This window comes from Rhinolophus hipposideros (assembly GCF_964194185.1).
Source record: "Rhinolophus hipposideros genome assembly, chromosome: 12".
Lineage (NCBI taxonomy): Eukaryota > Metazoa > Chordata > Mammalia > Chiroptera > Rhinolophidae > Rhinolophus > Rhinolophus hipposideros.
In genome coordinates, this window is record NC_138058.1 from 51,356,970 (window position 1) to 51,501,148 (window position 144,179).

At 39.2% G+C, this 144,179-nt stretch overlaps 2 protein-coding genes and 1 long non-coding RNA gene across 5 annotated transcripts; 2 read left to right on the top strand and 1 right to left on the bottom strand.

The window, feature by feature from the left end:
* Positions 1–654: 654 nt before the first annotated feature.
* On the bottom strand, positions 655–49,299 carry GALM (galactose mutarotase). The gene is made up of 7 exons (XM_081069083.1): positions 48,860–49,299; positions 41,358–41,512; positions 37,063–37,269; positions 32,253–32,334; positions 6,317–6,458; positions 4,598–4,772; positions 655–3,975 (listed from the first exon to the last, which is right to left on the bottom strand). Exons 1-7 carry the CDS (start codon positions 49,047–49,049, stop codon positions 3,898–3,900), a joined length of 1,029 nt encoding a protein of 342 aa, XP_080925209.1. The 5' UTR covers positions 49,050–49,299; the 3' UTR covers positions 655–3,897.
* LOC308506127 lies at positions 49,235–55,094 on the top strand. The gene is made up of 3 exons (XR_013994661.1): positions 49,235–49,733; positions 51,928–52,067; positions 54,906–55,094. It is a non-coding gene; the product is annotated as an uncharacterized lncRNA (long non-coding RNA).
* Positions 55,095–86,560: 31,466 nt separating this feature from the next.
* Positions 86,561–121,653, top strand: HNRNPLL (heterogeneous nuclear ribonucleoprotein L like). 3 transcript variants are annotated; one of them, XM_081069082.1, is made up of 14 exons: positions 86,561–86,642; positions 87,020–87,185; positions 97,219–97,337; positions 100,525–100,762; positions 102,262–102,342; positions 103,529–103,630; positions 103,716–103,788; positions 107,979–108,050; positions 112,416–112,633; positions 115,256–115,377; positions 115,776–115,977; positions 116,635–116,692; positions 116,781–116,879; positions 119,466–121,653. In XM_081069082.1, the coding sequence occupies exons 4-14, from the start codon at positions 100,532–100,534 to the stop codon at positions 119,519–119,521; spliced, it is 1,314 nt and encodes a 437-aa protein (XP_080925208.1). In that variant the 5' UTR covers positions 86,561–86,642; positions 87,020–87,185; positions 97,219–97,337; positions 100,525–100,531; the 3' UTR covers positions 119,522–121,653. The 3 variants fall into 3 exon arrangements, with proteins under 3 accessions (XP_080925208.1, XP_080925207.1, XP_080925206.1); XM_081069080.1 differs by lacking the exon at positions 86,561–86,642 and having other exon boundaries at positions 86,696–87,185; XM_081069081.1 differs by lacking the exons at positions 86,561–86,642; positions 107,979–108,050 and having other exon boundaries at positions 86,677–87,185; positions 119,466–121,489.
* The last annotated feature ends 22,526 nt before the right edge of the window (positions 121,654–144,179 follow it).

The following is a 144,179-nucleotide window of genomic DNA, read 5'->3' on the forward strand; positions in this document are numbered from 1 at the left end:
GATGAGTAATTTTTCTCTTGCTTTCAATTTTTTTTTTTTTTTATTCAGCAGTTTAAATATGATATATTTAGGTGAGGAACTCTTTGTATTTATCCTTCTTGGAATTTGTTGAGCTTCTTGGATGTACACATTAATAGTTTTCATCAAATTTGGAGAGTTTCTTTGCCCAAATTATTATTATTTTTTTAACTTTTAGGATGATTGAACAGGCCAATTGTATTTATTTATTTTGTGTTTTAAAAATTTTGGGGGGGAATATTGGGGAACAGTGTGCTTTTCCAGGATCCATCAGCTTCAAGTCAAGTCATTGCCCTTCAAGCTAGTTGTAGAAGGTGCAGCTCAGCTCCCAAGTCCAGTCGCCATTTTCAGTCTTAGTTGCAGGGGGCTCAGCCTGCTATCCCATGTGGGAATTGAACTGACAACCTTGTTGTTAACAACTTGTGCTCTAACCATCTGAGTCAACTGCTGCCCCACTGGCAGCCCAGCGGCAGCTCATTGTTTTCAATCTAGTTGTGGAGGGCTCAGCTCACTGGCCCATGTGGAACTCGAACTGGCAACCCTGTTGTTAAGAGCTCACACTCTAACCAGCTGAGCCATCTGGTGCCCAAATTATTTTTTGAAATATTTTTTTTTGGTCCCTTTCCTTTTCTTTTTGGACTGCTGTACACATATGTTGATGTGCTTTGTGTTGTCCCACAGGTCTCTGAGGTTCTCTCCCATTTTTTTCAATCTCTTTTTTTCAGATTGAATAATTTCTATCAATCTATATTCAGGGTCATTTATTCTTTCTTCTGCCATCTTGAATCTACTTCTGAGCCTATCTAGTGAACTTCTCATTTGTTGTATATTTCAACCTCAAAATTTTGCATTGTTTTTTATAATCTCTATTCAGTTTTTTGATTATTTTTAAAAACATTCTTGTATTTATTTTTAAGCTCAGCTCTCTAGAGGATTGCTCTGTGTCTGCATAGCTTAGTGGTCAGCCCATAACTGGACAGAAGTTGTTCGAAACACCTCAACCAGTCAGATTTCTTCTCTCTGCTGATGGATGTTTGTAGGTAGGGAGTGAATTCAGTGTTTAGGTTGTTTTCAAGTCTGTCTTGGATTTTACTTTTTGCTTAATCCGTCTTAATTTTCTTTGCACAAGCATGCAGCCTCACAGTTGGCCAGGAGTGTGTGAATAGCTTGGATCCTTTCTGGTCTCTTCTATGCATGTGTGCAGCCCCTGATTAGCCAGAAATCTACTTGCTTCAACCATGATTGCAACCTCAGGCTAGTAGAGCTATTAGCCTTGTGCTCACATAGCACCAAGATTGTTACTTTTGATAAAGATTTGGGGGCATGGTTACCACCCAACACTCCAAATTGAGTGAACTCCCTTCAACCATAGCAACCTGCCGTTCCTCATATTCTGTTTCGCTCTGGCAGAACCTCCACAATGACTGAGCCGGGGGGAATGGGAAAGGGAGCAGGCCCAGGCAAGAATATCAGTTTCCCACTCTTCTGACCCAAAGTTCAGCAGTTTTTCAAACATAAAGACATCTCAGATTATTTTGCTTTAGATCAGTTTCCAGAGCACCAGAATTGTTTTGTCAATTTTTTTCAGCATTATAGTTGCTTTTTTGAGGAGAGGATTTGCTGACCATCTTATTTAGCTACAACTGAAGTGCAACCCAAAGCATCTAAGACTTTAATTATGATTTAAGTAATTGAATTGAAGTTGGAACTTAGAGGGAGAAGATAAATGCCTCGATTGGAAAAGGATTGCACTCCTGTCAAACTGTCCAAATAGCCCACTACAAACTGGTGATTCAATTGTTTAAAATGGTTGCAATTGATAATGGGAAGTGGCTAGGGAACAGGGTATATTCTGTGCTTCCTTTCGGTCTTCTGGTAATTCTGTATTCTTTCATGTCCTACTTTTTGCAAACTATCCATTTATTCACTGGCACTAACTTCCTTTAGTCTTCTAAGGTTGGACTGTCACTGGTCACCTAACAACCACAATTCAACGTCCACAGCATGCCATCTTAGTTTAGTCTTTACAGCAACATGTGTGCAGTTATTTAATATTACATCTTACCTTGTTAGGCAAAGTGAGTGGAAACTGGAAAAATGAAAATCCCACAGCTAAAGATAAGAACTAAATGTCCTATGAATTTGAAACAAACAGGAAATCCACAGATCATTGAATTGAATCAATGACATGCTTACCTGCGAAGGATTAGAACTCAGAATAATACAGCACTAGTCTGGTATGGGTAGGGGGTTGTGTGGTAAAGAAAGCATGGACTCCTGGGGGCCTGGAGACTTATTCTTGGAGGGGAGGTGGTGTTGTATTTTAGTGGATATTTGCACTTTCAGCAAGGCTTTAATAACTCTGTAGTTATACGATGTTTTTCATATTGAATATCATGTTTGTTTTCACAACCTCAATATGAACAAAGCATCCAGGTGTTAGACAGTAAAATTTGTTCCTTGCTGACATATTCAGTGATTCCATCATAAAATACCACTATGAGGGTCTTTTTTCCAGCATATCAAAGTTCTCTAGTATGTGTGTGTTTCATGAAAAAGGATACACTCATTGCTGCCACAAAAGACCAATTTCTCTAAAATTTTATTTATCAGATTTATAGCTTGACAATCAAACTTAGCCTCTTTATTGTCTTTCATTAACACAATTACTTAAAATACCAGTAACTTCTTTCAACTGCCCTAAAGGTGAATATCCTTACTTGGGTATGATACTTTAGATGTGGCTTATAAAAACAATTCTTTTTTAGAATAGAGGAACACAAAGTACTAGTATAGAAAACTGAGGCCAAATGAAATTAGATTGTTTGCCCATGTAGTAAATGCCAGAAGCCAAGTTCGTGTTCAGGGCTCCCAAGCTCTGTCATGGTGTAATTCTGCATCATCTAATTGCTGCTATCAGTTTTGTCTCTCCCAGAGAGACTGTGATATCCCTGAGGGAACATAGTTGATCTTAGACAGTACCTCCTGAATCCTTTAAAAGACTCAACAGAGAACTATGTACAAAGTAGGTACTAGGGAAATTCATGCTGAAATGAATTTTATAATATGGTTTGTTGTTGTTGCCAAGAAAGAGGAAATACGGGAAGCTCAGTAGGTTGCCAGTTCAGTAGCTTTCCTCTAGGAAGATGCTGGGCTCGTACTGGAGAGCATAGAAGAATCCAGAACATACCATTTACTTAGTCCATTTCCCAAAGGTCCATGCCTGACAGATTTAAAGATGAGTGAAGGAACTGGGAGTCTTCTAAAGGTGCAGGTGTTTTTTGTTTGTTTTTATTTCAACTGATTGCTAGTATATAATAGTATAAACTAAAACTCCAGAGTGCTGCACAAGGGCAAGATGATTTGAGGTAAAGGAGCGGGGAAAAGAAAAGGAATGAGAGAGTAGGCTCAAAGGAAGGAGGGGTGAAAAGTAGAAAAGAAAGAGGCAATGTGGAGAGGTAGAGCCAACACAGTACAAGGAGCCTATGTACCATTTTTGGGTTAGGGTTAGGGCTTAGGGCTTAATTACACAGAGAATAGAGCTGGTCATTAGACTTGGCCTGGAACCAGTCATTGGAGAAGGAAATCAATATTCAGACTGATCATCATGACATCTACCATTGGTATGATTTTAATTCACAGGATCACTTTTTTGTTTGTTTCAGGTGCACAAGACAAAGCAATACTTAGACGTTTATCATTTATATCCCTCACACTGTGTGAGCCCCCGTGCCCCCATCAACTATCCCTCTGACATCGCACAGAGCCATTACATTTCCACTTTTAAAGTGTAAATTTTCATCTCCTTTCTAAACAGTAGGCAGGCTGCTGCAGAGGCTCCCAGCCTGGCTCTGGAGCAGGTCATGTCTTTACACTTCCTTAAGCCACAGAAAACTTGAACCAGGTGGTGTGCTCATACTCCTCACCAGGCCTCAGCAGCACAGGAGGGAAGTGGGGCTGTGAAGGCGAAAACAGCACAGGTTACACTTTGCCAGCCCAGGTTGCGCCCTTAGCCAGGATGGTCTCTAGACCAGCTGGTCTCTAGACCAGCTGTGTGAACCAGATGTTAGTGTAAGAACTGTTTGTTGTTGGTTTGCAGTGAGATAAAAATTTTGAGCCAGAATGAAAGTCAACTACATCACTAAGCACACGATCGTAGCAAGACTTTCTGGGGTAAGGAAGCAGTGTGTTGATTTACATTCTGGTGCAACCTGTAAACGTCCTATCGGCTGGCGCTTTGTAGAGCATTACTCTAGGCAATAGCTAGAAAAAGCTATGAGGAAGCAGAAGGAAAAGAAGATATGCAGGGTCATCTTAAAAGTGTAGTCGCAGAAAATGAGTAGGTATTGATAAGGAGAAATATTAAACTGAATGAAGATTTGAAGGTACAAGATAAGAGATTTTAAAAAACCACGTCAATGCCATGTTAGTAACTCGGCTGAGTGTTTTCTCTGTGTATCATGACTTGGAGAAGAGAACGCACATGGAGTTTTGAATCATACAGACCTGACTTGAGTGTCGTGACCTTTGTCATATAGTGTGACCTTGAACACAACACCACTCTGAGAGACGGCTTTACCTGATTGACTGCATCAGGCCAGTTCTGGGTCTCGAGGCAGAAACCGGAGTGCTTGCGATAGACTGCTCCACTCTTGCCCGTCAGTGTGCCATCCAGGAAGTTGCCTGTGTAAAACTGGACTCCAGGCTGGGTGGTGTACACTTCCAGTACCCTCCCGCTTCCAGCATGATGGACCCTGGAGATAAACCAAGCCACATATACATAGGTCCAGGGCAGAAAAGCAGGCAGGGACAGATAAACACTGGAAGCAGCTTTGCTATAGGAATCAGACCCAGCCACAGAGCTGGGACAAAATATGTGGAGGAGACAAAGTTAGGAAGAGCATCACGGGAAATTCTTGTAGCCTCATACGTGAGGCATGAACAGGTGGTTTTAAGGGTCTTCAGTAGCAACTTGTCACTCTGATCTTAGCTTCTCTGGGTAAGGACAAAAGACTCTGTGTGTATGTGTGTGTGTGTGTGTGTGTGTGTGTGTGTGTGTGTGTGTGTGTCAACTTGTCACTCTGATCTTGGCTTCACTGGGTAAGGATGAAACAGACTCAGGGGTGTATGTATATATGTTGGTGGTAGCCAGGTTGGAGAGAGGCAGTTTTAGGGTCCTGGAAGGGGCGGGGATTCTTTCTCCAAGAGTTGGAGCTCTCTGCTTGGCCTGGTGAAACAAGCAGTTCTGTCTTTTGAAAGAGAAGAGATGCTTTTCTAAGTCAAAGCATCTAAAGCAAGCTGTGCTCTAGTCAGCTGTCCCCCTAGAATGGATCTGCTGGGGGTTTCTGCTAGGTTCACTATTTCCTTTTTTTTTTTTTTTGTCAAACCAGGTCTCTACAGAGGTGAGCATCTACTTGGTCCTGTACTTGGTGTCAAAAGGATATAGATAAAAAAGGCCTGGGTCTCTCAGTCTCACCGAGAAGTAAAACATCCCCACAATGCATAGTTAACCAAGAGATTCAGGGAAAGCTGTTTGGGAAGAGGAGGTCCTAGAGGTGAATAGTGGAGAGAAGGCAGGAGGTCTCCTCAGGTGGGTGCAGTAGGAAGAGAAATGTGAACAGTGAGTAAGCGCAGAGGAGGAAAGCAGGCTTGAGCTGGGAGAACACCACTGGGATCGGTGCTCAAGCTCTGAGGGAAAGAAGGCTTTTGAAGTTCTCTTTCCACTAGAGCTTGAATCATTTTCTCTGCATGATTGAAAAACCATTCATTCTACAAACATGTATTGATTATTTGCTAGTGCCAAGCATGGCATGAGGTGTTGGGGTAGGGGCAAGGATTCACAGAGATGAGGTGGATGAGATGAGGGAGTCACAGAGCGAGGAGGAGAGAGTGCACACAAATGCCCAGCAGACCACGGTGGAGGTGGGAGCACTGTCAGACAAGTGCAGCTTCCAACCTTCCATGGAAGTGTGTAGGGAAAACGGCACAAGTCAAGAAAGCGCAGAGGGTTCCGGAAGTAAGGCTTCTAACAAAAAATGGGCCCTAAAAAACACACAGTGAAGGAGAGTGGGAGCAAAGAGAGACAGGATGCCAGGCAGGGGGATGGGGAAAATGGTATGGGGGGAGGGGAAGAAATTCTACAAAGCTCATCTGTGGACTATGTTTTGAAAATACATGGGATGTGGTATATGGACCCTGTAGCATAGTAACTGGTATTGATATGGCCAGAGGAAAAGCTCCCCAAGTAGGGGTTGCTATCTCTTCTTTCCGACAGAGGCATGAAGTAAAAAGTACCTACCGTGCACAAAAATGCTTTTCGTTAGATCCCTTCAGACAGAAATTGTGGTCAAAGCCATTGATGTGAAACTCCTGCAGGTGTTTTCCAAGCTCCACTGGCTTCCTCATGTCAAATGCAGTTCCTTGCACTGGTACAACTTCTCCTGGTAGGAAAAGACAGGAAAAAAGGATGATAAATGCCAAATCAAATACGGTGCTCTAAAGACCCACTGGTTCTACCCTCTCAGCCTCTGTTTCAATTTGTACAGGAGATGAGAGCCCAGTTCCTAAGGAGAATGAATGATTGGATTTACTTAACTGTAAGATACTACTGATGGCAAGAGGCAGTAGCAATAACATTCAGAATCATTCAAGTGTGAAAAAAGTACAAAAAAGTCAAGGAAACAGATAATTTCCACGAAGGGCTAAGTTGGAGAAAGGGTGACAGTTGTCCTAACCACTGAGTCAATCACCGTGTTGACATTTCTCACTTTAGTGCTGAAATATCCCAGGGTTCATAACCAAGCATTAGCACCTGGCTGTGGCTAACCAGACACTAAAAATGTCCCTGAGATTAGTGATTCTCAAACCATTTTCGGCCATTATTAGCCTAAGGAACTCGGGCAACCATTCTTTCCCAATCACTTCCCCGATTAGCCTGTAGACACATGCTGTACTTAGTGGGGGCTGTTCATAATAACACACCGGGACAAATGAGTTAATTGGGACAGTGCAGAGCAAACTGGGATGTATGACCACTCTACTATTTACCAATTTGAGATTCAATCCTTTGAATGAAAGCTTTGTGTCTCCAGGAGTGATTCCTGGAGAAGTTCCATTCAGCAAGCACTGAGTGCGTGTGTAGGCCAGATTCCTCAAGCTCTAAGAGCAGTATCTTGGTTCTTATCAAGGCGGGACATCCTGAAGCCTCTCACCATGACATGGATGGGAGGGGTCCTGAGGGTGGACACTGCAATGTGAGGACCTTCAACTCTTAAAGGGCAGAGCACAGAAGGAACACGGACAGGCGCCCTGTCTCGGTGGTCAGCACACAACCCTTCATGGTGTTACAAAACTCAGGAGTGTTGGGACCAGAAGGGGTCTCAGGGGTCCAGACTGCTCATGTGACAAACGAGGAAACTGTGACCCACATTATTGGATATCAAATGACAACCAGTGATATCGACATACTGGATTCCATCAATTTAAGACACTCCTTTTCAGATTTTAAAATCTCTGAAATCACATGTCATGATTTAACTGGCAGGTTTTTCTTTCTTCATGGTATGGAAATAATGGTGAACTTTATAACATCGCTAAGATAGCATCTTAGAGTTAATAAAACATGTACAAATAGTTTGCCACATACTCCACTGTACTAAAACTACTGAAAAAGTAAACAGGGCTTTGTGGGCAAAAAAGAGAAATCGGGATATTTTGTGAGTCATTTCAACGATAGAGTGAAGGCAGAGGGACGTTTCTTAACAGACAGTTCTCTAGGTATGTTTGCCACAAGGCTGTAATATAGGTTTTACATTGTTCCGAAAACCGTGCGCCGTTGCTTTATCGCCTTTCATTCTCTTTCTTACTTTCAGCACTGTTCTTCCCTAGATACTAGGCTGAGACATTTCAAACAGGGTACACAAAGATTTTGAATTTGGTTCAGTTAAGGAAGTGTGGGTAATGTGAGGAAGCCCAGAGAGCAAACCGGTTACTTTACGGCACCATTCCTTCTTCCCTGTCAGCACATTCTTAGAATGTGTTAGAGCCAGAGCAACGAAGTAGGAGCCATTCAGCTGGTCACACTTTTGCTCGATAAATGTTTATTTAAACATCTCCTGTATGCCAGGCACTCTGGGCAGGGGCACGACACTGATGAATGAGACATGGAACATGCTTGCAGTCTGGAGGAAGGAATGGGCATATGAGGCACTCATAATCACAGTGTAAAGAATGTTCCAGTAGTGGCATACTGTAAGAAAGAAGACAGGCAGTGTGACTGGGTGGGCCTAGGGGGCAGATGGGAGATTTCATGGGTGAAACAACTGGTGGAGCTGAGGCTTGAGGTGAGATCATTTTACATTGAATGGTTGAGGAAGGTTGAAGATGTGGAGGAAATAGCTTGAATACAGATGATAGGGAGCATTGGAGTGAGTGAGAGAGAGAGAGAGAGAGAGAGAGAAGTAGGGTGGAATGCCTCAGATGAAGAGAGAAAGATTAAGTTAGATTATGAAATCCCTTCTCTGATCCTGTGTTTTTTCATCAATACAATGAAGAAAAGTTGGAGTAAATCACTAACTTTCAACCCCCACCCACTTCCTGAAGAATTCTTTATTTCAGAGGGAATCATTAGAGGAAGTTCAAAACACACACACACACACACACACACACACACACACACACACGATAAAATACACATATAAAAGCCCGAGCGAAGAGAGTTTGGGCTCTGAGCAGCTCAGCTGGAAAACCTCAGAAACAGATGATACCAGAGACACACCCTGCCACCCCTACTCCCCACTTTGGAGTGAGGAGTCCCCTGCCTCTCTAGTTCTAGGATCCTGCTGCAAGTACAGAGAATCCAGGATCCTCTGCAGCAGCAAAGCACTCTGGCGATTCTTTCTTGAGGGGGAAAGAGGAGAAGGGCTCTATTTCAGGGCCTTGCACGATGATACACTTTTAGTCCCTTTGAAAGTTTTCTTACTGTCCCAGAACTGTGTCATATATTTTAAAGGTAAATACGAACCTTAGGTAGTTAACACACTCTTTTAGGGTGAGAATTACTTTTTCCTTCCCTGCAGTCAGATGGAGGAGGTATTTTAGGAACTTTATTTTTAGGGGAGAGATACAGCACGCAAAGTAGGGCTGAAATCTCAGGAGGCTAAGAAAAAAACAGAAACATGTATATTATCCCTAAAAAATAAATAAATAAATAAAATAAAAACTTTTAGCCAATCAAAGCATTGGGTTCTGCTTTTGTAGGTTTCTAAACACTGAGAGGAAACATCCATCTCCTGTCTTTGGGCCTAAGAAGGCATCCTATCCTTAAACTCCGAGCTGCTGTTCGGAAATATAGTCTTCCTAGCGTGTGAGAACTGGTGTCTTTGTAGTTCACACACGGATGCCTGGGTTTGCAAGCACCCAAGGGAGACACAGGCCTGGCTGACACCATCCTAGAGTCAGGCCTAACACCATCCTAGAGTCCAGTGTCCACATGCAAACAGGGATTTGGAAAGCACAGAAAAGAATCCTTCTACCAGAGTCAGCTTTAGGAAAAATTAAGTAACATTCTTTTTGAAACCATCCTTTAAAAAACTTCCACTTCCCTTGCCTTTGTTCTATTTTTATAAAAAAGAATTTTTGAATAGGAAATATTTGTACAAGTAATCAATTTCAAAGGCAACAAATGTAAAAGGTACAAAATACTATATATAATGAGAAGAATTTCTCTCATCTGTGTTCCCCACAGATCCGGTTTCCTTTAACAGAAGCAACCACTGTTACCTCTTACTCGTGCCTGCTTCCAGAGAATCAAGGATACCACGAGTCTGAATGCACACCCAACACACACTCAAGTATGTAGCCTGTTTCCATCTTAATCTTTTCACTCAATTTATCTGGGAGGTTGTGCTATATTTTTTCCTTGGTATTTCATTAGACAGCTGTGTAGGCACTCATATTTTTCTCTAAAATAATCTGTCTATTTAAAATTTCTTTTCAGGGAGGGGTCACGATTACAGATTTATATTTTCCTAGAAAGTTGTCCATTTCGTCTATATGGCTTTCATATTTATTTGTAAAGACTTGAGAGAGGAAATAATTTATGATCCTTTCACTTTCATCTGTCTATGTTAATGTGCCTATGCTCATCTCTATTTTCTTTAAAACATACTTAATTTAGTGTTGCCTGCCAAAGCAAACTTCTATCTCATTGATTTTTTTTTTTTTTGCTCTGTAGGTCTTTATTCTTCCCTGATTCTGTTATTTATTTATTTTATTAGTTTCAGGTATCTGAAACAACACAACGATTAGACATTTACACCCCTCACAAAATGATAACCACAATTAGACTACCCGTGTGGCACTGTACACAGCTATTGACTATATTGTCTTTGCTCTACTTTACATCCTGTGACCACATATATGCATGCTTTTGAAATTATAGTTGACATTCAGTATTATTTTATGTTAGTTTCAGTGGTACAGCACAGTGGTTAGACCTTTATATAATCTATGAAGTGATCCCCCGGTAAGTTTAGTAACCATCTGACACCTGACATAGTCTTTACAACATTACTGACTATATCCCCCATACTGTACTTCACTTCCCTGTAACTATTTTGTGACTACCAATCTGTGTTTCCTAATCCCTTCACCTCTCACCCAGTTTGTTCTCTGTATCTATGAATCCATTTCTGTTTTGTTTGTTCATTTATTCTGTTTTTTAGATTGCACAGCTCATTTCTAATTTTGTGTATTGAATAGGTTAGCTAATGCTTTATCGACTTTATTGGCTTTCTTTTATTTCTCCAGTGAAGTAGCTCTTGGTTTTATTTATTAGTACTAACTTTGTTTCCTCTTTTCAAAATCATAACTTCTTTTATTAATTTTTCTTTTGCTCTCTTGGGTTTATTTTGTTCTTTTTCAAATAGCTTGCCTAATTCATTTATTTTCACATTTTAAAAATTAACATAAGTTTTAGTGTTATAATTTTCTTCTGAGCAATGCTTTATATCACATGTAGGAGTTTCCATTACATAGAATTATAGTATTATGTATATTATAATATTTCCATTTATTATATATTCCAATATATTATGCGTATGTTTCCATTATATACTATAATTATATTATTTAGTGATTTTTCTAGATAGTCCTAGTTTCAGTGTTTGATTTCCTTTTTGATCCAAGAATTATTAAGAGAGAGTCAAAACATTTCTTGGTCGGTATTGGCTGTATTACTTATATTTTGGGAAACTGCTGAGGTTTTCTTCATGGCGTCGGACATGGTCATAGTTTGGTGAACCTTCACTGTGAACTGCATGCTTTATCCTTACAAAGTGTCTTATGTAATTTCATGTTTTGGTCCTGAAAAAAAGCCTGTACTGATGTTAGGATTGACACTCCTTGCTACTTTGCCTTTTACTTGTTCAGTCGCTTTTGAATTCTCATATTTTCAACCTTTCTGAGTCACTTGGTATGCATACAGCAGTCCATTGGGTTTTGCTTTGTGATTCCATCTGGGAGACTTTGTTTAATAAGGGAGTTATATGGCTTACTATGACATACATGTGATCGAAGTGTTCTTAGTTCTGTCATTATGTTTTATGGTATGCTCTCTGTGCTTGTGAATTCTAGTTGTTGCTTTTTAAAAATCTTTTACTATAGGGTCTGTGTTGTGTGTGTATATGTGTGTGTGTGTATTTGTGATAATTTTTAAAAGTTCGTATTTTTGTTTTCGTGGTTACCCTTTAATATAATATACTTGATTTTCTGTTTCTTAGAATCTGAGCTTCTCCTTTCTCCCCTTTTCTCCTTTCTCTTTGCCACCTGAGTTGGGTTTTTGACACTTTCAACTTGAAATATTCTAACAAGGGCACTTTTGTTTACCAGTAGATGGTGCTAGAGACACAATATAAAGATCTTGCTTTATAAACGTCCACCTCCTCTGATCCGAGTCAGTCCTCTAAACCCTGATCCATTTGGGGAGAATTAATAGTTGAAGTTGTAGGATCTAAGGCCAAAAGCCAAACCCTGGATGGCAGTGACACACCTGGGCACTAGTGTCTGTGAAGTCTGGATGATCAGCCACCTCCTCCAGTGACTTTTAAAGAGGCAACGCTGTTTCCTCAGGAAAAAGAAGCAGCTATTCTCATGAGCTCAAGATTTTAATCTTACCAACCTGTATGCTGAGTGCTAACTTACGTTACGCTTTCTTCCCTAACCTTACATGGTGCTCATAATATTCAGCTCTTCTTAAAGCTGTACTTGACTCAAAATGTAACCCTTATGACAATTCCAATGTGATTGCCCAGGTCAGTCAAGATTACTTATGTCTCTTGACGTTAGCCTTTCTGTAAACTGAAACTGCTATCCTTTGCTGCCTTATACATGACATGCACATATTTAGTAAATGATATGCTTGACATCTTCAGGAGGATGGCATAAATAAAAGGGCCAAATGTAGTATAACAAATATATATAAAACACAGAGCAGAGGCTAAGATGTCAAGAATGGCAGAGAAGCCCTGACTTTAAAAATGAGACACTTGGGATAATTCTAAAATGAGATGTTTGCTAAATGAGAAGAAAACAAGAGAAAAAGTTCCTATTTCTCAGCCTCATGCCCTGATACATTCCGTTCATGTGCCTAATGGTCAGGCATGTGGAAAACTTGGAATTCGTCCCCCAGATTCGCCAAGTCTTTGGGCCCTTTCTCATAAGCGGAATGTCCTTTCTGTGCCCCCTACCCCCACCACACTCTGGCAAAGTCCACTGAATCATTTAACAATATTCTCTAATGCCATTTCCTCTGAGAAGAACAGTAACCTCCACCGTGAAAACTCATCCCGTTTTCTTTTTTTTTCCCATCACACTTTGTACCTACTTTTCCCAAAACATGCATCACATTATGGCACAATAATGGGATTATATCAAACTATGTGTCTATAAAGAATGTGAGTCCCTAAAGGGCAAAGATTGTATCCTACTTATCTTTGCAATTTCTGGGTATGAAGCAGAGCATTTACTTGATTGAAAAATAGATGAATGAATGAAGTAGAGGCAGGAAAAACAGGGGCAACTGTGAATGTTGCAGCATCCTGTGACCAAGTCAGAATGAAATATCTAGAAAGGAACTTAGGAATTATCTAGTTCTCTCACTTTGCAGATGGTGAAGTTGGGACCCAGATAGCTAAAGGGACTTGCCCAAGTTGACACATCTTCATAGTGATAAATTCTCCAGGCGCTTTCCACCTCCCTCTGGAGTGACTTGGTTATAGCCCTTTCTACCCCCACCCCCAAGTGTTCTTGATTTTTCTCACTAAGAATTTGAAAAAGAAACACGCAGTTATAACTTTGGTTTATCTGCATATGTGAGTTTGTGCTTTGGCAATAAGATTAGAAGGAGATGTCAGAATAGCTCTTTCAGCGATGCTGAGCGTACAGAAAATGAAGCAGAAATGGAAAGGTTGCCCTCAGAGAGTATATCACATCACCAGACTTCGGTTTTGAAGCCATCAGAAGCTGGGGGGTTGGCAAAGAGAAGCTACATTCTGAAAAGAATTTCTTCTCCTGAAGGTTGGCTGGGTGTGCATTTAGGTCTGAGCAGCAATGCCTGGCAGGTATTAGGCTCTGCCCCAAAGATATGGGATTACAGCTCAGCGGCAGAGGAGCAGCCTGAGGCGGCAGTTCTACTTTCCTGTTTTAGGGAAAGTCTGACTGCAGGCACCAGTAAGGACCCACCTGAGGGTGAACTTAGAGGGAGACCAGTAGCTGCATGGTGGAGAGAGTGGGATTAATCAGGATTGGGTTTTGATAGGAGAATACAAAGAAGAGGGAATGGGCAAGCGAGTTGAGAGCATATGCAAAGGGGTGATTTTAATGATGGACTTTGATCTAATTTCTTGGTGGTGGTGTGTGGGGGGGTCATGAGGAAGTGAGGGACAGTGAAAAGGTGATAGGTTCAAGAGACTGTGGATTCTTGTGGCATTAGAGAATTATTGGAGTTGATAAACATCGTAAGTAGTGATCATGGAAGGCTGCAATAGAGGTAATGACAAAGTCAAGGGTATTACCCAGTGACCACAAGAGTGAGTAGCTGAAAAGAATGGAGGATAAGATCGTTGGAAGAAAGGATGTCAAGGAGCTGAGAAGTCAAGAGTATCGTCAATATGGATCATGAAATAATCAAAAATTATGACAAGAGTGGTGTTGGAGCGACAGTGAACAAGGAATGAGAAGTGACTCGAAAGGGGGTCTATCGATGACCTCAACAAAGAGAGGTCATGTGAGGGTCACTAGCCAGTAAACCTGCCTCTTTCTTGCAAGAAGGTGATATAGACCTCCTAATTAGAAACAGGACTCTAATATTCCAGATATCAGTCACAAGACATTGAATCTTCTTTCTATTTGCATTGGCAGTTATAATTACCTGCCCTCTGGAAGTCAAGGAAAAACTCACTGCCTTCATGAAATCCATCTACCTTGATTCATATGAGGTCTGACAATTAAGTTCGAGAACTTGTGGCAATGATGTTGCTAACCGTGTTTGATATTCATTATGAATCTGTACCAACTGGACAAACAGTTAACCAAGTTTACTATCTTGGAAGTGCTGAAAAGGCTGCGTGAAAAAGTTAGATGATCTGAACTTTTCGCCAACAATTCATGGCCCTTGCATCACGACAATGCACCAGCTCACAGGCACTGTCTGTGAGGGAGTTTTTAGCCAGGAAACAAGTAACTGTATTGGAACACCCTCCCTACTGACCTGATCTGGCCCCCAATGACTTCTTTCTTTACCCGAAGACAAAGGAAATATTGAAAGAGAGACATTTTGATGACATTCAGGACATCCAGAGTAATATGACAACAGCTCTGATGGCCATTCCAGAAAAAGAGTTCCAAAATTCCTTTGAAGGGTGGACTAGGCACTGGCGTGGGTGCATAGCTTCCCAAGGCGAGTACTTTGAAGGTGACCACAGTGATATTCAGTAATGAGGTATGTAGCACTTTTTCTAGAATGAGTTCGTGAACTTAATAGTCAGACCTCGTATCTCATATCCTTCCCCCCTACCCCCACAGCTGCCACCATGCAGCTACTGGTTTCCCTCAAAGTTTATGACAGTAACCTCAAGTGGGTCCTTAGTGGTACCTGCAATCAGACTTTCCCTGAAATGGGCAAAGGATTCTTACACATATTGTATTATGAGGAACTTGACCTTTTCCACATGACTGCATATGGCTGATAGCATTTTTTAAAGATGGGCACACATGTCAACACTCCTTCACTGAGAGGTAGAGCCTTGGTTTCCTCCCTTAAACCTGGATAGACCTTCGTAACTGCCTCAACCAATAGAATGTGGCGCAGTGATGCTATGTGATTTCTGAGGTCAGGTTATGAATACAGAGTGGCTTTGGCCTGGCTCTCTCTCTGTCAGGACATCTGCCCTTGGGACCCAGCTGCCATGTTCTAAGGAGCTCAACTGTATTGTAAGGGCCTGTGTGGAGGGGGCTGGCTGACAGTCCCTGCAAGGTCCTTAACCAATAACCAGACACGTGAGTGAATGAGCCTTCTAGTGGTGACAGCCCCTGCTCTAATCTTCCAGCAGAGGCTGTACACATCATGTGCAGACACAAGACATGTGCTATCTAAATCTCTGACCAGCAGAAACAATAAGAAACAATAAATGAAATGTTGGAGTAATTCATCGTATAGCAACAGATACCTACCAGTAAGCTGCCAAGGATGCTTTCAGCTCTTGGCACTAACTGACAGTCCTGACGGGAGGCTGGTGCACCCCTTCTCCTTTTTTAACATCAAAGAGCCTTTACATGATTCTACCTGAAGGACACCAATCCTTGCAATTACTTTTGGATGGGGGAAAGAAACAAATACAAATCGGTCAATTTACTTATTTTTGAGCATCTCTTATGTACCAGGCATTAATCTAACCTCAGAGAGTCTAGAATCTGGTGAAAGAGACACACGAGAAATACAAGCTTATAGGAGAGTGTGACCGAGGCAGTGAGAGTGGCAGTCAGCTGCTCTGGTGGAGCAGTGCCTAACGGAAGCATGGGGTTCAGGAAAGGCGACCCGAGCCTAACCTTGAAGGATAAGTCAGGATCGGCTCACTGGACAAGGCACAGGGCAGAACGAGCTCAGGAATGGACTCCTGTCACCTGTGAAGTTGTATTTGGGGCACAGGCAGGATGAATATACTGGGGGGTGCCAAAAAAATATAGACACATGACGAGTATTCATCTTTTGTTGTTGGTATATGTTGAGTATTACAATTTTATTACAGTTTTTTCCTTTCTTAAATGTGTATCCATTTTTTGGCACCCTCTATATATTACACATATCCTATGGGCTCCTAACTGACAATTTGGGGGGCAAAAGACAGGATATGGAGTAGTAGGTGATTTAGTCCTTGGAACTCCTGATCAAACACTGGCGACAGTGACATAGATTTTTCTGTAACATCGGGGCACAAACGCTCTCTCAGTGGCTGACAGAAAAATTCACCTGGGGTGAATTTTAATTCAAACCTTTAATTTCCTATCGTCTGAAATAGCGTTTTTCTCTGCCTGGTGACCCCAGTGCCTGACTCTGAGAAGATGAACAGATGGTCACTGCCAAGAGTCACTGAATTGCCATGTTCATTCATTTTTAGGCCTTTCCTTCCTGGCAGGTCCCCTTTCTATGTCATCTTCACACAACCCAGTAACAAGGGCAGGAATCAAATCACAGTCCCGCCGGACAGTCCTTAGCATAGGTAAGTTCTGTTTATAATAACAATTAAACGTTGTTTGGAAAAAAGAGAAAAGGGAAAGAAAATCTGGCATAGACTTTCTAAAAAAAATTGGGGGTGTGGGTGGGAAATGTTTTCTCCGATAATTTTTTTCTCCCTTAAAAAGGAAACCGAAAAAATGTTAAGTATGTTATTTAAAAATCATTGTCTATGATTTATCTTATATTTTGATTACAAACTTATGTAAGACATCTTAGGATTTAGGCAGACTTACTAACTGACCTGGGGTAAGTTTCTGCACCTCTGTAGTATTCAGTTTCCCCATTTGTAAGATAGAGTGAATATCGGTATCTATCTAATACAGACATTGTGAGGTTTAGTTGTGATAAGGCCAGTACCTAGCACATAGCGCTCTCTCTCTCTCTCTCTGTCTCTCTCTCACACACACACACACACACACACACACAAACACACACACTCCCCAGAAATACAGAGAACAATTGTTCATCATAGCATAAAGAAGGTGTATTCCTGCATCCAGGAAGCATTGCCATTTTCATTAAAAAAGAATTCAGGTGTTTTGTTTTTTGAAGTTTCCTCTCTCAGTGATTTTTAGATCTAGAACAATGGATTTCAAACTGGATTTTGAGTCATGGACTCCTTTAGATAATATTATGAAAGTTATGGGTTCTTTTTCCAGGAAAATGCATACACACATACAGAATATTCCCAGGCCCTCTGAAGACCAGCCAAGCGTGTGTCTGGTTAAGAATCGCTGATCTACAGCTTGCTGAGTATATTCTGCCTATCCTGCTACTCGTCACCAAACAACTTGCCTTCTTGTAACCTGATACTGAAATGCACACGTGGAATAACTCAGTCACATAATCTCCGGTGTTTGGTCAAGAAATGCAGCAGATTCCTCCGATTGCAATTTGGCAAAGGCTTTGCATAATACATCAGTGCCTCCTTCTGGGCTATGATTCCTCCATATTCTTGCAGCACGTACAACAAACTAGCATGTGAAAGGCACAGAAACCTGTCTTAATTGGAGCAAATCAACAGCTTTTAGAAACTGCAGGAAGATGAAGCATCAGAGAAAGTGGAAATTGCCCCTAATGACAGCTCAGAAAATGGGGCTGATTAGGCAAACTGTGTCCCCCTGGGTTGCAGTGGATGTCAGGTGTCATGATCACCAATTTCTGTCATCAGCCTCCCAGGAGCGTCCTGCTCACCTGTTTGACAGTCAAACTTAGTGGATTTTAGAGTCAGGCAGGCCTGGATTTAAGTCCTGGCTTTCTTTGCTGTAAAAATCTGGAAGTTGCTTATCTTTTCTGCACCTTACTTTCCTCATCTGTCAAATGGGGATAACAAGAGTATCTACCTTATGGGATTATGAAAATTCAACAAGATAAGGCATGTAAAGTGCTCAGCACCCTGCCCAGTCTGTAGAAAGTAGTCAGTAATATAGCTGTTAGTATGAACTGTAGCCAAGGGTGATAATAGCATAGACTTTGGAGTTAGGGAAACTTGACTCCAAATCTTGACTTCACCAATCGCTTACCTGTTTAACTTTGTGCAGGTCACCTGACCTCTCCAAATGTCTGTTTCTTCAACGGAGGCATAAGTGAAGCACAGCAGCTACTTCATAAGGTAGTTCAATGAGCTCATGCATGCATGTGCTTAGCTCAGTGTCTGGTACATAGTAAACACTCAATAACTGGTGTCAATGACGATGATGATGGTGATAATAATAATTAATACTTACAAAGTTCTTGCTAAATGCCAGGAACTGTTCTGAGTACTTTACATGTATTACCTCATTTAATATTTACAATGAGACAGTTCCAATTATTACTTCCACTTGACACATGAGGCCTGCAGAGGTTCAATAAATTATCCAAGATCAAAGAGCTGGTAAGGATTTAAACCTATACAGTCAGGGTTTGAGTCCATGCCCTTACCTACTGTGCTTTCCTGATGAGAATATGTCAGAATCAGGCCTTTTCAACAGCCATTCGAGGCCATACCAAGGACTCACTTCGTTAAGGTCAGAGGCATTTTCCATTTCTGGCTGGAGTGCCCTCACTTGTCCCCTCAGTTTTCATGGCATGTTGGGGACAGGCACATTGCTCGGGCCGGATGTGGATCTATGAAACCATGACTGCTTTCCCCAAATCCTCCTTGATCCACGGGGCTCAGTCTGCCGATGGCTGCTAACCGCTCTCTCGCGTGTGAGGGACAGCCTTCCTGCATGACCGCACAGAGAGATGGGGTTTGCTTGATGATTTCAAAAAGGGAACACACGGGGGCGGAAGAATTTTCCTGCATGCTTGTTTTGCTGCTTCACAGCAGCTCAGGCAGTTTCCAGGGACAACTGCATGCTGAAGGAGCCCAGGCTCATGGGAGACGCATGGCCTCCTGCACTCCTCCAACAGCCACAAGGCTGGCTCCCACAGTCAGGCTTCACAGGAAGCTAAGAGGAATACCAGGGACAGGTGGCTGACATCCTGATACTGTGAAAGGGGTGGTAGCTGAACGTAGCCAAATTACCTCAATGGCCCAGGGTCAGAGAACAGAACCAGTAAAAGAGAGAGGAGAAATCAGTCTAGCCTTTCTGGTCAGTTGGCACAGTGGCAGTGCCAAGAGATGGCTGTCTGTGGGGGGTTTAGCCCCTCTGATCTCCGTCAGTGCTCCCCCTTCTCGCAAACCGCCCCAGATAAACATACAATCGAAGCTTCAAGACATGCCCTAGTTTCCCTTCTAACAAGACTGCTGCCCTAAGCTCCTCCTACACAGAAATGTCGGCCCCACCAGCGCTGCTCAGCTTCCTGTGGTTTAGTCGGAACATGGAAGGCCCGTGTTTGTATAAGTGGAGTCAGAGGCTGGCCTCCTAGATTTCACTGTCGGCACCACGCGGTCGTTATTTTCTCTGGTACGTGGTTCTGCAGACTCTACATTGTACTTACTCTTTGTATCTGGCCCTGCCCAGAAGGTCAGTTCCACAGACTACAAATTTCGGAGCCACTTTCTGTCCTGGAAAGAATTCTGGAATGGAGACCTAAAAAGGAAGAGGAAGCATGCTCCCCAGGAGCCAGATGCTGATATATATGTAAATACTAGTAATTCCCAGCCACCTCCTTTGCTTTTCTGACAGGGTGATGAGGCTGGTGGCACAGGGAGCTTTGGGAGATGGAGCACCTGAACTCCGTAAGAGGATCTGTGGGGAGGTGTCCAGTGACCTCTGATCTGTGCATGGTCTAGACGGAGACAGAGAAGGTATTCTTCTCAAACTAGAACAGAAAGCATGAAGTTCAGAGGCAGTTCACTTGGGATGACAGAACCAGAAATCCCAAAGACAGTGCAAAGTGGGGGTAAAGCACTGATTACAAGAAGATGAAATTTATGAATAGCAGCAACAGATAAGTTCCTGGACTTGTGTCCCCAAAAAACAAAACAAAAACCAAGGGATACTGACTGGGTTTAGACTGTAACTATAAACTTGGGTACAAAACATAATATTTGAGATTCTATTTCCTCACTTACCAAATTGGGATAAGACAGCCCATACCTCAGGAAGCGGTCGTGAGGATTGAAACAGTTAATAGAGGCAAAGTGCTCAGCACATTGATAATGACGATGATCATGATGGTGATAACTAACAATTCGATGGTTCTTCGTAGAGTGCTTCCCACTCCGGCAATCTGGTTCCAGAGCTTGGCTTCTTAACCATCATGTTATACTAAAGTCTCACAAATGTTAAGACTAATTACTACAATTATTACGACTAAAGAGAGGTGGCTGAGGCACAGCATGTGTGAAAATGATTTCAAGGATGTGGTTGACAGTAAGTTCAATACGAGTTACACAGAGTGTGACGCGGTGTAACAGTCTTTGGTTACCTTTTGCAGTGCAGGCATCATGGGCAGAGAGTCACACAGAAGCAGGGTTAGAGAATGACCAGAATGGCCAACTTGCGGCATAAGAAAACTAGCCAAGGATGTGCTGCCTGAAGAAAAAATGACCTGGGGTGACATGACAGTGACCTTTGCAGGCCTCGCGCCTACTCTGCAGGGACCCAACAACTAGCCCAAGTGGGGGTCAGCTCTAGATAGACAGATTTCAGCTCCATATCAGGAAGGCATTGCTGACGTGCTGGCTCAGGGTGGACAGTGAGAACCCTGTCCTGGGGGGGGGGGCACCTGAGTGCTGGCAGAGCCCATGGTTCTGGGATTCAAATACTGGACAGGTGGGTGATGGCTGGAGAAGAGAAGGTCCTTTCCAACTGTGACACTCCAGGGCTGTAGGACCATGGGCTCATGTGACAAACAAAACAAAGCAGTTTGTTTCCTTCAAGCACACATGATGATATTTGGTTATTTCTCTCCTCCCTCTTTTTTGAAGTCAAATTTTTAGTTTGCCTTGCCTACAAAGGCCGTTGATTGAGAATAGCTTTTTGCAGAATGACCTATACACAATGGCTTTTGCTAAGAGGGCCAGAGTTGGGAGTGTGAAAGCTGCAGGGGGGGAGAGAAATAAAAGTAGCTAAGGGGGTACACACAGCGTTGTTGAGGAGGGGAGCAAATGGGGAAAAATAGGTGCCAAAAAGGGAAAAAGCAACAGGTCGCTTAAGGCTAGACATAGCTTTGCAGAGCCTTTTAAATAGCTACTCAAAGCAGGGACCCAGCACTGCATCCCTTAGGGATTGTTAGAAATGTGGACCCAGAGGCTCCACCCCAGACCAACAGAGTCAGAATCTGCATATTAACAACTTCCTTAGATGATTTGTGTGCACATTACACACAAAGGGCACGGATGTGGAAATCATCTAAGGGAGAACAGGCTCAGATGTGCTGTACATTCATCTCAGTAATAATAATAATAATAATAATAATAATAATAAAAAATAAAAGAGAGGCAAGGAACACTGGGGTAATAGGAAGCAAGCAGTGACGCTGGAGCCTGGTCTCCATGGGGACGGCCCAGCTGTGCCTCCAGCCCAGCTGCTCCAATTATGTCTGTTTCTTTATCTAGTTGGGTTTAGAACAGTCAGTCAAATTTGCATGAGGAAGTCAGAGGTAATGGGGTCCGTGGGCACAGGTACTCATCTGATGCCTAATTAAGCCACTTGGTAAATCATCTTTAGAATGCCTGTTATTATTTTAGGAAACAACATAAAGAGAATGATAATTAAAAGTAACACCCTGGGTGGGAATTTTGACTCCCTTCCAGTGGTTGTCATGTAAAGCACCTTTGGATTTTTTTTGATAAAGTAACATTTCTATAAATGTCCACAGATCACACAATGTCAAAGTTTATCTCTGCTGCAGTTTTTTCCCTTTCCTCTGTCTATGCTTTGAGTTTGCAGCTTTATTCTACTGCTGTTTTTTTTTTTTTTTCTTTCCACTGAGTATTTTCTGATTTTACTCTGACTTGTGGCGGGGGAAGGCACTGCTCTTAGATATTACATGCCATCTTGAAGCATAAAATGCCAAATCCAGTTACATGTTTTCAGGTGAGAAGGCAATTTACTTCACAGTTGAGCCCAGAGTTTCCCATCCTAGACTCCCACCAAGATGGTATTCAGGGATTTACTGCCAGTGGAAAGTTCAGGTTCCCACTGTGTGTCTGCAGCCTCCCCACACGTGCATTCTCACTAGACCTGCTCTCTTCCTGAGTGACGCCACATTCCCCAAGTCCCAGGTCCTCAGGGTCCCCTGCTGTGGCTTCATTCAGGTTCCTACATCCTGTCCTTGCTACCTGCCTGGACTCACTGTCTATGACCTGAGCCACTGGGTTAGTAACACTCTTAATGATCTGCCTTACACCCTGTCTGGCTGCCTGCCCCTCCTACCTGACAAAACCCCAACTTTGGATCATGCCACAATCCACCTTCTCTGCTCCCGGATCCATGACGCTGAGGGAAACTGGAGAAAGTCCATGGAACCACCAACTGAGGCCACCACAAATTCATGGTCTCAGGCCTCACCTGGATTCTTGGCAGCCTTTGGCAAACATTTCACTTGCCCTCAATGAACTCCTCTCCCCCTAAAAACCTCTTCCTTGACCTTGCAGCTCCACCTCACTGAGGCATCCTCTCTTCTTCCTGTCACAGATTTTTGAAAGCATGTTCAACACCAATGGCCTCCGTTAGCTCATGTAGGTAGCTTCTAGATGTACAGATACCCTGGCCCCATGCTAAAGCAAATGAGTCAGAATCTCTGCGGTGAGGCCCAGGATTCTGTAGTCAAGCAAGGTGCCTTAGCTGGGAACCAAGGCTGACTCTCTCGTCTCACTTTCAGGTACTCCTCCAACTGTCCCAGTGTGGCTTCTACCCACACCACTCCATGAAAGGCGGTCAGAAGTAACAGCCACATAGCCCATACACTCTAAATACTCTTCCTGGTTCTCCCTGGTTTGACTTCTCTGCAGCACTGACGCTGATGGTCACGCCAAGGCTTTCAGTCACCTTTTCTTCTGTCTACTTCTGACCATCCCCTTTGGCACTTTTAGTTTGAGTCTTTCTTGCACCTTAAATATTGGTGGTTGTTTCCTTGGGTTCCTCGGGGTGCAGTTCTTTCTCAGCCACTGGTCTTCTCAACCAGTAGTTCCTCCCTGGAAAATCCACATGGCTCAATCTACAAAGCACATGCTGATTTATATCTCCCACTCTCGTTTCTCTTCTATCATCGTACCCATCTGTCCAACTATTTGCTGGACATCCCTATCTGGATGCCCCACAGGTGCCTTAATCTCAAATATGTCCGAAACCAAATCCATAGCTCCCCCGCCTCTCCCGTCCCCCTTGCCACCCTCATGCCAGCTCCTCCTCCTCCTTTTCCATTCATGACTCAGTATCTCCATTTCTACTGCCCAGGAGCTCCCTAGAAACCTAGGAGTCATCATACAGCCTTCCTGCTTCTTCATCTACTACATTCAATTCAGGCCTCCTGATTTCACCTCTTAAACATTATTATGAAACTACATTTCTTCCGTCTGCCCGTAGTGAGGTCCTCTTCATCTCTCACTTGGACTACTAAGATTGCCTCTGGTCTCTGTCTCCAGTCAAGCCCTAACCCAACAGTTGCTGGGTGGTATTTCTAAAATGCCAATCTTGCTAGGGCAATCCCCTGGCTTAAGACATGTCAAAGCCCCATATGATTGAAAGATAAATCCCGGCTCCCTAGGATGGCACAGAAGGCCCATTGTTACTGCACCCAACTGCAGGGCAGGGACTAGGGTGAGGCCAATGAGGACCCTAGGGTGCGAACGTAAGGAGACACTCACTCTCAGGTGCTAACTTTGTACATGCACAACCCCGAGAGTGAGTGCTGCCTTACACCTTGCACCCTAGGTACCAGCCTCTCTTGCCTCAGTCTAGCCCCCACCTTGCCCAACTGCCTTTCTAGATTTTTGGGTTATCAGCCCACCAAGAGTGCTTCAGTACTCTCACTCTTGTTGCTAGATCATCACAGACATTTTTAAGAAGCTTCTTACAGATCTCGAGAAAGCCTCCTCCCACCTTCAACTCTTAGCCCCACAGGCATTATCTCTACTACTGCCCAGACCACATTAGCTTCTCCACTCCTGGTGAGCTTCTCAAACATAGAGATAGTGTCTGATCATCTTTTTATGGCCTGCGCCTGAGGCAGCATGTAGAAATCAGTAGGCACTCCATAAGTGTTACATGAACTGGATGCAAATCCATTCAGGAAACTTGCTTGAGGTAGCCTCAGGCCCACGGTGCGAAGCCCCCAGTTACCTCTGAGCCCCTTCAGGCCTCTCAGGATGGCTGTGTCCAGACCTGAGGTGGGGCAGGGGTGGATATTAAAACCATCAGCTCTCCAAGGGTGGTAGTCAGAGCGCTAGCAAATAACTCTCCTGACAAATTTACTTGATGTTAGTCGGAAATTTTCATAAGAATTACATAATGCCTGGCCAAGTGCTACTTTCTGAGCTTCCTTCCTGCCAAATTTCCCCTGCGCTGGCTCATAATTGCCAATCTTGTAGTAGTGATGTGTTTTCTAGCAAGAAACAAGAAGTAGCTTTGGGAGTTATTTTGGGGCCTCATTAAATTCTTCTTGCGACCATTTCATAGTGTGATTCAGTAATGCACACCCATGTAGAGTATCATTGCGAGCAGGAGATGTCCTTAGAGTTTCTGTACTGAACTTCCTTGAGCACTGCCTAGGAGGGACCCGTCGGAGCAGAAACAGCTCTAAGGTCAATAACGCTCTACGAGATCCAGTAGTACAGCCTCACTTCTGCAGTGTTATTCAAGTCCTTTCTTAACTGTGGCCTGTTTCTTTGAGGACAGGACCTGTGCTGTATACACGTCTGTATGTTCTCCATGCAGGCAGGGCATAGCTACTTTGCTCAACTTTGCTCAACTATCCCAGAGCTGGCATAGTACCTGGCACATAGGAGGTACTTGATATCATCGGGTTATGGAGAATGGGAAAAGAAAAACTTGGGGAGCAGACCCGAAGCTGGAGGGGCTCATCTCTAGACCTGCAGAGCTGAGGGTGAGAAGCAGAACACCACACTCCGGCTTTCCACGTAGTGAGGTCCCAGCGTGCCTGCTTGCTCCTGCAGGCAGACTGATGGCCAGGCCTGGAGTCCTGAGTGCACCAGGGTCTGGTGATAGTGGAAGGCAATTTCATTCATCTGATCAATCAGAAACAGAGAAGCTGGTTATCCAACCCAGAGTCCTGGCTGCTGTTGCTTCTGAGAAGAACCTTGGGGAAGTAAATTTTCCTCTCAGTGTGCCATCTTCCTCCTCCAGCTAGCCTGCCAGCTCCCTTTAGACATTCTAATGGCGATGAATTAACCAAAAAAAAAAAATGTTTTTTTAAACCATCCTGCAGATTACAAAAAGGAAAATAAATGATTGCTATTCTCAAAAACGACGATTCCATTTATGTATATGATACATAGGACAACCATAAACTATCATTACCTCAAGGGAGGAACAAAAGACCAGAAAACTCCTCTGCGAACTACTCAGAAGACGATGCGACCAACTCAATAGGGTTTTACATAGAATTTCAGGGGCTCATGAATCTTGTAAAGTTCTTTCATCTTCTCCGACATACAGGTTTACACACTGGTTAAGACTGCCTGGGTTAGAAGTTCCTTGTGGTCTTTGAATCAGTTTTAGAAATAGACAGGACCTCAGAGTTTAACTCATGTAACCGCCATCTAAGGAGATTTTACAGATGAGGTTTGAGGCCCAGAAAGTTTTCATGGCTGACTTAAGGGTGTAGCTGATGGGTAGCAGAACTGAGACCTGCATCCAGGTTTTCCAAATCCCAGTTATCCCACAGTATCGTTTTCATGTACCATGCTGAAAATAAATGTAAAGAAGGGGGAAGAGTGGAGCGAGACTGACTGTTGGGGGAAAGGAAGGAGTAGCTGTTCCTAGAATGTACAGAGGGTGCCAAAAAAATGTACGCACATTATATATTTTAATTTTATTGGGGAATATTGGGGGACAGTGTGTTTCTCCAGCGCCCATCAGCTCCAAGTTGTTGTCCTTCAATCTAGTGGGGGAGGGCACAGCTCAGATCCAAGTCCAGTTGCCGTTTTCAATCTTTAGTTGGAGGGGGCGCAGCCCACCATCCCATGCGGGAATTGAACCAGCAACCTTGTTGAGAGCTGGTGCTCTAACCAACTGAGCCATCTGGCTGCCTGTCGTGGAGGGCACAGCTCTCTGGCCTATGTGGGAATCGAACCGGCAACCCTGATGTTCAGAGCTCGTGCTCTAACCAACTGAGCCACCCAGGCGACCAGTACACACATTTTAAGAAAAAAAACAAACTATATTAAAAGTACGCTGATGGTAACCATTTTGAGCACCTCTTGTAATTGCAGAAGTCAAACGTGACTTGTATTCATCTTTTGTTATTGGTATATATTGAGTATCGTAATTTTAACACAGTTTTTTCCTTTCTTAAATGTGCATACATTTTTTTTTGGCATCTTTGTATGGAGTAGCTATTACTTGGTTTCATTTTTGTGTTCAGTGTCGATTGGTTTTCTAGCTTCAAGCCAAGAAGACTAAGTTCCCTTCTGGCTCTCTACTTTGGATCTATAACTAAATCCTGATAGATCATCTGAGGTAGGCTTGTGTTGTGGAGGGGAAGGTAGGGGAACCTGGTCACAAGATGAGCTCTAAACAGCTTATGTCGTTACAAAAAGCCCAGAGCAACAAAGAATCTACTGTTTCCAGGAAGTGGGGGAAAGATTTCTAAGGAGAAAATACGAGCCTTGAAGAAAGAGTAGGGGTTTATGCAGCAAAGAAAGGGATACTGGGTGGTCCCTATAGGTAGGAGGGGAGGTACTGAACCAGGGTGGGGTGTGAGTGAGGCACCGTGGGAGATGGGTCCGGGAGACAGCTGGTGTCTGGCCTGGGAGCCATCTAAAGAGTTTGTTTTAAGCTGGAGAGTATCAGTGTCCGATTTTCATTTCAAGTAGATAACGTTAGTAACCAGATAGAGGGTAGCTCTAAAGAGATTTTTTTCCTTCCAATTAGAGAGCTATAGTCCAGATTCGTTTGTTCATTCACTAATTCTAGTTTATGAAGCTCATAATATAAGCCAGGCACTGCTCTAGACAAGAAAAGACAGACTAAACCAGGACAGTGATGATGGGGATGCAGCCATATAATCAATAATACATGTCGAGGAGGCAGATTTCAGAAACACTTAGGAGTTAAAAAAATCAGCATGACAAACAAATTTGGATGAGGGAGGGGTGGGATTGAAAAGGAAAGAGGAAGCATATCGATGGAGGGTTGAAATAAATATTATGTCCAATATTTTAGAATTATATAAAGTTTAAAGATATTTTCTGGAAGAAGCTCCAAAAAGATTGAAACATGTAGATCAAAACAGTCTTCGTTTGGACCATCTTTGAACCAGGAAATTACTTTGGAATTTGTTATTTCTCCAGGGCTGAGACTTATACCTGCCCTAGAGAAGTAATTATAAAATTGACGGCATTGTAGGTTGAACCCAGAAAGGTTGAAATAAATACACAGACCTGGCTGGGTCCCCAGCTTTGTGGTAAGCCTTTCCTACCAGAATTCTAATTTTGTCAAAATGGGGTTGCTTTCATGTAATTTTAGAATGAGCTTTCAAAAAACAGAAAGCAGCAAGTGAACACAGATGGGCCAGGGGACAGAGTGGGTTGGATAGATGTTTATAAAAATAAAAGGTATCTTTTTCTCAAGGAAAAGAATAAGATGAACATTCTTTTAATAATAAAGAATAAAGAAACATTTTTCTAATGTTTCTTTAAGAGGCAAAAGACCTAGTCAAAGCATGCATTTTTGTTTTCTTAATTCCTTATCTACTACTGCAAATAAAGAGCAGCAAAACCAAAAGAAACACAACAACACAAAAACAAAGGTTACATGCTGTAAATGCCTTTCAGACCCCTGCTTAGTCCTGCCCCGTGCTTTCTACAGGTCGCCTGCAAGTCTCAGAGTTCTGTAAGGCAAAAGGGTGAAACGTGGGATTTACATCCCTGAGAGGGAGTCAGTCCTTGGAGAAACAGAGGATTGCATTTTCTCACCTGTTCACATTTAGCTGGCTTAGTACCTGAGCAGGGCACCAAGGACCGGCTTCCCCTTGTTGCCATAAGCAGGACACTAGACTCAGGTCCTACAGCTAAATACCTGACGTGGAAGCACAGAGATCCCGGACTGGAGTGCTCCCTCTCTGTGAACATCCCTACACACCTGTGCTTCCTGGTAAGGGGCTTTCAGGAGTCCCATTTCTAGGAAACGACAGGGGCAGCCTGACTGTAATAAACAGGCACACACTCAAGAGGACCCGAAGATGCCCCAATCACAGTGTGTGTGCCCATCCTAAGTAGTCGCAAATGCTTTACGGGCTGCAGTTTATTTATTTATTTATTTATTTTTAAAGTAGGAAAAAACAGTTGCTTGGAAGAAGCAACTCTAAACTAACTACTGACATGCAAATCTAGCCTGACAGCTTAGCTGCAAACGTTGGTCCTGGTCTAGGGGCAAAACAAGCTCTCCGCCTTGCAGGGGCCTCTGTTGGTGTAGCCATGGCACAGTGGAGCAAGGACCACATGCTCAAAATACCACTTCTGACTCCAAGGGGCCCAGAATTGCATCTAGAGCTGTAGTTTCAGAAGCTACCTGATGGATTCTGTTCTTTTACTCAAAATATCCTCTTCTCTGTCTCTGTCTCTGTCTCTCTCTCTGTCTCTCTGTATCTCTGTCTGTCTGTCTGTCTGTCTGTCTGTCTCTCTCTCTCTTTTTTCTTCCAGAAGAAAAACAAAGATTATGGTGTCTTTCATCCTAGCGAGACCCAAGCAATATTGTTTGCCTGTTTTAGAAAGCCTCCGGGGCTGACAAATTGGCAGAAAGTTGTGATGGGAAAAATGAGGTTGACGTGAAATTACTGGAATGGGCCCCTCTGAAAGGCTTCTGATACCCCCACACTTAATGAGGCGTTTCCACGGGGCTTGAAGAAGTCATGTAATACAGGTTGTTGTCTTTCATGCTTTACTGGCTGAAAGGGCTGAAGACACTTTATAGGCCCCCAAAAAACTGCCAACAGGAAGAAAGGCAGGAGCAAAACAGGAACCCAAGGCTGCAGAGGTCTGTGGGCCCTGCCTGGGATAAAGGTCCAAATGGGCTTATAAGTTTAAGACAAGGGGATTTCACCATATGTGCTTGTTTTGACTCTCCAAAACTGTATGCTAAGATGTCCCTTTCCTTTCTATGTGATAGCACCCAACCAGTAAGCCAGCAACAAATAAAATGAAGGACAGGACTTCGCCCCTCCCCAAACACACACAGGGGGAAGGTCCCTTTTCACTGAGTACCTGTAACCACAGTATTACAGCTATTGTAAAGTAAGAGGTGCTATTCTCTCCTGACAATGGGTTTTCCCATCACTTGAAAAATTATTTACCAAGTGTCTGTAACCAAAGTGAAAACACCCCCAAAGTTTAGATCTGTATCAGCATTTCCCTCAACAGCAGGTCAGGTTTTATCAAGAGCAAATAAAAAGGAGTTGAAAAACAAATACAAGTGTAAATTAATAGCTAGAAAAAGCAGAGACCGGGGACTACTAAAACATCTTTGTATCACAGAAAGATAATGATTTTGGAAGCCAGCCTAGGGAACCTGGCAGAAAGTCCATAGGAAGCTGACCAAATGAAGCTACAGAAGTTGCAATTTGTCAGATTAGCATTTGGGAGAAGCCCACAGAGAATTCAAGGAATGAGCTGACAAAAGGCCTCAGGGTTAAAATGTCCTCAGCTTCCTCCAAACCCACCCCAGTTCTCCTGCATGAGACACTTTTTCAGACGTGTTCAGTCATTAGCTGCTCTTATGACACTGGTTGCAGTTCTCTTGGTTTCTTTTTAGGCACAATGATGGTAAGAGAGACTTTTCTCTCTGGGAGCTCCAAGTAAAAATAAAGAGGATTTTTATGATTTTAAAAAACAAACACAAAGAGGATTTGGGGTGGAAGACAGAGGATGGGGATGGTGAGCAAAGTAACTGATTTATGGAGTAAAAGACATTCATATGCAAGGAGAACGAAGTTTACTGCCAACCTCTGCCACCTATTTACCTTCATGGTTTGAAGGGTGGTGGAAATAGCAGTAAAGTGTTATACTAAGAGCCTTGTAGAATCATAGAGTGTAAGAGCTCCAAGTGACCTTACCAACAAATTAATTGGTTCTCGATCATAAGTCATGATACAATTTTCACTGGTTCACAGAAAAGTGAGATTTATTTGGATAATCTACTGTCACACTTCTTTAAAAAGCAAGATGAATTCAATTTAAAGGATTGTTCTTTAGTGCGAGATTAAATTTCCCCCATTTTTGTGGTATTAAAATATTCTTCCTTTTATGAAAAGATAGTGATTATCAATGGCAGTTTGGGATTTTTGAAAAATAAATGTAGTCTATCTCTGTTCCTCATGATTATCCCAATTAGTTTTTTTAAAATTTATTGAACTATAACATACATAAATCCCCAATTAGTTTTAATAGTCCTATATATAGCTTTCTAATTTGGCCAAGTGAAACGTTGGGCAACCCCATATAAGTCTCCCAAATTGTTTTTTAAAGAAAATTTACTGGTCCATAAAATTGGATTGAGTTCAAGGTCCCTCCCATTTGCAGAAAAGGAAATACGACAGTAGAGAGGTTACATGTTAAAGCATTATACATGCACTGAAGGTCCCCTAGCTAGTTAACAGCAAAGCCAAGACTAGGATCAGGCTTTCGTCTCCCCGAGTCCAGAGCTCTTACACCCTACTCAGCTTCACAGGTGTATAATACTAAGACAGAGTTTGAGGCTAAAACCACTTACAATGCAGAACTGAGACGAACATGGTTTTATGCAGTCCATTAGATTGCATGTTAAACTCCACTGTGCTTTGCCACAATTACCTCTTACAGTCATGACAAATAATATTTACACAGCATGAATTATGCATTTGTGTGATTTCCATCTGATCAACACTCAATAGGGTAGCACACGATTTTTTAAATAGACACAAATAAATATACACTTATCCCATCACTTCTACTTACACCTACGATCTAGTACAAAACTATACCACTTAGTTTTTTCAAATTGAGATGTAAAGCAAGCACCACCAAATTCACCCTTTTAAAGTGCACAATTTAGTGGTGTTTTGTATATTTACAGGGTTGTGCAACCATCTCCTCTATCTATTCCAGAATCTTTTCATCACCCCTCAAAGAAATCTTGTACCCATTGTCACTCCCCATTACCCTCTGCGTGAAGCGCCTGGCAACTCACTAATCTACTTTCTATCTCTATGGATTTGCCTATTTGAACCAAAGTACTTTTGATCCCAAATAACAACCAAGATGATCTCAAAATATAGGAGCACACACACACACACACACACACACGAATTTTGATTTCAGCAACACCTCACTTTCCCTTTTGATACTCTGCCCTCTCCCCATTCCATCCCTACCCCCCCAACTGTGTCTCAGAGGTGACTTATCTGCATTTGTCCTCCTCAGGGGACAGTTCATCCTACTCCTTCCTCTTTTATCAAAAACTGTGTCATGTTCTCTCAGTGTCCTGTGCTTGTGAGGTAATGTTAAATAAATTTATCTCAGCTAAGATGCTAAGATGTAACACATGTACATTTTAGTGGAGAATGTTGGGAAGCTAAGGCTCAGCTAGAATGATCATGTGACCTAGTGTGTTTGGGACTGTGCCTTGGCTTAATTATTAATAGCATCCCCTTTCCCTCTCAAAAGAGTCCTGCTTTGGGTGCTTAATTATATGGCCCTCCAACCTTAATCAAAATCAATGACTAATCATGGTCATTATAGGTATTTTGATAGGCCAACAGGGGAAATAAATTTAGGTAAATGAAGTTTTGATGCTCCTCAAAATGCACCCCAGCTCTGCATTCTCATAAATAGTTTAAATTCACCAACCTGTAGGGATCAGGGTTTCATCCACAGGCAAAAAAGCATCAGCTTCTATAGTGACTTCATGGTCATATATATTCGGGGAACCCTGGGAGGGAAAAAGTAGAGTAAAAAAGATTTAAAGCTTAGTCTTATTTTATATATTGGCTTAATAACTTCCCTTGTAGAAATGCTTTCAGGCATTGACAAAAACTTTAGAAATCCCATTTGACTTATGGGGATGAGTAACATGTTCATTTACGTGTGGGTAGATAGGGCTCCCAAATAGCAGGTGATACATTTGGAAGAAGCTTTCATGTGTGATCCCAGCATGCATTTTCTTTTCTCAATGGAATTAGAAAGGTGAAAAGTCAGAGAGACAACAGTGGTTTGAATGCTTTTTGGATTTTGGCTTAGCAGAGAGGTTTCTTCCACTCTCCTCACATGACAAACAGCAGAGCAAGGAGAGGTGACCTGTAACTTGCAGGATAGCCAAGGCATCACTTTTAGGCTCCTGAGATGTGGGGCATGTCACCCTTTTTCTGGCACAGCTCCCACCCAGAGGACATACTCCCTGTTACATGACAGAAGCCTAGCAGTCAGGACTGGGATCCCTGCGTTTGAGTGTTTGTTTGCCTGTCTCCCCCTTAATGATGCAGTCTGCCCTTCAGGGGGAGTCAAAGGCTGGTCAGTGGTCACAAGGCCTGGGCTCTAGTTCTAGCTCTCATTAAGTGGTCACAGGAAAGTCTCTTAACCTCCTAGGATCTCATTTCCTTCGGTGTAAAATTGGGCTAATGGGACTCCCACCTATTCTAGGATTCTTGGAAGGCTTTAGTAAAGATGGTTTGGCTGCTGCAAATTAGAAAATACACATGTACGTTTCTAATTTAAGGAATTTTTTAAAAATGATGAATAGTGTATTTTAAAGCTTCACAGCAGAAGATCTGGAAGGAGAACCAGGTGAAGGCTTTTGCTTAGTGAATACTCAAAAATAAGCTAAACCAGTGGTTCTCAACTGGGGACGGTTTTGTCCTGTCAGGCAAAATTTTACAATGTCTGGAGACATTTTTGATTGTCAAAACTGGAGGTCTGCACCCCGGCCCAGGGCAGCTCAGACTAGAGGGGTCACCTCCTGTGTAGCTCTCCCTACTGCCATCCTTTCATGCCTCAGGGGTACCACCAGCACCAAAGAGGCCTCTGGGACGGAGGCAAGTTGAGACTGTTTCCTCGGCTCTGTCTCAGTTCCTTGGTTCAATGCTCAGTTCAAGATTGAGTAGTATGTATTCCATTGTATGAATCTATCACAATTTGTTTATCTATTCTCCTATTGATGGACTTTAGGGTTGTTCCAGTTTTTTACTATTATGAATAAAACTGCTTAGGAATTTCCTTTTTTCTGTTTGTGTTTTTAGCATTAGGGCAGAAAGAAAATGATTCAATATGAAAATCACACACCAAATACATTAATGCATCCAAGATGTTAGGCAGTGGCCTGAGAGGGGAAGGAAAGGAACATTTATTAGGCACCTAATCTCTGAATGTTATTGGGTCACTAAGCAGCACTAACATTCCTTCATTAAAGGGAAGCATGCTTCATTTTATGACTCTTCTGACCTGGATTAATGCAATGATCTACTCTGGTGGAATATTACTGTTGGATCATTTCCTCTCTAGGCTGATGAAAACTTGGCAAGGAATGCTAATTCATAAATAGAACTTGAGGCCCATCTCTGAGTTCAGTGTTTTGGTGAACTTTGCTTGGCTGCTACTGGTTTGTAATATTAACCATTTATAGAGCTCATCGTGGCCTGCAGGGGGCTTTAAACACTTTTTTGAGCATTACTACTACTACTGCCCTACTACTACCTAATTCAGTTCTTATCGCCTCTAACAGGATACAACAGACACTATTGGTTACTACCCTAAAGCCATAGCAACTCCTTTACCTGCACTGTCCCTTTCCCCAGGAAGAACTCTGACCTGTTGATTTATCCTATGCTAGACTATATATTCAGGGAAAGGACCCCCTCCCTCCGTGGCCCCAGAAGACAAATTTTGATTGGTCTAAGCCAGGGGTGTCCAAACTGTGGCCCGCGGGCCAACTGCGGCTCACAATCCATTGTTAATTGGCCTGCAGCAAATTCCAAAAATATATTTAGTTTACTTAAATAAACCAGGTGAGGCAATACGTACTTCACCTTGAGTGAGTGGCCTGGATGTTTGTGTATTTTACTGCATATGGCCCTTGGTGAAAACCATTGAAAAAAGTTTGGACACCCCTGGCCTAAGCCAATCATGGTGGTCTAATTACCTTGCTGATAATTGGGTTAGGCAGGGCATCATAGGACACACTTCTGGCCAACAAAATGTGAGGGAAGCTGGAGAGCTTCTGGGAAAAGTTTTGCTTGTTCTTGAAAATGGACATTAGAGGGGAGACTGGATGGCTCAGTTGGTTAGAGTACAAGCTCTCAACAAGGTTACCTGTTCTATTCCTGTATGGGATGGTGGCCTATGCCCCCTGCAACTAAAGATTGAAAATGGCGACTGGACTTGGAGCTGAGCTGCGCCCTCCACAACTAGATTGAATGATAGATTGAAGGACGACTTGGAGCTGATGGGCCCTGGAGAAACACACTGTTCCCCAATATTCCACCCCCCCCAAAAGGAACATTAGCGATATGAAAAAAATGAATAGGTCCTTTTTTGTCTCTGGATGTGACTACATGAAGAGGTGATTCCTGGAGTTGAGGCAACCATCTTATAACCATGAGGGGACAAGCTTGAAGACAAAAGCCAAAACACTGAAGAAACAGGATGGAAAGATGGAAGAACCTGGGTCCTTGGTGGCATACCTACCCAGTCATACCGGAACCACATCTCAAGTTCCCCCAGGCCTGCTTTCACAGCTCTTTAGGTAAAGTTTCAATAAGAAACATGTTCTCCCAACTTTGTGTTAGGCAAAGGAAGGAGCACTCACAAAACCCCCAAAAAACAACAACAAAAAACCAACAACCCCAACCAACCTGCAACCTACATACTTTTTCCATTCTTTGAAAAACACAGTTCTCCCTTCCCCCGAGGCCTCCAGTACTCAAACTTAGTTAGAAGTGGTGAGTCAAAGCTTGGCCCCAAGCAGAATACTGCTATTAAATTTAAAAAACTAACAAAAGAAGAAAATATATTGGATGAGCTAACTACTTTAAATATCAAGTTTTTACCTCTGTCCCTGGGGTGGGTTTAAGACACATGGTTATGTTTCCCCAGGGAGGGAAAGAGGTGTTCCAAAAATGCTGAGGTCCCTTGACCCCAGGCCTGTTGACTGACCATCTGCTCTTACCCAAGAGGCTGATGGCTCCTGCCCACCCTCACTCTGAAGCTAACGGCTGTGGAATTGAGCTGCACTTACTAAGGTGGTATATATACAGAAGGGAGCTGATGCTGACTACCCTTCTGTGTGGGGTCTGTGATTTGGGAAACTATTCAGCCTCAGGAAAGGGATTCACTCCAAGTCCCTGTAGGATTGGAACGGTGTAAAATTCTGGTCAGGAGGGTCCTTATATCAGGTAAACGAAAAGAGCTTTAGTGAAGCTTACATTCCCATTTTGTTTACTTCACTGGAACACATTGGCAGATATAATACCTCAAACATAATTTTTCTTTCTGTTTCTGAGTCTGTTCCTTTAGACTACCCCCTGATTCTAAAATAGGATGTTCTAAGTGTACAAAAATGTAGAAAATAGTGAAAAATCACTATGACCTGCTACCTACATAAAACCATTAATATTTTGTTCCATTTTTGCCAAGTGTCTTTCTGAACTTATTTTAAAAAGTAGGGTCTTTAGTTACATTATTGCAGAGCCTCTATGGCTGGGCATGTGTGTTTTGTTTTGGTGTTCTTGTTTGTCTTTAAGATCTTCAGAAGGATAGTAAAAGTTCCTGAAGATAAGGGACAAGCAAGTGAAGAACCGTCTTTCTTATTTTATTTTTATTTTTATTTTTTTACCATCTTTCTTATTTTTAAAGGCAGAACTTTGGAAATATATAAGAACCAAGTAATTCATGCTATTTGAAAAGATCCTAGAAAAAAATTAGCATCTTATCAGCAAACTCCTAAAAGAGGGTGAAAATGCAAGATATTACTAGTTGTCTGTGAACATCATCTTGTGGTAGGAAATCATGCCAAAGTGATTCAAGTATAGTAGACAATGAACGATGTTCTTCAGATGAAGAGGAAGTAACAGATATAATCTAGAGTTTAGCTAAACCTTGTTATTCTGTCTCAGGCAATAGCCTCCCCAATTAGGAGGGAATGAGGTAATTTAGAGATTATCTAAGGGGGGTTGTCAGTGCCTGTACACCACTGTTAGGGTAGGCTGTGCAGTGGGAACACACAAATTTTGGCAGTATATGTCTAGAGGGGATGGGCCAAGTATATTTCCAAAGTTCCAAGGGTGGAAAGCAGTTTAATTATAAGTAAATTTTGGGGGAGGAGTGAAATGGGGGAAGCAAAGGGAAGTACATGTTATAGTTAGATGAGAGGGAGTTCTTAAAATAGCTAGTTTCTGAGTTTGTGGGAAACAGATAATTCTCATGGCAGTACAATGTATTCATTTTATCTTTCTCTATAACTTCCATTTATTCAGCACCTACTATGAGCCAGATGCTTGCTGGGTACTTTTCATTATCACCGGGGCGACCCCATCACCAGAGTAATTCCATGCTGGGTTGGTTTCTCCAGCCACTCCCCCAAGTCATTCCACAAAGTGCATCATCGCAGGAGAGAAGACACAAGTTACACTTTATAGCGAAGCAGGAGAGCAGAGGCAAGATCACTTACCTGGCCTGCCAGGTTGAAATAAGAATGGTTGGTCAGATTGACCGGTGTGGTCTGATTGCTTTGTGCTCGATAGTTGACCATGAGCTCTCCACCATCCAGTGTGTATGTCACCCAGACTTTTAACTCCCCAGGGTAACCTTCCTCACCATCTGGACTGACCCGAGAGAATTGGACTCCGTTTGACAGCACCCGAGGCGTCCAGAGGACCTAGAAAAAAAGTGTTTCCAAGCTGTTTAGTCACTCCAATCCCAAGCTAAATGCCACATTTACATATTAAAGACACTAATTCCAGGAAGGGAAATGATTATACAGTCAATAAGATTTTAGAATAATAGCCTAGATTTCAATTATTCTAGAATTCTGTTTTATATGGAAAAGTAGCTTTTGAGAGAAAAGTTTTTTCTGTCTACCTCCTCACTCATAGTCCCCATACTCCTTTTCCCTAAATCTATACATATATGTCTACAATATTTTCTTCCCCTTCTTTTTTTTAACCTCAGCACCCATTCTGAGTATCTATCATATAGCAATATCGGCTATCTGTTAATCTAATAGTATTAAAAATAACCTTAATAAATCAGCCCTTCTCTCCTGGGGGTACTATTTACAAATATTTACAAAGAACACTGTAAAGTGCTCTTTGTTTCCTGGGCAGAGTTCCAAACAAAGAAGAAGGTACTTGTTCCAATAGAAAGAGTTCTAGCCCACAAGTCAGGTTTGGGGCCAGGTTTGTTCCAAGCTCACGGTGTGGCTTTGGACGTCAATCCTGTCCATAAAATAAAGGGGTTGAAAAAATGATCTCAACGGTTTCTGGAAATTATGATTCTAAGAGTAGCAAGAAAAATATGAAGAAAAATTTTATAAGTTTTTTGCTTTTTGAAATAGAAATCTTGGATTTTTCTCAACTTAGCCCTAGGAGGCCCCAATATTACACATATGGGGAAGGAAGAACCAACATTTACCGGGTGCCCATCTGATGTTCACAGACAACTAGTAATATCTTGCATTTTCACCCTCTTTTAGGAGTTTGCTGATAATATGCTAATTTTTTTCTAGGATCTTTTCAAATAGCGTGAGTTACTTGGTTCTTATATATTTCCAAAGTTCTCCCTTTAAAAATAAGAAAGACGGTTCTTCACTTGCGTGTCCCTTATCTTCAGGAACTTTTACTATCCTTCTCGAGATCTTAAAGGCAAACCAGAACACCAAAACAAGGCACTTTGCTAGAAACGTCACAGGTACCCTCTTACCTGTCTCAGAGCTGACTTAACGTAGATACCATTATCCTCATTGAGTGATGAACGAGCTGAGGCTCAGAAAGGATAAGCTGTTGGTCCCAGGCCACGTAGCTAACGTAGCTAGTAAGACAGTGAGTTTGAATCAAACGGTCCTAGTCTACACTATCAGACGACAAGTTGGCCGGAGACCCCCCCACACACTCCCTTTGGGGAGCCCTGGGATCACTAGTAAAGAGGCCTTTTGCAGACATGACGGCTAGGCTACAACAGCCGTTAATGGGGTACTTTACATAAATCATTTTGCAAGGTAAGAATTTGGTGGAACCAAATTTTTTTTTTACCATCTGTGTAGGTCAAAAGAGTTGAACAGTGGCAATTTCATGTGGCTTCAACTAATATTATTACCCCTATTTTACAGATGAGCAAATTGAGTTCAGTGGAGTTAACTTGCTCACTTCCACTCTCCACATCCCAAGGAAGTGGAGTAGAACCCTTTCAGAATTCATGCCCACTGTTTAAAGGGGGTATGTATATAGTTTAAAGTTATACATGGAATTAGTGACAGAGCTAGGATTCAAACTAAGGCCTGACTGTCTACACTATTCCACATCTTAGTTTCAGTGAATGTTTTGTTCAAATCTCCATTTTCAACAGAAGAGTTGAGGCCAAAAACACTGTCATTCCAAATGGACTTGAAAAATAATAACTCCTATGAGCCAGAGGAATGGCCCATGAGCCCAGGCTCTGCCCACCCATTCCTGGCATGGCCTGCGTCTCTCCCACTGACATAGCATTTGGCAGGAAGGGGAGCCCAGCGGGAACCGAGGTCTCTGCCTTCACCTACTGTGAAAGCAGCTGGTATTTGAAACCAATTCACTGACCTTAGTAAAAAATTAATTTTAACTCTAATTAACTCCGAGAAAGGTTGAACTTTCTAGACACTTCATATATAAAACCTGTTATATGTATGATTAAAGAAAGAAAGAAAATCCTCCACATGGAAAATTTTAGGAAGAAAACATTTGAAAGAAAATGTTCTTCACTTGCTACCTAGTTTTCCTCCTTTAGAGAAAGGACACAATGGAAAGATTTTTGTAATAATATTAAACCAATGTTATCAGGTAAGTATAATTCCATGGAAAGTATAATTCCTGTTCATGGAGGGATTTCCCTGACCCTGTAGTTTCCAAATTTCCAGAAAATTTCCCAATTTTCACCTTTAGGCCTACTTATACCATTTCTAATCCCGTCAGGTTATTCAAATTTCATCTTTTAAAAAATGTGTTGACATAAATAGAAAAACACCTCCAAGCCAACAATTATTCAGTAACTAGTGAGATCAACCAACTTAAAACAGAGTTCACCTAATACTGCTCATGTTATCAAAACCTATCATTCCAAAACTGTCAATGGCTCCGTAACATTCCAAGTCTTTCCCCAACTCTCTGGGCTGTTGTGAAGTCACTGTCTCCAATATACACATATATTGAATGAAATGCTATCCTTTCTTCAAGGGCAGTTCAAATCCCCCCTCCCCAGTTGTTACTAATTTGTCCACACCCGGTTCCTCTATCACACCACTGGCGTCTATGTTATGGGTGTTGCAGCCCACCTGTAACAGTTTTGTATGTAAGGGTCCTACTCCCTTACTATACTGTGAGCCTCAGAAATCCCCATCCTGTTACGCTTCCTGGTTCACAGAAGGGGCTCAGTACGCACAGTGCACTCAAAGATACATAAATATGTATACTCACTATTTGCTGTGTTCATACAGGACATGCATGTTAAGCAACACCACAGAAAATACCAGTAGAACAGAGGGAGCAGGAACAAGCTAGAATGAGGTGCTATTGCGAGGCTCCTCTGAAGATGCCTGTCCGACCAGAGCTGGGCCTAACTTCCTCTGGTTAGGGTTTGCCCACGGACCTGGCATATTCCAGAGACCCTCTGTCTCCATGCCTCCCTGGCGTGAGGAGTCTCATCATTGAGGAAAGGGAAACCAATGGGACAGTCTGTTTCTAGGCCACAGGCCACAGACAGGAAGCTGGCGGGACAGGGGAAACAGAGAGTGACCAACTTCTTTCAACAGGACAGGTGGTGGTCAGAGGTAGAAAAGGTATTGTGATCCTTCACTGCCATACATGTTCCTGTCTTCTCTGGCTCTTCTCTAGGAAATATCCTGGCTGGTATAATTTAAAGGAAAGTTAATTACCAAAAAAAAAATCTCCCTCACAGCCTGAAATTAGACTAGTAAGAGAGTCATTGGGGGTTAACTAGCAGATTCCTACCTAGCCAGGAAGCAGGAGGCCAGGCAATCCTACCTCAGGGAAAAGCTGATTGATTTGCTTTGCTAACCTTGTTTTTACTGGGATTTACTTGGGGAATGGGAGTTTTAATGTGGAAAGGGGAACTGGGGAGAAACAGGTAATTCTGAAGCATGAGGCACTTCAGTGGAAGGGTAGGCCTGGATGCAGCACACATTGCATGGGGAGGGGGCTTAATGACAGACACAGGGGGGTGGGTCGCATTGGGGGCACCCACGGTTTTGGCCATGGAGGACACCAGCAGTCGTAGTGTAGGAATGAGGGCTTCAGGCCCAGCAGCTGACTTAGGAGTGTGTGGCCTTTCAGAGCCTCAGATTTCGTCTTTGGTGATAATACAGGTTCTAGTAAGGGTGAGAGATAATACATTCTGTGCCTGGCACAGTAAGTGGGTAAGTATTATTTTTCATCCCTTTGTGCCTGGGTCAACCCATCTCCCTGATCCCAACGCTGTGAGAAAGTCATTCCCTGTCTTTCCTAAGTCAAGGTTCATCGCCCTTTCACTCAGGGCTCCCCTGCCTGTTCTGGTCAGATGAGCTAGAGAAGGATGGGTGCTGGAACAGGGCCAGGGCATCTGCTTCCCAAAACCACGGGAGAAGCCTCATTTGGGTATCGGTTTTACAAATGCATTTGCTCCAGGATCCAGGATTATGCCTGGCAAACAGAATGTATGCTTGAAGGTACTTTGTGAACTAACTATGCCAGGTAAGGACAATGTCCAAAGCCCCTGACTCACCTTATCAAACCCTCTGACTCCTCCATGCAGACTGTTGGGCCCGTTGTTAATGGCCAGCTTATACTCCTTCCCGTCCAATGTGAATGTTCCTTTGGCAATTCGGTTGGCCACCCTGCCAACCACTGCTCCAAAGTAGGGCTGCTTTTGAAGGTACCCTGAAGGACACAGGATGACAGAGTTTTTTAGACACTTCAAATCAAAGGTGAGGCTCACACTGCTGCCCCCCCACTTTCTTCCGAGGGAATCTGCAGGTAGTAACCCTGCAGATTTGGGCATAGCCCTTTGGGCATAGCCAAGTCCTCATGGAAGCACAGAAAAATGGTGTTCTCTACACATGAGCATTTTCCTTTCTAAAAGTAGTAAACATTTTGAAGAACTTTATAAAGCACAAAGAAGACATTTAGATCATCCTATTGTCATCATTAGCAAAAACCACTGTTAATATTCTTATGTATATCCCTCTGTCATTTACTATATGTATATAAGTGCTTTTCATAAAACTGAGGTTTTAGTATACACGGTGCTTTGTAATCTGTTTTTCTAGGCCAATCAATTTTCTTAACTAAAAATTATATTTTTGTGTAGTGTTGAGAAAAACTATCTTGTTCTTTTTTTTCATTAAAAAGAAATCATACAATTAGTATATAAAATACCCTTTAAAGAGTGTTAAATACGTAAGTATAATATAGGATGCCCAATTAAAGCTAATTTCAGATAAATGAATAATATTTGAGTATAAGTATGTCCATATTTTTGTTATTATACATGGCACATACTAATACTTAAAAATATTTGTTTTTCATCTGAAATTCAAATTTAATTGGGCATCCTATATTTTTATTTGCTAAATCTGACAACCTTAATAAAGAGTAAAACACGAAAGCCCTCCTTCATCTCTCAATTCCACTCCTTCCCAGTGATAACCACTGCTGTACACTACGTTTTTTGTTTTTTTAAATTAACTACATTCAGGCAAATAGAAATACACACACACACATATTCTCTATAAAGAGAGTCCTACTATACACATCAATTTGCAATTTTTCAGTTACCAAATGTCTTAAGAGCTATGTGACTACATATCCGTTAACCATATTCATTTCAATCGCTAATGGGCATATTGATGAGCATAAACGTTGTCAGCTTTTTAGGGGGCTATGAAAAGCAATCTAGCATCCTTGTACTTACAACTTTGTGTACGGGCATATTATAGTACTTTCCTTCTTTTTAACTTCCTCTATGTTATAATCTTTTAGTTCAGATTACAATGGCAGAGATTAAGGAAGTAGGTTTTATTTTTTTTGTATTGTCACCAAGAATACTTTCTACTTTATTCTTCACTGAGATGCCCCTGCAATTCCATTCCTCTTGCCTGTGGCACCATGTATCTATCACCATCTACTGGGTCAGAAGAGTATGCAATTCCAAATATGAACTATTTTTACCATGGCTGGAGGGCTCTCAGGATACAGACCCTCAACTGATTCATCCAGTTACAGGTCACAGGTTCCCATTACTCAACTGGTTGGGCATAAGTGAAACATTAATCATTCTCTTCCAGGTCTTTCCTGGTTCACCTGTTTGCTCATCTGTAGGTCCTGAGTCCTGCCCATAGACTATCATAGTAGCTAATGCTTACTGAGCGCTTGCTAAGTCTCAGCCACTCTCTAAGTACTCTACATTTAAGTCATTTCATCCTCAGAATACTTCTATGAGGTAGACACTATTATAACCGTTAGTTTACAGGTATGGAAACTGAGGACAGAAAGGTTAAGTAACTTGCCCAAAACACATAGCTAGTTAGTTAATAGCAGGACCAGGATTTGAATCCAAGTATTCTGGCTCCTGAGTACATGTTCTAGAGTATCACATCATTTGGAAAGCGCAAGGCTTTCTGGTTCATTGAACTGACCATCACCTCTTAGCACAGGCCAGGCTAATCTTTCCACCAGCTCCCACCTGTCTCCCTACCCTCTTCTCTCTCTGAAGTTGTAGCTTTAAAATCCCTTATACTGGGTAACCAGAAGCAGTCCCAAGGGGCCAAACAATCTTTTCTTAGTTTTGCTTCATCTGCTTTTATTTTTGTTTTTAATACTTTATTTTTTAGAGCAGCTTTAAATTCACAGCAAAATTGAGCAGAACGTACAGAGATTTCCCATATGCCCCCATTCTGCCACATGCATAGCCTCCCCCATTATCAACACCCCCTACCCGAGTGGTGCGTTTGTTACAATGGATGAACCTACACTGACACGTCATAAGCACCCAGAGTCCATAATTCACATGAGGGTTCACTCTTGGTGTTGTACCTGCTATGTGTTTGGACAAATGTATAATGACATGCATCCATCATTTTAATATCATCCAGAGTATTTTCAGTGCCATAGAAATCTGTGTGCTGCCTATTCAATCCCTCCCATCCCCTTAGCCCCTGTAAACCACTGATCCTTTTTTTGCTGTCTCCATTGATTTGCCCTTTTCATAGTGTTATATAGTTGGAATCATACAGTATGTAGCTTTTCAAGATGGGCTTCTTTCATTTAGTAATATGTATTTAAGGGTCCTCCCTATCTTTTTGTGGCTTAATAGCTCATTTCTTTTTAGCACTGAATACTATTCCATTGTCTGCATGTACCACTTTGTCTATCCATTCTCCTACAAGGAACACCTTGGTTGCTTTCAAGTTTGGACAATTATGAATAAAGCTACTATAAACGTTCATATGCAGGTTTTCATGTGCACATAAGTTTTTAACTCCTTTGAATAAATACCAAGGAATGCGATTGCCATGTCATACACTTAGAGTCTGTTTAGTTTTGTAAGAACTACCAAACTGTCTCCCAAAGTGGCTGCACCATTTGCATTCCTGTGGCTCCACATCCTTGCCAGCATTTGGTGGTGTCAGTGTTCTGAACTTTTATTCTAACAGGTCTCACTGTTCTTTCAATTTGTATTTTCCTGATGACATAGAATGTGGAACATTCACTTGCTTTTCAGGAGCTTAAAAATGTGAAGAAAAGCAGAATTTTTGTTCGAAAATTGTTTGGCTGTATCTATTTTCGACTCTCACCTGGATTCATTCAACAAGTGTTCACTGAGCCCGTACTCTCTTTCAGCCACATGCTTAGCAACAGTGACAAATCCAATAGCAAAACTGCTTCCTCATGGGCTTGTAAGAATTCCTTCAGAAGGGACCACTTTCTAGTTAATAAGCCCATGGAGATAAGAAGTACTGGTTGGTCCTTAGTTTAGATGAAGAGTTTTTACAGATTAGATCATAAGGACAGCAGGAACCACTGCTCCCAACTGTCTCAGAAAAACTCTTCAGAACAAATGGATTTTATACTATCTTCATATGTTACTAAGCTTTTACATCAAATCAGAATTACAAAAAGTGACAGTCCCCAAATCTTGAATAGTATGCGACTAAAAAGCTTGTTTGGAAATACAGAAAACATTGTTTTCCATAAAAAAGGCAAAGTTTATAGGTCAAGCCAGATTTAATCCAGATTAAATGCAGATTTAATCAAATCAATTGCTGACATGGGATAAAGGGTACAGGAAAACTTTGTCCCTTTTTCTGGGCAAGGGGTTGGTCAGAATATATTATTAATAAAGGCTTAACCATGGGTTATGCGGCCCTTTCAATTCCTCTAACATCTCAAGGATCCCAGCTATGACCTTCATCCTAGACAGCCCAAACCTTCGCCAGAGTGCCCTAAAAGTCTCAAATAAAATTGCACACTAGTCTCAAAACCTCTACACCCTGAACAATTTTTCTTTGACTTTCTGAGCAAAACAAACATTACTTTAATTGACAAGCAGTTTAAGCATGCCAACTATTTTATTTTTAAATGGCTGCTGGTTGTTCCAGATGAAACTCCATGCCATTTTTTTGCAGTTAACAAAGTGAAATAAAAAGTTCAAAGTGTGAGGGAAGATATTTAGGGGCAAAGGAAGGAAAAGAGATAAAAATTATTAATTGTTCACCATAGTCACACAACATCACAGCCCATAGCACGTTTAATCATTATCCATTTGTTTCAGATGAGGAAATAGGTCTAGAGACCTATTTAAATAACTTGCTTAAGGTCACATAGCTGTAAGGGACAAAGCAGATTTAAACCAGGAGTCCTCAATGCTTGTCTAAGTGCACTCTTGGGCATCTGTAATATTAAACTGCAGCCTCTAAACTGGTCCCTTTTCCTCCATTCCCTCTTATGAACTCAGGCTTTCTAAAAGCACTACGTTTATTTTTTTCTAGTTTTTCTATAATGGCTCTCATGGCGTTAAGAGGTGGGTGGTTGGTGGTAACTAGGTGTTTGGTGGGAAGATGGAGGGGAAGGAGTTTCATGGATTGTATGGGTAGAGTTGTTTATATGTGAGGCTTATAAGCAAATATTCTCATCACAGGTTTTGAAAGAAATCATGACTGCAGGTGGGACATGCAGATGAAAAACATTTAAAAATATTTTAAATACAAAAAATGGTAGAAAAACTCACAGGAGGCATGGCTGATTTTTCCAGCCTGTAACTAAAAGATTGTATGATTTACCTCTTTAGTATTCTACAGAAGAAAGATCTCATTTTCCCAGGAAGAAATCAAACCGTTCTGACCTCTGGTCATGGCCATGATCCAAGCAGTTTATATAATCAATCTGGGAAATTGGAGATAGTTCATATCTAACCTGGCAGTTATAAAAGGACCATGTCTAATGGAATTATCCATGCTTAGTTCTTCCCCATGGCTCGAAACATTTTTGGGACATGATAATGAAGGTAACCCCTTACTCTATCATATCTTATGGCTTTAAGTAATTTGCCTATTTGTTTACATCATATACTCAGACATTCTTAAAGGCTATGTAGTGAAAATTAAGTCACCTTCCTATTCCTGTACCCCAGCTACCCAGAGTCCTTACTTAAAAAACAAGCCACTGTTGCCAATTTCTTAACATGGGTTGTAATACACTAGAATTGATCAAAATAGCAGCAGAGCACCATTTCATACTACAGTCATGCATAGCTTAACAATGGGGACACCACTGTTAGGAGATTTCGTCGTTATGCAAACATCATAGAGTGCACTTACACAAACCTGGTTAGGAAAGCCTACTACACACCTAGTCTATATGGTATACCACCGTACCTAGTATGTGCAGTCGGATATTGACCCAAACATCATTATTTGGCACATGACTGTAATCTGATTGAGACAATTATGCTTCCTGTTATGACATATATGAAGTCTTCTTTATCTTTGGCAATACTAAAAGAATCTAAAAAAACCTGAAAGACAGGGCTTTAAAAAGGGAACAAGGGGCAGCCTGCAATGACCTCAAAGAAGGCTGCAGGAAGTATTACTGGGTGTTCTGGGCTTTTTGTCCCCCCAACTTCTCTTTTGAAAACAGCTCGATTGCTTTTTAAAATAAGTAATTAAATTATCTACATTGTAGCATAAGAATGAAAATCTCTCTCTTGATCCAGCACCTAGAGTATTTTAGATGCTTTTTGTGAAGCTTGTGATGCATCCTGGTTAAGAAAATGCTCTTTAACTTTTTCAAGAGATGTCAGTAACATGGAGGGCAAACACAATACAAAAGAGATCCTTGTAATCTGAGAGGATCACTTTTTTTCTCTCCCTTTCAAGCACATTTAGGGATAATACTTTCTTGCACCCAGACTGCCACAAGAGTCATAGACTCTTAGAGGCAATTGTATAAATGCCCTCACAAAACCAGCACTCCTATGCCTTGTGCTTCCCAGGTGCCATGTCATCATGACACACATTTCATATGAATTCCAGAAAGACACCTTGTGCTTTAAGATCCACGTGACTCACATCAGAACTAAAAACAGTAAGAATTGAGTGAGTGTGGATAGGGCCTAAATGGTGATAAGGCAGAGATGGAAATGAGATGATATTAGGTTGGTATAAAAGTAACTGCGGTTTAAAAAGTTAAAAATAATTGCAAAAACCGCAATTACTTTTGCACCAACCAAATACAAGTAGGTGCTCTTAGCTTATCATTTCCAATTCTTTTCTGGCTCTGCAATTGTAGGCCTCATATCCAATTCTTCGACTCCAAGGGCAATTTTGCACCAATCAAGTCCTCTCTTGGTGGTTCTGTTTCATCCTAGAAAATGGTTATGCTACTAACTGAGGTGACTCAGCAAAATGATTCTAAAGAATCTTCCTTTGTCACTTGTCAGCCCTCTTGCCTCCTGATTTTGATGACAGATGTGAACTCCTAACACCAGAAACCAGAAATTCAAGGGGACTTGGAGAGGAAGGAGAAGTGCAGCTGCTTTTCCTCATGTCCCTATAACTTCCCACCCATGAGTCTTCTGTAATAGACTGGCTGAAGTTACTAAAGAGATTCTGCAGAAGATCACCTACCCCCTCTCCAAGGCAAGCTGTGGAAGCAACCAGAGAGCAAGGAATAGGATCCTTAGGAATATTCTAAGACATTTTTTAAGGATATGGGGAGCAAATTTCAGTCTCCTATGGGAAAACCAATACTCTCAAGAATTTTCTGTTGACCTCCAACCATGAGCCATGCTAGATATTTAAAGAACCAAACAGACAGAAAGATACACCTAAAGGAAAACCTCAAACCTCCTCTGTAACAGATTTTGTCCACATCTCTACCATTGAACAGAGAGTACTACTTCTCAGTTTTATTTCAGAACTCATTTTCTGTCTGGTTACACCCTAGTGCCAAGAGAGCACTGTGTACATTTTCCTTTGTTGTGATCAAAGTGCAATTGTAATTATTTATTTATGCAATTATTTGGCTAAACGTTCTGTCCCCAGCTAAACTGCAATCTCCAAGAGGGTGGCAACCTTGTCGGTCTCATTGAATGAGATAATTAACAGTTTTTAAACGCATGAATAGGTGATCTTAATCGCCCACAGATTCCAACAGAAAAGTCCACCCTAGTTAGAAGGAGACTTCATTTCTACACTTCTTTGTTCCATTCCCTACATGGTTATTGAGCAGGGGGTGCTGGGCAGTAACCCCACTAGATCAAAGTGGATAAGCTGCACCCCCTGAGCATTTTGGAGACAACCACGCCTCAAAGAATCTGATCAAGGAAAAAAGAAGTAGAAGACACAGGTCTTTGATTTTCCTTCTTCATAAAGGGCAAGGGAAGGTACTGGGAGCCACAACCCCCAGTCGGTTTTTTCCCTCTCCTGCTCTCATAAAGATCAGGCAGTTCAAAGGTAGCTCCAGGGTTGCTGGAATTTTAGTTTACCCTAGTTGACTTTTGAAATAAATCGAGGCAAAGCCTGAATGGATAACCAGAGGCCAAGTCCTGTAGCTGTTTCTATGCATTTTGTCTTTTTCCAAGCCCTGAATCGCAACACAGTGAGTTAGCGGGATCCAAGCATTCCTGACCAAGCTCGGGTCCTTCCCCCTAGGTCCCAGCACCGCGAGCAGCCCGATCAGGCGGGAGGGGCGTGTGCGGGAAGGGCCTGGGGGCAGAGTTCAACGCACCTTCCAACTCGGCAAAGCCAAGGACCACATCCGAGGCTCTGCCCTGCCTGTCTTTGACTTCCAGGGCCGTGATGGTGCAGCCCCAGGAGATGATGTCCACTCTCAGCAGGTCTGACTGCAGCTGGAACTTCTCCACTGTCCCTGCCCCCAAGGGCAGGTCTCCAAACACGGCTCTAGTCACCGAAACCATTGAGAAGTCTCAGGTTGTTCTGCTACTCCTGGCCTTTCGAATTCGGGCCGCCAAATTCCTAGCGACTGAAGTTTACGGGAGAATGGGCGGGACACGGCTCAGACTCCTCCCCTCCCTTGCCTGGATTTAGGGAGGGACCATTCCTGCAAAAAATATCCTCTGGGGCCTTTCTAAATGATTCCTTTGCCTAAGGGTGACTCGAAAGCAAAATTTCCAGCCAGGTTTGCGGTTCTTTTCCATTGCTAACTCTGGCTGCATTGCATGTTGGGAATGGTAGTCTTTGGAAAGTGAAATTGCATTTTGGGGCCTGTAGTCTTTCTAACCCCAATCCTGAATCTGCAGGATTCTACCCCGTTCCCTGGCCCGTGGTTCTCAACATGCCATGAGCGGTTCATTAATGTTGGTGGCTGACTTTCAGATAAAATGCTGGTAAATACAGAGAGCAGAATTAGAGCTAGTGGGGCAGATCTTGGGGGAAAATTCTCTCCTGACTGCCGGCCTGGAGCAGCAGCATAGACAGATTTAGGGGTAAATGGTCAGGTGAATAAGAAGGTGATCAGTGGAAGACTCCTGCTTTCTTTTCTTCAGGGACCTGGGAAAGGGTACCTACCTCCTCTTGTTCCGGAAGTTCAAAGTTCCTTTAAGAAGGAAACAAATATTTATGAAGGTCTTCATAAATGTCAGGTACTGTACTTTCATTACCTCCTTTCCACAAGCAGAGAAAGGCTTTCAGTATGTACTGCTGGGAGAGGAAAGACACCGAGATCATTATATAATTGCCATGCTTTAGTGTGACTCAGAATTATTTGAGGAGATTTTAAAAATGCATATTCTCAGTACTGTCCCTGGAATTTCTGATTTTGTGAGTCTATGGTGACACTCAGGAATCTGCCTTTTTCACATGTTCCCCAGGTTATTCCAATGTACATCATCTGGGACCAAACTTTGAGAAATATAGCTCTAAGTTTTGATGACTAATCTCAGGGTTTCTCCCCCCCCTGAAATAGGCTTGGATGACAGAGGACTAAAATAGAGCTATTAAAGGCCTTAATAGGATTGTCAGCTAAAATACAGGAGCCTGTGTATTTCTTTGCCTAATCTGGCAACTCCGAACAGTCCTGGACCTAGGAAGGAAGGATGCTGGAAGCCTGAAAACATTTACTTGACTGTCTGTATACTCATCTAGTCTTTGTCTGATGCTGCTTTTGTTTGCTTCCTAGTTGCTTCAGAGGGGATCCAACTAGACTGTGATGAGTGCCAAAAGGATTTATCATTAGGAATTTAGGAGAATTGGAATCAGGTTCCTGGAATCAGATGCTAATAGAACACAACTGTCTCTCAGCCCTTCCTGTCTGTGTAGTTGGAAGGAATATTTAGCATTCTTGCCGCAAATCCTCAATTCTCATTCATGAAGCAAGAGAATTCTGATAGCAAAGAAAAATGAGAGCTTGCAATTGGCTTCACTGAAGCGTAACATATAATAACAAAAAGACCCAAACAAGTCAAATTACAGATTGCACCACACTCATCCAGTAATTGACAGGCACTCTTATGTGCTGTTTCATCCGAAATTCTCATAAACTTTGCAACCATCCGAAATTCTCATAAACTTTGCAACCCTCATCAGCCCACTTAACATTTATGGCAGATTCATACACAAGCCCTTTTGGCAATGCTGTGTTAGCAAGGATGTCTTAGAATCTTCTGTGAGCAGGAAGACTGCATTTTCTTTTCTCAGCTGCCAGTTCTCAATGTTCTGCCAAACTTGTGTTGTCACGGAAAGAAATAAATGTATTTGAATGGCCAAAGCCAAATGTCACTAGGGTAAGTCCTGTAGCTTGGCTTGGTAGAAAATGAAACATCTTAGATGTCTCTCTAAGATGCAAGAAGTACACTTCTTGATTTCGTTTTCCTTTTGCTTTTCAAGGTTTGACATATTGAGCCAAATAGGATACATTGTGCTAAGGCAGCTGGCAGGCGCAAACCTTGATTTTTCTTACCAAAATATCCCATTTTCCTAGTCCCACAGTGATACTCAAATGGAATATTTGTGTACTTTAAAAAAAATAAAAGGAGCCTAAATCTAAGGAAATATTCTCCATCCCCAAGGTTGGATTAGTTCAGAAGCAAAGTGGTAATCTTGAAAATGAAGCATTGTCAAATTGTAGAAAGTATTTCTTTTTATTTTGGGGATGGGGCTAACAGTGAGAGTATGAGGTAAAGGGAGTAGGAATTGTGACATTTATGTCAAAGGGAAGTTAGTTACTTTTCTTTCAACCAGAGATGGGTGGACAGGTGAAGAATAAGGTCTGTCCTGTTCTGAGCTGGAAGTTACTCCCCAAAGTTGAGTGCCTGAGAGCCAGAAATGAGGAAATCTGAGCCCAGGGACCTGAGCTCTATCTCCTCATTCTACACAGAAACTGCAGGTGTGCTGTTCCTTGGACCCGTTAGACTCTGGGCCCATGAAGATGGCTGGGCCATGAAGAAGGCTGCTACGCAGAGGAAACTCTGAGCTATAGTAAAAACAACTCACAATACCTCAGAGTTCGTCTATAAAGAGACCTAGAATAGACTCTTCTTAGATTGATACATTAGATACATTCGATTCGTTAGATTGATACTTCTTAGATTGATACTTCTCGGATTGATACATTACCACCCTCCTGCTTTCTTTATTATTGCTTTGAACTCCAATAGTGTTTATTGTCAGTTCACTTCATTGGGCTCTCAGCATGCACTGTCTTAGACCATTGCTTATCTTTTTTTCTATGAGTACCTTTTGTTGTTGTTATTATTTACTCAACTATTGGCTCTCTGATCCAATATTTTGACTTACAAATTTTTTTTGTAACCCAAATGTCACTATGTTTGGTTTCAGATGAAAACTAATTGTATCTGGAAGCCAGGAATACCTGGAAGAATCCCATCAAGATCACGAGAGGTAGAATTCTTCACAGTGCAATTCAACTTTAGTTCATCAACAGTTTTGGAGCAGCTGCTGGGGAAGGCATTATGGGGGTAGGTGATAAATTATTAAGGAAGGTGGATTAGATTTTACTGTATGATGTGTAGTTTATTTGTCAAATATTCAGTGAGTATGTACCAGGTATTGTGTTGGTTGCATATTGATAAGTAAGACATAATCCTTGCCTTCAAGGAGTTTACAGTCTAATGTGATATCATGTTCATCTCTATCCTGCATCAAAACTTCAGTAAAGTCTCCAAAATTCATTACCAGTCCATGCTGAATGAAACAGAGTGCTGGGACTTGCCTCAAGGTAGTTGTAATTTCAGGGTTGCCCAAAGATGATCAGCAATATTAGGATTATTTCAGAAGTCCCTAGCACCAAGCACAGTGACTGGTAATTATAGATGTTCAATAAATAATTATTGAATGAATACATGATATATTCATAAGTAAAATATTGTGGTGGAAAATTGGGTCTGGCATCAGAAGACTTGGGTTTAAGAGGCAACAAAACTTACTGGCTGGGAAATTTATTCAAACACTCTGAATCTCAGTTTCCTCATCTATAAAATGGGACTAATATCACATGATTAGCCTATCCAATTATTATTAATTGATTGAAAGTAAACATAAAGTGCTGAAAATTTACATCGTATCATGATAAGCATCCATGTGATTTAGGCACTATTCTATTATACAGAAATTGAGACTTAGAGAGGTTCAGTAATTTGTTCAAGGTCCCATGATTAGTAAGTCAAGAAACCAAGATTTGATCCTGGGCAGCTTGACGACAGAGATAGGAGCATATAGTCGTTTTCTTATATGTTGCCTAGTATTGTGGTTAACTGAGAACATGGATTCCAAATCACTCTGTAAATTCTAACACATCACACCAATGTAAGACATTCATCTTGTAATTTTGGGGTAATTACAAAGTTTTAAAAAACTAGTGTCTAGAATTAGGTCACATTGAGCTCAAGAGGGCATTGCATTCACTCACACATTAAGGGTAAAAAAAGGGCCCTAGATGATCTTTTGCATATGGGCATAAGAATATTAATAGTAGTATTATGTGTAAGAATAAAAATTTGGAAACAATCTAAGGTCCATCAGTTGAAAACTGGATTTAAAATTGTGGTATATCCATGTAATGGAATATGGCATAACAGGAAAATGAATGCACTAGGGTTGCACAAGTCGTCAGGCATGACTTTTGTAATTACGATATCAATGGAGAAAGAAAAAAGCAATGGCAGAAGGATATATCACTTATCTCAAATGCAAAAGTTGCAAAACAATCTAGATCTCCCTGAATTTAAGCCATTAGTCCAGGATCCTTTAGCTTAATATGTTGTAGGTCTAGGATTTGAACCCAGAGCGCTTTCTACTGTATCATTCTGCCTCTGGTAAGCATTGATAGTCAGATTGTATTGGATCCTCATGGTGCTTGGGAAACCCTGTTGATCTTTCCTGAGTTTGAGTCATAGTGCCAAGGGAGTGGCTGGGTGGGGGGGTGTATTTTCCTCCCTCATCTTTTTTTTTAAAGATCTTATTGGGGAAGGGGAACAGGACTTTATTGGGGAACAGTGTGTACTTCCAGGACTTTTTTTTTCCAAGTCAAGTTGTTGTCCTTTCAATCTTAGTTGTGGAGGGCGCAGCTCAGCTCCAGGTCCAGTTGCTGTTTTCTAGTTGCAGGGGGCGCTGCCCACCATCCCTTGCGGGAGTCGAACTGGCAACCTTGTGGTTGAGAGCCCACTGGCCCATGTGGGAATCGAACTGGCAGCCTTTGGAGTTAGAAGCATGGAGTTTCAACCGCCTGAGCCACCGGGCCAGCCCTTCCCTCCCTCATCTTTTGATATAATAGATGTATAATCAATTTTATATAAAGCAACTTCAAAATAAGCCCTCATCCATTCCCTTTGACTTGACTGTGGCATCGATTTATAGAGAAATTCTAGAGTCACCACTGGCCTGAGCACCTTCTTCGCTTTTACACAGATTAGATCGCCACTTCTAGGTATCCCTTATGACAGCCAGACTTTCAAGAATCAGAACTCTTTTATTTCTGGAAGGAATAGACCAACTCAAACTTGGCTTAGGCAAAAAAAAAAAAAAAAAAAAAAAAGAGAGAGAGAGAGAGAGAGAGAGAGAGAGAGAGAGCGAGAATGAGAATTTACTGGCTAACATACCCGTGAAAAGTCCAGGGATGGCTCTGCTGCCTTCAGGCATGGCTGGAGCTGGGCTGAAATTATGTCACTAGGACTTGGTGTTTCTCTTCCTCCTGGTTCTGTTTTCCACTGTGATGGTCCTATTGTAAAGATCTCTTTTTCTACCTATAATTTCTAGCCTATGTTATTCTACTATAGCAATCTCAGTATAAAGTGAGCTTCCCATTCCCAAAAGTATCAGCAAAAGTCCCGGCATTGAAGCTCACTCAGTCATGTGCCTTTCTGAACCAATTACTTACTGTTTCGTAGGGAAGAGTTACCCCTCACCCAATAATATAGACGGTGAAGGGAGATTCCCCGAGGGAAAATCTGGATGCTATTCCCAAAGAGAGAATGGATATTGATAAGACAAAAACAACACGCACCCTCCAAAAGAGTAATGGGCCAATTTCATGAGTGTTAGACATTGGAAATATGAAGGAACCACACACAGAATTCTTGCAGGGAGTTCAAACATTTAGAACGTTTTGACACATCAAAATACCTGTGTCTCCCAAAGAGCTTTCAACACTCGTCAGTGGTTCTGCAGCAGGGGTGGCCACATCCTCACTTCTATTTTTGTTTTGTCTTTATCTGCCTTGTCTCCTGACTAATGTGGTAGTGATATAAACTTGCTTGAACCTTTCTCAACATTTTCAATTACCCTGCTGTTTTTCAAAGGACAAGAGCTGCCAACACTCTAAAAAAGAATGTGAGCTCAGATGCAGCCTCGCCTGAAGCACCTTCATCCCTGCCTTGTCTGAGGAGGTCACAGAATTGCTCTCCAAGTTCATCTAGACTCCATTCCTCAAATATGGAATTGTGTATCAAAAAGTAGAGGTGAACATAATTCTTGGCAGACAGTAACATGTAAGCAATACTTTGAAATGATCTTAAATAAATGTGGATAATGCATTCTCATGATCTGGCCAGCCTGATTCAGTAACCTTTGATTCACTGTCTTCGATATCTACTAACCCTGAGAACCAGTCGTAGTGTGATCTTCTTAATTCCTATATAACACTTGTTCAAGAGGTCCCAAGTAGCATTCACTTCTCACTTTTAGAATTTCTGGCTTTTGAATGGATCTTATTTGGCTCAGATTGAATGATAAATTTCTAAGAAGATATAATAAGCATTTTTTTTCTGCCAAATCAGGACTTTGAAAAGTTACTCTTTGATTTGTTAGGATTAGGTTTAACTGCCTATACCAGAGATTTCCTTCCTAAGAACAGTCCCGAGATAGGTACCTCAGGTTCTGGAATTTTACCCTAGTTGCAAGCTAATAAATTACTGTTTCACAGACTGTCTGAAGGTACAGATTCCTAGGTCTGAGACAAAGGGTTTTATTACTCACTGCATAGCAAGGATCATGTACATCATGTTTTTGCTGGTTCCCCATGCCTCCCAAGACCCATGGAGGTAACGTGGTGGGACCAAGTTGGATACTAAGCACACAGTGGGTTTGCATTACAACTGGAATCTACCACTTTTATAGCAAGTGATAAGCAAGCCTGCTCTTTGGGAGGCAATGTTACCTTTGCCTTGAGCCTGCTCATCGCAAACTCAAACCTGAGAAATGGTCCACTAAGGAACAGTCAGCATTAGGCATTCTTGGCATACCCAAAAAGGATGTTCAGAGATGCTCAGGGCCATGGTGGATTATTTGTCTCAACAGGTGGTCCAAAGTTAGTATGGCAGTTCTGCTCAATGTGGTCATGTGGGATGTAGGTTCCCTCCAACTTGTTGCTTTACCATCTCTAGGTTATGTCCTGAAGTCCACTTGGCCGAGGAGGTATGCCACCACGTCCACATTTAGAGCAGGAGAATGGGGGAGAAGGGGCAGGTCCCCTCACTTTAAGGACACATTCTAAAAGTTCCACACATTACTTCCCCTCACATCCCATTGGCCAGAACTTATCCACATAATCACATAAAACTTCAGGATAGGTTGAGAAATGTATAATCTTTATTCTAGGGGTTCTAGTAATGTATTATAAAGGAGAAGACACTGGAGCATAAGTAGCACTCTGCCATATTCTTTATTAAAGTTGTATTTCAATAAATACTTTCCAGGGATCTTGGAGGGTTGCTAACAACCACCACATTCCTCCCATCCTTTGTAACTAATGAGAATCTGAGCCTGTGGCTTGAGTGTCTAGTCAAAGCCAGATACCTGTAAGCACACACCTGGGATGGGACTACAGGTATCAGATACATTTCAGGTACTGCCCAAGGTGAGAACACAAAGGAGTCAGATGATTTTCAGGGATCTGGAAGATGACAGTGATCCTACTCCAGATGATGGTGAATTCGTGAGTGAGAAGCTAGAATTCAAGCATCAAACTGGCAAGATACGAAAGAGCTCTAGTAGGGGAGGTTTATTATGCCTAGAGGGTGGGTAGTATAGGTTGTGAACCATTTTAATGGTGATGGCTTTGTCAAAGGAGGAAGAACCTAAGCCACATAGGATTTCTCCCCCAACCGTCACAGAGCTGGCTCCCAAGAAGGACACGGAGAACCCCAAGTCAGTCAGCACAGGACATGGGCTGTTTGTGTCTTGGGAGAGGACATTGAGCCAGAGTTGGAGGGAGCGGTTCCCAGGAGTCTGTACTGACCTAGTATAGTCACTATGAGGAATTTCCTGCAGACAAGTGACTGGGAGCTGCCTGGGCCACTCATCTGAGTAGTGCCCAGCACAGCCCCTTGGGGATGACTTTGCAGCTGGCAGATGCTGTCCTCTAGTTAGTGGTGGCTCTGCAAAACAGCTCTCTAGTGCCAGGGAAGCCTCTCCTACATGGGTGACTTGAGCCTCTGCTCAAGGTAGAAGCATTTGGCCAGTTTATTCTACTTGGACTTCTATAGCTCACTGGGCCTTAGTCAGGCCCCTTGATTTTGGGCCATTTCTTACTAAATTGACTGTGTCTTCCTCCCTGCAGGTGGGCAAGACAACCATTGGCCGGGTTAACTTTGTCTTGAAGAGGGTCCTAGCAGAGGAAATCCCTATCAAAAATCACTATATATATATATATATATATATATATATATATATATATATATATATATATATATATGTATGTATGTATATATATATGTATATATATGTATATGTGTGTGTGTGTGTATATATATATATATATATATATATACACACACACATATTTTTTTAAAAGACTAAGAATGAGGCCCCTTTGAATGGTTTCAGATGTATCAGCAGGTATACCAAGATAGGTGTCGTTGGTTGGTAAAACTGTGTGGTTTCTCTAGGATGAGAGGGAAAAGAAGGTGAAGAAGGGAGGAGGTGGCATTTTAACGACAAAATGCTGGGACAGCAGCACAGCTGGCACCTGAGGCATGAAGCCAGAGTAGTAAGGCTTATCAGCAAAGCCTTTGCATGGACTCCTGGGACACATTCTAGTGGCAATGGTCGAGTGAGTGTATTGCAGCAATGTTGGAGCCCGAGAAAAGTCTTGACTACTGCTGAGTAGCCCAGAGGAACTAGGGCAAAGAATCTAGCTAGACGGAAGGTGTCTGGCAGACACTTGTAAACAAGCTGAAAAGGTCAAGAGGCAGCTCAGGTGGGGGCCATCCAGAGTCAAGGTGCTCACTGAGTCAATAAAATGGTTCCAGCAAATGGCTTGTGCCCTATTACAGAGCAAACGCTTTGTTCCCTGGCCTGTTAGAGAATGTCCATCGGCTGTGGTGTGGATTACAGTCAGCAGGTCAGAGGCCTGTAGCAAATTCAACTGGAATGGGGAAGTTTAAGCCCCAATTCTATGCCCCTTCCAAAGGTTAACAATGAATTTAGGTCAGAGAATTGTAGTTGAATTGGCAGTTTTTCTGGGCTTAACCACATTCTATAAAGAACTGTGGTTATACAAGGCCCAGGTGAAGTCAGAAGGAGGCAAAATGTGACTGTGAGGTTTTTTTTCTGATACTACTCTTAACACTAAATGTATGTTGTTTATACACATACCAACCAATTCTATGACACCAACTGGGTGCCCAGCAATTCAATGCAATCCCAACACTATCCACAGTACCGAGAGTTAGGGTCAGATCTCACCAGTTAAAGGGCTCAGTCCCACAAGACTCTCTCCACATCAGACCCCAGCCTCAAACGGGTTACGTAGGCTACCCACACTTTTACCCAGCCAAATACAAATTTGAGAGTGCCTATGAGCTCTTCTCAGGTTGATAATTTGCTCACAGAATGACTCACAGAACTAAGGAAAACACTACTTACATTTACTGGTTCATTATAAAGGATATAATTCCGGAACAGCCAAATGGAAGAAACGCATAGGGAGATGGGGGTGAGGTGGGAATTGCTGCAGAGCTTCCACCCTCTCTCCTGTCATGCCATTTTCCCAGCACCACAAAGGGTTCACCAACCTGGAAGCTCATTAGCATAAGATACTCTTATCACTCAAGAGATTTTAAGGGTTTGGGGAGCTCTGTGCCAGGAACTAGAGAAATAGACCAATTATATATATATATATATATAATATGATATCTGATATATGTATATCACAGCCCCCAAATGGGTCCCATCATTCACTCTATCTACCAGAGTAAACAGGTCAAGAAGGAGAAGGGAGGAACTTCTAGAAAGGGCAGTCATTCTCAAACTTAGGTGCACATTAGAATATTCTGAGAAACTTAAAAATGTAGGTTCATGGGTCTGATTCTCAGTGACTCCGTGACTCTCAGTCACTAAGGAGGAGACCTGGGTATCTTAATAGGTTGGTGCAAAAGTAATTGAAGTTTGCAATTATTTTTAACCTTTTAAATCGCAGTTACTTTTGCAGCAACCTAATATATTTTTAATAAGCTCCCTAAATGATTCCTGTGCTCCCTGAGATTTAAGAACCATGGAATGAGCATTTCCTTGAGTCTCCCCCACCCCCAACACCACTGCTTTCCAGAAGCATGTCTAATCATGTCCTGAAAGAAGAGCCCCAAGTCTGACTGTGGGTCTTGCCCCTACTTTAAGGACAAGGAGGGAATACAACTGAATACAGAGGACCCCTAGGTGAAGTAGATCTTTAAGATCTGGAGATTCTGCCTCAGCCTGGAATCAGCATCTCAGGAAAAGGAATCGGTATTAACATTGGCCAGTGTCTGCTGTGTGTCAGGTGATGTGCATGCCAGATGTTTTTATGTGGTTTATATGTGAGGGAAGTAGAACTATTATTATTTCATGGCTGAGAAAACTAAGACTCAGAGAAGACTGGGGCAGAGGAGGTATGGCTGGTATTCCAATACCTACCTCAAAATGGTAACTAATTAGAAGGGAACATGTCAAGCTGTGTGACTTAGTTGTGAGCTGGAGTCACGGTAGCCACAGTACAGAGTGCCAATCACTCCATCATCACCACTGTAAATGGCAGCACTGATGGGCAGCTCTGCCCCGCCAAGTATGGAAAGCTTCAGCCCACAGACACTGCTCACTGAGGCAAGTGCTTTCTCAGAGCCTTCCTGCGAAATCATCACTCCTACTGAATGAATGTTTCCCTGTCTTTCTGCTGAACTCAGATCCCTGAGGTAGAACCCAGCCAACAGTTCTGAAAAGTGCTGGAACCTGCATATCTCGTACTGCATCTAGCATGCTTGATGCCAAATTGTGCCTCTTCTGACATGATGAGTGTGTCCTAGATAGTTTGATGGGTCCAAGTCCTGTCTTTAAGGCCAGTGTAGGCTTGGTGGGAGAGCAGCCCTTTTGTCCAATATTGGGGTAGAGGGAGAGAAATAGAAACGGTGTCAACCAAGGCTTTATGAGTCAGCCAAAGTCAAATCCACTGGGAACAATGGGGAAATAAATAAGAGAAGGGATATAAAAATCTGCAGGCAGAAGGAGTAGGTCAGAGGGAAGTGGACTAGGTAATGGGACATGGTTCAAGGATGAGTCAATGAGCACACAGCTTAGCCAACATACCTGGACTGTGTCATGGGGCAGGTACAGGAGCTTACAGGAAATATGTGTATGTAGCTGGCCTATGTTCTACTTCTATGTAGCTTCTTGTCCATCTTGGGTAAAGGCGGCACTGTGACATGACGCTGACAGAGGGGGCAGTACAGGGAGGTAATAGTATCATCAGGGAAACTGGCCAAGTGATCACCAGGGTGTGGATTTATCCATGAGTCCAGGCTCTGGTCCTCAACCTTTCAGGCAAGAAACAGTCTTGTCAGGATCCGGGGATTCATGCTGATTAGGAAGACTAATACAGGCTACAGTCTTAAGGGAGTGATGTATGAAATAAAAGCTCACTCTCTTTCTTTAAAAGGGGATTATACTTTTCCAATGCCAGTCTCTGGTATTGAACCGGAGACAATGAATTAATAATCAAGGGCCATTTGATGAGCATGGATCAGAGCAAAGAGCTGAGGAGTCTTGAGCTAGAGCCAGCCAAGCTCCACAAAATATACCTGCTTCACAAGTGGGGATTGTCTCTGATACCAGATTGCTGATGTCCCCTGAATTCAGTGCCTCCCTGGACAGTGGTGAATATAATCAGCCAATGTTTGCACTTTCCACTCTCCCTTTTCGGTCCTTCTGCATCAGAGTTGCATAATTTAACTTGTGCTACAACTTGTTGTGCAGAGAAATGGGTTTTCCTATTTATTTTGTCCATAACTGATCTGGGCTTCTTTTGAGCACCCACCTACTGGTTAGTTGTTGTTGGTGGTGGTGATTATTTGAATGTCTGATCTGGTTTAAAGCATGGTAACACTGATAATTGAAATGATCCCTTTAGGTATGTTAAAACATAAACTGAAGCATATTTAAAAATTTAACAGTCTATTTCAGCAAAAATCGATTGGAATCAGGGCGGTGCCAAACCATAACTAATTAGGAGCACTCTTACCAACAGGAGTTTAGGGAGAGCCTTTTATAGAGAAAACGTAGAAGCAAAGTAAGGGGATTATTGAGTGGTTATGGCTTAAAGCCTAGTTGGCATTTGTGATTGGCTGTCTTAGGTTTCAATTTCATAACCTTGCAGCATTTACACACTTAGATTTTGGTTTGCTTATGTAGGTCACCATGGCATTAGAGCCACTTCAGTCTAATGGCCTCTTTGTTCAATTCATTGAATAGGTATGTTCAGTTTCTCTCAGATAAAAATAATAAAACTCTCAGATAACACCCGCACCCCTCCCACTGCTTCTTTTCCTAACAGGTGTATGGGGAAGAGGGAGGGGTGTGGCTTATGAGTCTGTCACATCAGGAAGAATCCAAGTCCTCAGGCTGGGGTGGGGGGTCCTCTGCCTTCTCTATTTCCTGTCCACCTGTGTGCTTTGTGTTCTGATGGTTTCTGAAGCTGCAGCCTGCAGCAGTCAACATGTGACCCTTAACAGCCTTGGCAATTCTTCCTGGAAATGTTGATTCCCTCTCCCTGGCAGACTTGGCCTCCTCTCGGCTCCCTCTGACTAGGGACCCTGAGCCTCTCTGCTTTGTCCTCCATTGGCCTCCTGCCCTGGGGGACCACTGCAGTGCGGTCATCTCTGTTCAGACACTTATCCTCTCTTTTTAGTTCTACTGCAGTAGTATCCAAATAGCCTCTCTACTTTTGGTCTTCTCCAATCTCTTTTTCTTTCTTAAACACCCCTATGATCATGTCGTGCTCTTCCTTCAAAACTTCTAAGAGGTTTCTGCTTTTTATAGGATAATGTTTAAACTGCTTAGCCTGATACACAAGACTCTGAACTATTTGACCTCAATTTGCTTTCCAGCCTCATCTCCCCTTCTCCACCCTCACATGCCTAACTAACACATCATGCCCTTTCAGGCCTCTGAGTTTACGTATTCTTTCTGTCTGGAATTTTCTCTTCCTTTAAGGCCTAGCTCAAAATGCTTCTCTGTAAAACAGTTTTTTCTTTTTCTTCATCTTTGCACAGATCTCTAGTATGGCACATATCTTCTCTATAAGGAAGATAAAATATTTTAAATTAAATTTACAGGCTTAGGAAACTTTGTGTCTTCAATCAACTGTATAATAATTTTAAAACGAGTTAATATAATGGGTCTTTTCTGTGCACAAGAAGCAGCCCATGGACATCAAAATAAACCCACTTTGACATTGACATATCTAATTTTAAAACATGGAAGTCTCGTAATTGGCTTGTTAAGAGTGCTTTTGGTTACAAGTAACAGGATACCTGTTTACAACAGCAAGTAACAGTAGATTAACAAAAAGAGTTTTCTTTTTATTATGTAATGAGAAGTTCAGAATTGAGCAGTCCAGCGCTGGTACAACGCCTAAGGAATGCTTACAAGGAACAAGGCTCGTTCAGTCTTTCTGCTCCACTCTTCTTAGCTTATGGGCTTTTATCCTCGTGCTTGTCATCTCATGTCGCCAATTAACTGTTGTATCTCCAGGCCCATGTCTGCTTTCTAGGCAGCAAAAAGGGGGGAAAGACAATAGGGATGAAAGGCGCAAAAGGGTTCTGCCAGGTGCACCTATCCCTTTTTATCTGGAAAGGAAAACTTCCTGGAAGTCTTATCTAAGAGAGAGCTGCTTACGTGGTACTGGCCAGAATGGAATCACATGACTGCTGCCAGCAGCAAATAAGGAAAACCAAGTATTTTGCTTTCTGGACTCTATAGTAGAAAAGGGAAGAGAATAGGACATTGTGAATGGCTTTGGGGCTGCCAATCCTTACTGTCTATCCCAGAGCTATGGTCATGAGATTGATTAGAAAGAAGGATCTTGATGGGAGGTGGGAAGAGAGAATGGTAGAAGGTTAGGGTATATGAGATCAAAATACTCAGGTGTGCTCTGGCCTTAGTGCTTTCATAAAGAGGTGACTTCTCTTTATAGTACTCTTCTTTCTTTCAGATCCTTCTCAAAAGTAGATTTTAAAATGAAAAATTATTGAGTTAACTTATAAGCCACAAAATTCACCCATTTAAAGAGTACAATTCACTGGTTTTAGTACATTCTCAGAGTTGTACACCCACCACCCAAATGTAGGTTCAGAACATTTACTCCAAAAAGTAACCCCCTACCCAATCGCAGTCACTCTCATCCCCACCCCAACCCCACCCTCAGGCCTAGGCAACTACTAATTCATTTTCTGTTTGAGAACAAATATTTTTAAAAGTTTGATTTTTCTGCTGGAAAGTCAGTAGAAAGCACTATAAAAATGAACTTCAGGGTAAAAAGTTAGATTTAAATATATTATGAAAAGCATCTGCTTTTCATCTGCTGTGGTAGAGTTTTTTTGTGAAGGAACTGATTCAGGATCACACTCAGTGAAAGCGGAATTTCTAAGCACCTCATCCCTTTTCTCATTTTGTTCTGAAGAATCATGCTGTTTTTCTAAATTTTGTCGGTCTTGCATTTCAGCCTTTCTTTAAGATGAGTGAGATTTATAAAGATGTAAAGTAGATGTAAATATACAAAACTCCAAATTCAAAATCTCATAGTGGGAAGGCTTTAATTAAAAAAAAAAAAAATTTACCCAAGGTCTGAAAAGGCCAAGCAAGCTGCTGGTTGACAGTGAGTACTGAAGCCAGGTGACTTCTCTTCTCTGCTTGTACAGGGACAGCCCCTGTCCCACTTTTAGCGTTATTTTCAAGAGATAATATCATTTATCTACTCACATGAAAATAGGCAAATGGGCCTGCGACTGAGTAACTGCTTTCATTATTGTTTGCAACATTCCCTCTAAATGTCATATCCTGCTCTCCTCATATCTGTGGCATCAAGATGAGAGAGAAAACAGGAAATGAAGCATGTATGTAGCATAGGCAAGGGTCTGTCACCAAGGAGTTCCAGGGTCAGGGCTTTCTGATCAGAGGTTTCAAGAACTGGGGAGTGAAACAGAAAATTTGTGCCAGATAATAGTGAAAAAAAGAAAAACTGTGCCCGAACAGAAGTGAGGGAACATTTCAGTGAGTCACCTTTGATACTGGGCTGTATACCACTTCAAGTGGAGCTCTTAGCCCTGAAGACAGCAGATTTGAATATTGTTCCTTTGGTTTTAGTCACAATCAAACTAACACATTTCTTCTCTTACCTATTTGTTTTTCCCTTTTGTCTTGAGGTACTATCACTAGAACAGGATAGTAACTCAAAACAGTTTGCCATTACAAATGCTGTATAGTTAGCTTTATGTCTCTCCCAGGGAGCACTCCCAACGGCCTCACGGTGGGCTTCAGTATCTGAGGCTTTGGACAGTAACTGCTCTCTTGTCATCCCCCAAATTTTGCAATTTTTTGTAAACCATGTAGCCTATAGTTTAAGTCAGATTTTTCTTTGCAAATATTCAATCTAAATTTAGCAAAAACTGGTCCAGAATCTTACATTTATTTAATTAGCTAGGCAATAGTGGGTTTTACCACTGACTCGTTATGTGATGTGGGTAGGTTATGTAATTTTTCTGAGTCTGAATTTCCAGTTGTAAAATGAGGCTAATAATACCGTATAAGGTTCCTATAATGAGGAAATGAGCCAGTGTATTTAAAGGATCTTGTGGCAGGGCACATGGAATGTACTTACTAATAATGATGATGACAATAATAGCAAACACATTGCCCTTACTAAGTGCTGCATTATTCATGTGCCTTATGTATGTATTGACTTGAATAAACCTTACAATAACCCTATACATAGGTATTAGGATTATCCCAATGTTACAGGTAAGAAACTGGAAGAAGAAGAGGTCACATATCTAGGAAGTGACGTAGCTTGGATTTAAAACCGGGCAGTCTGGCTCTAGAGTCCATGCTCTTACTCCTTTATTCTTATTGTTCTCATGTTGCCCTAATAAGAATAAAAGAAGAGCGTGCTCTAATTTCTTGGCTATTGTAATGCTGCAGTGTGTACCTTTGTTCTCATATCTTTGTCCATATATCAGATTATTTCCTTAAGACCCTTGCATATTTTCATTTATATTATGAAATCAAAGCATGGAAGAAGCTTTAGGGAATGGAAGGGACTTCAAGAATTTAACACTATTTCAGTAATCCTATGAGAAGAGGGACGCCTCCACACCATTTGCAAAAGACCTCTTATTTCACAGGTCAATAGTCTCTCAGAATCCTTTCTGAAATGTCAGGAAGGAGATCAAGATCATTACACTGATCCCACCATCACGACGAACATGTCTACGAAATGGTATATATGAGGCATATAAAGAGGAGAACATGATGTACACATACTATGTTTATATTATCATGTTACTGTAGGCTGCACCCTTGCCTCTAAACTGAACAAATATGAGTCTAGGAGCAATTCTCTCTTGCTTCCTTTCTGGTGTGTGGCTCAGGACCTATTTAAGAGCAATTTAATGCAGTGAGTGGTTGCCATGGTAAATACTTTTCATAAGAACTAAGTAATTGTTGGAAGCTGTTAAAATTTATCATTATTTAGTTTCAGAGTGATTGGAATGTTCTCACTTTTCCCCTTAATTTAAACATTTTATCGGCATTAAAACTTCTATTTTAATTTTCTCTGGAAAAGAAATATCTCATTAAGTACTGACATACATAATCATAGTGAAAATATATGCATTTTTTTCCCCCAAAGAAAATGGGGCAGGGTCATTCTGTGCAATTTGATCTGCAAGACTTAAAGCATCCGACTCTGACCTCACGTTATAGGCAGTTTTTTAAACCAAGCAACAGATCTCAGTCCTCAGCAGTTCAGGAAAAAAATGACAATTGAGCCACTTTATCATGGAGGGAGTGTTTTGGAATGATCACATTATAAATAGGCTCAATGGAATCATACTTCATTCAAACTCTACAAGACAAAATTAAAATGCCGTTTTACAGTGTAGATGAGTTCTGCAGCTGCGGCAATAGCATCCATCTATTGCCAGGTGTCCTGTGTCTTATACTGTTAATAGATATGTGGTACCCAAAGATACCAAGATAATGAAGTATCCTTAAAAAGAAAAGGACTCTAAAACCACAGTGGCATCAAGAACCTGAATTGTAGGGTTGAGGACCATGAGGTGGAAGATTTTTGTTGTAGCCATGCACTCATGAAAATAGCCAACCCAACAGTGCCAAAAATGTCTAGGTATACTTTAATCGCAGGGTTAGAGCCTTGCCATGTATCCTTCTAGGGCAAGCTTTGCTTTTGTTCCTCAAAGTCTAAAACTTCTTACTTTCCAAAATTATATTGTGGAACATTTATTGTGGACTTATTTGGTTTTTATTTCTTTTCTAGAATGCATGAGAATCCTGCTTATTAGTGAGTTAGTTGGACATGTATTGATCTCTCTTCTTTCTCCTTTTCAGTCTCTCTCCACCCAGCCCATTCCTTCCTTCCTCCCTCCTTCCTTCTTTTTTCTTCCTTTCTTCCTTCCTTCCTTCCTCCTTCCTTCCTTTCCTTTCCTTTCCTTTCCTTTCCTTTCCTTTCCTTTCCTTTCCTTTCCTTTCCTTTCCTTTCCTTCTTACTTGTTTCTAGACCATTCCAAGGAAATCAGTGACATAGTGATGGTATACATATGAATGATAATGAGTGGAAAAGATTAAAGAAATGGAGAATGTGTATTTGAGTTCAAGTCATATGAAAAATTTTGAATTATTCTGAAATAATTTCTCTTAGCTTTCTCTTCTATTAGTAATAAGTGAAATAACTTTCAATCTGTATTACTGTGAATTGGAGTCTGGGTGTTTTACATAGGTAATTTAATATCACTAACTGGCTCCTGAAAAACAGGGGCTTTCTCCAAACAGAAAGCTCCTAGTCTTTGACCCTGGTAATTCTCTCCCTGAGGTCATCCAAAGTCCATTTCTTACAATTGGCTTCAAAATTCATCTTCTTCAGGAATCCTTTACTAATAATATACTGCCTCCTCCTACAATATCTTCTATTTTTATTTTTTTTTAAATTCAAAATAAGTAAAAAATGCAGGTAAGGGTAAAGTACAGAGTTTTCTTACCTCCCAGAATTGAGAGTTGTTAGCATGCTAGTATATTTGCTTTTAGCCTTTATGTGTATTTCTAGGTAATAAAGTATTCCCCAATACGTTTGAAGTACCTTTGATCTCCAGCATCATCACATTCCCACCTCTGCCTCATCCCCTGCAATTATCAACCATGAATTTGCTGTGAATCCTTCATGTTCATTTTTCGTTTTCTGCTATTTCTTCATTCTGTATCATGAATGCTTTTCTTTTTTTATATGGAGTTCTTGGTGGTGGCTCTAGGACAGTCAGTTCTCCCTGCTAGATGGAAGTGAGCCAAGTGGCAGCTGCGTCATCCAGAGGCCAGCCTTTGCTGCCACTGGTCTGTGAATCCAGGTAGCCAAAAGATTTGGTGAGCAGTATGTCTTGCCTCTCTCCTCAGCATGTATTGTCTGCTCCATACAATTCTGCACCTTGGCCCTTGGTAAAAACAGATTTGTAGAAGAGCTCAAATAAATGCATGATGCTGTAACTAGCAACATCTGGGCCCTGTTTTTTGTTTTTGGTTTTGGTTTTCCTTGGGGGGAGGACTCTGTGACTATAACTCCCAACTTGGCTTTTGATTTTCTAACTGATCTAATTTTCCTCTTGTTTGGTTGCTGGAAGCTCGAAACCAAATATACAGCTGACCTGTATTAACAGGAAAGATCTTCATGACATGGCTTTTGTGTATTAACCACATTAGGCCTTTATTTTCTAAACTTCATTTACCATTTGTCTCAATGTTCTTCCTTTATACATTCTTATCCTTTATAGCTTGTGAATCTCTCTGAGATGCCCCACAATTTTTTTAAAGTAAGAAAATAAAAATCTAACAAACAATCTGCTATAGTGGGAGTTTTCATTGTTCCTGATCCAGAAAAACTCAGTGAGCTGGCGAGTAATAGAAAATTTATAATTAGGAGGATTAATTATATCTTGTCCTGAGGTACATTTTAGGTGTGGTAGATATCTTCATTTATTATATTCTATGAACACTGTGTAAATCTCCTTTATCTAAGAGTTAAATAGATTTTTGAATGCATTAAATGAAACTAATGAAATATGGTTTGGTGCCATGGCTTGAGGGTCTCCTTTTGCTTCAACAAACAAAAATGAAGCCTATATGCTGTCAGTTTAAATATTTTCCTTTTTACTTTATTTGAAGGTAGAAATAATCAAGATTATTTTCCTCAGGCATGTAGAAGATTTGTGACTAAGCTTAAGTAGGTGGCAGATGTAACCAACCCGTGTGCTGTGAGTCAGGAATCCTGATACAGCCTGGGGCCTCTCGTGTTTCCCCACTGGCCTCTTATATTCTTAAAGCACCAATGTCAGAGTTATGTTCCTTTTGATCTTTAGATTTGTTTTTGGTCTTTCAAAAACTTTTTGAAATGTAATTATCCCATAGAAAGGTAAACCATCTTAATGAGAATTTATTTATGAGGACGTTTTATATTTGCTATCTGGCTGAGAACAAGAGTTTGAGATGATACAAAAATAGGTAAGTTGGAAAGGACTGGGAAGTATGACAGCAGAAGGAGAGGAAACTTGCTTGTAATTCTATCTAGACTGAATCCCTAGCATAATTCAAAGTAGTTCTTTTTTATTTCCCCTAGAATTTTAAGACCTTTCTTCCTTCTCTCCTTCTTTCCAAAAGGTTTTGGTCTATGAAAAAGAATTGCTCTAAGCATTGACCAAAGAGGGGGAAGTAGTTTGTGCCACATAAGAAATTTCCCCTAAAGGAAATTTTCAGTAAATTTTTCCTTCAGTGAGTCTCTATATGAGAATTTTTCCCTTCAGAAATTTTTAATTTAATTGTCCCATAGAGAATCAAATTTTACCTCTCTAAAGTATGGTTTCCCAACACCATGAAGTTTCCTAAAATGAGATTATGCCTCAGTAGTTGTAGCACCAGCTTAAACAAATTCATCTATGGAGTTGTCAGCATTGCTTATAGGGTCAGGGCAAAACTTCTGCCAAATTATGTAAGATAACAACCAATTACAGCATGAACTTGATAGATTCTTTTCTTAGTTTTGCAAGATTGCATTCTGCTTTGAAAAAGGTCAAACCAGTGCTCCTTCTTTACTGGTCTTTCATGAACTTGTCACTTGATATAAGACGCAATAAGGACAAAGGGGGAATTTGCCTTATTTAGACAATTTACAGTTTCATCTCAAGGTACCTAATTTTCTGGGCCAATCTTTTATGGATTTATCCTGTTATTTTTTTTCCTAATGAATGATGCTAAACCATTATTACTTTGAAAAATTACTGACTGTATGGATATTTTAAATTAAAAAAAGTTTTTCCTTTGTATGGCTTGTAAAGACTTGTGCTTCCTTTCTCAGCTTCTAGAAAACCTATGTCTTCCTGATTCCACCTACTTTTTGTTCGCTGCCATGCCTTACCATTTCTATCAATGTCTTTCCTGGAAGTGTAGAAGTTCCAATGTATTTATTGTCTCAGAGTTACTGGTCACATAATTGGGCCAGATTGGCCAAGCAAAAGCCATAAAACCAACTTTTTACAGTACAGGTTGGACATCACTTTTGAAGATCCAAGTAGACATTGGGCAGTGAAGAGGTAGGATGAGAGAGTGGGAGTTGGCCAGGTTAAATGGTACTCAACTTCCTCTTCCGGGAAGTGCAGGCAATATCTGGGGCTTCTCTGGAGACATTTATCCTGACCTCATTTTAAAAACACAGTCAAATGTTGTAGCCAAACTCATCACTAAATCAAGCTTGAAAACACTCCATAATAACAGAATGAAATTTAAAGAGCCCACTTTCCCAAACGTTAGCAAGTACTTAAAACTCTATTGTTGCCAAATAAAGCAGAGAGGTGTGGGAAGTGGGAGGAAAAAATCTCACACTAGGAGGCAGGAATCTTCAGCTGTCCTCCAGCCAAAATGAATACTTTAATGTGACCCCCCAGGCCTGTTATCTAAACTCTGCTTTAGTTGTCTCTTCTTGGCAAAAGATGCCAAGGCAAAAGCCTGGGCCAGATGACTTTTATTAAAAGCCCTTACTGAAAAACGTAATCATGTGCATTGTAACAAAAGACAATAAAGCAAGAAATTGTAAAATGCAGAAAAAGATAAAAGAATTACAAATGGATATACATTTGGAACCAGAGTTCTACTTTTAATAATGATTTCTAGAGATAGTATCTAAGAAATATTATTCATTGCAGTATTCCTTCTGTAATAGCAAAAAAAATGGAAGCAACACAAATGTCAATATAAGTCTTGCTAAATAATTTATGGTTTAGAATACTATACAGCTACTGAAAAGAAGGAGTAAGTGCTGTTTGTATTGATTTAGAAAGATCTTCAGGACATACTAAATGAAAAAAATCAAGTTGCTAGAAAAATGTGTACAGTATTTTATTCTTTGTGTAAAAAAAGAAGAGGACAAAAAATTGTCCTCTTCCGGGCAGTGCAGGCAATATCTGGGGCCTGCACAAAAAATTGTCCTCTTTCACTGGGAACGACTCTTTGGAAGGCTAACCAAGAAACTACTAATATCAATGACCTGTGTTGGGGTTAGAGATGGGAACCAAGTGGGTCTGGGACAGGATGAGAGTGAGACTTTCTACTGTGAATATTTTTATACTTGTTTGATGTTTGGACAATGTGAATGCATTATCCATTAACATTAAATTAAAATAGAAATAAAAAGGCGCTGTCCTTTGCTTGCTAAGATGATACTATTGATTCACCATGAGTAAGACTTTCATTTTTAGTTTAATTTTAACAGTAATACATTTGCATTGTATTATCTTACATTTCTTCAATTCTAAGATGTATATTTTTCCATGAATTAACATTTCTGAGATGAGTAACTTCCTCCCTCCTATTGTATATAACTATACTCTAAAAGCCATTTGGCTATTATTGGACATTTAGATTGTTGCCAGATTTTTCCCCCATGAATAATTGTCTCACACTGTTTATTGAATCACTAAGTAGTGTTTTGTTTTTTGATTATTTAGAAACAATGCTGCAATGCTCCAGTATAGTGTGGCACTTAAAAATATAGGTTATAGAATCACAATGCCTGGGTTTCAATCCTGGCCCTGGGACCTTCAGGCTGAGTAATTTGGGCAATAACTTAGCCCAAGTCTCCTTATTTGTAAGACCGAGATTACAACACCATCTATTTCATATGGTTTAGCACCATAGCTAGCACATGGTGTTAAGCATTCAGTAATGTTATTTTTGTAACAGAAAATATTTTTGATATAGAAGAGCAATTTCTATAGAACAGATTCCTGGAAATGGTATTGTTTAACCAAATGGTATAAATACTTTAGGATTCTTGATAGGTGTTGATAAATTGCTCTTCACAAACTTGTGTGTACTTGCCTGCCTATCAGCAGTAAGGATAGTGCCCAAAAATATTTTTAACCTTTTTAAAAAATATGTGAGAGGATAGTATTTAATGTTAAATTTTAACTTCTTTTACAACTAAGTTGATGGAATGTTGTTTTGTGTTTTACTGCATATGTTTAACTGCTATTTGTAATTCCTCTTGTTTGAATTTGCCTACTCTTAACTTCTAGTCCATTTTCTAACATGATCTTAGTATTTATCTGATCAACTTATATGAGCAGTGTACAATATTGATACTTGAACTCTGTTATTTATGCATTTTAAACCGGTATTTAATAATTTTTAAAATGAACTCAGATTACCTTTTAAATTAAAAATATGAAGATATTTAAGCAAGAGTATATATAGCATATTTGTACAGTTTAAAGATTAATAATAAATCGAGCACCTCTGTGTTCCCCACTCAGCTTACGAAGTTCAGCATTACCAATACTTTTGACAACATCTCTGGAGTCACCAAAGTCTGAATTTCATTCCTTAAAAATAATTTTACCAGGTACATATGTATCCCTAAATAATATATTGCTTGAATTTTCTTATTTTCAACTTTTGTGTAAATTCAATCAGACTGTATGCATGCTTCTATTAACTTGTTGCAATGCTGGTTCTGTTATAGAGCATGTAAGTCTATTTATGGATCATCTAGTCGATTCTGTTAGTCTGTTTGTCTCTGGCTTAATATCACAAAGTCTTAATATTATAGCTCTATAATGGCTTACTGTTCAGTAGGACAAATCTCTACATCTGTTCTTCAGGAGTGTCTTGGATATACTTGGCACTTTGCTCGTCCATCTAAGTACTAGAAGAAACTTATAAAGTTCAATGGGAAAAAACACAAAAACCTGATGGGATTATGATTCAGAATTGCATTGAATCTATAAATCACCTTGAGAGAACTGACATTTCTAGGAGGTGCTATTTATGAAAAATACATGTCTTTCCATTTATATTTGTGGTAGATCGATTTTGCTGTTTGTTGTTTCTGATGAGTGTCACTTATGGTGGTTTGATTTCTCATGTGTTTTATGATTTTTGGTTGTGAGGTCATGTTCCTTGGAACTTGGAGGGAGTTACGTGAAGCCTCGGTTTAAGGTAAAGAGAACAATTTTTGTACCTGCTAAGTGCTCAGGAGCATCGACAATCGAGGATCACTTATGCTAAGTTTTCAGATTGGGGCATTTCAGGCCATGTAGTCAGTGTGAATGGCCAGGGTTTATGTGAGAGTACAGGGTTTGTAGCTAGGCTATCTCAATGCCAAGACAGGTAAGGATTTCCCCATCTCACTTTGCCGGCTGAATTTTTTCCTTAGATGATCCATTGAGTGGGTCATCTTTAGAGCATTCTAGTGAGGGTCTCTGTTTTGATCTCTCATCTTGTGAATGACTCAGGTTTTTCTCCTGCTGCCCATACTCAAGAAGTTTATTAAAGCCGGAGTGTTAGGTCACCAGGGATCAGCAGGGGCCCCAGAGCAAATACTCACAGTTTACTTTTCTGGTTGTTTCTGGCCCCCACGGATTTCCTTTATAATCTAGGTAGCTCAACCATGCATTTAAAAAACTGTTTTTTGAACATGCATTTAAAATAAAATACTTTACCCTGCTTTTTCAGGTGTTCTTTACTGGGAGAGTTACTCTGGTGAGGCCACCATGTTGCTAATAATTAAACTCCTTGATCACCTTTTAATTTTTCCCCCTAAAATCTCAGTATTTTATGATGCTTTCACTTTCAAATTATAAAGTATTTTAGATACACAAAAGTGGATGAAATATTATAATGAATGTCCATCCAGCTTAATAAGTAAGAAATTACACATACATTGTTTGTGATGACTTTAACAATGTGAAAATCCAGTAGGTATTCAGTTTTCTTCTTTCAGAATAACATGGTAGTTAAGAAATCTGGCTCTGGAGTCAGAAAAACCTGGGTTCCAATTGGATCTCAAGCTCTGGAGAATACACCCTTTGGGAAGTCTGCCCAGACCATAAGCCTACTCTGAGAACTGCCCCCAAGAGTTCATGTTTATATTGTGTGACTGTCTGACTGAACACATTTGATTGGATCAGAAGAGGAAATAAGATTAATCAAATTCTCTCTCCTAATATTTAGAATTGTGACCACCTGGAGTTAGAACAAGTAAACTTGCAAGTTGGGGTGGGGGTGGGGCAACTATATTTGGCCATTCACATATGACAGAGAAGCAGAGCATATGCCTGAAGCATAGAGAACAATAAAACAGAAGGAAGAAGATATGCAGAGAATGAGGCAAGAGACCTTGAGGAAGGAAGATAGAGAGGAGAGAGAAAGAGATGAAAACCTAACAAAATTACCCTCATGTGAATTCTGGGCATTCACACTGTCCCTGACAGATTTCCATTTCCTGATTCCAGTCCATCTTGATGCCTGATGTTACTTCCTGACTCTTGGGTTCCTGGTAACACTGATCTTAAATTTCCTTTTTGTGTAGGAGGAGTATTTTAATTTAGCTCGAGTGGGTTTTTGTCATTGCCTGCAATGTAAAACAAAACAAAACAAAACAAAACAAAACAAAACAAAACAAAACCCGATTCTAACAATTATTTATTAGCTGTGTAATTTTAGGCAAGTTATTTAACCTCCTATCTTCATTTTCCTCATTGCTAAAATGGGATAGTAAGAGTTTTCCCTTGCCAGGGTGGCTGTAAGGATTGAGTTCACATATGTAAAATGTTTAACAAAATGCTTGGCATGTGGTATGTTCTCAATACATTAGATGCTATTTTTATTACTGAGTTTATTACCGCCACCATGCTAAGCAGAGGATATCTTGTGACACCACCAATAATTACACAACACTGTTATAAGGTGACTTGCCACCTCGATTCAGATACACTCCTGGTCTTACCATCCTCTAAAGCAGAGAGCTATATCCCCTAAGACATCCTGAAAGTCTCAGGTTACACAAGAGACCAGAGTCTGGGCTGGGTACAGCGGAGGGGGATGTCCACAGGAAGAGGTGTTTCTCCAGAAGGACCACATGGAACGCAGCAGAAAAGGGACTGCTGCTGGCCTCTGGCCCGTTTTCAGACCTGGGGATCTGTGATGGTTGTGAGGGAAGTTGTTAACAGGACTGGCTTGAGGTCTGCCAAAGGCTCCGAGGCGTATTTCCTGGTTTTAGTAGAGCTCAATTCCCGGTTTGAGGACTCTTGGTTTAGACTAGTAATTGTTAAATGCTGGTAATCAGGTAACGATCATTGGTAAAATAGCATATCATGCTGGCACTGATACCTGTTTCCCTAACAAAGCTTTCTATCTAGTTAACTGGCAGTTAGTGTACCCATGTGAGACTGTTATCACCAGCATCAAAGGAGGTAAACCAGGTCTTAAGAAAAGAGTTCTACATGCACATCATTTTGCTTTTGTTTCCTAGCCTTACTGAGATATAATTGATATATAACATTGTGTAAGTCTATGGTGTGCAATGTGATACATGTATATATTGCAAAATGATCACCACAATAAGGTTAGTCAACACCTTCATTATCATCTCAAATAATTACTCTTTTGTCTGTGGTGAGAACATTGAAGATCTACTCTCTTAGCAACTTTCAAGTATGTAATAACAATATGGTGCAACATCACATACACCATGATGTACATTAGAGCCCCAGAACTTATTCGTCTTATAACTAGAAGTTTATACCCTTTGAGTAACATCTGGATTCCTTGGTTGGCCATTAATTTTCAAGACTGACTTATAAAAAAGTTCTTTGGAAGCTCTGGATGGAATGACAAGGTTTGTTGCCTAAAGGGCTTTGCTATAGGATGATTGGGTAGTGAACCAGCCTTATTACTGGGGACCCTTTCATGTCGATGTCTGGAGATCTTTACTCTGGGTTTTGCAGTTTCTTTCGAAGAGAATCTCTGATTGGGTGAAAGCAGGGGCAGGGCCGGTGGAAATAGGTATATGCTTGGTTGCTGGCATTCTGGGAGCAGGAAAGGAAGGTGCTTAAGGCTTCCATAGTTCAGTATATAGCTTCTTACATAACACACCAGCTTTCAGCTCTGTGACTTGCCCTTGCACTGCATGGGCAAGTGGCTTAGTCTCCAAGTCCAGAGCCTCTTGGGTTAATTTTTCCAGAGTATGAACCTCCATTCTCCAGTGAGAAGGTGAGTAGAGAAGGGAATATTTGTTTGGCTACTTCAGAGTTGGGAAGGACCCACCATTTTCCATACATGTAGTCTACCAATCCTACTAATTTCAGAGTCACACCTTCACTTCTACCTTTTGTGGACCTAGCTGCCTCCAAGCACTGAGATTCTCAGTTTCTAGTTCATTATTCATTGGAATTTCCCTCTGAGGTATTTAGCTTTCAACTGCTTCCGTTCTATTATTAGTTAGGACTTCTCCATTCACTTTCCATCTTCTATATGTTGGCTGAACATTTCTGTTTCCTCTCCATTTTGTTGTTGGGAGCTTACACGTATACCTTCTCACTGTATTCCTTTACCATAATTTTACTGGTGTTTAGGAGGGGGCGTGGGCATCTGGTCACTCTACCAGGTTTTCCTTCCTTTTTCTACTTAACCTAATTTTGAATCCCCGGAATTATGGTAGTGAGTATCCCAATAATTGGCTGTAGGAATAAAAACCCCTGAAAATGGTTTAATAGTTCAGCAGATAGTACCAGGAACGTGAATCACTTTTTAGTGAAAGAGGCCCTGACCAAATGGGCTTAAGCAAAAGTAAAACTTATTGGCTCATGAAAGTTGGGAGGTTCAGAGGGCTGAAAGGACAATTTTAATTTAAAAGAGAAATTCAGAGAGATAATCCATTATGTAGGAGGAAGAAAAGCTATTAGTAGAAGTACATTAAGTTAGTAAACTCAGGGCAAAGTAAACATGTCGGTTAGTAGTTTTGGAAGAAGAAACAAAATAAGGAGACACGGGCAGGAACTGCAGAATGTCTATGCAAGGGGAACCGAGAACACAGTGGGGACTGAACCTGGTATGGTTCAAGCTTCACTCGAGCTGTAACGTGCTCTGTCCCTACAGTTGTTCTGGCAATGCAACACCTTCTTTATGATAATGACAAAGACCACATGCAAACGAAGTAAATAACAATTAGGGGACAAAGCCATAGGTAGTCCAGCTAACTGGACCTTGGGGGACTATCTGGAGAGGAGTTTTGCAAGTGATTTGGAGAGAAGTCTTAGAAATGATTTGACCACAGATGAAAGTAATTATCATGAGGAAAATAATGTGTTTGTCAATAGGATTATCTAGATACTGTGGGCTTGAGAGCTTCTAGCTATTTCCAACTTGTTGTCTTTCTCCCTCTTTGATCGAAGTCAATGAAGATAAAGAATCATGTGCTCGCTTATTCTTATTGTTTCATCAGTTGTTTCATTGGCATCACTGTCTGGAAGGAAATCCCAGGAACTCAGGACTTGGAAACTGTGGGAGTTTTTACTCCTGGTAAGCTGGGTAAATTGTTCTGGGATTGGAGCAACTGAGCCTATTGCTCCAGAGTGGATGGTAGAAGAAGAAAGGGGAGTTAATATGGAGCCAGTGTCAGATATAACTGGATCTAGGGGCTCAAATGATGTCATTAGGGCTGTTTCCTTATCTCCCAGCTCTGCTGAACCTTTGCAGTTTCATTTGGGGCTTCTTCAGTTCCAGATGCCTGTGTTCCCAGTTTAGCAAATCCAGCAAAGAGAGCAATCTTCCCCAGTAGCTCTGACAAAAAACTCCCGGAGCTGATTCTGATATGTTCTGCTACGTGAAATATACATCTCTGAAACAATGACACTAAGAAAATGGGAAATCCTGGTTGGTCTGGTGTGGTCACTTGCACAATCTTGTGACGATGGCTGTGTAGCAGTGAGTAAGCGTTCAGCCCCAAATAAGACACCTGAATTTGGTTTGTCACAGGAAAGAAGAGTTTTGTTAGAAGGGGGAGGAACCAGACTGTTGAAAATGAGAGATGTCCATTATAGGTTCGTGTACCACAGATGGATTAGAATCTTATCCTTTTGTGCTGGCCAGCATGGCTCCTAAAACATTCCAAATGTTTAGAATGAACATGGAACTGATTTGTTCTATGTAACTTTAAGTAAATGTTAATTTGTTGTGAGGGTCATAGTACCTGCAGAAATGATGCTAGTACAGCCTCACTCTTTAGACTTCATAAATACTGGGAGCATAGACGTTTAGGACTGAAGAAGCCCAGAATGAAACTGTGCAAGTTCAGCAGAGCTGGGAGATAGGGAAACAGCCCTAATGACATCATTTGAGGCCCTGGATCCAGTTATGTCTGAAACTGACTCCATATTAACTTACAAGCTTAAAAATCGTGTAGCTGTGCAGATGAAGACTATGGCAGTGGCTAACAGGAGGAATCATTTCAGAGTAGAGGGTGTGCCCCATTGGCTTGTCAGTGCCCGGCCTGTTCCAATCTAGCCGTCAGCTCAATGCCTTTCATTATCAAAAGTTTTTCATCAATTTATTGGAAATTTGCCCCGCTGAAATAGAATTTAACAGTGTATATAAATTATACCTACAAATGGCTACCTATGAGAAAATAGGATTTGCTTTACATATTATTTATAGTCAACTTTTCTGAAATATTTATTTTATAAAGTGAGGAGTACCTATGGAATATAAAACTGGGAACTGGTGGAGTATTTTTGTAAATCAGATGTAGTGTAAATGCTCTCCCACCTAGTCAGCCTGTGGGAACCAGAAAAGGTCAGATTAATAATACATGCCTACCTGAAAGACTTCAATAACTTTCCCTCCCCAAATCTTCACCAGCTAATTTGAGAATTGTGTTTCTTGCATGTGCTTAGGAATAAATCTGCTCATGTTCCTATGGTGATCCAGTCTCCTAGTGGAAGTCTCTTGTTCAAAATTTGTCTGAAGGAGGCATCCACCTTATTCTAGGACCCGCCATGTAAATACTGCTTTGATGTTGCTCCATTCCATATAGCACTTAGTATACTTGCTTTGTTCCACCCATTCAGAAATGAAGACAATGCCCCTGACCCACTCTGTCCTTTATTACCTGAGTCTCAAAATAGTAGTGTGCATACACAGTCTGAAAAAGTATCCTGAGAAAATTTCTTCAACTTCTGATTCTAACACTTCTTTTCACAAGGACCTAACAAATCCACAGGACCATGTGGATTGGGTGAAGTAGAGGTGGAGGGGTGAGAGGCCACAGCTTCTGCTCTACTCTCTCCAGATTCTTGTTCACAATCTTCTTTCTTTCTCAGTTTCCAAATCCCCCAAGTTTCCAGACATAACTAAGTCAAGTGTCAAATACCCCTCTGCTTGTTTACAGATTTAAATATCTGCCCCAGAACAGGAGAGAGTCACCCACACGACCCTCTCTGCTGAGGCTTAGGTCCACCAAATCACCTGCTTCTCAGATAGATTGCTTTCCAGAACAATGTCATTGAGACTTTAAAAAATAGTTTTTAATCATCTGTTCTAATGGAGCAGGGAACAGAATGGCTATATAAATGTTGACAATGGTTTTACTCTTTCCCAATCCTACAGTGTTAGAGTAGCCTATATTTTCTTTGTTCTATTTTATACTTGCTATATTACTCAGCACTTATTCATAACTGAGGCTCTATTTCTTGTGCTTACATCCATTAAATGAGAGAATGAACCACAGTAAAGTATTCTGCAAATGTTAGATGCTGTCATACTTAATAAATTTTTAAAAATAAAATTGGGCATTGTAAAAATATTTTCAATTACTTTCCCATTGAAGCCAAAGATACATTAAGTTCTTACCCAAGTCCAGTAATGGGGATCACTGATGAAATAATTCTAAATTTATTTTTTGTTACTGTACAAAGTTTCCTTTGAAATCAGTGGCCATTCTGAATGTGGGCTAGCGCCAAGAAGCATTCTGCAGAAAAATAATAATGTCTAGTATTAATGAGTCATTCTGTCTTTCTTCCCCATCTGAATCACATATCAATTTGGCTTTATGGGTTTTTAAAAATGACTTTACAATCATCTAAATAAAGTTTCTTTTGATGATATGATTACAGTGGTAACGTTAAAATTATCTCTAATAATGAAATGTATACTAATCTTTAAAGATTAAAACTCCTTAGAAGAGTTTGTGAATCATAACAATAACTCAATTTTATTTTAATGCTCTTAATATTTTCATTGCAAAAATATTAGAGAATGTTTAAAAACTTCAATAACTTCATTATCCTATTGAAAGTGCCTTGTGTAATTTTTCCAAATTTCCTCCCAGTTGTCTGTGCATATGTTTTATATAACTGTGATCATAGAATATACATTATCTATTTAGTTCATCTACTAAGGATTCTCAGCGGGAGGTGATTTTGCCTCCCACAGAACAGTTGAGAATTCCTGGAGCCATTTTTTATTGTCCCTAATAGGGGCAGGTGAGTGCTATTGGCATCTCGTGGGTAGAGGGCAAGGATACTGCTAAACATACTACAATGTATGGTTTCCTCTCAAATAATTATCTAACCCAAAATGTTAATATTGCCAAGGTTGAGAAACTATTGTGTACACACACACAAATACACACACACATTTGTATTATGCTTTTTAAAACTTTGTTAAATAAATCCTTTTTTAATTTTCGCCCAATTCTTATAATTATCCCTTATTTAATCTAGTTGAGAATCGTAATTTATATACTTTCCCCACTCTCAGACATCTTCAATAATGTTATGAACATCTTCATACATAAGGCTTCTATATTAGTTTACACAAATTCTCATGAGTAAAATTACTCTGGCAAAGGGTATTATCATTTTAATGGCTCTTAAACTTGTTAGAGGGACCTTATAAATGTTAACTTTGGCAAAAGACATTCATTATTAATAGTTTATCAAAGAGAATTAAAGTTTGCCTTTAACCACAGTTTCTAATGCTATAATTTTGTAAGTGGGAAATAATGGTGTTGGTAAAGGATTATATCTAAGAGTTAATTCTAGCTTTTTGGATAGACAATGTGATTTCAAGAGCAGAAAAGATATTTCTTTACCCTCAATTATGTTCCTCACTATTTTTTGACATCTCACGTAAGTCTGTTGGAGGGAAAAGGTAACCAACCATATGCCTTAGCCTCCTTTAAGATATACGTACTGACATGGACGGAGAGGGTTGTGATGGTGTCTCACTGTAAGTCCTTATTATAAGAGTTGAGTTGATGATATGTAAATTGATTATTGCTATTTTACTTTTCTTAATTTGTTGCAAGAACATTTAAAAAAATTTTTGCTACTAGTAAAGGATTCCAAAACAGAGCACACGTAGTGGCCAATACTTGACTAAGACTCAATAACTGACATATTTATCCAAGTAGTATGCTTCTCACATCATAGCATAGAAAATATTAATATTTTTTTCCTGGCACCCTGATATAAGCTGGAAACAACTGGCCTGGAGGCTCTACCTGCACCTGGCATCACCTAGCTGCCCCAAAGGGAGAAGGGAATCGTTGTCTCACCATACCCACTCATGGGGCAGCCTGCCTGGCCACTGTTTATCTAAAATGCTGTTATTCAAAATGTGGTCTTCACATTGTGCAGCTTCAGCAGCACCTGGGAGCTTGTTAGAAATGCAGAATCGCAGGCTCTATCCCAATTTACTGAAACAGAATCCGCATTTTCATAACATTTCCAGGAGATCTATGTGCACATTGAAGTTTGAGAGCACCCATCTATTAGGTTGGTGCAAAAGTAATCGCAGTTTAAAAGGCTAAAAACAATTGCAAAAACTGCAATTACTTTTGCACCAACCTAATAGAAAGTAGTGGGTAATATAAACTAGATGGGAGGTTGCACTTACTGGGCATTAACAAAGTAGCAAATCATTAAAATATTTTTTTTCCCTTGGAAGAAGTTGTACTAAAATGGCGCTTGCCTGGGATCTGAGGTTTGATTCTGTAACTTTCCTGCCACTATGGAGCACATGCGCTTTCTCTCATATATGTGATCTTTCAGTATTCTACAAATGTGTGCTCTACCAAACATTCAGTTTCTTTAGGCGAGTGTAGAGGATAAGAAGAATTGCACTTAACAGCTGTTTCATCCTCCTTCAAGCTTCAAGTATGCTTCCTGTACTGCAGACTGGTAAGCCAAAAATCACATCCTCCAGACACTCTTGCAGCTGTTAGTATGCGAGAAGTTAGGTTTATACAATCTAAGATCTGGACGGCTGTTTCTCTGATAGGCATGGAGGCATTTTGTTTTTTTTCATTTTCTTCTGTAGAGGTCCCATTGTTCAGTTATTAGCTCTGTGAACATCAGGAAGCATGGGATGGTACATCCATTTTGCTGCTTCAGATTATGGTTGGTATGGTGTGATTCTGGAGCTGACCGTGCAAGTGGCAGCTTTTTGATCCTGGTGGCTTTCAGACAGTGGCTGTGGTGATGTAGTTCTGAATCACAAATTACTTGATGGGGTGAGGTGGGTTATGTCCAAGATACTTTTATTTTGCTCAAATTAAAAAAGACAGAAAAGAAGAATTGAGAGCTCATACTTTTAAAAAAAAAGTTATTAAGAGCTACTGATCATTTCCAATTATTTCGCACTCTATCTTAATACCTTTTTGTTAAGTGTGAGCAACTGCATGTTAATTTTATCTATATTTTCATATGCAAGATGAATTTACTTCGATAAATTCTATTTACTCACAACTGTGGAGAGAAAGCTATTTTACTCTTTTAGTTAAAATTATTTTTAAAGATCTCTAAAGTACTATCAATTCACATGAGTCAGAGAGAAAATGAAATGAAATAGTATTGTTTCTAAGACTAAAGGTAAGTGGTGATAACTGCTAATGAGAATCTGAATTTTACAAAAAAAAAAAAAAAAGAATCTGAATTTTACCTGTCATTATTTGGTATATGAGCTAGTCCTTCTAATGTCATTCTATTTTATTTTTGCAGATTTATCACAAATTGTTATTTTTGTTAAAGAGGCTAAACACAGTGGCAGCTCTATCCCCAAAGCAGATGTGCATGACAACAGCACCCGAAAGAGAACACCACTGTGGTTACACTTGACTACACAGTGAGCAGTAGTGTTCGAGTCACTTCCTATGGGGAGCGTCCTTTTGGAACGGTGGCTTCTTTTCACCAAAATAACAAAACGTGGATCGAATTAAAGGGGCTAGTTTGGGTATCAGTGCCACTGTGCTCTTTCTTGGTGACCTGTCAAACAAAGAAAGTGGTATCATCACAAATGATGTACTCTGAATTTGACAAAGTCCCATAGGAACGAATTGAATTTCTATGAATGGACTTTGTTCTAAGCTGGATTTATGTTAAATGTGTCTTAATTAAAATACACCTCTATGGTTCCAGTCCTTTGGAAACGTGGCTCATAGATGAGGTGTGCGTAAAGGTGTTGATTTTTGCAGGAAACAAAAATTTTGTATTTCCAATGAAATAACAATATTGGAAACTGAGTTTGGGTATGAAAAGCTCATAGTTTGCTTCTCTACTTGTTCAAATGATGTATCCATCAGAAAGTGATCACATTTTTCTCATGATTTCTGAGCCTTTTCTATAGAAATTAAATTTAAAATGAACATTAAAATTGTATTAGTTTTGCAATTTCTTATGGAAGCTAATTGAATTTCCATATACCAATGAAAATGGTGAAAACTGTAATCTATTCATCCCTTCCCAGAATTACAGCTGTATAAGCCCTGGTAGAAATTAGTGAATTAGTATCATAAGTGACTATAAATTAGATCTATATGTTCATGGCAGTAAATACAATAATTAAATTGTCCTTCTTCTTGAAGAGTATTGGCTCTGGAATCAGATTGCTTGTGTTCCAATCCTGCTCTGTACCTTACTGTCTCTAGGGCAGGTCTCTTAATCTCTCCTATGTCCTTTAATTATACAATGGGCATAGTAATATTAATACCTCTGTTAGGGAGCTTTTATCAGAATTTATTGACATGACTCTTGTAGTAGTTAGCACAGTGCCTGGCTGTTATAATTATTGCATGTTATTATATGTGCGTTATAGCCTATCTTTTAAGTATGTACCTTGTTTCTTCAACCTGATTGTAAGCTTTGAGATAGCAGGGACCAGCTCATATAATTTTCTAGTCCCTAGCACAATGTCGTATAAATTACATAGTCAGCAATGAGATTTAAAACTAAAGGGCAATTTGGGGCTAGATTATAAGGGACCTTGATTCTGTTTCCCTAGGCCTGCTCTGGACCTGTCTTCTACTCTATCTAGTATAACCTGAATCCTCTGAATTGTGGCAAAGGGAGTTCATGGCTGCCTCCTATTCCAATCAACAGCAGCCAATCCAATGGAGCATGCAAACCATCTGCCAAAGGCCCAAGGCTGTATATAGTAGTGCAAAAGATTCCAGAAGGTCACGCCACTTAGGAGCTGTTTCTGAGTTTCTTAGGCATTTCTGGCTACTGTGCAGTTTAATTTCTTAATCTCATCTAAGTTAAATCATGTAGAATAGCATTTATACCCCCTCCTTCTTTACCTCTTCAGTTTTTTTACTTAACAGTTTGATTTGAACTATTCCAAAAAAGAATTAAGTTTAATGGTACCGATTGTCAGTGAAGTAAACACTGTGTATAGCAGGTAGGTTCGGGAAGGCTGGGTTTCCCTACCAATTGGTTTGAGTTGCATTTTAACCTGGTAGAATCCGTAGGTTGGATGTAGGCTTTGAAGATTAAAAATATTTTTATCATCACACTAAATATTTGGAAAGTTAGTATAAGGCCTGTAGGGCTCTTCTCATTCTTTCCAGTGCTCTGCCAATGACATTTCCTTGTCTGCAGCCAGCTCTGCAGCTCCCTCTTTGACGTATTCTTTTTTTTTGGTCCACTTCCATTCTATCTTAATTTACAAAATAAATTTCTAATTTTTTTTTTAAAGTTCTATTTTGTCAGTATACACTTGCAGCCACACATGAATTTGATTATAGTTGCATGGTGTTGTGAAAAACCTTGCAATTGGATTCCAAAATGACAGGCAATGTAAATTATAAGGCACAAAACACTGTGTGTTAAAGCCCTGTCAGAAATGAATAAAAATACTTTTGGAGGAAATAACTTTGGAAAGGAGAGAGAACTAGGCCGGGAGAGGAAATAATCCACACCCAGATAAGGAAAAGTAACATTTAGGAAAGCATTTGAGGGACAAGGATGATGGAAACATGTGACTTTATTTTTATTAAAATATAGGTAACATACAGTATATTAGTTTCAGATATACTGTGTATTCAACATTTATATACCTAACGAAGTGATCACCACAAGTCTAGTAACTGACACCATAGTTATTACAGTATTATTGACTCTATTCCCTATGCTGTACATTACATCACTGTGACTTATCTTATAACTGGAAATTTGTACCTCTTATTCCTTCACCTTTTCTGCCCTTCTCCCCACCTCTTTCCTTCTGACAACCATCAGTTTGTTCTCTATGAATCTGATTCTATCTTTTTTTTGGATTCCATATATAAAATCATATGAGGGACAGCTGGTTAGCTCAGTTGGATAGAGTGTGGTGCTCTTAACAAGATTGCGGGTTCAATCCCCATATGGGCCACTGTGAGCTGTGCCCTCCACAACTAGATTGAAACAGCCACTTGACTTGGAGCTGATGGGTCCTGGAAAAACATACTTAAATAAATAAAAGTTAAAAAAAAATCATACGGTATTTTTCTGTCAAACTTATTTCACTCAGCCTAGAGTCCATCCATGTTGTCGCAAATGGCAAGACTTCATTTTTTTAATGGCTGAGTAATATTCCATTGTATATATGTCACAACTTTTTTAACCATTCATCTATCAATGAACATTGAGGTTGCTTCCATAGCTTTGCTGTTGCAAATAATGCTGCAATGAACATAGGGGTGCATGTACTTTTCAAATTAGTTTTGTTTTCTTTGGATAGATACCCAGAAGTGGAGCTGCTGGGTCTTGATCATAGGCAGTCCTCCACAAAGGTTGTCACAGAGGGCAGTTAGGTTGCATTCGATTTGCCAATGACTCTCCTGAAAGATACAGTGGATCTTTATTTCCCAAGGACCACTCGTTCAGCATTGTTGAGCAACTAACTTGTGAGGGTACTGTACAGGAACTGGGTTTGCAAAGATGAAAATAGCATAGTTCCTGTCTTTAAGCGCTTTTAGTCTTTAAAACAGAACGTCCTAAGAGATCGGTATAAAGTGCCCTGTTGCAAAAAAGAGAAAGCAGCAACTAGAAGCTTGGAAGAGTCCTCAGGGCCCCACAGAGGAAGTGAGCTGTGGTCCCAAGGACAAAGAGAATTTTGATAGGCTTTCGTATCTTTCAAAAAATAAATGAAAATGTGAAATAGTCCAGAAAGGCAAGGGTTGGGATGAAAGATGAAATTTTATGTAAAAGGTTTAAAACATTTAATTGGAGCAGGAACATACAGATTAGTATCTGTAATTGTCAGGAAATAGGAAAGGTCCAGATGACAAAAGAGTGCTAACTGATCAAACTGAATTCGCTCTTGTGGACAGTCTTCTTTAGACTTGCATTTATTGCATTTGGTAAATGTTGATTGACTATTAGAAGTCCACCCACTTCTACCGGATTTTGCACAGCATAGGGAGAAGGCTACTTGCACGGTTCTAAACCCTTTTCTCCTCTCAACCCCTGTACTTTTAGGGCTGCGTGAGGTATATCTGCAGGGATTTTAGACGTTTCCTTCACCCTCTTTTTGAAACCGAGTAATACAAGCATTTAAATTAGCGGAAGGGCGGTTAACACCCGCAGCCCTAAAACCACCGCATGCCTCGTCGCCCGCCAGGGTTCGCTCCGCGCCCCGCCTCGGGTTAGCCTAATAGCGTTAACGGCTTGGGGGAAGCAACCGCTCCCGGGAGGCACGCGGGGAGCGTTGCGCGGTCGGGACTCGCAGGCCAGTGTCTAGTTCAGAAAGAAGGTGCAGGGAGGGGGGCGAGGCGGGGCAGTGGACTGTTGACGAACAGCCCTCACAGCCAATTGGAAGCCTGGTCGACTTCCCCCCTGCCAATAGGGAGCGAGATCCAGGCTGGGGGGGCGCTTCCCGGGGGCTGCGGCTGGATTCAATCCCGCGCCGCGACAGCGAAGGTGGGGGCGGAGGCTCGGCCCTGGCGGCGGGGAGCGGATCGGGGGAGGAGGGAAGACCGGAAGCCACCGTCGCGTCCCATCCTTAGACTCGCTCCCCGGGGCTGGGAGCGGAGCCGGAGCAGCGGGCAGAGGCTGCATGTGGGCTCCCTAATAAAGGGGCAGGGCCGCTGCGCAGCGCGCTCACCCCGCCCGCTCTCGGCACCCACCTGGCTCCCGGGCGCGCTGCCCTGCGCACGGCCGGCCGCGCAGACCTCGCCGAAGAGGCGCTGCCCACGGCGGGGACTGACCCGTGGCGTCAGTGCCACGCCGCCACCCCCACGCGCCTGCCCGCCGGGCCCTCCGGTCGCCGCCATGTCCTCCTCCTCCTCCTCCCCCAGGGAGACGTACGAGGAGGACCGCGAGTACGAGAACCAGGCCAAGCGCCTCAAGACGGAGGAGGGGGAGATCGAGTACTCGGCCGAGGAAGGCGAGAACCGCCGGGAAGCGACGCCCCGGGGCGGGGGCGATGGCGGCGGCGGCGGCGGCCGGAGCTTCTCGCAGCCGGTAACAATGCGCGGCGCCCCGACCGCTGTGCGGGGCGGCTCCCTGGGAAGCGGGGCCCAGTGGCGGGGACTCGGCCCCAGGCCTCCCGCCCGCCGCGTTTCCCGTTCCCGCTGCGCCGAGCCGGTCGGGAAGCGCCGGGTCTTCCTTTGGGGCTTTTATTCTGCGCCCTCCCTGCGCTCCGCATCCCGATCGCGAACCCGCCCCGGCCCGGCCGCAGGCCCCGGCGGGCGTCGGCTCCCTGGGGAGGCTCAACCGGGGAGGGTCGCGGGGCGGGGGCGGCGGGAGGCGCTGCTTCCGCCTGGGGGTGGGGAGTGGGCGCTTCGGGGCGCGATTAGCTCTTTGTTAGTTTAACTCTCCCGGCTGCTGGCCTGCGTCCCGGCGACCCCCTCTCTTCAGTGCCCCTGCCCGCAGCACCCGCGCGCTGCCCATCACAGGATTGTTGCGTGGGTCACCGAGGACTGGATTCGCCTAGGTCCGGAGGAGAGTCGTAACTAAATGACAGATTACGCTGTGGCGCTCACGCCCTAGTTCCCCTGAAGGTTTAGGGTTTTTTTGTTTGTTTGTTTTGTTTTTTTTTGCTGTTGGCAGGCCTGGCGTGCATGCTTTGCTACCCAACGTCACGATTATTGCTCGGTACAGTTAGCTCTTCGGTTTAAAAAAAAAAATGTGTTGGTAGGTGTTAGAACATCCCTACTCTCTAGTAAAGCAAATGTTAAAATCATCTCAGTTCCTCATTGACAGTTTATCCCAAATTTGCCCCACGAAAGGCGGAGCTGAAATCAGGATTGCATTAAACACTCGCCTAGGTTGTTTCTCTCTCATCAAAAATGTTAGCTGGAGGCAGAAGGAATGTGAAAAGCGCTTTATCCACAGCAAATAGTAACTCAGCTTCAGTTGGATGGAGACTTTAAGGAAGCAAAACAAAAGCCAACGCTTTTGCCCTTTTTTGATGCATTAAGGTGTCTTAATGACTTAGATGTTCTTTAAACATTTAACACATTTTGTGATTTTTTTTAAAGCAAACTTTCCCAGAAATTTGTGAAATAGGATACACACTTATATTCTATTAATAGATTAAAACGTTTTCACCTTTGGTAGGAATCAAATTAGAAGCCTGTTGGGTATTGTTTGAATGTTTATGTAAAAAATTCCGATCACCAAACTTCGGTTCGAGTTTCCAGTTCGAGTTTCCAGATACGTTAATGTGATGGATAAGGTTGCAACACATTTAAAAAAGAACTCTTTAAATAAAATAGTTTTCTGTAACTAGATACTTTTACTTTTGTGCCTAGCTATTTGGTATATTCAAAATGTAACTTGAAAGTGTAAATAAAATAAGTACATTTCTTCTTTAAAAGTTTCAGTTCAAAGCCAATTCCATTGTGGGAGTTGGAAACAGGAATGTTATAACTGGTTACTTAGATGCATTGGATCAGCGTATTTTTTTTGGCAGAAGGCTTGCTGGAGTTTTTGTGCAGCATCATGAAATGTCTACCATTAAGTGTCTTGAAAAGATACTTTAATCAGTTTATAAATTTAAAAAATTTAACCTTTAAAAATAAAATTCCTCGAATATTAGAAAGAACATATTAAACATTAAGCCAATAGTATAGGGTGTGTTGGGAAGAAAATAATATATAATCAATATATCCAGAGTGATTGTATCTAGCATTGGAAATAGCACTGGGCAGGGCTTGGGGATAGTCAGAAGTCTTAGCTAGAATACGATCTATGTGACGTTTAGAAAGTCAGTTTACTGTGCTGAGTTCTCTTAGTCTGTAAAACGTGAAAGTTGAACTACCTGCCTTCCATACCTGACTTTGTGGTTCAGTAATTAATGTAATGCAGCTTTTAAATTACCCAGGCAGGAGTTATAAATTCTACTTTTTATCTTACTGTTGTTATGTTTCTTTAAGAGAGGGTGAATTGCTTTTAACAGTAGAACCAACATTGCACTGTGAAATCTAATGAATGCTTATTTTTCCTGTTTTTAAACATTTTTCTTCATGTAATGTTTGGTACTCTTGAAATCATAGCAACTATGGAAACCTGTACATAATAAAATTCTATTAGGATAGGAATTTTCTGGATAGCAGTTTACTGCCTAGTGCGTCATCATCCAGAAATACGGTAATTCATCAAACTGAAAAGGGTTTTGGTTCAACCTCAGTCAGTGGTCCTTCAACCCAGCCAGAGAAGAAATACTTTGTGGTACATGAAAATTAGGTACAATGATAAGCAATCTTTTTCAACTTTAGTTGGAAGTTTGTAATGTGCAAAGTAAGACTTCAAAGATTTACATTGTTTGGCTTTTCATAATTATTTCCGTGATTGCTTTAATAATAGATTTAAAGAGGAAAGTGAGTACATTCAAGAAAAACAGTGTTTCTAACAATGCTCCTAATTTAAAGATGAATCGGTCATTGTGAATGATTGTGCTATTTTAAGGCATAAAGAGAAATAAGTTAATAGTTTGGACATGAGAAATAAGCCATCCTTTAAAATGTGTGTCTTCTGGTACTTATTTTAAAGAGCAAAAGTGATTTAGATTCATTGGGCTGCATTGTTGAACAAAGCTTGATTGTGGAGGTTCCTGCTGTGTATTATAGTCACTATTCTTACAGAGTAAATGGTATTCTTAAATTTAGTAAATCATATTAATAGTCAATTTCTGTATCTGCTTACTTTTAAGAAAGCAACTTGACTTCCAAACATTAGGGCTTCCCTTGGCAAAACTAATTGAGGAATTGAATTGGGAGGATACATAGAAAAGATCTGCTTTTATAAAGACTGATACCAATAAGAATTTATGGAGTACTAATTTATTTTGGAGACTTTCAAGTTTTTCTTTTACTCTATTCTGCTAGTGAGTAAACAGGCAAATTGAAAATTGTTAAAGTGTATCACCTCACCGGAGTCAGAATGGCTATCATCAACAAGACAAATAGTAACAAGTGTTGGAGAGGCTGTGGAGAAAAAGGAACCCTCATACACTGTTGGTGGGAATGCAGACTGGTGCAGCCGTTATGGAAGGCAGTGTGGAGGTTCCTCAAAAAGTTACGAATAGAATTACCATATGACCCAGCAATCCCTCTCCTGGGTATCTACCCCCAAAATTTGAAAACATTTATACATAAAGACCCGTGTGCTCCAATGTTCATTGCAGCTTTGTTTACGATAGCCAAGACATGGAAACAATCAAAATATCCTTTGATAGATGAATGGATAAAGAAGTTGTGGTATATATACACAATGGAATATTATTTGGTGGTAAGAAAAGATGATATAGGAACATTTGTGACAACATGGATGGACCTTGAGAATATAATGCTAAGCGAAATAAGTCAGACAGAAAAAGCAGAGAACCATATGATTTCATTGCTATGTGGTATATAAACGAAAAACAACAAAAGAACAAGACAAACAAATGAGAAACAAAGTGTAAGGGGGTGGGGGATGGGAGATGAGGGTAAGGGGGATCAAATATGATGGAAGGAGAACTGACTGGGTGATGAACACACAATGGGATTTATAGATGATGTAATACAGAATTGTACACCTGAAATCTATGTAATTTTACTAACAATTGTCACCCCAATAAATTAAAAAAAAAAAGAATTGTTAAAGTGGTTTGTTTACTGATGAGGTGAATGTTTATTTCTCAACTTTTAATAAATACGTAGACTAACCAGATGGCAAAATGCCAAGATAAAAATGTAGATCCTAGAATTTTCAAGCAAAGGAATATACATTATGTAGAGAATCTAGATTGGACTTAAGATACACTGTTATGCTTTAATGATCTAAATTACAGAGATGGTAGGAATATTATGATGGCTTATTGGATGAAGTCACTTTTTCAGCCTAGCTCTTATAGGAAAGTTTAGAAACTGTGACAGTGAACATAGTGACTACACTGGGGAATAAAACATTTCAAGGATGTGTGTCCTGGAGGTGTGTGCCAGAGCCTTGAGGCTTCTATAGCAGTAATGTTGTTCTATGTCTCCTTTAGCTAAGCTGCTACACAGTAAGTGAGAATCCTAGTTTTGAGAAAGAAATGAAAAGTAGTAGGTTTTACCGTCTTTTGGTTTTAACAAGTGACTGTTTCTTCGTGTTAATACATAAAATGCAGAACTGTTAATAGAGCCATAAGCTGGTGCCTTGGCTCTGCTACCAACATGTTTTGTGACTTAACCTCTCTGGAACTCAGTTTGCTACTTATAACATGAGATGGTTGGATGTGATGATCACTGATCACTTAACTCATTAAAAAAGTGATACGTAAGCCCCTATCATGTGCTAGGTGTTGTTCTCGGTGATGGAGATGTAGTAGTGAAAAAAATTCCATGTCTAAAAAGCTGTGATTCTGCATCATTTAGTGTTACTTTCTTTTCTCTGTGAAATTGAACAAAGCTTTCACAATTTGCAGTTGCAGCTACAGCAACAACTCAGATGAACTTAAATAAGTGATAAGAGGGCGAGGCAGAGAATTTGTTGGCTCACATAACTGGGAAAGCCAAGTTGTGGCACTAGTTTCAGGCATGGCTGGATCCAGGGTTTTAGATAGCACAGAGAGTTGATTCTGTCTCTTTTCATGTTTCCACTCTTATTTTCTCTAGTGATAAAGCTAAGCTTATAGTCTTATAATTAGTAAGTAAAGAGAGCAGTCTCTTCCCCAGTGCTCGTATTTGTCTCCTGATCAACCATTTTTTATCTCCCCCTTCTTCCAACTGATCACTGGGCTACCTCTGAAGTTGGGGAGACAGGACTGTGTGACTGAGAATACCAACATAATCGGGAGTTGAAGAGTTGTGTTTTTTTTTTACTTAGGTGTGTTTAACCAGAAGAAGGGGGAAGGGCTTCTGGGTAGGCAAAACCAAAGTACTTCTATATGAGTAAATAAATGTTACTTGAATCATATGGTGGTTCTTTTTTCATCTTTCCTCTGTTATGTGATCAAATATACCTAAGAACTTTGGATAGGAAAATTAAAGAGATTCCCATATTTTGGATCTGCTGTACTGTTTCTTTTAAAAAAGAAAAAGACCAAATTAAAGAGAGACAACTATTTAATTTAACAAGAAAAAAAAAACCCTCAAAAAACGTAGTTAACTTGAAGCATATTGTAAATTAAAAAATGTTTGCAGCTGCCTCTTAAAACTAGTTTGTTCTTGGTTTATATGAAGTCTCCAAAGTCCAAGAGGGGATAATCTTAAATATCTGGAAATACTGTACTCACTTCTTAGTACTATGTTGATAAATTAGTCCAGAGAAAGATTACCAGAATGGAGAAGGCACTTAAAATCACGTCATAAGAGGAATGACAGAAGAATCTGGGATAAACTTAAGTGTGATTTAAGAAAGCATTACAAATAATTGTAAGGTTATCGTGTAGAAGAGGGAAATGCAGATAAGGGTAGGGAGTGCCACTAACACTTACTGAACCTTTACCCAATAACTACAACTAGCCCTGCTAGTCATTTTATATTTGTTGTTTCATTTATTGTAATCTTGTGTGATAACGGTTTTGATTTTTTTTTGTCTTTAAAATAGTGAAACAGGATCAGAAAGATTAAGTAGCCTAAGATCACTGAGCCAGTAAGTGTCCAAAGATTCAAACTCAGGTCTGACTCCAGAGGCCATTTTGGGTAGGAAACTACAGGAGACAGATATGGGTGCATATTATGAAGAATTTTCTAAAAATATAATGGATTGTCTGTCTCACTGGGTAGTATGTTTCCTGTCATTGGAGGTGTTTAAGGAGAGGCTGGATAATCACTTGGCAGTGGGTCTGTGTGTATGTTTCGAGTAGGGGGGCGAATTATTGAATTTCAGGTTGGTCTTAATCCTGTCACTATAGGAGGGCAGAAAAGATTGTTATTGTTCAGCAGCTCTATTGTTCAGCACACGTTGTGCATAGAGATACTGGGAAAACAAAAGCCTACAGACAGTGTGCCTGGCCTTTGAGTTTACAGTTTAATTATTGCTTTTCTGTATGAATAGATATTAATGGGCCCTGCTCATTCCTCTTAGAAGCTTCATTTATACTCTGCTGAGCTTTCCTTCTCTTTAATAAAACCTGGTCTTCAATCTTCAATGCCAAAATTAGCACTTAAGACTGGTATTATTAGAGTTTGTCCTTGAGATAGGCTTTGAGGGGCAGGGAGTTTGGAATGGTTATAACTAGACTGGTCTATAACCTGCAGTGGGGAAAATGATGGCTCCATTATAGTTGACCCAGTTTACCTAAAGAAGAGATTGAGTAATTTAAAAAGAAAAAATATATACATAAATTGCAGGCATACCTTCATTTACTGGGCATTCACTGTTTGATACTTAATAGATTATTAATTAGTCTGATATATAATAGATGTAAATTGGTCAATAGAGAGTCTAAACATTTGAAATGGAAAGAATTTGGGTTTCTGTATGAGAAAGGTTTAAAAAAAATTCATTAAGCTGGAGAAGACATGATCAAAGTATTAATATGTGGATGGGGTAAACATACTGATTTGTTCACCAATTTAGGAATCATATGCATAGTACGCTGCTTCAAAGAGGTAGTTTTAAGGTAGGTAAAAAGAAGCTCTACAGGTGATCAGTTTTATTACTAGTATATAGTTTAGGTAGGTATAAGAAAATATTGGTTTAAGAAAAGTATTAGTATTTAGGAGGAAAGGGGGTGGTGAAAATATACTTTGAAAAGTATCTTTAATATATCAGTTTTATATTTGGAAACATTAGGTTTTTTCTTTTTAACTAAATTACAGAAAGGATGAGAAAATTTTAAGTTAGAGAAAAGGGGACATAATTTAAAGATAAAGAAATATCAAGGTAGGTAAATTCTTGAATGGCAGATTCATTGAGTGGGTATAAGGGAAATACAAGAGGTTTGGGATAGTTTCCAGCCTTGAGATTGAGATCATCATATCTTCTAAATACCATATAGATTGCATTTACGTAACATCTTCCAGCTTTTATAGAATGACTTGAATCTTGATCTGTTTCGTTTAGGAAATATAATTAAATAATCACATATTAAAATAACCTTTTGAGGGATTTTTAAATCGATCCTGTAATTCGTTTCTTTGGGAGAAGACCAATTTGAAAAATGATTATATTCTTTAGCACCAAATACAAGATAGTGGTTATCCATCATCTGAAGGGAGGTAGGAGGAAGAGCTGTCAACTGATTGATAGGCTTTTATTTAGTAAAATGGTGGTAGGTTAATGAGTATTTTTTTTTTAAAGATTTTATTGGGGAAGGAGAACAGGACTTTATTGGGGAACAGTATGTACTTCCAGGCCTTTTTTTTTTTTTTTCCAAGTCAAGTTGTTGTCCTTTCAGTCTTAGTTGTGGAGGGCGCAGCTCAGCTCCAGGTCCAGTTGCCATTTTTTTTAGTTGCAGGGGGCACAGCCCACCATTCCTTGCGGGAGTTGAACCAGCAACCTTGTGGTTGAGAGGACGCGCTCCAATCAACTGAGCCATCCGGAGCTTAGGGGCAGCTCAGCTCAAGGTGCCGTGTTCAATTTTAGTTGCAGGGGGCGCTGCCCACCATCCCTTGGGGGACTCAAGGAATCGAACTGGCAACCTTGTGGTTGAGAGCCCACTGGCCTATGTGGGAATCGAACCGGCAGCCTTTGGAATTAGAAGTATGGAGCTCTAACCTCCTGAGCCACTGGGCCGGCCCTAATGAGTATTTTATATATTGTTCTTCATATGCTTTTTTGGTCTTAAATATTATATAATAAAATATTTTCCCAACTTTTTATTATGTATAATGTTCAATTACATACGTAGTTTTTAACATTTTTTACTTGGGCTTTTTATCTCTATATCTATATACATACTTTTTTTCTCCCTAAACTATTTGGGAGTAAGTTATAGACATGACAGTTCATCCTTAAATAGCTCAGCTTTCCTAAGAATAAGGATATTCTTATTACCATTACCATTATTCTTATTACCATTACCATTATCATAATGGTACCTAAGAGAATAAATAATTCCATTATATAATCCAATATGCTATCTGTTTAAATTGTCCATTTGTCCTTAAGATGTCTTTTATAGCAGTTTTTATCATAAAATGAAGGCTCACATATTGCATTTGGCTATTGTCTCTCTTTAGTCTGAATCTGAAATCTTCCACTATTTTTTTAAAGATTTTATTGGGGAAGGGGAATAGGACTTTATTGGGGAACAGTGTGTACTTCCAGGACTTTTTTCCAAGTCAAGTTGTCCTTTCAATCGTAGTTGTGGAGGGCGCAGCTCAGCTCCAGGTCCAGTTGCCGTTGCTAGTTGCAGGGGGCACAGCCCACCATCCCTTGCGGGAGTCGAACTGGCAACCTTGTGATTGAGAGGACGCGCTGAGCCACCAGGCCAGCCCTCTTCCACTGTTTTTTGATTCTAACTTCTTGAAGAGTCCAGGCCAATATAGTTTTTCTCTTGCGCTTTTACCTTTTCAGCCGATTTCTAAGGATCACAGGGATGACTCTTATTTCTTGCAGTTTATTATTGTCTAATTGTTTTTAGAGTAAAACTTGTTATTTATACTTTTTAAATGTATGTCTAAGTTTAGGTTTTTAGATATGAAGAGCTGTTTTCTTACATTATTGTTGTATTTAAGAACGTTAGGGTGATAATGCATATTGGTGGTTGAGTTTCACCTACGATGGGCAGTCATTTGCTAAAGTTGCTAATGTAGAGTATTGGTTTACATAGGGAACAATCAGAATAGTTTATTTCAAATTTAGTGACGTGGAATGAATATACGTGTTACCACAGAAAAGATTCAGCCTAAGCAATTCAAATGAAATTCCATGGGTTGAATTAGTATTTGCAAAGGACTGAATTTATTTGATTATGTAGAGTGGTCCCATGGTTACTTTGTATATTTAAATTAGTTCTTTTCTTTAAACTCTGACATAATTTTTTATTGGCAGGACATAAGTTTTACTATATTTTCTAAGTGTTTTATAGTAAAAATTGGTGAGTCTTTTAAAATAGCCATAAAAGGATTTAATTTTCTTAAAATGATTCTAAAGTTTTAATGGTAAAATATTAATGCTTTTAGATTAGTCTGTAGGACAAAAAAACCTTTAATAGATTTTTTTTGATATATATATATACATATATGTATGAACTTATCTGTGGGAGCATATTCTTTAATTTCTTGTTACAATATATATTCACATATATAGGAATTGTCCATGGAAGTCATTTCTGAAGTGATGCAAGGGAGGTTTCCAGTGGCTAGCTGTAAATATAAATCTTTGCCTTAACAGACCTTGAATAAGTAAATGAGAGAGCTATTTTCGTTTTCAAAGTAATTCTTATTCATAATCCCTTTTAAAATAAACTTTAAGACCACATACTTACATTTTTAAACTTCCTGCTGGGCATTCTGAAAGATACACAACTCAGATACATGACTCCACAGAAGCCCCAGAGGCTCGCGTTTTTGAGTACTCTATTCATCAGCAAAGATGATGCCTTGTATAAATTTTAAGTTGTGAAGTATACTGTTGTAGTGACACTAGATAACCAATTACACAAGGAGGAAGATACAAATCTATATTACAGGAAAAATAAAGTATATAATCTTTATATTAAAGAAAAGTTTAAATTGGGACTTTTTGTTCTTTTGGACTTACTAAGATTTTGATTTTATGGAGGAAAAGTTACGAAATTGAGTATAAAATGTGTTTCTGATCTTAGCATGCTCTGTGTCTCTGCTGAAATTTTTTCTGAGATTCCCTTGACATTGAAAATAAGTTATAAGTAACTTAGTTTCACTTCTTATTGAGAGAGAATACTCCCTTTTAAGAAGTCATAATTCTCGTGCCAAGCATTTAGTTGGTGATTTTACTCTCAGGTCCTGTTGCTTACTTGTGAATTGAAACTTGGTTTGGGTTTTTTGTTGTTGTTGTTGTTTTCTTAATGTTTGCTTTTCAAGGCCGAGCTGAATTTACTAAAAGATGCAATTTAGACTTCTAAAGTTTTTAACTAGAAATCATTTTCTCTTGCTAGGAGGCAGGTGGAAGTCATCATAAAGTTTCTGTTTCACCCGTGGTCCACGTCCGAGGACTCTGTGAATCTGTGGTGGAAGCTGACCTTGTGGAGGCTCTGGAAAAATTTGGGACGATATGGTAAGGACAGTAGGGACTCAGAGCAGACTGAAAACAGTGTGGTGGAACAAGTCTTGCTTCGCCGCTCTGCCTTGATGTTTAACCACGGTATATGTCGAGTTTGCTTATGACTGTATATGTTCGGAACCTTTTAACCTTTCTGGGATTATGCATGTGTCTATTTTTGTGGCCATGATCACCTCTCACTCCCCAACCAGGTTGTATGTAAAATTGATTATTGCATCTTTCATCTGATTTTCAAATGAATTCAAGATTCCTTCTTAAGCACTGCTTTAAACCAGTGAGTTGCTTATATCCTTTATTTTCAGTTTCAAGTAGTGGTACTTAAACACTGATTTTTAAAAAAATTCTTACTTCGGAATAGGAAGTAAGGAATTAGGAAATAGTTGGCAACTAAAAGTGGGTAGATTAAGGGCAGGCATTATTTGCTGAGGTATGTGTTGCTATGAGTTCTTGTGCGTATCACGAGACTCAGTATTTTATCCTAGCTTGTTTTTTTCCTTTTGTATTCACTCAGGCTCTTCCTTTCTCTTACCATAGCTGCTGTATGCTTAAGAATATTGACTTAAGTGAAAACTAATTAGAAAAGTGAATCTGCTACCAAAAATAAACACTTAAAAATTTTTTCTAAATTGTTTTTGGAGTATGCCTGTTGTTCTCTTCTTAGTATGGATAATTGAGTTGATTTTATTATTAGCTTTCCCATGATGAATATGTTTGGGGGTTTTGTTTTAGGCATCAGTGACACTGACTTAAGTCAAAATACATAAACAGGAGAGAAATTTCTATGTTTGCTGAGATATATGAGGTAGTGTTAGGTGATAGCTTCTATCATGGCATCTTTTTTATTAATTTCTTTGGTGACCTGATTGCGAGGTAGATGACATGGCAAACCTGTTATTCACAACTTACGTACCTCAGAAACCACTGACTTATATGTTTTTTATCCTTAGAGGTACAAACTGGAAATCCACATGGGCATAAGAAGGCCCATTTCTTGAAGTATCACTAAGATGACCATCTCACTTAGTCACTTGGAGTGGATCTTGGAAGTTATTCTGTCTGGAGAGTTATATATTGAAGTAGACTTCTTAGATCTTATATAGACTCGCATGTTGGCCCTAGACTAACTCCATTCTCTGTATAAGGACCTTCTAAGAGGTGCATCGTCCCATGGAGTTTTAAAGAGATGGTTATTTGTGGTTTATTTTTCTTTTTGTTATATGTTTAGGGCTTTTAAGTTACTATTTTCTTATAGCCAAGAAATACTGAAGCAATGTCAGAAAAACAAGTGGATGAGCACATATAGTTGGAAATTTTAATGTTCATTATGACCATGACCTGAATGTTGGGGATTAAAGAAATAGAATTATGTGTTTAAGTTGGTGAGTAATTTGAGTTACTTTTGGGTGCGTGTTCATTTTTAGACTCTATACTGTTTGATACTTAATCCATAGTAAAGTGTCCCATATATAAATGTTATTCAGTTAACTTGCATAATCATTTTGCCCTCAAGATTGGTAGTTGTGTGGATAGAAAAGTTGTGAAATAATTGGAACAAATTAGTGTATAGTTAAGAGCCTAATTGGCATAAATATGAATAATAATACCCTGTTTCCCCGAAAATCAGACCTAGCTGGACAATCAGCTCTAATGTATCTCTTGGAGCAAAAAATTAATATAAGACCTAGTATTATATTATATCATATATCATATTATATATCATATCATATCATATATCATGTCATATCAGACCCGGTCTTACATTAATTTTTGCTCCAAAAGACACATTAGAGCTCATTGTTCTCTCAGTCTTATTTTCGGGGAAACATGGTAGGAGTTTCAGTTGTATGAAACGATACTGAATAAGTGGGAACTTTGACTAGTCTCCAGTGAGGAAGGAACAGGTGTTTTGCTTCAAAATGTTGCATTTATAGAACCTTTTTTTTATTTGTTTATTTTGTGATGTGTATATGGGATTATAAAGATTGTATAGAAACTGCTCATGTTGAAAAGGTCAGTCACCAAGTTCAGCATATAGTAATTTTATATGGAAAAACTAGATGCTTAGGAAAGAAGTTCAGGAGAAACTATTACAAGATGTTGAGAATGGTTATGTCAGGATAATAAAATTGCTGTTTTACTTGTCTTTATTGTGTAGTATATTCATGTATTGTAATCAAAAGAATATTTAAAAATACATACTAAGTCTCTTGTCCTGTCTTACCCCCTCCCATTTTTTTATTGCTCCCTTCCATTAAAGGAGAGGATGCTAAGTAGTGATTAGCTATACCGGTTTAAAATTTTGTAACAAAACTTTTGAGACCTAATTTGTGTAGTAAATCTTTTGCCTCCTCCTGTTTTTATTTAAAATTTAGTAAGCATGTCTTGAGCTATAAGTTGAAAGCACCAGACCGTTAGCTTTTTTGTTTATTTTTTCTGTCTTTAGCTTTTCAGTTTTCCTCATATTAATGCTTTTCAAAGATAATTTAAAAAATTACGTGCCAGGCAATTTTAAGTGCATTCTTAAAATATTTGCGACATTCTAATTTTCCCTTCTTTGTCTTCATATAATACCACTTTTAGACTCTATACTGTTTGATACTTAATCCATAGTAAAGTGAATATCCTTTCATGGATTCTTTAATATTTAAAAATATTTTGGAGATTATTTGTATGAAATTTGATCAGTTTGCAGTTGCTTTTATTTATTTTTAGTTCTCTGTTTTTAGTAAGTTAATGAAAGTATAGTCAGTTATTAGTGGGGGCACTTATTTATTTGTAGTAGTTTCTGTTATTAGGGGTCTCATCTGCTAAACTTCTGTTGACTTTTATCTTTTGGTTTCTGTATCTAGATATTTTCTAAAAGTGGTTGGGAGTAGAAGCCTGAGGAATAAACTGGATGGTGTCCTTAGTAACTGATAACAGGAAACTGCTTAAGGAAGGCATGAGGTGGATAAGCTTTTAATCACGGGAAGATAAGCTTTCAAATATGCACCATCTACTGGGCATAATTGATTTTGATGATGTTTAAGGGTTGACTAACATTGGCTGTAGGTCATGAAGAATACCGATCTGTATGATTTGACACATTTTTATTGAAGTCTGCTTTTTATTGAAATCTGAATGAGAATAGATGATATTAATGAATTTATATTTGGATATTGCCTCCCAATCTCCTTTTCAGCTATGTGATGATGATGCCATTTAAACGGCAGGCTCTAGTGGAATTTGAGAACATAGATAGTGCCAAAGAATGTGTGACATTTGCTGCGGATGAACCTGTGTACATTGCTGGTCAACAGGCTTTTTTCAACTATTCTACAAGCAAAAGGATCACTCGGCCAGGAAATACTGATGATCCATCAGGAGGCAACAAAGTTCTCCTGCTATCAATTCAGAATCCTCTTTATCCTATTACGGTGGTATGTATTTTTAGTATGACAAACTAAATTAAAAGTGATTTTGGAATTTGCCTCTAGAGTGACTAACCTATAGTTTTTCTTCACTGCCATCTAGATATTTAAAAATAGTGTTTTTTAAAGAATTATTAAACTTAATCTTAATTTTGACTTAAGTTAAATGAACAAAGAAATGGTGAGCATTGAAGCTAAAAAGGTCAGAAGCACAGTTGTCATAATGAAATAAGCGCATTTAAAAATTTGATTATTTAGCATCAGTGTTAACTCTGTTTCTGATAATAAGGGATTAGACAGACTTGTGGGAAATGATCCTGACATCTCTCCCATTCATCTGCCAGCACATGTATTGAGGACATCTACTATATAATGACAGACTCCCATAGTACAGTAAGATGTACATGTCATTCTAAGCTCTTTTGAGGTAGCTTGTTAAAAAACCTGTCGGATTTACTTAAAACTCTCTGATTATTAGTGAAGAAGTGAAATTATTAGTAAAATTAAAAGAAGTGCTATTTAAAAGACATGATGTTAGTAAAATTTTAAAAAGCATTCATGTTCTGAACCAGTTGAGTTTTCTACTTTATAAATCACATGCTGTTTCACAATAAGCTAGTGACAAGGACCCTTGAGTTTTGTAATGAATAGAATATTACAGTAAGGAAAGCTTCAGTTCGTTTGATTTCTAGTAAGCATATATGATATTGAGACATAAAACTAAAATAAAGCATAAAATATTTAAATTTAATTAAACATTATGTATCTTTATTTTTATAATATAGACTTATTAATATACAGTATTAATATATTTACAGTATTCTGTGTTTGAGGGGAAGGAATATAACTAATCTAGTACAAGTACTCTGGTTTGTTTATTGCTGTATCCATAGTACCTAATGGTGCAGCTGTGTATTTGTAGGTACTCAGGACATTTCTTGAAAGAATTGTTCCTAAGCGGGTGTTTAGGTTCTCTCTTAGATGATTCAGGCATCTTGTTTGGTGTCATCTAACCACTGTATAAGTGATCTTCCCTGGATCTTTTCTCACTAGCCATTGTCTTTTGAAAAATGGATAGCGAGTTGTTCTACTACTACCCCTTAATAAATGTTTATTACCATAAATATTTTTATTATTACCAATAAATATTTATTACCATTCAAGTGATTATAATATGAAACATTTCAGAGTCACAGTTTTGGTGTTAATTGTGTATTGTCAATATTTTAGTCACCTGTTAAGAAAATAAACATTGAGGAATCATTTAGAAGATCAAATAGGTAATAGTGCTTTTCAAATGTTTCGTTGGAACGTCTCTAATGTGTGGGTGTATTGCATAGGTGAGGAAATAACTTTAAATTTATTAAAGTGTAACAATTTTTAAAAATTTAAATAGTAATTAATAGAAGTGACAGCTTGCCAGTTTTTTTAATAAAACAAAACAGTGTTTAGCTTTACTTTTTCCAAATATAAAATCTGAAGAAATCTTGTTTTTCTTTTCTTCTTAGGATGTTTTATATACTGTATGCAACCCTGTTGGAAAAGTGCAGCGTATTGTTATATTCAAGAGAAATGGGATACAAGCAATGGTTGAATATCCTTTATTTGTAAATTATTCATTGATACGCATGAATGCTGTGTAACACAGATTTTTTTTTTCCTGTGTAATCATTTCTAGACAGGTGTTGATTCCCCTGGATCTGTTTTTCTTAGATTTAAAAAATGAAACTGCAGTACCCACAAAGAATTTTACTGGCTACCATAAATCAGTCATTGCTTCGTGTTAACAGTGTGCTTTGTCTTTTAATGGGGAAAACACAACACTGTTTCATAATATGTACATTTGTACCGTTTTGAAATTTATCTCAAATCAACTTTTCTGAATCTCCTGTTTTAAAGTAGTTTGGAAGTACCGAAACTTTAGAATCAGTAGAACCTTTCTTATCTTTCTTTATAATTTTTTAAATGGTAATGGTTTATATAAGAACTACTTCTTTTTGTTAAATATGTTATATGTTGAGTAAAAGAGCAAGTTGCAAAATAGTATATATAGTACAATCCCATTTAAAAAACAATAATTAAAAAAGCCTAACCTACATGTTATGTATACATGTATATGTATAGAGAAAGGTAGGGATATACAGCCTACTCTTAATGGTGCTTACTTCTGGCAAGGTGTTTTGTCGTCTTTTTTTTTGTTTTAAGAATTATAGTCTTAAAGTAATTTAAAAAAAACAATAAAATCAAGATAGTTAAATGATTATACAATTCTGCCTTCCCAGATATATATAAAAATTAAATATCTGTTTCGTATTATTTTGATTCTTTGTAATGATTGTAAGAGTAAAATACTTTCCATTTCAAGATAGCAAACTATCCTTTGCTAGTGAATGTGACCATGCTCCGTACCCCTTCTCCCCTCCAATCTATAAAGTACTTTTGATGACTTAAAAGGATTAACGTAGGTAGTTTGGTTGTATTGTTTTCTTTGGTACCATTGATCCTTTTTTATTTTTTAATTTATTTTTCCATTATAGTTGACATGCAATATTGTATCAGTTTCAGGTGTACAACTAGTGATTAGACATTTATATACCTTATGATGGTACTATTTATTGATCTTAAAAATAAATTGCTCTACTAAAATTCATCGACAAATTTTATTTGGTAAAGCATTTCCAGAAGTGAAAGAGTTATTTCTGATTATTTTAAGTCCTTTTCTTAGGTAGTGAATAATGATTATTAGACATCTTAAACTAAATTTCCTTAATAGAGCTTATGTTTGAATCAGTCCTTTGCGCCCAGAAAGCTAAAGCAGCGCTCAACGGAGCAGATATATATGCTGGATGTTGCACACTGAAAATCGAATATGCAAGGGTAAATATTTTTTTCCACACTTCGCCAAAGAAATATTTATGCTTTGGATATACAATTTGAACTTACTTTCTTTTTAATTTAACAGCCAACTCGTCTAAATGTTATTAGGAATGACAATGACAGTTGGGACTACACTAAACCATATTTGGGAAGACGAGGTAAGTATTTTATGCATTTTAGAATGTACTTACATCTGCTGACAAAGTTTTACATGCAATTAGATTCCTTTTTCCTGAGATGAGCTAGTTCATTCAAATGAAAATATTGTTGGTGAATGCTTTTGTTGCAAAAGGCCATGTAACGCTGGAAAAGAACCTTGAACATTAGTGCCCCCTTCTGGTATGTACTGAGTTATTTATATTTAGTTCAATAAAGGAGCCCATACATACAAGCACGCCCGCAGTTCAAGGACTTGCATTTCTCCAAGCAGCTCTCTCTCTTTGGAGGAGAGGAAACTGATTCAGAATATTCCTTACAAACTGCAAACTTGCACACTGCTTCTCTATGGAAAGGACTTTCCCCCCAAGCTGGACGAGGCATTAAGAAGGCTAGAGGACTCCAGCAGGCTGACTCTACACTTCATCATGCACAACATCGGCACCAGCAAAAGCCCTCTGAAAAACTCAGACTTGCAATTCACCTTGACTGCATACTGCATGCACCATCACCCCAAGTTTTTAAAGGAGGACACTTAACAGTACTTCAGCCTTGTATGGGATGAACACCATGATAGACTGTGCCCATTTATTCACGTTGTATGTATATATTGGTCTGATTTCCCTTAAGGTTTCAGCTGTAGAATTTAAGACTTTCCACTAACGGATACTAGACTTTATCTACAATGTTGTAAATGTTAATGCCCATTACTGTAACTGTTTGCAGTTTAGATTCAAATTGTTAATTGGCAAATAACCAGGGCCCATTTATCTATAGGTCTCGGGAATTGATAATGCTCAACCAATCCACACAGATATTAAAGGTAAAAGGATTAGAAAGGTGCACACTTGCTGCACTGTCTTACCTTTTTTTCTCAAGTGTGGACTTTGAATAGAATAATATAATGAAAAGGTGCATTATATGTAAAAGGCGATTTCCTGTGTGGTTTGATTTTTGTAAAGTGGCTGTTTATAAGTTGTTACTTTTTGTAACAATTTAAGGTTATTACTCATGTTAATTTGTGTAACTAGAAATTTTGACATTTCAAATGTAGGTGAAAGTAACATGTCTGTTCAAGGTGTAGAATATATTTAAACTTGATAAATCTGAAAATAAGAGCATTTCATTTGAGATACATTTTCACCTAAAACTTACAAATGCTAGATTTCATGAGCATAGATTTGACTGATAAAATTGTTCAACTAACTGTGTGGCAAGTCTGGAATATACAGATTAAAATGTGGATTTTGTAAAAACAAGGGGGCTGCAGTATTGGCTACATCTCAACTACAATATCAATGTTTGAACCATATGTTAGAAAAACTCAGTATATCTGTAAAATTTAATAAAGTAGGAAAAATTTTTATGGCATCCAAAATATCTTGGGCAATAGGGACTTGCTAGTGCATGTACTCTTGGCAGAAGAAAAAATAACAAATGTAATGAAATGATTTGCATGTTCAAATATTTAGGACTTTTGGATGATTGGCCCCTTTAATTCTCAATTCTCAGGAAATCATCTTGCCTTACACATGGGGTTGCAAACAGGTTTGTTTTGTAATGCAGCTCTGGCTGGACCCCACATTTTTGGTACTCATAGAAATCTGCTTGGTACAGGCTTGGTGCAGTTGGATACAGTATTGGAAAAACAAAGCCTTAGTACTGAAACAATGGAACAAGTGGTTGATGAGAAATCTCTCACTTCTGTCAAATTATAGTTAGTATTGAACATTTGTTTTGTTGCGGTTGTTATTTTTTATCAATTTGAAATAGTTTTGGTTACATTTCTCTTAATGTCTCTTAGAACATTTATAGACATGCTTCTTATTTTAATGCTCCTAATATCGATTCTTTTAAAAGATCTAAAATTTACACAGAACCAGCTTATATTTTTCAGAGAAGGAATTACAGTCAGAAAGGTAGATATTTAAATAGTGAAATACAGTTAAAGGAAGTAAAACAGAATTTTAGTTTCTGCTTTCAAGGGAAAAGAATTCTTGTTTTTTAATTCCTTTCAGAGAGGTAGTTGTCTGGCAAGATGAAAGCAGTTTATGTTTTTGTAGTGACTTCAGCTTCCATTCAAGTTGATAATGAACTGTAACTTTTTCTACCAAGAAAAGAGCACTTTTAGAAATATAACCTCATTTAAAAATATATTTCAGCCCAAATTACATTTTAGTGCAAAAAATTTTTAGCCTCGACTCCAGAGAATCCCTCCAGAAATGTTAAGCAAAACTTGTGTATATGTGTATCTTTCTGGGGAGAAGGTCCACAGCTTCCGTCATATTTCAGATGAATCTGGAAAGGGTTACACACTACTATTTATAGATTGATGTATTAGTATTTGACTCATCTGCACACTTCTATTGTATATAACCTTATATTTGGTAGTGAATGCTTCAAATAAAGAGAATTATTGATCCTGAGAATGTTTGGCTGAAAGACATCATGGAGCTCATCTACCTTAACTCCTTAATTTTACAAACGAAGATTGTTTCTGTGATTATACAGCAAATTAGTGGTTAAATTGGGATCTTCTGATTCCTAATCCAGTGCTCTTTCTTTTATAGCACACTGTTAACTGTATCAATAAAGCTGAACCTTGAAGACATGGTGGTTTGGGTTTAAGATTCCTGGATCAGATAAGGAATTGTATGTAGTATTTGATGGCATGCTTAAATAGAGGACTATTGACAGAATGTATTAGCAGACTGGATTGATTCAAGAGAGACTTAAATGATGCTGGAAGCCATGTAATGGAAAGAAGGAACTGTGGATGTTTAGACTGGAGAAGAAATGACTTTGGGGAAATGGAGGGAGGATCATAATAGCTTTTAAGCATTTGCAAGGGTTTGTGGAAAAAGACCGAGTAAGTCTGTGAGGTCCCAAATGGGATAGAATATGGAGAGAAGACCAATTTCTATACAATATTAAAATTAATTTTCTGATGGTTTAGGACCAACTGAAAATGTGAGGGAAAGTAGTGAGTACCTAGTTACTAGCGTTAGTTAAACAGAGGCTAGATAGGCCCAGTTGATTAGGATGATGTAAAGAGAATTTATGTGCTTAATAAAAGTTGAACTAGATGACCTCCTAGGTCCCTTTCAGTGCTGTGATAACTTGGAATAGGTAATTAAAATGGTGTTTCTCTAGACTGAAGTGAAAGTTAAAGTATTTCTCATCTCCCATAAACCTCATTTGTTTTAGGTGACTAAGGATATACAGAAAGCCTCTCTCTGAATTTTCAGATTAGAATGACTGGACTCTAAAGATACTTAAAAAAAAAAGATCTTACTGGACACTATGCTTTGATCAGCAAACTTTCTAAAAGAATTGTACAATGATTTTTAAAATTTACTAACCTACATAGGAAGTGCTATTTTAGAAACTTTCAAATCACTTTTATTGAAATCTCAAATTAGATTGGGGAAAATTGGCATGCATTCCCTGAAAATGTAGCTAGAATAAAAATTGTCCTTTAGGAGTATTGTAGTACTCTCATCCAATAATGTAGCCCCCTTGGTTAGCTTTCTCTTGGCATATTAAACTTTGGGGGCTGCTCAGAGTCCTGCCTGGTGTTAAGATCTATAGACAACGACCAATCCATGATATAAAATGGGCCAGTGATGTGCAAATTTCCAGTCTCAAGTCTGTAGGTGTTTGTAAATATGTGTATATACATACAAAATACTCTGTGTTTACTGATTGTGAAACCATGTAATACAGGTTGTTGTTGGCTTATGCTGAACTTCTTGAAAGAAGCCCACTTTGAAAATGTGTTGCTGTTGAAGCTAATAGTATGATTCAGGTACTGTCTTTCAAAAGTACTGCACTTAAAGCTTGTTTTAAAGACATGTATTGGTAACAACTTCTGTACAACGTCAAACTCTAGCATCGTGTACATTCACTTTCTGAAAAGTATCCATTCTTTCCTTAAATTTGAACGTGTGATTGTATTTGGCATTTGCCAAAAAGATATTTTCAAGTTAAGTGGAGTTTGTTAGATAGAAGTACTTTCTTAAACTTTTGGTGTTTGTATTTAAATTGGATATGAATGGATGTTTAAAGTTAACCAGGAATCATATGTCTTTATGAATTGTAATGGATGTTTTGAATGGGTGTTTCCCATGTGAGAACTCTATTAAGTACTTGGGTCAAAATTGTTAAAACCATGTTTCTACTTTTGTGTCAGATAGAGGAAAGGGTCGCCAGAGACAAGCCATTTTGGGAGAACACCCTTCTTCGTTTAGACATGATGGCTATGGTAAGTTTGTCAAGGCAGAAGGAAGGTGGTATAGACGAACTGTTAGAAGTTTTGCATTTCTGATGAAGAATGGCACATTTCTTGTTTCTACTTTTCCTGCTTACCTGACTTGGTTTATTTGGGGTCAGTCCCTTATAATGTACTCCCAAGGAGTTGTCAAAATCATTTGCTTTTTTAGAATATTGATGTATAATCCTTGAGATAAATGAGAGCTATTGGTTGGGGGTTGAAAGCTTTTTTACCATTACATTTTGTTTTGTCTTGGTTTTGATTAGTAATGGGCTCTGGTCTATTAGAGGACCAAAAAGAAGTATTATTGCTCATTAAGTGTATTTCCTTCCATTGTAGCAATTATGAGCAAAGAGGAGTTTTGAGTAATAAGGCAGAAAGAATGTGGCATTTGTTGAAAGGGAAACATGTTTCTGGTTAGATTGTTAATTATTTTTGTTCTACAGTTGCTATTTTGGCCTTGGTTAAATTTGTTTGTATTTAATTCCTCTATTAAAACTTCTTTAGTTTTCATGTTTGCTATGTTGATAAATTAAGATTATGAAACCTAGAGTAATATTCTTCCTCAGGAGAAAGTTAGGTATCAGACTATTGCCCTTGTAAGTAAATGTTGAGAATTGCTATTCATAAGACTTTTAACTGGTTATAAGTTCTGTGGTTTTAAATATTTTTCAGTTTTCAAACAGCGGTAATTATTGACCCCACCTATTCTGTGGCTTAAAGTTGAAATACAATGCTATTTGAAGTAGTAGAAAATAGAAATTGCTATCTTGTGCTGTTGGGATTTATCATCGAAAAGCCCCTGCTGTTGCCTATTTTCTGAAATGTTTTCAAATTGCCTACATGTTTGATGATCATTCTTAGTTGTGAGTTTTAGCTTATTCCCTAATGTTTATTTTTGAACTCTAGCAATTAAATATGCGCACATGCGCGTGTGTGTGTTTAAGTTTCTATAGTAGTCTATATGGCAGAAGAGATTGAAATAATCTGTTATGTCATAACAGTGAGTGTGGTATAGAATGAAAATCTTAACTACTTACAGTCATTTTAGTGAGTGTTCCTTGATCATTTTTCTTAGTTGTTTCTTTAACTATAAATAGTAAATGTAGTTATATGGATAGTTCTGATCCTGCAGTAAAGAAACACTTACTTTGAGCCCACTGTGCTTTGCATGATGGAGGGTTACAAAAGAATTGCTAATCACAAGTTTGTAGCGTTGTTGTGGAATATATAACTGTGTCATGACAGTCAACTGAAGGCTAGAAATTGCCAAAGGGGGCTAGAAAAGTCTGTGAGAGAATAAATGAAGGACAAAAAACTCTACCTTAGTAGTATTGATACAGACTGTTTTCTCAGTGTGTTTTCAGGTTTGCCTTCCTTTATAAAATATATCTTACTAAATAACTGTATAAACAAAAACGTTAATATGCCCCTCGAAGAACTTTACATTTTTAAAAAGCATATTTTGAAAATCTTGTCAGTTTCATGCCCCAATTTATTTAGAGTGTTTGTGTGTGTGTATAAATTTTAAAATGTAAGCTTACTGAGAGAGGAGGTGCAGAATTCTTTGGTGTGATGGTTGCTAATTAGGGGTATTTCAGACTCTGGAGAGTTCTGAGAAGGGATGATTGTGGTGGGTTTGTGTAAGGGTGTCCATTCTGAGCTATGTCCATTGAAACATTTAACTGAGGATAATTCTACTTTCCTAGGGAAGTAAGCAAAATAGTGCACAGGAACGGGGAGAGAGAGAGATGCGTAAAAAGAGGTAGAAAATAGAAGTAAGATGAGGAAATTGGAGAAAAGGCAAAGAAGATGAGAGTAGGTGCTAGTTATATTGACTACAAATTCTGCAAATCACAGCTGTATCCCTTAGGTTCTGCAGTTCAGAAAAAAAGGTTTATTAGCATTTTTGTGTTATATCATGTGTGGCTTTTCCTTTATGATGGACTGTGAGACAGAGGGAATAGAAGAGGTTTAATGAGGGAGGTGGGTGGGAGATGAGGGTAAAAGGGGTCAAATCTATGGTGATGGAAGGAGAACTGACTCTGGGTGGTGAACACACAATGGGATATATAGATGATGTAGTACAGAGTTGTTCACCTGAAATCTATGTAACTTTACTAACAGTTGTCACCCCAATAAACTTTAAAAAAGAGGAAAAGGTTTAATGAGTTAGATTAAATTTATTATTTAGTTTATTATAGCAGTATAAGTCTATGTTTTGAGAATTCTTTAACTTTTAATTTGGGAAGCCTAACCCTAAGAGATGAACTGGTAGAAAGACCTCATGCTTGCAAAGTGGCAGAAGTAAATACACAGATTCATTGGCTGTGAGCCCTAGAAAAGTTTGTATATTAATTGCTAACATCTTTGGATATAGTTCCTGGACCAAAGATTTTAGAGTATCAAAGATGGGAAGTGACTTCAAAATGTTAGTAATGCCAATTGTGTAGCATTTTCCCATATAAGTGAATTTTTTAAATACCTGAAGCATTGGTTTTTTTAAGCACCCAAACTTTTTTGCATTTAGTATAGAAAGTTTTTAAAAGACTTCTGTTTGTTCTTATTTTCTTAAACAATATAGGTAACCATTTATATTCCATAGGTAACATAATTTAATCCTGATGGCCCAACGTCAGAATTACAAAACATCAGTTATATTCTTGTACTGAATTTGATTGTTGCCTATGGCAGTGGATCTCAAAGTTTTTGGACCTTGGCCAACTTAGGCAGAGTGGAAGGTTTCCACTGCTCATCTACCATATATCTTTCCACTTTCCAGGAAAAAGAAAATTTAGTGATAATAATAAAGCGTCATTACTGTACAAGCAAATGGTGGTAGTTGGGGGTCTGTATAATATGTATATATGTACGTATACTATGTATGTATACTTTTACAATAGGAATAATGATTGATACATGTCCTCAGTGTACGTATGACAGTTTATATTAGAGGCCAAAATATGTGTAATTACTAACAAGTAATTCACCATGAGCTGTTTGTTTTGATAAACTATCAATTACCAGCAAGAAGAGCAGTTGAAAACCTTGACCAATTTAGGGCAACACTGATGACAATGCATTGATAAAGTATTGCTCTATAAAATCGCAGGAGTTCAAACCACTTGCATGTGCTTAGTGCTAGTGTTGCTGTGTTGTAAGAATGGCAGCTGTGTTTAGAATACTGAATTGGAGTCTACATAAACTCTTAATAGCATGTTATGATACTAAAATATAGAAGTTCTTAGTAACTCACTTAGTAGCTGACAAGTGTCCCTTAGTCTTACATAAAAAAGAAAGTCGGTAGCATTACATACTCTTTACTTCTTGAGAAACAAGGAAAGGACTTGGGATTTTGGGTTGGTTTCTGGCACATCAGGAGGACTTTGCGTGTGTCCCAGTGGATGCTTCTGTAGTTGCTGACTCAGGAGTGCCTCAGATGTGTGGGTTTATATTTCTGAGCTATCGGTCTCTAGCTTAGTTGCCTCTCCTGAGACGCCTCTCTTCTTGTTGCTGTAAATGTACCTTATGCCTACTTTTGGTATCACAATGTCTCCAAACTCCCTCATTCCTGTCTACTCCATCAGTCTAGCTTTGTTACTTCTAATCTGTTGTGGGTGGGAAAACCAGACACATTTAAAGTTGTTTAGAACTACTCTAAAGTTAGCAGGTTGATTCTTAAGGATTATTAGTATAAGACATAGATTTGTGTGTGTTTCTGTGACAACAGGTTCAGATACTCAGGCATTTTCTTCTGGTTCTTGACGTGATATCAAAAAATAGAGGTTGCTGAATAATGACACCTGAATAGGTGAGATATGAACTAAATCTGTGGTTTTAGTTACCTAAATTAGAATTGGAATAAAATACTAACCTGAAAGTATATTATAGTAAAATTTATTTAAAAGGAGACAACTTTTCAGGGGAACTAAACATGTTCTTTTTGTTATATCTGTATAGAGATAGTTTTCTAGATTTCACTGTGTTATTGTATTAAACTCCAAAAGACGTTGGCAGAAGGTAATTTTTTAAAATTTGAGGTATAATTTATATACAGTGGCCCAAACCCCCTTCTTTCTATGGTCTGATCTTATATACTTTTTTTATGTTGAACTACTCCTTTTTAAATATATAAACTTAAAGCTTGATGTGTGCAGGTCAATGAATGTTAGATCTGGTACGAATAAATACAGATTTTATTAATCCCCACAGGTTATATTTGAATATTCACACATTTGAGGTTTTTTTGGACATACATCAAACCAGTTACATTAAGAGTTTATTTTTTTGTGTGGTGTAGCGTATTTGCTAAAGTTGAGTTTTCTTTGTTTTTTCTTTTTTTAATCATTTTTATAGGATCCCATGGTCCATTATTGCCTTTGCCGAGTCGTTACAGAATGGGCTCTCGAGATACTCCTGAGCTTGTTGCATATCCATTACCACAGGCTTCTTCCTCTTACATGCATGGAGGAAATCCCTCTGGTTCAGTAGTAATGGTTAGTGGATTACATCAGCTAAAAATGAATTGTTCAAGAGTCTTCAATTTATTCTGTTTATATGGAAATATTGAAAAGGTAAGTTTTGTTTTATATTAGTTTCTTGTGCTAAGACATATAGTAGGAAAATCTGAAAAGGAAGCAAAGAAGTTCTTTTAGTAGTGAACCACATAAGCTAAAACTCCATTAAGTAGGAACTCCAGAAATTGTTTTTTGTTGGTAAGTGATCAGTATAGGTTTTTAGTACAAAAAATATTTTTTAAATAACTAATGTAAATGGAAGTCTAAAATAGTAATTTAATCAATTACAACAGTATTATAGGCGTAAACCTTTTATTTATTATTTAAGTCATTTTAAAGAGATTTTATTTTAGCATTTAACATGTTGAACTGTGGAATTTGAACAAGCAGTTACTTTCATGTAGCTTAGGTATACATAAACATGTCTCAGAGCTAGGCCACAAGTCATGAATTTTAGGCGAGTTCTAGATTTATATACTTGCCTCTCAAATGCTAGAGTTCTAAGTATCTCCTGAGGAACAATGTGCTTTTAGTGCAAGTAGTATTTGAAACTGACTCACTTTGATAGGATGTGTCCAAAACTTTCTGTCCAAAGGCTAAAAAGTAGTGAAACATTTAAATTTTACATATTTTGAAGATCTTTAAAATTGTAACTTTATTTTTACTAGATAACTGTGGTTTCCACAGATCTGCGATGTTTTGTTCATTGATAATCTCAGTGAATCATGGAAAATTTAACTAGGGAAATGATTGGTAGTCTTAAGTTACCAATTGTTTGATACACTTGCTAACTTGATATTCAATACCGGAGTAATGATATTTTTTCTGTTTTAAGTGACTTTAGTGTTCTTTCACAACAATAAGAAAGTACAAGCATGTGAGTCATAAGTGTGTGGGGAGAGAACATGGCTTGAAAAGTTGGTACTTAGTTCTTACTTCATTAATTTAAAGCCTCCTTGATCTGAGGAAGCAACTCAGAAAATCTCTGAAACAAGAATTTCCTCAACATAACTGAGTACATTAAAAAAAAAGAAGAAAATTCCACATTTGGTCTAGGGAGTAACATATGGGATATTGCTACTTATATAACTAGCCAAGAATACATACCTAGGACAGATTTAGCAACATTGGGAAAAGTAGTTCAGATTTTTTTCACATAGGCATTTATCTCACAACTGGGTGTATAGTTAAGGTCTAAGAGTTGCATGCTTGATGACTAAATGGGCTTTAATGTGTATTTTAACTTTCTTTACATAGTGTTACTTTTTTGTTGGTGCTTTTCACATTTGTAGACAAAAAGGATCCGGCAATTAATTTAATCAACATCTTTAGTAGATCCTTGTCTTGTGTTATGACTAATTGTCTCTTATTTTAGAAACCCAATCACTGTCTAATAAAACTTGTCTTCTGTATATTATTGCAACAATTCTAATCTCTCATTTCACATCTCAAAATTTTTTAAACATTTTAAATGATATATTATGATACATGAAACTCAAGTCATCATAATCCTTAAAAGACCTACATATAATTTTTCTAAGTTTTTAAAAAGATTTACCAGTACAAGAACTACAAACTTAACATATATTTAGTCCCTATTAGATTTGTAGGATGTTATTGGATTTAATGAAGAGAGAAATTTTGCCTACAAGAAGACAATTGGTTTCAAATAAAACTGAAAAGTCCTGCTAAGCAGAGTTTTGTTCAAGTACAGGTGGTACAAAAATTCTAGGATAGCCCATTAAAGTTGATAGTTGCAATGATGGATATAAATGCTATGTTGTTGTATTTGTTGTGTAAATACATTCCTAATATTCCTTTGAGGTTAACAGGTAAGAAAGTATGTTCAAGGTATCATGAACATTAGTGGTACTTAATAGCTATTTACAGACTTTCCCAGAGGTAGGCACTGTGCCGAGTGATTATCATGCTTTATCCCATCTAACCTTTGTAGCATTTTATACTAAAATTGGAATAATACAAGAGGATAATATGGTCTCTGCCCAAGATGTTACGAAAACTTGTGAAGTATCGCCTATTTTTTAAACTGCCCCTACCTTGCACAAACCTTCCTACTGGCAGTGCTGTCTCAAGGCCATCTTGTGTTATTTCTTATATAGAATTTTGTATATTACTGTAACAGCATGCTGAATATTTGGTAATTATTGCTGACTTTTACATTTCTAACCTACCTACTAGAATATAAGCTTCAAGAAGACCATGTTGTCTATTAGGTTCACTATTAAATCCTCAATACCTAGCGCAGTGCTTATCAAAACATTAGGCACTTAATAAATATTTGTTGAATGAATGAATATTGATCAGTCCTGTCAGGTGTTGTTATCTCCATGTCATAGGGAAGTCTGAAACTCAGAAAAGTGAGGTAAATTGCCCCGGATCACACAGTTAATAAATAACAGAGCCCGAGTAAGTCTATGCTCTTCTTCAGTGTGCTATACAATAGAATTATAGTCTTTTTAACTTTATTGAATTTCGATATGAGATAAGAGCAATAATAGAACAGCTGAATAAAGTTAAGATCTCAGGTGATCTGTATTTGACATCAACGACTTAAACCATATTGTTTTGTTTTGGTTTTGATTTTTGTTTTTTTTAAGAAATTCTGTTACTGTAAAAGGGAATTAAATGGTTATCTTTTGGGGACTTTTGTCTTTACAGGTAAAATTTATGAAGACCATTCCTGGTACAGCACTGGTAGAAATGGGTGATGAATATGCTGTAGAAAGAGCTGTCACACACCTTAACAATGTCAAATTATTTGGGAAAAGACTTAATGTTTGGTAAATATCTTAAGTGGTAGATTAAAAAAGATTTTAAAAATCTTTATAAAGACATTAACTTTAATTTCAGGGTATTTTAATGTAACTGAGGGCACATCTGAAAGTAGCTGTAGTGTTGTCATTTTAGACAGTTTTAGGGTCATATAATTCAGATTTTGCTTACCTATACCTAGTTTTTAGTTTTATGATCATACAACAGTATGTTTAAATGGTTATGTTTTTATGTTAAAGTTTTTTAATATGAGAACATATTTAATAGATTTTTCTTTCTAATTGATGTCTGTGCCTTTTTTGTTAAGATTTATGCAGGGATATTTGTTAACATTTTGAGACTACCTACTTGCCGCTTTTTGTCTAACAAGGTATGTTCTGTACCTTTTTTCCTTTCTAATGTTTAGTGTATCTAAACAACACTCAGTTGTTCCAAGTCAAATATTTGAGCTGGAGGATGGTACAAGTAGCTACAAAGATTTTGCAATGAGCAAAAATAATCGCTTTACAAGTGCTGGCCAAGCATCTAAGAATATAATCCAACCACCCTCGTGTGTGCTGCATTATTACAATGTTCCATTGTGTGTCACAGAGGAGACCTTCACAAAGGTAGGCACTGAAATGCAATTTGTGTAGCATGTTTCTGTTTTAAAAATGTCATGCATTAGCCTCATTTTAAAGTCTCGCTCTGTTCACCTGCTTTTGATATTATTAGTGTTCTTTTATTTATTTGGTACTTTATATAGTTCATTCTTTGATCTTTATACTTTTTTGGCCTCCATTATTCATTGATTATTTTTTTTGTTGGTTTGTGGCTCAATCTTTATGAGAGTTGGAATTAGAATGAGACACCCTTACTCCTACATTCAGAAAGCATTTTTACTGTGTTCTTAATTCTCACCCATAAAAAATTTTATATATCCCTGCCTTTTTCCCTAACTGTGGGAAATGCTTCAGAAAGGAATCGATTTTCTGGAACTCCACTCCCTAGTGGTCAACTCCGAGAAAACACATTTTAGTTACAAATCTGTGTTTTTATTGTATTGTAAAATTATTTATGTAGTTAGAATATCACTATTTTTAATTGAATATCACTATTTTTAATTGATTTCCTCAAATGGCTTTCTAATCTAAAAACATACTTGGTTTAATTTATTCATGCTAGACTCAAAACTCAAATGCTGCCATAAAGTTTACTTTCTTAAAAAAAAAGAAGTTAGGAATATGATCTTGGCCGTATTTTTAACGGAGTTTTCCCTTTGACAGTTGTGTAATGACCATGAAGTTCTTACATTCATCAAATATAAAGTGTTTGATGCAAAACGTAAGTGCACATTTACTTTTTAAATTTTCTGGTTAAGTTGATAACAAGCAAATAACAACTAGATTTGTGTTTCTTTGTTTTGTTTTAGCTTCTGCGAAAACGCTTTCTGGGCTATTAGAGTGGGAATGTAAAACTGATGCAGTAGAAGCCCTTACAGCACTTAATCACTACCAGATAAGAGTTCCAAGTAAGTATAGTTGTCATAATTATTCAATGGGAGTTACTACCAGAAACATTGACAATTATTTAAAAAGAACATTTAATGAGTTGGGTTTTATTTTTAAATACAGAGAAGTATGAAGGAAAAAGGCATATAAATTACACAACCCACATAATCCTATTAATTACCTATTGCTATGTAACAGATTATCATAGCATTTAACACCTTAAAACAGCAAACATTATCTTACTATGTATGGAAGATCAGTAATCTGTACAGTTTAGCTGGGTCTCTCATGAGGTTGTAGTCAACCTATTGTCTGGGTTTACAGTCATTTCTAGTCTTGACTGGGAGCTGGAAAGTCCACTTCCCCCCTCACCCATCTGGTTGTTTGTGGGCCCAGTCAAGCTACATTATCTATTTCATGGTAGCTGGCTTCCTTCAGAGTGAGTGATCCAAGAGAGATGAGAGCAAAAGACCAAAACAGAAGCCACAATGTCTTCTATAACCTAATATTGGAAGTGACATACCATCACTTACGTTGTATTCTTGCGGTCACATAGACCAACCATGGTACAGTGTAGGAGGGCATTATACAGAGCGTGAATACCAGGCGGTAGGGATCATTGGGGCCATCTTGGAGGCTGGCTTCTACAATTCCTGTGGCTCTGTTTAGAAGAAAGCAATACGTATACATGGTTAAAAAACTCAAACAGTACATAAAAGTGCAAAATGAAAGTTAAAGCTTTGTACACTTTCTAACCTTTTGTCTCTTCCTTTTATTCCTCCCCCAGTGTATGTATAGGTGCATTTTAGAACTTACATAAAATGGTTCTTCCATATATATTATTCTGTGCCTTGCTCTTTATATATTTTGGAGCTATTTCTATGTCAGCTGTGTAAAACTACTTTTTTCTTTCTTAAAGCATTTGTAGAACAGTTATTCATATTAGAGATGTAGCACAGTTTATTTGATTTAACCATTTCCTTACTGATGAACACTGGTTGTTTCAGTTTGTTTTTTTTCTATTTCTGTAATAGATATCCTTATAGTTGTATTTTTTCTATTTGTAGGGCAGTTTCCTAATAGTGGAGAGCATAAGGCTTATATTTTAGTAAATGTTGCTAGCTTGCTCTTTTAAAAGGTTGCCCTTTAAAAATTAGTTTACACTCCTACCTGTGGTACATGAACATGCCCATTGCCCAACACTCTTAGCAACATGAGTACTATCAGACTTTCAATTTTGTGTTAATTTGTATTAAATGAAATTATCATTCTTTATTTATTCTCTCAATTGTGGTAAATGGCTTTTTGTTTTTTAACTGCAAAGAACACTCATACTCATGTATTTAACTTTTGAAACTTTGTGCTGATTTACTTTGATTCTGGATCTAAGGAGTGTTAAAACTTCATTTTTCTAAATAGTGGGAAAAAATTATTAATTTTATTAGGTGATAGTTGAGAAAATAAAGAAAAATACACACTGAAGGATTTATGGATGGAAAAACATATCTAGGATTTGCTTTAAAATATCCCAGGCCCCAAATTGTGTAGAGGGGAGGTAGATGACATAAGACTGCCAGATGTTGACAATTGAAATGAGGTGATAGATATATGAGGGTTCATTATGTTATACTAGTCTATTTTTTTATGTTTGAAGGGTTTTTTTAAATAAAAAGTTAAAAAAGTAGGAATACTTCTCAGTTTACTTCTAGTCACAAAAGTGAATTTTAAATAGTGAGCCAGGCTTAATTTTTGATAGCAAGTTTAAAAAGTCTTTAAAATTATATGCATATTTGAGATACATTCAAGACAGTATACAAATTATAGACTCCTTTGAGACAGGTACAGTTGTTTTATCCTCTGTGTGCAGTGTCTTTTTTTTTTAAAGTTTTAGGGGTCCTCTGCAGTCTCTTAGAAATACTTGTTGATGTATATGCTTTTTCCTTTATACAATTCTTTTTTCCTTAAGGAGCTATGGTTTTGAATACTAAACGTCTGGTACATTAAAATACCAGAATTGCTTTTTTTGCGTAATCAATTGATAGAGTTATTTCTGCTTGGTCTGAAAATTCAAGAAAAATGAAAGAAATGGAAGTATTTTTGTGGATTATACCCATATATTTTTAAAGTACTTTTAGAATTTATATTCCCTGTTGATCACAGATTTAATACTAATCTCCTGGAACTTTTTCAGCTTACTGATCCTTCCTGTGCATTCCAGTCTTGTCTCACTTCCAAAGCTATATTTGAATTGGTTTTTATAGAGGAATTACCATTGGTAATACTTTCTGCAAAGTGACCTTTGCGTATGGACATAAACTTAATCCTGATGCTATTTATCTGTAATGATTAATTCACTAAAAAAAAAAATCTAGTGCCTTCTATGTGTTAGATAATGTTTAAAACAATAGGAATGGAGCAATGGACGAAGTCCCTGGCTTCATGGAGCTTACCTGCTAGTAGACATGAACAAAAGTAATCTTTCCCTTACATAGAAATATTCCTGCTTCTAAGACTATAAAGAAGTGAAATAATTTACTTTGCTAATTCAGGGTAATCTTGAAAGTTTGATGAAATGAGCTATTAACTTTGTTTTTTAAATTTTACAGATGGCTCCAATCCGTACACATTGAAACTTTGCTTTTCTACATCATCCCATTTATAAGAAGAGAAGAGCATGTTAGAATTTATGTTCACCTTTATTACCATTTTAAAGCTATACTTCGTTTAAAAAATCTAAAATGGTTGACCTAATGTTGCCTTGCTTACTTTGACTTAAGATCCTGTTCTGTAATAATCAAATATTTTGCCTTGAGTAAATTTGTTGTAAACTTACATATGGAATTGTTTTCATTTTAAAACAGAATATCACTATGTAGACTATCTACAGCTTCCTTGTAGATTATGCAAATACATGATTTCTAATCATTATTTTTCTTCCACAGTGAAAATATATTCACATTCTTAATGCTAATCTGCAAGTATTTTTCCATTGTGTATGAGATTAATGCAGGTGAAAGTATTGCATTTTAATATTATAGAATTCCTATTATATGTTTAGATGTTTAAGTATGTTGCAGTTATTCATATTAAACATAACTTGTATTTATTAAGTATTTTAATCAAGTTTGAGAATAACATTACACATATTAAATTTTAAGTACTACAGGTTTAGTTGGTTTTATATTTCTGAAAGGCTAACAGACATATGGATACACTTGTACAGTATGAACTCAAACTTATTTAAATTGGTGGGGTTTTGTTTTTTTTTTAAGTCATTGTCCATTTGTATTGACATGCCTCTGTTTCTAATTCCAGTTTGGAGGTTTTATAAAGTTACAACAATGAATTAATATGTTCATCTTCATTGGTTGCATGTGACTTGACCTTGAAAACACATCTGGTATTTGGCATTGAGATTTTAATAGAAGTTATGATTAACAGTTTTTCTTTTAGATAATCTGAGATCTATAGATGGTCTTTAGGGAGTCTGTGAATCCCCTAAAATTGTATGTAGAATTTTGGGTACTACATTTTTATTTTTTACTCTTAAATCCATCAGTAATATATGTATTTTTCTATATGGTGCAAGGTATAAGGATCTAATTTTATTTTTGTTCCAAACAGATAGCTATTTGTTTCAACACCATTTATTAAACATTCTTTCTCCCAGTGGTTCTGTTTTTTTCCTTTTATTAAAAAATAATATATCTCATATATAGGCAAGTAAGATGTAAGGACGACACATGGTATTAAGATACTATAACACACTTGTTATCAAGTTCATAGCTTTTTTATAATAGAAAACTGATAACCGAAAACTGAAAATAAGACCTACCCCAAAAATAAGCCCCAGTTAAGATCTCAGCCAGACAGATGCATTTAGTACGTTACGATGATGTTCCAGATGACATGACTGTATTTGAATAAATGTAGATTGTTGTACATGAAAAAATAAGACCTCCCCTGAAAATAAGCCCTAATGGAGCAAAAATTAATATAAGACCCAGTCTTATTTTCGGGGAAACATGGTATAGTCATTTTATTTTCATCTTTAAAAGAAGGGAGAATATGTTTCATCTACCTAGAATAACCGACGTCTATAGTTGGCAATAACAGTTTTGTGATCTTGAGATTTTAGTTAAATGTGCATGTAGAAGTTCCGTTTAGATCTTTTGTAAAACCTTTATCTTGAATCTTAACATAAAGAAAGGCAGTTGGCCTTAATCCTTTTAGAAACGAGGCAGGGGTTTGAAAAAAATTTAAGAGCTGTTGGTTAGAGAGTTTAGATGGAAACTAACATTTATTTCCCTTTAAATTTTGACAAAAGTGGACCAGTGTCCCTTTAATCCTCTAAAGATCTAGAAAAATTTAAATTCAATCTAGAAGCAGTTTAGACCATTATCATAGAAACCAGTAAGTTATACTAAAGGTAACTTGTGTACTCATATGATACTGGGCTATATGTTCTTCATTCATTGTCAAGTTAATTCCTAAGTTTACTAACTTTAAAATAAAGCTTTTTTTTTTCTCCCTAGAAATACTTTTCTATATTTGTTGCAAAATTGAAATATCTTAATTTAACAAGGTAACTTTTTACGAAAAGATTTTTATTAAAATATAGCTAATATACAACATTATATTAGTTTCATGTGTGCACCATAGTTATTCAACAAATGTATACCTAGAGAAGTGATCACCATGATAAGCCCAGCAACCATCTGACACTGTACCACGCTATCACAAAATTATCGACTATATTCCCTACGCTGTACATTACATGACTTGTTTTATACCTGAAAATGTTGACCTCTTATTCCCCTTCACCTTCCCCCGCTTTTTAAATTTTACAATTACAGTTAACATTCAATATTATTTTATATTTCAGGTATACAGCATAGTGGTTAGACATTTGTATAATTTAAGAAATGATCCTCCTGACTAGTCTAGTACTTACCTGGCACTATACATACCATATTATTGACTATCATCCCTGTGCTTTGCTTTACATCCCCATGACTATTTTGTAACTATCAGTTTGTACTTCTTAATACCTTCACCTTTTTCACCCTGTTCCCCACCCGCCTCCCATCTATCACCCCAACAAACCTAGAACCATCTGACACTATACATAGTTATTATAATATTACTGACTATATATATTCCTTATGCTATACCTTCATTCCCAAAAATACTTTGTAACAACCAATTTGTACTTCTTAATCCCTTCCCCTTTTTTCACCCACAACCCAAACGCCCTCCCATCTGGCAACCATCAAAATGTTCTCTGCATCTATGAGTTTGTTTCTGATTTGTTTATTTTGGTCTTTAAAAGGATTCCACATGTAAGCAATATCACATTGCATCTGTCTTTCTCTGTCTGACATACTACTCAGCACAGTACCCGTGAGGTCCATCCATGTGGCCGCAGATGGCAAGAACCTATTGCCTTCACTGGCTGAACAATATTCCATTGTATATATGTACCACCTCTTCTTTGTCCATTCATCCATTGACAGGCACCCAGGCTGCCTCCACATCTTGGCCATTGTAAACAGAGCTGCAGTGAACATATGGATGCTCACGTCCCCTCGAAGTAGCGTTTGGATTTCTTCAGATAAATACCCTGAAGTGGGATTACTGGGTCCTTTGTCTCTTGTTATAGCCTTTGTTTTAAAGTCTATTTTGTCTGGTATAAATACTGATAACCCCAGCTTTTGTTTTTGTTTTTGTTTGTTCCCATTTTCATGAAATATTTTTCCATCCCTTTCCATCTGTGTGCGTCTTACGATCTGAAGTGAGTCTCTAATAGACAGCATATGTAAGGGTTTTGTTTCTTATCCTTTCAGCCCTCCTATATCTTTACATTGAAAGGAATTGTTGATAGATATGTAGCTATTGCTGTTTTATTCATAATTTTGATTTTTTTCCATCTTAAAGAAGTTCCTCTAATATTCCTTGTAATACTGGTTTGGTGGTGATGAACTCTTAGCTTTTTCTTATTTGAGAAGTTTTTTTTATCTGTCCTGCTGGGTAGAGTAATCTTGGTTGTAGGTCCTTCTTTTCACCATGTTGACTATTGTTGTGCCTGTCCTTTTCTGTTGAGAAATCAGTTGACAGTCTTCTGGGAGCTCCCTTGTAAGTTACTAGCTGCCTTTTTCTTGCTGCTTTTAGGATTCTCTCTTTGCCTTTAACTTTTGCCATTCTAATTATGATGTGTCTTGGTGTGGACCTGTTTGGGTTCATCTTGTTTGGGACTCTCTCTGCTTCCTGGACTTGTACGTCTATTTCCTTCACCAGGTTAGGAACGTTTTCAGTCATTATTTCTTCAAATAGGTTCTCAATCCCTTGCTTTCTTTCTTCTCCTTCTGGTACCTCTATGATGTGAATGTTGTTATGCTTGATGTTGTCTCAGAGGTCTCTTAAGTGATCCTCATTTTTTTTTTTTATTCTTTTTTCTTTCTGCTGTTCCAATTGGATGTTTTCTGCTACCTGTCTTCCACATCACTAATTTGATCCTCTGCTTCATCTAGTCTGTTGGTGATTCCTTCTAGTGTATACTTCATTTCAGTCATTCTTCACTTCTGACTGGTTCTTTTTCATGGTGTCTGTACCCTTTTTTATGCTTGCTATCTGTTGAGGTTCTCACTAAGTTCCTTGAGCATCCTTTATTATAACTATTGTTTGGAACTCTGTTTCTGGTAGGTTGTGCCATTGTTTAGTTCTTTTTCTGGAATTTTCTCCTGTTTTTAGTTTGGGATGTATTTCTTTGTTTTCTCATTTGGGCTGCCTCTCTGTTTGTTTCTATGTATTAGGTAGATCTGCCACGTACCCCAGTCTTGGTTGGGTGGCCTTATGTAGTAGGTGTCCTGTGGGGCCCAGGTACAGTCTCCCTGGTTACCTGCTCTGGGTGCTCCGGGAATGTCGTTTGTGTGGGTTGTGTGTGCCCTCCTGTTATAGTTGAGCCTGGGTTGCTATTGGCACATCATTGGGTGGGGTTGCCCCTCAGGGTGATTAGCTATGGGGTTTGGCCACATCTACAGCTTACGGGCTGCTGTGCAGGGGGCTTACCCCAGAGTGGGATTTGCCCCAGTGTGCTCTGGTGCCTGTTGAGACTCCCCTTTGGATGTGCTGCTTATGGGGTAATTGGGTGGTGCTCTGCTGTGATCTGAAGCCAACCTCCAAGTACATTGGTTCTGGGGCCTCTTAGGAGGGGCTCCAGGCTAGGCCCAGGTCATCCCACTCTGACCAGGTGGAGACTACATGGTAAGAGCAGCAAAGTGATCCACAGTTTTTTTTTGCTGCCTGTGCTAACCCTGGAGTTGCATGGGAGAGGCCTCACTGTGAACCGAGGATTCTGCCACAAGTACTGGGCCTGGGGTAGCTCTGCAAAATTCCAGGACACCCTGAAGCCTGCTGCCACCTGCCAGCTCCCTTAAGGGTCAGCCACCGATAAAGCCTCGTGCAGTATGCAAGTTGGGTGAGCCAGGGTCTCAGGGACTAGAGTGGGAAGAGTTGTGCTCAACAGGTTAATGTAAATTCTGGTTTGGTGCCAATGCTGAGCCTGAAGATACTCAGAAGTCTCAGAGTACACCGAGTCCAGGCACGCAGTGACTGGTTTGTGAGACTCTGATAGTTTTCCAAAAAAGAGTGCAATGCGGGCCGAGCTGGCTGCTCTAGAAGAAAGTGCTGCCTGATTTGGGGGAGCTGGGTGGGATGGAATCCCAGTGAGTCAGCAGGGCATAGCAGTGGAGCTCAGCAGACCAATGAGATTCAGATTTGGCTGTAAGTGTAGGGGGCGGGCTCAGCACATTAAAGATGGCGCCAGCCGGCTGGTTGCACTGGAGCAGGACCTCTCACAGGGAAAATGCTGACTGTCCTCCAGCCCTTGTCCAAAGCCATATAACTCAGTCTGCTCTGCCCCGCCCCCTAGCCTTTGTCTCCGACATCATCCAAGTTACTGTCTCCGCTGGAGCCCAAGGTGAGTGTCTGGGAGTGTGCGTGGGCCCTTTAAGAGGACGACTGAGTTTCCTGCAGCGCTCCATCCCACCTGTATGGTCAGAATCCCCACTGTTTTTCACAGCCAGATGTGCGGGCTCTTTCAGGCACCTCAGGGCTGGGGTGCCTCGCACTTGGGGGAACCTCCATGGCCAAAATACCCTCCCGGTTCTCAACCACCACGTGGAATTTTGGGGTTAGCCAATTAGGCGTCTCTGCCCCTCCTACAAATCTCATGGCTTCTTTATATCCTTAGTTCTAAAACTTCTGTTCAGCCAGGCTTTTGATGGTTCTCCGGGTTGATTAGTCTATAATTTAGTTGTTACTTTAATTTGTTCACGGAAGGAAGCAGGTACGATGTTCATCTACTTTGCCATCTTGTATCCCCCTTAGTAAAAGGTAACTTCTGAGTTTATGTTATAGTTGTCTCTTTTTCTCCCCTTTGTCTAAAAACTGGTACAGATATAAGTTATGGATTATTTAGTGTCAAAAATTTTATTAGGGTGATACAAAAGTAATTGTGGTTTAAAAGGTTAAAAATAATTGCAAAAACCGCAATTACTTTTGCACCAATCTAATAGCTTTGAGTGTTTTAATATTGAAATTTCATTCCATATCCAAATCCCATTAAATATTTGATAACAGATTTCAGAACTGAGTTATGGAATATAATCTACCTTTTAAAGGTCATTTTTTTTCTCTAAAACAACATTTCCGTTCATTAAAACCTGATACATTTTAGTTCAGCAAATCACCTTCCTAGCAATCTCACTTTTAACATGTTTTGAACTTGAAAAAACTACAGTTGAGTTTGCTTTACTAGTATACGTTTCTTCAGTATAAAGCCCTTTATCTGGGGGAGCACTTGAAATTCTTTTAGTTTTAATTTATGAATGAGAAAGTTAGAAATGTGGATATTGCTGCCTTTCCACCTTTCCCCATTTTGTAGAGTAATCAGGTTTTAGTGATCCTGATTGATTTAGTCAAATCCCTCTAGCTTGTGCTCTTAATAAGGGAAGTACAGCCCCATTGGGGACATTTTGACAGTTTATAGGGGTGCTTTTTTCAGTTTGGAGGATACAGATATTTGATGGGCTAGGACCAGGAAGAATTGTCGCTTACGTACTACATGATTTTCCAGTATCCCATGAGACATTATCTGATCCTAGAACTTAAGTCTGTTTTGTGTATGTAAACACAAAGTATTTTTGTGTACAGTACACCGAATTTTCTAGGAATGCAACTACCTTGTAAAATCTAGTGAAGATTATTTTGTTTAGACTATTTCTGAGTTGTTCACCATTTTGGAAAATTACATCATCAAATTGGTATTTGAGTTGATATTAAAACACATGAGGGTCAGTTTTTATTTTTAGCAGTCACATTCATCTCTTTATGTGTTCAATTGTAGCCATTCCTGAGCATAACACAATATGCATTTGATTGTTTTATTTCTCCTTTATCTTACAGTTAGGGTTTTATTTTGTTTTTCTTCAAAGTGTGTGTGTGTGTGTGTGTGTGTGTGTGTGTGTGTGTGTGTGTGTATTATACCTATCTAGGAATATTTCAGCATAATAAAAGGATGTCAGATTGTCTGGTCTGGGAACCATTGCTTTAAACAAAGTAATTGGGTTCTGGGTTGAACAGGTAAACCTAGGCTGATCCAAAGACAGTGAAACCTAGGATTTGTTGAAGAATGGATGACAAGATGCTCTCCCAAAGGGCTGTGGTCTGTTTGGACTGCTATAACCATATTTCTGTCTTGAGAGAACTAGCTGGTGGAGGAAACACAGAAGAGGGAGAACTTAATTTAGGCCCCCTAATTTAAACAGCATGTGGAAACCACCGTGAGCACAGGCCATGCCGATCACTTCATGCTCGGTAGACCCCTGTCTTCAGAGTTCTCTTTTCAGTTTGAAATCCTGACTATATATTTTAAGAATCTCCAATTGCCTAAATCTTACTTTTAGCCATTCTAATGTAGAAAGAACAGTCAAATGAAATAGCATTGAGAAATGTTTGAAAAGAGGCCCACCCTATTTTTAAACCTGAAATATGTTTATCTTTTTGCCAGTCATAGGCCAATGACCCATCTTATTTTCTCATAAGTACTATCATAAAGTTTAAATATAGGTGAAATATTTCTGGACACTGAAAATATTCTCTGTAGATTTGTTAATGACTCCCTTTATTTTCAAGAGCAGAAAGCTTATATATATATTCAACTTAAAAATTCTCTCTGTTGTGTAACTTAAATCCTTTTGTTTAAAGCATATAGAATTGCTAATTGAATAAAGTGGGAGCATTGAATTAGTAGCAATTCCTGATTTGGAAACATGTACAGCTCTTTTGTGTGACACAGTAATCATATAGGCTTAAAGCTGCTAGACAATCTTGAAATGTTTCCTTTGAGTTGATTTGATAATTTGGCTGTCATTTCTGGTTTTGTTTTTTTCTCCCCAGAAATAAAACCCAAGAGAATTCAAGAACAATATTCCTCCTTTCTGGGGAGTAGTTATGGTTTATTGAGAGCCTGGAAAATAAACCAGTAATATGGCCTGAAAGATTATGATTGCTACTATAATTGTAGAGTAGCTTATTAGACAACTGAATACCAGTGGGATAGTTTTGGGGCTTTAAACTTGATTATAATTTATGATTGTGAAGCAAGTTACTAAGATAATTTTTAGACGTGATTTTATTTGAAATACCTTTTTCTTAGGACAGTAGCAGTGCTTCTACGTTTGCTTAAATGACGTGGTAGATAATGCTTGTGTCGCACAGTAATATTTAGTAGTGATTCTCAACAGTGAGAAAAGAGGATTTGGCGGTTGGGGTAGGGATGACTCAATGAGTACAAACCAGAATCATGTGGGGAGCTTTTAAAACTACTGATATCCTGGACCATCTGCAGATTTTGTCTTAACTGAAAAGTGGGTATGTTGTGTGCATGTGTTTCTAATGTCAAAGCAAATTGTATTGTTAATTTCTATTTAAAGTTTATCTTTGTGATTTTATGACATCACAAAGCATAATGTAAAGTTGATGAGATTATTTTTGTTATCATTTAAAAGTATAAAAGAAAAATGGCAGATTGAACCAAAAAGTCTTATTTTCTACAAAAACACCATTTCAGAGGTTTCACTTGGAACCATTTGGCTTCTTGGACATTCAACTCATTTATTTTCTCAACATCCATCAAGTGCACAAAATGTGCCAGACCTTAAAAGTTCAAGCAGATAGCTTAAAAAAATCAGTAGGTTAATTTGAGCTTATGAAGGAAACAGAAAAAATGGCAAAGGCATCTGTCCAGATAGGAGGTAAAACCCTATTTCCTAAATAGGAAGTACTGGAAATTGATTAGTGAATCTCCAAACTTCGAGTAATATAAGCTGAATCTTTTCTGCTTTTATGAATTCTATAAAATGAAAAACTGAGGTCAATGAGTGGTTAGCACTGCATGGAGTGTGGAGGGAAGCAGGTACGGTAATTCTATTTCACACATTGATGAGAGACCCAGGTGTTGTGATCTGCCCAAGTTTAACAAGACAAACCTATAGGGATATTATGACCTGAAGTTAAACTTGGTTTAGAATCCAGATGTTAATCCTCAGAGTTCTTAAACAAACAAGAAAGCCTTTTGCCTCATTGGGTTAACTGGTCTTCCTCAGTAACTGGAAGTATTGGCTGTATTAGTCCAAACTATTAATTACTCTGGTAAATGGTTAGACAGAAAGCAAAATAGTGCTTGCCCAGGGACGGGTTGGGGAGAATGAGAAGTGACCATTAATGGGTACAGGATTTCCTCTTGGGGTGATAAAAAAGTGTTCTGGAACTAGATAGTGGGGATGAATAAAGGAAAAGACAGGCTACCTACCAATTTCTTGCATCGTGATTGCTCATGTGAGAATTCTTAAAGCTGGAATAGGTCAAAGAATTACCTTCGATTAGGAGAAGAACGTGACCCCAGTTTATGGGAAGCTAGTTGAGATGGTTACTAAGCAACAGTGGTTCAGTTCCATGGGATTCCGGAATACCAGCTACCTCCTCTTACTCAATTCTGGTTGTGGATGGGGCTGGGGTATGTGTTGGGTTGCTATGATGGGGGAGAGAAAAATGATAATGTTGGCACACCTGGGTATTGGGTTTGGATATCTTGAAAACTGCTCTTCAAAGACCAGCATTTCTGAGCTTGAAGAAATATTTGAGGTACACCAGATTCGAGACATTGAAAAAAGTAACAATAATTAGAACTTTGATTTTTTTTTTTCTACCCTGAAGCTATGTGGCTTTGAGAAAAATCTAGACATTTGTGGTCACAAGAAAATCTCACTGTGCTGTTGGCCATCTAGTGGTTACAGGGAATGATCATAGATACTTGAAAAACTTCTCCATTAAGTGGGAGAGACGTTGCAGGGAAAACCTGGACTGGAGTCTGTCTGGACTATAGTTATACTGTATCAATCAGAAATCCAGCTTTGATCATGTATACAACATCTTGCCAGCTCCCACCGATTCTTGGAAGAAATATCTCTGTGCTGGCAGACATGCTATTAGATATACTGCAGGAAAGAGTGGTATTTTTCGATTAAGGCACAGTTTATACATATCCCAAGATAATGTTTTGGAGTTAAGAAGGGACAGAAACAACTCATTACATTCTGGTCATTTTGGATGAATCAAAAATATTTTTTAATAACTTCAAGGTAGCATTGTGTAATAGAACGCTAGCTTGCGACCTGTCAGACCTAAGACTTCTTGTTTCAGCTGTGCCAACAAATGAGCTGTGTGACTCTGAGGAAGTCATTTAGGGGAACTTTTAAACCTTAGATTCCTTTTGTATAAAATGAGAAAAATAACGTCTGACCCACTTATCTCACAATGAAATATATTGGAAAGGACTTTTGGTGATACTCCATACAAATCTCCAGGAGAGGCAGGGGCACTTCCATTCGAGAGGGACTCCACGCTGCCACCACGATAGACACTGGGGAAGGAAACACAGGCTGCCACAGCCCAATCATTGCCATTTTGAGTACATGGTCAGCAGCTCCTTTGAAAATGTTTTGGCAATAAAAATGGATTTTCTAGATAAAAGGCATAGCTCAGGTAATAGAAAATCCAGCAAGTTGGTCGTTCAAATTATTTCAACCTATCTGGATAGCCTTAGAAAAAAAAGCCTTGGCTCACTCATGAGATCAATAAAAGCCCTCCTAAATGCTAAAGGCAGGCAAAGTTAATTTAATTATTAGTTTAAGAGAAGTTTGTGATAGAACTTTTAGTATTAAATATATACAAATTATGTCTATTTGTATGCACATAGTAAGTAGAGATCACTTATACAACCAGGATGTGGTACACAGACCTTCTCTTTTTGATGAATGTGGAGTTTGGAAGTCACTGGATTTTAATGCTATGTTGGCATTATCTGTGATTTATCTGACGTAATAGTCCCTTGGTGAAGACTCTTCATCATACTGCCAGGAACTGGGAGACAATGGGAAAACAATTTAATTCCTGATGATCAATTTAGAATATTTTTCAGGAACTCACTGTTATGAAGACTTTTCTGGCTAGCACTGTTTCATGGAAGTACAGAGTTTGATATGTGTTTGCTCTGTGAAGAAGTACTTTAACAGGAGTTTGAAAGGTGACAGCTAGATTATAGCAAACAGTGCCTGTTGATCTTAGTTCTGTCAGTCTGAATTGGATCGTTTTTTTCTCAGCTGTAAGCATTCCTAGGCTGAAGAGTTCCAATTATTTTCCTTCCCCCCTCCCCACCCAGTTTATTCTAATAATGTAGCTCTTCTTTCATCAAAGGTCCAAGATTTCTTCCATCATTTAGTTGTCCCCTTTCTGGGGCGTTTGAGGTTCTGAGGTATGGCAAGCAGCACTGTCTGCCAGCAGTGTACCCACTGCAGTTTCACAGGAAGAAGCTATTAGGTTGGTGCAAAAGTCATTGTGGTTTCAAAGGTTAAAAACAATTGCAAAAACAGCAATTACTTTTGCACCACAGTGATATTTTCCCATTTTGGTTTCGATACCCTTAGAAGGAAGAATGCTGAGGGGAAAGGAGTGTAAGATTTGGAGTTAGATATTGGGTTCCTGGCCTTGCACTGCTCTTTATTGGTTATATGAGTTTGAACATATCCTTTAAAATAGCCTGAGCCTCAGTTGTTTATTAATCAATAAATGTCTCCTTTATCTCATTTACCCACTTAACTAAGTGGTCATAGAGTGGGCCTTGGGTCCATTGCAGTGACTCTATTTTTTTCTCATTTGTGAAAGAGGCCACTAGACTGTGAACTCCATAACGGCAAGAACCTTTGAACTGTTCTTTCCTTCCTCTCAGCACCTTACCCAGAGTTAGGATCTCCCATATGAAATGGTTTTCACAGATGAGGGCTGTCTGTCTCCATTGGTGCCAAGGCCACAGTTTGATCTTGCCTAACTTTGTGACTGAAAGGAAGGAACAAGCATACTTATCAAGGGGAAGATAACGCAGATCTAAAAGGAAGTTTGAATACCACAGACCACAGTATCAAGATTAAATACTACCTTGACAGGCTTTGGACAATAGATGAAATTTAACAAGTAAGTTTCCTTATTTAAGTTTCATGTTTAACAATAATAGCTCACAGGCATATATCTTATATGTCTTAGGCATTCTGCTAAATACCATGTTTCCCCGAAATATAAGACCTAACCTGAAAATAAGCCCTAGTATGATGTTTCAGGATGACATCCCCTGAACATAAGCCTTAATGCATCTTTTGGAGCAAAAATTAATATAAGACCCAGTCGTATTTTCGGGGAAACACGGTACGAGGTTGGACAATTAAGTTTGCCAACTTATTGCAATGATGTTGCTTACCTTTCTCGATATCAGAGGAATTATTTGTTATGAATTTGTACCAACTGGATGAACAGTTAACCAAGTTTACTATTTGGAAGTGTTGACAAGGCTGCCTGAAAAAGTTAGACGATCTAAACTCTGCCGACAATTCGTGGCTCTTGCATCACGACAATGCACCAGCTCACAGGGCACTGTCTGGGAGGGAGTTTTTAGCCAGGAAACAACTATTGGAACACTCTCCCTCCTCACCTGATCTGGACCGAAGGACTTCTTTCTTTACCCCAAAATAAAGGAAATATTGAAAGGAAGACATTTTGATGACATTCAGGACATCAGGGGTAATACAACAACAGCTCTGATGGCCATTCCAGAAAGAGTTCCAAAATTGCTTTGAAGGGTGGACTAGGCACTGGCATCAGTGCATAGCTTCCCAAGGGGAGGACTTCGAAGGTGACCATGGTGATATTCAGCAATGAGGTATGTAGCACCATTATAGGATGAGTTCGCCAATTTAATTGGCAGACCTTTTATACGTGTTATGTAATTCTTATGACAGATGAGGTAGATACATTATTATAAATATGAGGAAATTTAAAGTAATCTGTCCAAGATTGGTAAGCCATTAAGTGGTAGAACCAGGATTCCGACCTCTGAGTGTTCCAAAGTGCACACACACACACACACACTTAACTGCTATGGCCCTCAGAATAATGCTACTTCACCCCCTAAGATGTCCACTTCCTAATCCCCAGAACGTGTAAATATGTAACCTTTATGGCAAAAGAGACTGCAGATGTCAGTAAATTTACTGACCTTTGGATGGGGAGATTATCCTGGATTATCCAGGTGTGTCCAATCTAATTGCATGAGACTTTGAAAGTGAGAAATTTTCCTATCTGCAGTGAGAGGGAGAGGAGACAGACGGAGAAGAGAGTTGAAGCACACAGCCTAAACACAAATTACTAAATAATCTTTGTTTTTCCAAAATGGAATAATAATAGCTAACGCATATCAAGTGCTTGTTGCATGACAGGCAGGTTCTAAGCATTTAACACATACTTATTTAATCCATACAACAACCTTATGAAGTAGGTATTATTATATTTGTGCTAATGATGGCAAACTGAGGAACAAAGACATCAAGCAACTGGCTGAAGGTTGAACAAGGGGGTGGTGCTAGGATTTGAACCTAGATTGTTGGTTCCCAAGGTACTATTCTAAATTTCTTCTAAATGAATTTAAGAAATGGCTTTCTTGATTTTTCTGATTATAAAAATAAGCGACGCTTATTACAAAAGATTCAAAAATAAAAAGGTATAAACAAAAGGAAAATCATCTCTAGTCCACTATAATTTTTGATTGCTGCAGAGTATTCACTGTGAGATAGAATGGAAACTCATTTAATCAATTCCATAGTGATGGGTTTTTGCATATAGCTTTTCAAACATTCACTTATGTGCTCATGATACTCCTGAAACTGGAGTTTCTTGGTCAAAAACTATTCATATTTCAAATTTTGACAGAAATGCCAAATTGTACCCCTCACTGCAAGAAAGATTGACCTGTTAAAATTTGTTAATCTAATAGGTGAAAATAAGCTCAATATTATTTTAATTTTCACATTTATTGCAATATACTTTCATATATTTTAATCATCTTTATTTTTTTATTGGGTGTTCATCTTTGCATTAATTTGTAAGCATTATTTCATTTAAAAAAAAATATCAGAGCCATTCTGTCTGACATACACATTGCAATTGTTTTTACCTGTTTGTCGTTATAGGATTATAGAAATAGTGATCTTAATTTTCTTATATATCTTTAAAAACTATCATATGTTCTTTTAAAATTGCTAATTAGTGAATGAACCAGACCCCACCTTCCAGCTTCACTCCTTCCCTTAGACTTAACCCTATAGCCTCATTGGATCAGGGCTGCCACTTAGGTTTATTAGTTGGTAATTCAAAACTGTTTGGCTTTTAGATAAATTTTGTGAACTGCTCATGTATGCAGAGGATAAACATGTTTAAATCCACATAGGACAGGAGAAGCCAGTGAATTAGAGATGTCAACAAACATTGGAAAATTGGAAGCAGAAAGACAAGTGGTAACTAATCTAGCCTATAGAGGAAAATGCCAATGGGAATACCAGTTAGTGTAGCAGACCTCTGAAAGGGTCAGGCATTGGAGGCACCAGGGACCTCAGATAGCTGGAGGGGAGAGAGGGGCTTATAACATGGTGAGTTGTTGAAAGACTATAAGGAACAGTTAAATCACAGATCTATTTCTACACTCTACATATGCTGTGACTCTCCATTAACCTCTCCATTAACCCAGAAGAAGGATGTTTAGTTTCTTAACAAATTCAGCTGTGGAAGCATCAGACTCAGGAACAAAGGCAAAGAGGATGCGTGTTGAGGCACAATCCTGAAAATAAAAATTAAGTGAAAATCTATATATGAAAAATGGAGATTCCCTCAACCCTTGGTCCTTAGCTGGCCCCCTCTCCCTTCTTTGAACTTGGCTCTCTGGGCAAAAATTGAAGGATTCTTCTCTGGAAAACCTGTCTAGCCCAAGGCAAAAATGCTACAGATTCTGACATTTTAAGGTTTCTTGTAAATGGGCAGTTACCCTACAGAGATGGCTACTGGTGAACCATCCTTGCCCCGTGCACGCAGAGCTTCTGATTGGAGTTTTAGTTTCTCCCTCTGAATATGAATGGACTGCCAAAAAAATAATTCCTTTTACATAAAAGATAAAGACCCAAATAAACAGGAAAAAAAGAAACCTAGCGAAAGCATAGACTATTCAGGGAGCAGAAGAAAATTAAAAAGAAAAACTTTTACATTCTTGGAGAGATAAGAAGATTTTGCATGAGTAACACAAGTATGGGATGATTTTAAACAACAAAACCATAAAGAACTCTAAGAAATTAAGAAGTAAAACTCAAAATTAAGAGGTCAATGAGCACTAACAACAAATAATCAGAAACTGAAAAAATTTGACACCACTTACAAAGCATAAAAATATGAACTATTTAAGGAATAAGTCTGACAAAGATGTGTAAGACCTGTACACTGAAAACTATAAAACGTTGCTGAGAGAAATTTAAAAAGACCTAATTAGAAGACTCAATGTAGTTAAACTGTCAATTCTCCCGAAATTGATCTGTAGATTTAATGCAATCCCTATCAAAGTCCCAGCAGGCTTTTTTTTTTTAAGATTGAAATTTATAACCTGATTCTAAAAATTCATATGCAATGTGAAGGATCCGGAATAGTCAAAACAACTTTGAAAAAGAACAAAATTGGAGGACTAAAACTACCTGGTTTTAAAAATTATTCTATTGCTATAGTAATCAACACAGTGAGTGGCGGTGTAAGATAGAAATAGATCAGTGGAACAGAATAAAGAGTGTAAAAATACATTCACACATACATTAATGACTGATTTTTTACAAAGATGAGAAGATAATTCAGTGGTGAAAGGATAGTCTTTTTCAAGAAATGTTGCTGAAACAATTGGATATACATATACAAAAAAGCTTCAATCCATAATCTGTACCATATACAGAAATTAATTTAAGATGGGTCATAGATCTAAATGTAAGAGCTAAAACTATAAATCTTGTAGAAAAAAACATAAGAGAAACATCTTTGTGCCTTGGTTTAGGTAAAAATTTTTTAGTTATGACACCAGAAGTATGATCTATAAAAGAACAAACTCGGGTGGGGGTGTGGGAGATGAGGGTAAGGGGGATCAAATCTATGGTGATGGAAGGAGAACTGACTCTGGGTGGTGAACACACAATGGGATTTATAGATGATGTAATACAGAATTGTACACCTGAAACCTATGTAATTTTACTAACAATTGTCACCCCAATAAATTAAAAAAGAAAAAAAGAACAAACTCATGAATTGGACTTCATCAAAATTAAAACCTTTTGCTCTTAGATTATGAAAAGACAAGTCATGGACTAGGAAAATATTTGGAATGTGTATATTTGAAAAAGAACTTGTATCTAGAAAATATGAAAAACTCTCAAAACTCAATAATACTGTGTTTCCCCGAAAATAAGACTTAGCCAGACCATCAGCTCTAATGTGTCTTTTGGAACAAAAATTAATATAAGATCTGGTATTCTATTCTATTCTATTATTATATAAGACCTGCTCTTATATTAAAATAAGACCAGGTTTTATATTAATTTTTGCTCCAAAAGATGCATTAGAGCTGATTGTCCAGCTAGGTCTTATTTTCGGGGAAACACGATAGTAAAATAAGACTGGGTCTTACATTAATTTTTGCTCCAAAAGATGCATTAGAGCTGATTTTCTGGCTAGGTCTTATTTTCGGGGAAACACAGTAAGAAAACAACTGTAATAAAACTTGGCAAAAAGATTAGAGTAGACATTTCACTAAAGAAGTTATATGAATGATTAATAAGCACATACAAAGATACTTAACATTATTAGTCACTAAGGAAATGGAAATTAAACCCACGGTGACATGCCACTCCATACCTGTTAGAATGGCTAAAATTAAGAAGAGTGACCATAATAAATGTTGCTGAGGATGTGAAGGGATGAGAACTGTCATATACTTTTGGTGGAAATTTAAAATGGCACAGTACTTTGCAAAACAATTTGGCAGTTTCCTAAAAATTAAACCATCCACCTGCCATATGATCCAGCCATTCACTCCTAGAGAAAAGAAAGCGTATATCCACACAGTGATTTGTACAAAAATGTTCCTAGTAGCTTTATTTGCAAATCCCCAAATTGGAAACAGCCAAATATTCATCAACAAGTGAGTAAATAAACAAATTGTGGCATCTCCATCCATAGTGTCACTTCTGCCAGGCCATGAGCCTGCCCAGATTCAAGGGAAAGAACACAGACCCTACCTCTCACTGGCAGGAGTTGAAAGTCACAATATAAGAAGAGCATGTGGGATGAGAGAGATTGTTGAACATGCCACAGTGTGTTCTGTATATTCCCTTGGGAATACCATTTTAAAAACCCTACACCAAACTCAGAACACAACAAAATGACTGTCCCGCAGCTTGGCACAGTGCCCCTGTTTGCTTAGAGTCCATTAACTAGAGCAGCTCTGCCTCTGTTTAATGAAAGCGCTTTCCTGAGAGGCAGCAGTGTGTGTTCTGTCGTGAACTAAGTGCTCTTCAAGAGGCTCAGAGGCGAAAATGGTGGGTAGCTTAGGTCAACATTTAGCATGGCAACTGTTTTCCGGGTAATATCTCTGATTGCCAGTTATGTCTGTGCAGAGTGTGGCCACACGTTACAGCATTGCTTAGTTCTACAACTACTAGACCTTTAGAGAAAGTACTCACTCACTTGATGGAGATATTGCAAAAGGACTCCAGAAATTGAGACCCAAGTGACTATTGAACTAGTGCCTTAATTTGAAAATGGTAAAGGAAAAGAAATAAATATTTAACTTCCTTTCCAATAGGAACTGTTCTTTGACGCTAAACAAATGGCCCCGGATGATGAGGAAAATTTCTACTTTACCAAATAATATCTGCCAATAATGTGGTAGGATTGATATAATTAACAAATCAACATTCTGCAACACCCCCAAGTCTGGCAACAATTATCAACGTTCTTAAAAGCATTGGTGGGCAGGCCTGGTGGCTTAGGCAGTTGGAGCTCCGTGCTCTAACTCCGAAGGCTGCCGGTTCGATTCCCACATGGACCAGTGGGCTCTCAACCACAAGGTTGCCAGTTCAATTCCTCGACTCCCACAAGAGATGGTGGGCTGCGCCCCATGCAACTAGAATACAGCAACTGGACCTGGAGCTGAGCTACGCCCTCCACAACTAAGACTGAAAGAACAACTTGAAGCTGAACGGCACCCTCCACAACTAAGACTGAAAGGACAACAACTTGACTTGGAAAAAAAAAAGTCCTGGAAGTACACACTGTTCTCCAATAAAGTCCTGTTCCCCTTCCCCAATAAAAATCTTTAAAAAAAAAAGCGTTGGTGTATGATTGAAGAGAGCCAAAGTGATACATATAGATAACTTCCTAGTTGCAAAGGAAAATATGTAACTGTCCCATCATGGGATCAAATAGTCATCATCCTCGTGCAATGGTTGATCTCAGCTTCACTCATAGTCGGTCAACCCGATGTTACATGTTTCCTGATGTGACTCAGAGATGAGGTAAACATTACCTATGATATGTAGCCAAACATGATTCCGTCAAACTGTAATCCAATTTCCAGTTGATAAGTAAGAAATACAGAAAACGGGGGAACACACTAACACCATAAAGAAATCTCCAGAAAAATCCAAAAGATGGCACAGCCCATACAGAGCACATCTGACCTGATCTATTTCATAAGTCAGTGTTATAAAAAGAGAGAGAGAAACTTATCAGTTTAGAAGGGGAAACTATTACAATGCAATATGCGGATTGATTAAACCTGATGTATAGGATGTTTTAGGGATAACTGAGGGAATCTGAATAAGGACTGGTATTAGAAAAGATAAACTTTTATTTACATGGAAAAGTAGGAATTAGATAAAAGATCCAGGTTATAAAATAGCATGTACAGTATGGTCTGATCTTGGTACCAAAAAATAAAGAAATATATACCTGCAAATTGATTGTCTAAAGTAGAACACATGAGAATAAGGGTGACACTACCACTGTTTATGCCAGGACAGCAGGTATAGAATGAGTCTTGCAGGCAAGCCAGGAGCGATGGCCATCCTACAAGCAGCTGTTCTCAGACTTCAGTGTGCAGCAGAATTGCCTGGGGTGGGAGGGTGGGGCATGTAAAGTGAGGATTCCAAGGCCCCAGCCCCAGAGCTTCTGACTCAGCTCTGGGGCTGAGGTCCTGGATGGGTCCAAGGATTGGCCTTTTTTGTAAGTAACCAGGTAATTCTGATGCTGGGACTGGTGAAGGAATGGGGCTCGGCCCAGAGCAGGTTCTGTTGACATCACCACTAAGCAGGGGTTGGTTATTCTTTGTAGAAATGTTTAACTGAATTTTGCTTCTTTTTTTTTGTTCTTGAGTTAATTGCTCAACAATCCCTATGTTGCCCATCAAAGGAGTCAGGAAAGCACAGGGGTTAAATGAATAGCCTATGCTGTCTGATAGAACTGATTTGAGTACCAGCACTTACTACATAGCTGTAAGACATTGGGTATGTTTCTTAACATTGCTACGTCTGTTTTCTTGTAGGTAAAATAGGAATACTGATAGAATTGTTATGAGGATTAAGTGAGAAAACATATAAAGCATATATAAATCTCATAAAGAGTAGCTATGACTGTTACTCTGATCCTACTCCTATTACTGAACAGGCAGTGAATGCACTGTGCTACCCTTGGAAGTGCTAGAAATGTGTCACCTGCCTTTCAGATATAAGGTGTTTCCTGTAACGCCAATTGAGCACCTCTTCCCTGACCTTCACAGATGATTCATAAAACGCCTGGTGAGGATGGAAGCGCCATTCTTCAGGGTGGAGATAGCGGGTGCCCGAGGTCGCCATGGCTACCAAGTGGGTGGCCCAGAGCACGCAGTGACCTCGCTTGTGAGTCGTTACTTCACTCGCTGGCTTGCCTGCAAGACTCATTCTCTACCTGCTGTCCTGGCATAAATAGCAGTAATGCCCCCCTTAATCTCATGTGTTCTAGTTCAGACTGACCAAGCGAATGTCAGAGGAAAACCCTATGAGGACCACTGTATAGACATCACTCTGAGTATGAGTCATCACAGTGGCAGGATCTCATCCAGTTCTTCAAAGTGGAAAAACAAAAGCATTTCCTATTAAGTCAGTACCAACTGTAGCAGACTTCAGAACAAAGCCTCTGGGAAATTTCAGCGGGAGGGGCACAGTGTTTTACAGAACTTATTCCTCTGTGTACGATTTACTGCTCTGTGGAGAAGACTACACCACAGTGAGCTGTGTTAGAGGGCAGCTGATGGAAGTGAATGAAAACGTTCTCCAGAAGCCGTCTATTCATCCTCTGAAGGCTACATTGCAGTTGTGTTGCCCAAATTTGAAGAAAGTAAAAGTGTAACAAAAGGGTTCCTGACACAAAAACAATATGAAGAAGTCGCTGTAAAATGTATTAACACCACAATAGCTACATCATGAGGACTGAGACGGAATAAAAGCAACACCACCTTCCATGAGTGCACGAAGAAGAACCAGCATATGTGAAGAAGCACTTCACAGTAACGATCTGCAGGGGCGCCTAGTTTTCTTTCTTTCTCTTGCATAACAAGCCTTTGCTCCCATTTTGTCTCCAACCTCCCAGATCTGCCTTGCCACATACTCTATTTTTTTTTTTTTTTGCTTTTTCTCTTTCTAACAACTGGCAAATGACGGATGTCTTTCTGATTAAAAACAGACAAACGAACTCTTTGAGGAAATTTGGAAAAGACAAAATTTTAAGTAGCAAAGTAAAAATAATTTATCCATCACCATGTAACCCATTGGCAAATACTACCTCTTTGACATACACCCTGGGGAGCTGTGTTCTGCAGTGGGACGAGCCCTAGGTGGGTCTTGCCTCAGCTGCTCTGCAAACTAGCCATGTGACTGGCCAACTTCTCAGTCCCGCTAAGCCTGGCTTTGTTCATCTTTAAAATAAAAGTGTTGGATTAGGCAGCCTCACTCTGAAACCTGAGTAATTTTGTGGTGTGGAAGTAGAATTTAAATGATTTCTGTCGTGATGTAAGGGTATTTCCATGGGAAAATACGATGCACATGTTGGGAGGGAGATGGACACATGGAGAAAAATGGGACCATATGGGATTAGGAAATTAAAAATTATCTTCTCCTGTCAGTCAATGTGCCAAATGTGAGCCTCTCATCCCAAGAACTGTCTTCCTTTTAGCAAATGAGAAGAAGACATGAGCATTTCCAAAATTAAAAGAATATGCATGTCATGTCAAATGTGTGACGTGGGGGCAGGGGTGTGAAATTTGCGTTTAAGATGTGTTCTTTGTTATTTAGGAGACTACAACCACAGCAAGACTAACCCAGATGAAACAATGAACAAACAAAGCCGGTAAAATATAATCATAGTCCATGACTACCAATGGGCTGATTTAGTAAATTATGGTGCGTCCATCCTATGGTGTAATATGCAGTCATCAAAGAGAACAAACCACATTTATATGTACTGAATTGGAAAAGTGTAGAAGACATTTTTGTTAAATGAAAATAAGCAAGTGATAAAATAATATGAAGAGCATGATCATGTTTTTGTAAAAAGGAAAAATGAGACTCTAAATAAGTAATTGTATGTTCGTATAAGTATAGAAAAAGTATAGAAGAATGCACACCAATGTGCTAATACCAGGTTTTAAGAGGGTGGGGTTGGACAGAGAAGGAAGAAAGGATCTAAAAAATTTGTCTGTGATTTGTTTAAGTGGTTACCGCGAGTGTGTATTATAATTTTTAAGTACTTTTGTAAAACAAACAAGAAAACCCCTATAACTTAGTTTCCTCAGGCCTCACCAGTCTGTGGGTTTATGTTGGATCATATATTGGTTCTATCTTTCACTCTGCAGACCCCACTAAAATGTACCCAGTGATTTCCCGGCCAGCCCTCTGGGTTTGGGTGGGGCCTTAGCCATAACACCGAGGCAGATGCCGTCCCCAGGAGGTGCTGTCTGTGCCCAGTGCTCTGCCAGAGCTACCAGATGGTACATGTTCCCTCAGATCCCCAAAGTCCTTCAAGCACCTTAGCTCTTCAGGAAGGAGGAATGCCTTTCCTCCCCCTCCCCCACACACTTTGCTGTGGGGTTATCAGAGTCCGCCTACTTGAGTTTCTCATGTGTACAACTCTTCTAGGCTGGTCCCACTCTTCTCAGAAATGCCTGGGCCCCTTCAAATGAGTTCAGCCTTGTGAGCATGTGCACACACAATGAGTGCTAATGTGTACGTAAGAGGCAGAAATTCAGTGAGGAGAAAGACCTAGGGTCCAAAACAGGGCTGTGGGGTGGGATGGAGGTAGAGGACATTCAATGTGTGAAGCGTAATGCCGGCAATATCAAGAAAGCGGAATGAGAATGAGAAAAAGAAAAGCAGCTGGCCTAGCACTATTGACTAGTCTGTGGTACAATCTTGTTAAACCTAAACAATCTCACAGAACATCCATATCAAACAAGACCACTCTGTCATCATGTCTGAATATAATCAAAAACAAGAAATTGTCCAGACCACAAAAATGGCCACCAAACATTCCCCTATCCTGGCTGAGATGAGTGACTACTGCTTCTTTTATAGCTGTAGGCGTGCTTCATTCCTTTTAGCTTCTAGATAAGGTACCAAGGATAGAATCATCCTGGCTTCCCAAAAATTTTCAGTTCTAAGCAAAAATCCACTTCCTTGAATCTTCCCCAGAATTACTGTACACAAGCCCAAATCCTACCATAAGCCTTTTTTTTTAACATCCCCTTACTGAAAGTATGTTGTCTCCCTCATTGCAACAAGTCAGTGAACCCATAGCTGAGTCTAGGTGTGTCATGGTGGTTTGGGGCTGGAGGGCAGTGGTGAGGGCCAGGCTCTGCGGTGGATTGGTGTAGTGGCATTGAAGCAGAAGGCCTAGGCATTCTACCCTGCCTTTTATTAACTCTTTCCCAGCTGTGAGAAAGTCATTTACATCCTGTACCTTCAGTACTTGATGGGAGGGAAGTATTTCTTCATTGCCTAAATGAGCAAGATGTGTGAGGGCCTTTCAGAGAATGATCTGACTGTGGCAGAGTATTTCTTTGGAAAGTGCTGAAGGGTGAGGGCATGTTGGTGAGGTGGGGACAAACAGCAAATGTTTGAATTCCAGGATGACTTACCAATCTGTATTCCACCCTCAAAGGCAATTGGTGTTGAGAAAAGAATGTGGGCTTTAGGATCAATCCTAGCTTTACTGCTTACAAGGTCTATGACTTGGAGCAAGTGTCTTAACCTCTCTGAGCTGCAGAGCCTGCATCTGAGAAATGAAAATATCACTTACCTTAGACTTGAATAGAGCATGTCAGTCACCCAGTACTCCCTGGTATGTAGGGTAGTGGGCACTCACCAAATGTGCCATCTCTTTCCTTCCCAGTAGGCAATGGACAGCCACTGCAGAATCCTGAAAGAAGTGGCTGGAGGAGAGTTGGCATTTTAGGAAGATAGATCTGATGGTGGTGTGCAAGGTGACCTAAGGAGGAAGGGCGTAGGCAGACCTGGGAGATGCTGGGTCACTCCAGCCAGTATTATTACCGAACTCAAGGGGTTTGCCATTTGGGGTGTTTTATTCGAGAATGAGATATGGTTGTCGCTGGATAGTTTTATTTACTTGCAGCAAGTAAAGGAGACTGGGGATTCACATCCAAAGTTCTCTCTCTCCAAAGGGAGACTTAACCGTTGCTTATATACACTTTGCAGTTAGCTAAACTTACCTAGATGGTTATCAGTCAAGCTCATCTGGTTACAGCTGCGTCTGCAAAATGCCACATTTTAGAATTTAGCAAGAACAGCATTTAGTAAGAAATGCCCAGAGCTTGAGATTCCTGTCTTATCTAACAGTAAGGCCCTCACTGACCACTGCAGAGATCGCCTCACGTTCTCACAAGCAGCACAGTTGTCCCAGCTGGACATGGGCAAAGAATAAATAATGGAGGCATGCCACACAGCATGTCCTATAGAGCAAGCCTTCATGGGATAGGGTAGAAGGAAGAAATGCTAACGACAGGGACACTTCTAGAAAGGCAGCCAAACTCTGGGCTGGTGGGGACAGCAAGAGAAACAGATCCCCTCCGAGTGCAGCAATAAGCTAAGGGATGACCATTCCTGACAGATAAGTTCAGGGACCATAACATCTTTCACTTGCTGATTATCGCCAGGGCTTATGAGGTACAGACGAAACAGAACTGGCCGTGCATTGATGATTATTGAAACTAGATGATGAGTCTATGGGGGTTCATTATACTATTTTCTTTACTGTTGTAAACATTTGAAAATTTTCATATAAAAAGTTAACATAAAACCCCCAAATTGTGACTTTCTCTTGTTTGAAAGATGTTTTAAAAAATTAATAACAATATACTGAAATATAAAATGTAGCTAACATTATTGATGCTCACTATATGCTAGGTATATGTATGATGAATATACACATATAATTGTATGCATGTAATGTGCATATATGATTATATATTATCTATAATTTTATAATGTATAGACATACATGGTATTTACTTTGATATGTACATATAAATACAGATACACATAGTGTATCAATTCATTTAATTCCTATCAACAACCCCACGAGGCAAGTTCTGTCAATTACCTGCATGAGCCAATGAAGTGACGTGGAGGTTCAATCACAGGCTCAAGGTTATTAAGCAGGATCCCAACGCAGTCAGACAACAGAACCCATGCTCCGCCTCACACAGCACCCTCTACTGCTGCCTGTATCCATGCTGCTCTGTACTATTA

Excerpts from the sequence above, each read along its gene's own strand:
- GALM (XM_081069083.1), bottom strand. The coding sequence starts at position 49,049 with ATGGTTTCGGTGACTAGAGCCGTGTTTGGAGACCTGCCCTTGGGGGCA. Across the intron at positions 37,270-41,357 it reads GAGTCAGAGGGTTTGATAAG|GTCCTCTGGACGCCTCGGGT; the intron begins GTGAGTCAGGGG and ends CTTTTTTTCTAG. Across the intron at positions 32,335-37,062 it reads ATTTCAACCTGGCAGGCCAG|GGTTCCCCGAATATATATGA; the intron begins GTAAGTGATCTT and ends TTTCCCTCCCAG.
- HNRNPLL (XM_081069080.1), top strand. The coding sequence starts at position 86,994 with ATGTCCTCCTCCTCCTCCTCCCCCAGGGAGACGTACGAGGAGGACCGC. Across the intron at positions 100,763-102,261 it reads CTCTTTATCCTATTACGGTG|GATGTTTTATATACTGTATG; the intron begins GTATGTATTTTT and ends TTTTCTTCTTAG. Across the intron at positions 115,978-116,634 it reads CAGAGGAGACCTTCACAAAG|TTGTGTAATGACCATGAAGT; the intron begins GTAGGCACTGAA and ends TCCCTTTGACAG.